The 119,937-nt window shown below is 39.0% G+C and overlaps 2 protein-coding genes across 6 annotated transcripts; one reads left to right on the forward strand and one right to left on the reverse strand.

Moving 5' to 3' along the window:
- Positions 1-31,416: 31,416 nt before the first annotated feature.
- KIF20B (kinesin family member 20B) lies at positions 31,417-66,850 on the reverse strand. Of its 3 annotated transcripts, none has more exons than XM_054072251.1 (34): positions 66,791-66,850; positions 66,234-66,331; positions 64,788-64,944; positions 64,188-64,274; positions 63,957-64,073; positions 63,629-63,767; positions 61,231-61,415; positions 59,923-59,971; positions 59,075-59,269; positions 58,650-58,761; positions 58,131-58,202; positions 57,474-57,620; positions 55,797-55,959; positions 54,767-55,015; positions 53,852-53,991; positions 53,104-53,254; positions 52,102-52,327; positions 51,524-51,585; positions 51,215-51,334; positions 49,983-50,145; positions 45,701-46,907; positions 44,269-44,407; positions 43,178-43,300; positions 42,647-42,707; positions 41,887-42,012; positions 41,491-41,627; positions 40,370-40,525; positions 39,436-39,612; positions 38,680-38,844; positions 36,857-37,060; positions 35,457-35,534; positions 34,555-34,702; positions 32,944-33,086; positions 31,417-31,744 (listed from the first exon to the last, which is right to left on the reverse strand). In XM_054072251.1, exons 3-34 carry the CDS (start codon positions 64,941-64,943, stop codon positions 31,667-31,669), a joined length of 5,475 nt encoding a protein of 1,824 aa, XP_053928226.1. In that variant the 5' UTR covers position 64,944; positions 66,234-66,331; positions 66,791-66,850; the 3' UTR covers positions 31,417-31,666. The 3 variants fall into 3 exon arrangements, with proteins under 3 accessions (XP_053928226.1, XP_053928228.1, XP_053928227.1); XM_054072253.1 differs by having other exon boundaries at positions 66,801-66,830; XM_054072252.1 differs by having other exon boundaries at positions 66,729-66,795.
- A 16,079-nt stretch (positions 66,851-82,929) lies between these two features.
- PANK1 (pantothenate kinase 1) lies at positions 82,930-113,225 on the forward strand. 3 transcript variants are annotated; one of them, XM_054071676.1, is made up of 7 exons: positions 82,930-83,283; positions 91,974-92,326; positions 101,033-101,286; positions 103,466-103,642; positions 104,047-104,170; positions 108,346-108,471; positions 109,113-113,225. In XM_054071676.1, exons 1-7 carry the CDS (start codon positions 83,049-83,051, stop codon positions 109,170-109,172), a joined length of 1,329 nt encoding a protein of 442 aa, XP_053927651.1. In that variant the 5' UTR covers positions 82,930-83,048; the 3' UTR covers positions 109,173-113,225. The 3 variants fall into 3 exon arrangements, with proteins under 3 accessions (XP_053927651.1, XP_009568965.2, XP_053927652.1); XM_009570670.2 differs by lacking the exon at positions 82,930-83,283 and adding an exon at positions 83,423-83,569; XM_054071677.1 differs by lacking the exon at positions 82,930-83,283 and adding an exon at positions 83,847-84,199.
- The last annotated feature ends 6,712 nt before the right edge of the window (positions 113,226-119,937 follow it).

Here is a 119,937-nt window from a genome sequence, read left to right on the forward strand (position 1 = left end):
ATGAACAAACCACCAAAGAGTCAATTTTCAAAAGCCTTCAAGCAATAATCTCTACAACGGGATGGAATAAAGAAAAGCTAACACTTCTGAAATGGCTGAGCCTAGCTGAAGTTAGGGACATTTTTGAAGAATGGATGAATGTATTGTCTCTACTATTTTTCACATTTTGCTTCTGGTTTATACTCATATGCACTTATGTACAGATTAAATTATTGTCTACTGAGTAACGCAACAGACAAAGGAAAGCATTTGGTGTACAGGATTCAGAAGAGCATTCAACAGTAGATAGTACCCCTTGGAGACAGGCTGATTTGGCTGCTCAGTGTCTGTCATCTTAAGCAGGGAAGTTTTATTCTTTATTAGCTTTCAATTTACACGCTCCAAAATGCAAAATACACAGGAGATAACTAGTCTCATTCTTACAGTTACTGACACACTACCCACTAAAAAGTTAAACTCTACTTAAAAAAAAAAAAAAATCAGCGTAAACCCTAGAAAGGTAATGAAAGGCTCCAGTCCTGCCTGTGATGCTCAATAAATCCAATCTTTTGCGACAAGCCTGCTGCAGAAATGTACAAACCAGGTCCCCAGAACAAGAGACAAACAAATGGACTTTGTAGACAGCCCTGAATTTCGAGCACAGGGAAGAAACCCTGGCAGATTCACAGGGAAGTGTGCACCTCATACAGTTGCAACCCATTAAGCGAAAATAGGGACAACCTGCAAATTAGAGAAAACGTGTAAGGGAATATGCTGGTACTGCTGTATTTATATGATAATTTTTTTTGCTCCACAGACAAATAAGCATTCATCAATTTTGGGCAGACAATCCTTGTCACCATACGTTTGCACTGATGGCTACCAGTAACAAGTTTCCCAGAAACATGGAATTGCTTTTTGTGAAGAAGGCACTATTAGTACCGTTATCCCCAGATACCTGGAAGTCCCTCAGTTGAGGCAGTCACACATATTAACAGAGCTACAAATTCAGTTCCTTCTTTCTCTGCTTCACCATATTCAGACCCATATCCTCCCTATCCTGGAAATGCCCTGACTGCAGCGACATGGTGAGGTGCCCTGGTAAAGTCTCCTTTCATTATCAATGCTTTGCCTTTATGCTTGCCTACCCCTCCCCTAGCTCCTCCTAAAACATACACAATCTAGTGTAATGAGAGATGCTTTATCTGTATGCAAGCTAAAATCTGTTAAGACAATAAATAACTAACTAAATATATCACTGGAGCAGAGAGTGAAAACCCTGCGCCCTATCTTGAGAGTGCATCCTTGCCAGCAGGGTGGAAGGCTATTCTTCTCTTGTTCTGCCTCATCAGCTATTTAATTTTTTTGTACAAGATAGGACAGCTCTAACAGGAGTTTAGGGCATCCTCCTGGGCAGTGGAAGGATGCGATTTCAAGTCTCCCACTTCCCAGGGGGGCACCTTCGCTACTGGATTATTACAAAAAAGAGCAGCTCATTCCTCCAGCACAGTGAACACAGACCTTAATTGTCTTTTCTTGGAAACACACCAAAGTAACTGGCTCAATGGAACTCAGTTTTCACCTCAGCTCAGGACACAAAACTAACAGATTGATTCAAATCTGGTCTGAGTGACTGCCTTTAATTTCTTTTCCATCGCCTTCAGAAGAGATATAGGTGTGATGGGGAAGAGGAAAATAGTCTTCTATTCCCATAGCCCAATTCACAGGACCCAAACATGTTTCATTAATGAAACAAAACCCAGTTGGGTCTGCTGAGGTCTTACAGGAGATCTGTGAGCCAAGGACTCCACCACAGTGAATGTAATTTTATGAGAGAGAACAGACACAGGCCTGGGAGCTCTAAAGTTGTATCCACATAGAAGCTACACAAAAGCTCAAAGGAGCAGCTTGCCCTCCACCAGACAAACCACAACACACTGCTTTGGTTCACTAATCCTTTTATAAACCACACACTTTCAAATGCAAACACAGTGAATGTTTTAGGGGAGCTCTGCTAAAAGTATCCATAACCCAAATACTTGCTATTATGCAGACTGCAAATTATTTGCATTTTAATCCACTAATCAGCTTCCTGAACAGATCTCTCTATAATACTATGATTTACTGTCTTGACTGGAATTCAGTTTCGCCAGCCTCCTCCATTTTAGTAAATCCATAGGATTATCTTGAATAACAACTATTCTGGAACTTTTCCTGTTGTCATGATTGTAGAGTTGTTTTTTCCCCTTAAACTAAGATTAAAAAAATCAAAATCATATGTTGTTCAAGATCAGTAAAAGCTTTTATTTGATTGCATTTAGTATGAAACACGGTCATGTTTATTCTGGCAGCTCCTGTGACACACACAGTTTGGAAAGTATCTGAGAGGTTTTATTTAAGAAGAGTGAATTTTCACTTCATGCCCACTTCTGCTCACAGTCCAGTTCTGAGGTCCTTCAATTCCGCTTTTGTCAGAAAGAAGAGTGTGTTAATCTAGAAACACTATTGTGTTCAAATTACTTTCTTTCCCTCTTGAAAAGCAACAACTTTGAAGGAGCCGCAGGCAGAGTGAAAAGTGTTCCAAGTAAAATGGATATAAAATTAGATCTCCTACTAGCTCTAGGCATCAGGAAATCCAGAAGCAGTCTGCACTGAAGAGTTTAGCAGCTCTGGTAAATATGCTCTTGTTGACTTACATAAAGCTCCCTGCTACTTATGAGGATATTCTTCATCTCCCTGAAAAAAGTTCCTATCACACCAGAACACTGGTTAAGCAAAGCTCACCAAGAAATACACTCCGAATCTCCTGCAGCATCACCGGGGAAGAGGCGAAGACAACTGTACCAGCCACGATCTGGTGACAGTTCATTTTCCCAACAGGGTAGAGATAACATTTACGATTTAATTTGCATTATTGCAAAGCATTAAGTCAATATGAAGGCTGTATTTCCCTTATTGCTACCCAAGTTACAAATAAATTGCTAAATACATAATCTGTAGTTTAATGGTCCCACAGTCATCAGCTTTCATGGATCCTCAGATTATCATTTGACTCACATGGGTGAGTCCCTGCACCCCCAGAGCAGAATTGCTCACCAAGGAGAATCGGCTTCAAGCAGAGAATCAGGGACATGTGCCTATGTCCATCACCCTAAGCCTGTGCAAAATAACAGAGATGGATGAAACAAAGTGCCTGCAGCATTAGCAAAGCATGAGCTCAGCTCTGCAAGATTCAGAAACACAAAGGATAGAGAGGGTAGGTTGAAGAGTTCTTGACACTTCAGGTTTTGCACAGAAGCGATCAAAAATACCGTGTTTTTATTTTTGTCTGGAAATAATTAAATGAACACAGTCTATCTATAGCTTGAAAGCAAGGCTAAGGAGAATATCTTTTACCTAGAAATTAACAAAACCCCACAGATTAAAGCAGACTGCTTTTATTCATAATAAAGCAAGGTCAGTTTTTACGCTAATGAAGGAAAAACACCTTCAGGTTTTTTTTTCCCTGGATCCTGATGCATAAGACACTGACAAATGCAACCAAGTATATGGAAAACACAGCTCATTATCCAAGCAATAAACATATACTCAGATCTAATATCCCAATGTCACCAGCTTAAAGCCATTCTGTTTCTATGTACTTCATTTCCTGCACTACAGCCTACAACCAACAGGCCCTTACAGCTCTTCTGCACACCACAGAACTTGCAAGCTCCAACTTTCAGATTTTTTCCTATACCATCCTCCACCTCTTCCTGGAAGCTTAAGCCTTACCCTTCTGGTGTGCAAAAAAACCCCTTTTTTCTGCCCTAGCAACTGTTCTGCTGCCAATACAATTGGGCTACCTTAACTAGTACTCTCTCCCTTAGACCTTCTTCGTTTCACTAAGAAATAAAAAAAAAAACAAAAAAAAACCAAAAAAAAAACGGAGAGGGGGAGAAGCTTATTTGCCAAGTCATGGCAAGTCATGGCAGTGTTGCCTGCAGAACCTCCCATCTAAACAGGGGAGACATTGAGCAACTTCTGAGTTAGTTTATGCCATGAAAATTTATTTGCTAATTTTTACTGTAAGTGAAGCTTTTGTCCATGTGTTCTAAATGATGTCATAGGGAAAGACTGGGATAGGAAAAAACAAAGTAGTGTAGAAGTGGAAGATCAGATCCTAAGTACTATCCAATAGTTGCTTTAAGTCCTTTTCAGGTATCTCACAAAGAGCTAGGAAAATGGAAAAGAAGAAGCCAACCTCAAACATGAAAAGACAGAGACAACAGCTAAACCACTCACCTACATTAGAGCAGTTCACCCTCAGTGATGACACAGAAAAAGGGCAGAACAGGAAAAAAAATGCTAGAAGCAAAATATTTCCATTAAAATTTCTCACCCTTTCTTTGTTCATGAGGAACTCATCTGGCTTTCCTCCCACAGCACCACTGTTCAGATAAAAGACCGCAGTTGGAAACCATCATATTCTAGAAGATGATTTGGAGTGGGAGACTATACACCACACATAAAGGAAAGCCAATTAAGTAAAAAATGAGAAAAATAACAAAAAGTTCCATTCTCAGCAATTTGAAATAATACACATGGCACTGAACAAATTAGTCACAAAAGTAAGAGGTGACTGATTTTTGGTTGCAAGACAGCTTTTAAAAACCCTCTCAACCATCTGCTGTCATTATATAATCACTGAAGTTGAAGAAAATCCTTCATTCCAGAACCATTTTGCTATATGGTAGTTAAACTACAGATATTTATTTATTTTTACATCATACGTGGATTCTAGCAGGAATTAAGTCATTACTGAAGTGTTAGTGTTTATGTTTGTTTTGGTTTTAGTTTCATTATTAAGTCTTTTTCAAAAATTGATTGAAATTTTTCATAACCTTTGCCTGGCAGTTCTCCTCAAGCCCGTGTCAAATTAAGTGGAAGAATTCTTATTGGATGACCAATAATGATGTGGAGTGAAGCCAGCTGAGAGGGCAAACAGGACACTAATTGTGGAAGCATAACTGGCATGAACAAAATGACAGACCTGGGTTTATTAACCCTTGTCTACACTTGGAACTTTATCAGAATAGTTTTCCTAGAATAACCAGCTCATTTGAAACCAAAATAAGTTTCAGAATAATAACTGATAAGGTTTCTCTGGTGTATTTCCAAATACAAACAAAATCTCAGCCATTGGATCCAGTTTAGTATGACACAAGATATAAAACTTCTAGTTATTTTCTTTTTAATTCAATAATATGTTCACACATCTCTCACTACCAGATCATCATTCTATTACAACCTTTACTCATCCACTGACACAACAAGTAGTGAGACTTCCTGTAAAAAGCACAAGCCCAAAATGTGAAACACTAACTTCAAAAGTAGAAAACGGGCTGAAGTAAGCTTAATAAGAGCCAAGAAATATTTTATTTTACAATTGAACTACTGAGAGAACACATCTATTCGGTATCTCTACTCTCCCATCAGATAAGCTACAACAAACAATCTGATAAAGTGAAATTGTTAGATATTTGCAATTTAAAAAATTGCTTCAGTGACAGTGGGTGCTTCTTGCACATGGGGCAACACCATTGAAATAGAACAGGAGAGAAAGTTTTGGCCTGTCTTAAACTTTCCTATTTTACCACAGCAACAAGAAGGTATGCCACTGTGAGAGCATTTTGATGTGTCTATAAAACAACCACAATAAAATGTATACAGAATGAGGATTTAGTGTGTCAGGGGAGGAAATCAGTGCTACAGTGGTCCCACCAGCTTTGAATATTCACTGAAGATCACCTACTAAACATCAGAAGTTATGTCAATGCAGTCATCTCTAAAGAGAGACTAAACAGCAATGACTCAGTTGGCACACAATACCACAGAGCTAATATTGCACTAAAGGATCAAAAAGTAAGAAAGAGAAACTTCAGTTGACAACCCCTTTTGTTTTATTCTACAGCGTTTATTCTACAGTCAGAGAGTGTCCACTTTACACAGAGAAAATTAGTGTGACTGCTGCTAAAACAAGGTGCCTTGAAAGACACCAAGATAAGAAATTCTGCCTTGTAACTCTACCCTATAAATGCAATATAGTCAGTAGTACTTATTCTGCTCAGTACAGTGTCAAAGTATTGTTGCCAATGAGGTAGGAACAGCACACCTTCTGTGCCATAACCTCTGTTTCATAACAATTTAAGGTATACCTCCAAACAGAAAACAAGTGAGGGACCAAACAAGTAGAGGTTCCACAGAGAAGTGACACTTGTAAAGACAGGAGAGAAGTCAAAAGTAGAAGTTTGGGGGTTCAACCATCTAGTCTGAAAAGCTTAACTTGTATCACATTGAGAAGTCAAATGTAAAGAATGTTGAAACAGCCCTTGAGGAATGTCACCTGCATGAGGAGATTTTAGCTCTGTCACAACTTGTCTGTAACCTGTATGTATGTTCCTAGGAGGTGTCTGCACGATGGTCTGGGATTCTGTGAGTGATGGCATTAACAATAAAAGGAACAAGACAAATTCATCAACAAATCTCAGATTATCAATACGTGATTAAGAGTTTCAAAATTATTTGAGCAGAATTATAACTCTGTTCAATAGGTTTATGGAACCAGGAAAGCCGCTCTCTTGTCTTCACTGTGCTCTTGACCTACTTTTAGTACAAATACACGCATTTGAGTTCCAGTCTAACAGTAATAGGCAGGTTATTTCAGGCTTTAAGGCCAGGCTGGATTTGTCTGGAGCGTTAGTGAAGACCAGTTGGCTGACTTTGTCTATTGTTGTACTTCCTTTTGCAGTTCCCCTTTACAAAATGAGATGAAAAAAGAAAAAAAACAACAACCTATCTGTATTCATCAACTAATCAACTATCTCGTCTTTGCTTCCCTCCAAAGCAGTGAATTATAAAAGAATAGAGATCAGTGTTGCTGGAACAGACCAATGCTATCACTCAGTGCATAATGCCCTGAATAACTGAAGCCACTGCTGTTTAAAATCAAAAAGTATAACATAGGCAAAGTGCACATACATCCATGAACATCTCTGCTTTTTGTGTGTGCTCATTTATTTTGCTCACCCCTGAGGCTGCCCTTGCTCTTAGCACATTTTCTACAGGTTGAACAAACACATTTTAGACACATAACCTTGAAGACATATGAAGTGCTGCACAGTTGGGGCAGAAGAACAGAAACAAAACTTCCACCACCAAAAGCACAAATAATCTGTCCTTATGTCAGAACAAAGTCCAAAACTGAAAAACAGTAATCCATCTGGAGATATTTTTTTTAGTTACAATTAAAATTTACTACAAGAAAAAAAATGTTCTCAGAAGGACAATGAAAAATGCTATTAGAAAACTAGAAAGCTCATAAGAAAATATTTTTCTGATAATACTTGAAATTGCTATTCATAGCTAAGAGACAAGTGAAATTATTTTGGAAGAGTTCAGTGTATTTTGTTTAAAGGGAGAGAGCATGATCAAAGCCAGAAAGGTAAAGGTATACGTTTTTCCCCCTCTCACATCCCCTTAACCACATTTTCTTTGCAGCTCTCCAAGTCATTCTTCAGTTCAATGAAACTGCATTTTTTGCTGCCTCTTTACTAATAGTCTTCATTTCTATTCTAAACATGGCTAGGCGTGAAGCATGGATGGGACCACACTGAGCTTGGAATTACAGATAGAAAGCAGATAATCTAAGTGCTCCCAGTGTAAGCATATGGCAGAAATAGAACGTGAAGAAGGAAACAGTAAAAAATGCAATGAAAAATGACACATGCAGAACTAGTTTGCTGAGGGCTAGACATGGCTAAAAGGGTACAACAGAGTCATGGGAAGTTAATGCAACTGAGTGGAAACAGAAAGAGAGGGAAACACAAAGCGAAGTCAAGGTGAAATGTTCAGTTCTTGGCAATACAACAACTCAAACATACAGGCTGTAATCTGCAAAGAGTAAGTATACCTTCTGCATGCAAACAGTGTTTAAGTCTCAGTTAATCCAGAGTTCTTGTTAATCTCATCTCATTCCTTGTCTATGGGACCCTACCTCTGCTCAAACAGCACTGAGAGAATCTACCAAGAAGTCATATTCACAGCATCCCTATTGCTTCAGAAGATTGGTTTTCGAAGGTTCCCAGTTCAAACCATTTAAAAACCATTCTAGCAATGATTTTTGCTAGAGTTTTCCTAAGTTTTTCCATCATGAAGACTGTTTTCTTACCAGAAATTAATTGCCTGCCTCTCACTGTTACAGCTGTAGAACAATTCTAAAACCAATGATAGCATATAGTATTAAAAGAAAATAAAAGGAATGTTTCCCACATAAATTCTGAAACCCAGAACATTGTGTTATTGTCTTTGCTGGGGGGGGAGGGGGGGGGCGGGGAAGAATAAAATAAATTTAAAAAATATTAAACCCACACATTCACACAGGAGCTAGAGAACGGAAACAGTGATTATAGCCCTTCCCATGCCAATTTTAAAGCTTGAATGAGAATGGTACAAAACTTCCTGCAATCAACCTGCTATTCTATAGTTGTCTGTGAAGGGACTGGAATAATCCAACTAGTTTCACATCTGTGAGCAAGACTTCCTTACTGCATTAGCCTGTCCTCAGAAATATCACTGTTATCAGGCTAGTTAGGAGAAAGTCATCTGAGGACATAAGAGTTGTTCTGACTACCTGGTACACAAATTATTCTTTATATTTGATGCTTCCTGTTTCAGTGGGATACCATCCACATGAAGTTGCTGTCTGTATCAACATTTTCAAAAGAGGTAAGTTTTACAGCCTAACCAGAGTTAAGTGCTCTTCAGGTGTTTGCACAAAACTGAATAAGGGACAAAGGCCAGACTATTCTCATGCAGAAAACACTGAAGCTGTACTACAGATCAAGTAAACAAAGTAGAAATAAGTTTAGAAGGTATTTTTTTTTGAACCAAAGGAAATTTTAAAGATAAGATTTGCAAAAGCTAACTCTAAAGTTTACCTCTTTTGCTTTTAATCTACTGAACTCTCCCAGGATTACTTTACAAAGACTCACAAACTATGCTCAAGCCTTCACAGTTTATTATTTTGTTGTTTGGTTTGGTATCAGGTTGTTTAATTTGATCGGTTTGGGGTTTGTGGCTGTTGTTTTCAATAAATACATTTATCTACCCTTAAATTGCCAAAGATATATACACACGTTGAAATCCTCTAAGACTACAGCTACATTAAGTCAATTTCTTCACAATCAAAAGTTTAGGGAATAAATGGTGTTTCAAATGCCTCAGCTCTATCTGACTTAATTGAAAAAAATCACTTGGTAATAGCCCTATAATAGATTTTATGGTTATCAGTTAATTTCATGGTGAGAGACATTAGAGAAAGTGCATTTGAGCCACAAAAGGAAGAATAATTTTCCAGTGAGCTGCGTGGAATAGTGCATATCCAGACCAAACATCCAGGCAGATATCCAGGCATAATAGAGAGTGATATTCGCTGATTTATACTTCTATCTCCTCAGAGGAAATACCAACAGAGCAGAAAATCACTTAGAATAAATTCATCTTATTTAGGCAACACAGGTTAACTTTAATTAGTAATTAATACCCGAAGATCCTTCTTCTGCTCCATGGATAGATAATCCATCATCATTTATGATTCTTCACTTGAATAAATGAAAGCCTTACTAAAAACCAGGCTGAAATATTGTCAGATTTTCTCTAGTAGTTTATGACTGAAAAGGTTGATTCCGAAGTTTAAACAATTCATTCTAGTTTTTATTTATGAAATATTTTTTGAATTTTTTCTAAGTAATTTTATATAAGTTTAATGTCAGTCATTTTACGGTTTGTCAGACTCTTGCTTTGCCACGTACCAATTACTTGGAAAGTGTTGAAAAACTTCTAAAAGTAGACATTAAACTATACATTATTATGGTGGATTACATGTGAATGGATTTGATTGTTTAAACAGTGTTACTACTGATTTTATCTTTTTTAAATGCTATCGTGTTTGAGCTAAACCTGTTCTGTAAAATCATTTTGCCTTCACAGAAGCCTAATATAACATTTTTGTATCTTTGTTTTACGAATTAACAAGCATAAGACACAGGCAGCCTTTCTCCTCAAATAGGGAAAGAGCAAAAGGCACATCCAGCCCCATTTAAGCCAGTCTTTAACGTGAGCGGGCACTACTATAGAGATGTTTTGTAAAAACAGAAGCAAACCCCCACAATGCACCACAGATGCTGAACAGGTATATTAATCTTCACATCCAAAGGTCGAAAATGCTCCACAGTGCAGAACTATGACTTCTCAACAGCAGTGAGTCAAGTCTCACAATAAGAGTCTGTAGGCTATAATTCAATTTTTTTTAACATTCTTTATATAGATTTGACTCATTTTCGCAATGTTTCCAAAGCAGTTTTTTTTCTGCGTGGTTGGAAGGGATACAATTGCTGAGCCATTTGTTCAGCTCAGCTGTGCAAATCTATTGTATTTCACTGGTTATTTTCAGCAACAGAAACATTCCGTGTTTGTCTTCATAACTTCAGATATGAAGTAGAGAAGTGTTTGGCAAGGAATATTTGTTAAAAGAACCACAAGCATAGCACGATCTTTTTCCATCTCCCAACTCCAGAGCAGTACGACTCATCTGATATCACAGCTAATGAAAACTGTAAGTGCGTTCCCTACTCCCTTCCAAAGGGACAACTTCAAGGTCATGCAGTGATAGGATAAGAGGGAATGACTTGAAATTATAAGGGGGAAGATTTAGATTAGACGTTACAAAGAAATTCTTCACAATGAGGGTGGAGGGGCACTGGCACAGGCTGCCCAGGGAAGCTGTGGCTGCCCCATCCCTGGAGGTGTTCAGGGCCAGGTTGGATGGAGCCTTGAGCAGTGAGATTATGAAGTTTGTCACATTGTTCTGAATTTTCAGCTATTGTTTCCTAGGAAACATAGAAGTAACCATCCAGGTAAATAATCTCTAGCTCAGAGCTACCAGAGTGCAGGAAGTGAGATATATCAATAGGAAACATAACAGCAGCTTTTTTTTGTCCCATGTAGTACAAGAGCAGCTCCACCAAGCAACAAAGAAAAGAGAGCAGGAAGCGTTAAGTGGAAGAACAAATGACTGAAGCCAACAACTGATGTGGTAAAGGAAATTATTTAACATGAGAAGTATGGATGGCACAGAGATGAAACAATAAAACATCATTCAGATAGACGAGAAAGCAGATGTGAAAACCAGAGGAGATATGAAGAGCTGGCTGTGGTACAGACGAAAAGTGACCACAATCAGAGTATGTTTTAGCATATTAATAGGTCACGACGGCAAGACATTAGAGATAAAAAGCAGGGTTTACATATCATGTCATTTCCACATCACTTCTACAACAGCCTGGCCTAAACTCGTCATAGCTCATCAGCACTTAAGGGGTGCTAGCAAACGCAGGCCTTCACAACAATAATTCACACCACAGATACCAGCTTCACAGCCAGCATCATTGCCCTCTGCATGAATACAGTTTCTAGGCTGCACAATGACTTAATCATGGAACATCCCAACGAGATGAGAGATGCTGAGGGTTAAAAAAAAAAAAAACAGCAACAACCAGTCAATCGTGACTTTTTTAGAAACAGACAATAGGGACAAAGGAGTTTTTTTCCAAGCAATTGCCCATAACAAAAGTCATGCCTCTAGTTTTTAAAAGTTAGAGGTAAAATAGCCACCCCACCCCCATTCCAGTGGTACTCCAAGATGAATCCATGTCTGCCTTGCAGTTTTACCAACAGTAACTTTGTTGAAGGAAGACAGGTGAATATTAGCAAACCTGTAATTACAAGATGAGTGCTGAGGCATACTCCATATGTGTGGAGGTAAATAGGTTGAAGGTTTCCTTTTTCATGTTTAACATTTCTATCAACTGTTTGTTTTAAGTTTTTTAACTGTTCCTGAAACTAGAGAAGTTAATAAAAGACATTGCCTTAAAATCAGTGTCATGTACTTGGAAAAGTGTATCCATTTTTCCCACAATAGAAACATTTTCCCCATCACCCCAAGTAGCACACAGGAGTATATCATTCCCTTTAATTTCTCAGGGGAGTTAGGGAGCGAGAAGTTTGACCTCTACGCGATAAAGATTTTTAACACACTGGCTTTTGCTTGTTTACATTACAACTCTATGAGACCAAAAACCAGCTAGCTCTGGACTTATTTTACAACAGAAAAGCTTCCATAATAACTTACTATTATCTCAGAGTGGCTACTTAATGCAAGTTTTAGCACAAATACTTCACTCATCTTTGATAGTATTCTTCTGCAGAGTCATTTTGCAGTATTTTCCAGTTTTCATAGCCTATGGTCTATTTTGCCTTGAAGTGAGAGATTAATATCAAAAAGTTAACTCTTATTGCAAGGATTTAAGATTTAAATAATGAGATGTGTAGGAGGGAACTGGAGAGAAAGGGAGTCTGGAACAGCAATATGACAAATGCCTTATAAAGTATCAACTGCAATGAGATTTTCTAACTTATTAAAAATAAGTACCAGACAACAATTTATTTTTAATACTACCATCTATAGATACATACAAACACGGAAGGTTTTGTGTTGCAGTGCTTTTATGACTTATATTTTCAAGGGGCTCTGTGACTCAGTAAGTATTTTAGAATAAGCTAAAAAGAAAAAACAAAATAAAGTAGTATTCACACATGACAGTAATCATTATGCAAGTGATTGGTTCTTCACGCTATAATCTCCTACACAAAAATGAAGCAGAGGTGGTGAAAATTTCTGGTAAGGTTAAGAATGGAAAACATTGACAAAGTGGCAAAATGCTGAAATTTCTGCATGCCAAGTATGACATCCTGGTGTTGGCAGAATCATATCACCAGTGTCTTTTGAAAGTGCTCTAGCGGCATGGCAGAACATTCGAGTGAGGCATTGTGGTGGACAGAATCAGTCTGAGGTAAGGGAGATTTGAGGGGGATATTTTTATATTTTTGGTTTCTTTTTTTTTTTTTTGCTTGAAGAAATTGAAAATAAAGCTCAGCAAGAAACATACAAAAGCTACAAACCTACTCAAAAAAGATATGAAACCACAGGCTACCAAATGAGTCAGAACTATACTTGCAGCTTTACTCTTTCAGCTGATGGATCTTGCAGAGTAAAGTGAACAGCATCAAACTTTTTGCCTGACAAAGACAAGTTATTACAGAATAAAAAGCAGCAAGCCCTCAGTGTTCCACCTTACCATGGTACAAGTAATTTCATTTACTATTTAAGTAATATAAAATTTGTGAAGTAGTAATAACTCATCATTTACATCGCAGAATGTCTTGAGAAAGCTCTCAGGAAGGCCAATGCTTATCTTTGGAAAGGGTCAATCAAAGCACCTATTTGCTGCAAGGAGAGCATCCATAACAGAATGGTTTGTAAAGCTTCTATCAGCACCCTGAAGGACCAAAGTCCTTCTTTTTTGGTTGACTCAAGTCAACCAGGACTTGAGACAAATAAATAAATACTATCTTCTAACCAGGACTAACATTCCTACCTCTTCTCATGGTAATGAGGCAATGGATTTTAAAGGTTAGTTTCAGACTGATTAAACAGAGGGTTGCTAAGAACATGCAATACAGCAGACTGGGTATAAACTGAAGATGACAGAATAGATATTCCAGGCCAAGAGAAAATTGAACCATCGTGTTATAAATAGATATTACTTGGCTGAGGAAGACACACTTACTCAGCATGGCTAAAATCCAGAGTTATGACAGTAAGTCACTTAATAGGCCCATGACTCAAGCTAATATGTTATACAATTACACATAGGAAGAAAAGATGGATCTCACTGCAGGGTCCCTCTGGTATGAGATATCTAAAGGCTTGTGAGGCTGCACCTTGTGCTTCCTACTGGCAGGCAAAGAAACCTTTCCTCATACATACATGGGTGCCAGGTTTAAGGATGTCTGAAAGTATCAAGGCATTGTACTGGGGAGAGGGACGTCCAAGAAAGAGAGCTCTGGACACAGGTAGGCATCATGAGGTCATCATTTTGTCTAGTAGTACAGTCCCAGCCCTCAGTGACTTCTTATCATTTTATTACTTTCTCCTGATGTACCAGAGATCTTGAGCACGAGTCCCTGAGGATACAGAGATGAAGTTTTTGGAATGAAAAAAAGGTGTTATTTTCTCATTCATTTTAATAAGACCAAAATTCCACTTAGTTTACAATTTAAAAAAAAAATTCCCAACTAAGAACCAGTTGAAGTTCTGTGGTGATTAAGTTCAACATTAGAGAAGTCATTTCATAAGTTACTCCTGGGCAAAAATTCCCAACAATTACAGCCATGCTCCCAGTTCAATTGAGAATTTATTATTTTTTATTATTTCATTATTTTTAACAGTTGTCATGGAAACACCCCAAACTATGATTTTTTTCCCCCTAATCAATTAAATTGAGATATTAAATTCTAAATATAAGGTGGCAAGTTTAATTTCACTTTATGTTCTATCATATTAATGTAAAGGAAGTACTGTTCAGTAGCATTTCTTACACAGAACTCATCTTGCACCATGACACTGCTCAGGATGAAAAGGGCACAAGGAAAACCAGAATGTTTTACCTGAGCTGCAGAGCAGGAACATGCAGAGCTAATAGAAAATCCGGTTTGTAATTTTTGAAAGTTTAGTTTTAGGGGAGACATGTTTAATGACAAACTTTTCAAAGGCATTCTAGAGCTATCACACCTCAAAAAGATAGTAGCCCCAGTCTCCTGGCAGAAAGGCACAATGCTGCTGTGGGGCCGGGAATCATATTGGTGGATTCTCTACCATTTTATAGCTGTTGAAATCTCACTATATTTCACAAAGAGTTACGTCTGCAACAGACAATAGACTTACCCCCCTCAGTATTATGACACACATGAACAAAATAGAGGTGATGGGAAGCTCTTTAGACAGTGGCAAAGCAGAACTGAGTGTTCCTAAACAGGCAATTTACTTACAGGATATAATCAAAGGAAACATAAAAGTGAACGCAATGCAATAGGCAGTATCCAGGGAACACACATTGTAAAAACATATACAACCAACATTTCAAGCATATATGTAACAGCTTCTGCTGAGCTACATATACATTCAAATTACAGGACTTGAGCACTTGATTGGTATTAAATATCTACACCCAAACTCTGTACTAGCAGGCTGATCTACTCTTTGCATTTAAGCAGTTACAATGCTATAACACACCGTAGCAGTTCTCTACTTCCATTTCAGTGAAACTCTCCCCTAAACAGGTTTGATTGCTCGCTTTCAATGGAAGCTTTTTACTGAGGAGATAAAGTTCAGCCAAAATAACTAAGTAAACAGAACCTTAGCAACAGCACCAGTGGAGCATCTCGCTCCCATCCCAGACCCATCAGCCTGTTGCACCTACTCACCAGACTGGATCACCACACCCTTACAAAGAACACTGCCTTTCCTCATACTCCAACGAGGCAATGCATGGCCGCCAACTTTCATGATGTTGAAGAGGACCAGGAAATACCGGGAAGACACAAGCAGGAAAAATAAGGTGATCCTCTGTGCCTCAGTGACAACACGTTAAGCGTTTTTCCTCTTTAGGAAAGTTTCATCCTTGCTCTGTTTCAGATCTCTGCTGCCTGGCTACTACGAGTTGCTCAGCCACCTTCTAGCATCCTGTATCTCACACAGCTGATAAACACCGTAGATTTTCCTCCAACTGGATTGCAAACCGTGCTAGTGCTCTACACAAAAAATGAGTACTTTTATGTAGAACGGATTTGTAGACAGAAAGAGTCAAGAAAGGGACTTCATGCCAAGAGGAAATGTAATCAGTATGATGCCACTCCCTAAACTTAATTAGATTAATTTTGAATTTAGTAAGAACATTTTTTTAAAAAGCACCTGCTTAATTCTCTCACTAAGAATCCCCAGGAAAAAAACATACGTATAATAATCGCATACATTAATACATGACAGCCAGAAAGTTAAAATGATGATATGTATACTTTTACCCTACAAACACACTTAAGGACACCTTCCTTTAGCCCATTGGTCCAGCAAATTTAAAAGCATGTGGGCAGCCAGGTAAAGAGAAAAAGAGAGGACATCAGCAGAGATATTAGGCTAAGTTTAATATAAAAAATGAAAAAGACATAATTGCTAATTTTAAAGATCAATTAGAACTATAAATAAATATGCAGAAACAGTGAGGTCAAGTATCATTTAGAATCGGAGCTGTGAACACTGCAGTTACCTAGGCAACACCTGCTTCTTTTTCTATTTAGGTTTTCATCCATGTAAAGTGACAGAAAGAGTAGCTGAGGGTTTTCAAAAGTTATTCAGGTCTCTTTAATGGAAGTCATAATATACAGGTGTGTATATATATAAAATATTTCCTGAAGGGATATGTCGTATTTTGTACTCAAAAATGTGCATTTAAAAAAAACCCAAAATATTGTTTCACGAATTAGGAATGACAGAAACTTTAAGCATCTGAATTGAATGCCTACACCAAAATATTTATCAAAATTATTTCAATACAGTGAATAACACTTGAATTATTTATGTCTTGGAAAACTAAAGCTGGATCATGAATGAGTTCTATTCATTTCAGCATTTTAGATTTCTCTGAAGACAAAGAAAGCCCAAACCAAGAAATATGATTACTTCATCATGAAGAGCATCCAAGAGCATGTCAGACTGGAAAAATCTATTCAGCAAATCCAATGGGGTCTGCACTAAAATATTTCAGAGTTAATGGAACAGTTAAATCAACCACTTCTCATAACTTCTGTAATGGAGTACTGTAGGCAGAGAAATGATATGATTGAATTTGGTTTCCTTCAACAGCAATATTTACTACTGTTAAAATCTTTCAGCTTAAAAAGAAAGTGCTTAAAGGTAAATTTGTATCCAGGAAGACAGATTACTGCATTAATTGAAATTCACTAATTTGGTCTTGCTGCAAAATGAAAAGAAGAGTTATCAGACTGGAGCAAAGAATAAAATGACATTTTTGAGACATTAATCTTTACAAGATGTTAAATTACTTGTAAAAATCTCAAGAAAAACTAAGTAATTAGTCAGACTATCATTTTCTCAAGAAATGAGAGAGACTAAGTTAATTGGATCATGTAACACACTGCGGACATCATTCTCCAGTAACTTTGACGAATTAGTCAGAGATCCAATAAAGACAGCTTTCTTACCATAAACAAACAAATATAAAAGGTAGTATTTTTGTCTGTCACCTGTCAATTTTGCCCATTTCATTTCCAAGCTGGCCTTGAGCAATACCTTGTAATCCTGAAGAGTATGAGCAGGACAGTGTGTGGGCTTTTGGAGCAAGGCAAGAAAAAAATATTTGACTGCATAGATTTATATAAAAAAATCTCCCTAACTGCGTAGAAAACAGAAGTAATTAATTCCATAAGGATATTAAAAATGGATAGAAACTTGGCTCATAGCTGCGCTGGTGATATCATCACATTTAGATAATCACTGTACATATCCTAAATCCAGGATAATCAATTTCATTGGCTGTACCTCTAAACCTTAATTCTTTATAACATTCAAGTTAGACACACTCTATGAAATGGCCTTATTTTGCCATCATGAGGAGATGACACACCTGTCCTTTTTGTCTCTTTGAACAGATACTTTCTCATCACCCAAGTGCAAATTATGGTTTTGAAATTGGCTCGCAATAGTTTTCTGGTGGTTCCATGGTTTGCTAGTTGTTGACCAATTACTTTTCTAGATTTTTTATTATGATTATTATTCAATAGTAAGCACTTAGGAAGCCTTTCCTCACCAGGTCTGTTCATTTTCTTGAGAGCATTCACTAAGCATTTTCATCTCATAACAGCATCAACTGTTAAAACACCACTACCTGCAAGAGTGAGAGTTCTGCTTCAGGGAAGAGTGGTGGCTTTAACATTTGCTTTCACAGTGTATCAGAGGGAAAAGGAGTCTTGAGGAAGGGTGGAAAGAGAAGGTATGCAGGAGTATCTTTGCCTAGGTCTGTGACCAAAAGCCTACACAAGGAAGCATGAGCCAGACAGTGAAGGTATCCTCTTCCTCCCACCGTGCTCTCCAACAGCAGATGCACTGCAGCGACTGATAGCGCATCAAAACCACCACAAGCACAGCAACACCTGAAGACACTTAGTGCCTTTCCTAATCTTCATTTGGTCAATGACTCAGCTTCACCCTCCAGCCTGAAGCCAAACTGTGGCTGCCTTGAAGAGCTACAGCAGACAACCAGGCTCCACAGTTACCTCCAAAGAAAACTCAAATCTTCAACTTGGGCAACTTTTAACATTTCAGAGAGACAAATCGTGTCTGTACAGACCAAACATCTAGCTCCTGAATTGCAACCGCACCTAAAATGCTTTGTGCTTGCATATAAAGCTATATAATGAGAATAATCAGCGAGGCATGGCCAAGACAGTTACAGTTCTTTGTGACCATTGTGCAAGACTATATTATTGCCAGAACACAAAGGAAAGTTGATGTCGGCCACTTCTGTTAAAGGTGGGAGTGTGCATGAGCAAGGTAGGAGCTTTAAGAATCATTAAAAAAAAAAGTCACAGCATTCAGATGTATTTTCTTAAAGTGCATATTATCTTCTTTTTTATGCACTTCTTTTCTATCTGAAAAGTTTAGATGAACAGCTTTATTAATGAAAAATTAAGGCTGCCAAGTGATGTTTTGTATGCGTCCAGGATGCCAAGTTAAGCAGTACTCAAGTGTAAAAATTGCATTTGTCTCTTGACACTGGTCTTATTAAGTAATGTCCAAGAGCAATTCTATTCTCCCCATGCAAATAAGTCGGTACAATAAGTCATGTTGATTCCTACAATGCCATCAGCCCACTTTACACTAATGTTTCCCGATTACTCTTTATTACATCCGATTCTCCACTTTAACCACAAAGAGGATATATGAGAGGCTCACTTCCACATCTCAGCAGTGAAGACTTGCAACCAGTGCTTAAGCAAGACATACTGGCTCCTCCGAGACGCAAGGCACACAAGCACAAACACCCTGACAAACTGAAGTATCTTGCTTTATCCGAGTCTCACAGCACCCTAGAGCCCCAACCAATCTGGCAGCACAGTTACAGCCAGTGCAAACAGAACTACCTGCCTGCCCCACCAGCTTTGGTGGGTGCGGGTAAAGTTAGGCAAATCCCAGCATACTTTGAGATTTTCTGATGATGGAATATTAATGATATCAGTTTCAGCAAGAAGGATAAGCTTTTACCAGACAACGTTTACTACGTTTAATGACAGAGTTAGGGCAGACCTAGTCAAAGAACAAAGCCTTCCACAAGCACATGTAGATAGAAACAGCAGGCAAAACCTTCCTTCTGCGAGATCCCACTCTTTCCTTCTTAACAGGGAAGCAGGTATTCCAGGAAATATATGCTACATCTCTTGACTGTATTTCTTTCTTTTTGTACCACCTAGCATCCCAAACAGGTTTTGTTTTAGCTACCTGCTGAAAGTACTGTCCACAGGTGTCATGATGGAAACACAGCTGAGGAAGTTCAAAGTTTGAATAGAAACACCTGATTTTTTTTTTTTTTTTACTGGCAGAGCACATACTAACAGAAACCAGATGTACAGAAAGCAATCATGGCTTATTCAATGTAGCTGACTTACAGGTAGAGCTACCCTTCCTTCCCACCTGCTTGAAGCTTCAATTCCAGTCCCTAGCTGTTAGTACTTTTGCAATTAAGTTTTTATGACATTTTATGAGACAAGTGACAGAGGAATCGTAACCATCATACAAACCTTATATGTTTCAACTAACAATGTTGTATTTCAGACTGTTATGTTTCAAGAAAATTGTTACTCCTGTCTCAGGATGTGTGCAGCAAGAGTTAGAAGAATTACAAAATTAAAGAGGTTTGACAGAAATCTTAACAGGAAACCTACACTTGAAGTCACCTGTACATCCTCCAGTTCCCCAAATCACATACGCTTCATGTAATTGTTCCAAGCATGTTTCTCTCAGAGCAAAGCATTTGTTTTAAGCGTGCCTCTACATTTCACTGTTTTAACCCATTCTTTACACAAACACAGAAAGTCATTTATCTGCTCAAACTCATAACAGCTTCAGCAAACCCCAAGGTCGCCTTTGGTATAGGAAGCCCATCGCTTGGCCTCATATTGTCCACCTGCAGGACACCAGGCCAGCCTGCCAGCAGCTTCTGCAGTAAACCAAGAAACTTCTAAGCCCTACACCTACAACAAACTCACCATCGCACAAAGAGAGATCTCACAGCCCTGCACAAAAAACTGATCATGGCTGAGCCTAATAATTTTACAGCACAGCTGTGCTGTAAGACAGCTTTGATTGATTGTGTTTCAGGACTGGCATTGAAACATTTGGTAGTTGCTTTTTGCTTTTATAGTCAAAACTTAGACATTTTGAGTAATGCATAATTAATCCTTTAAGTTGTCCAGTGTTCTGAACAGAAACCCTGTGAATTTATATGCGGGGGAGGGGTATGGGACAGCTGTACAACTTGAGAGCAGGGCTATAAAAACATTATATTTCTTATGTTAAAATACACCATGTGTGAATTTTATTCAGAGTGACTACAGAACAGCTTTTTACTTACAATCATGTGAAAAAAAGGAAAACAAAAAGTTCTGTTTAATATTTGGTTAAATTAACATCCTTTTAATGTTTACCTGCACATTTACTTAAAAATAGAGCTAAAACCAACAGACTGCGCTTGTGAAAGCCCACGTTTAACACAAACTTAACGGCATTCTTAGTCAACTGTTCACTTCCACAGCACTGAACACACAGTCCAAAACACTAGGAAAAGCATTAGGTCTTTTTATCTGCTGCAGGAATAACTGTTCTTTCAAACCACTCACTGCAGGTCTTGTGTAAGCAGAGCACTCTTTGAAGGGAAATAAAGTTTTACAAAACACAGGCTAAATAAAGATCAGAGAACCTAAAAATTCTCTAGTATTTTTCTCTCTTTCTGCACCACAAAAGATAAAGCCTACATCAGAAGTGGCTTCAATAACCTTCCAGACAAACAGCAGAAACACTTTACAGATGACGAAAAATATTAAACAACAGAGAAAAGATTACTTTAAAAAAAAAAAATGTAAGGAAGAAAATAATCATCCAGCTCTTACCTAGCAGAGGACTAAAGCTGCACTAGATCATCCAAGGTCCTCAACAGGAAGAGCCCCAGTCTTGTGCCCAGTAGCACACAGCTCCACCAACAGCTACTCCTTAAACGACTCCTCTTCCACTCTCCAGACCACTAAGCAGATACTATAACTTACTTCCACCCTATAAATCCCTTCCTCCAGCCCCAGCAGTTCTAGCGACCTGATGATTTCAGCTGTTCTTAATATCTCTTAAATCAAACATCATCACCAATGCCTGAGCAACTTCTCAGTCTTCAAATTGCCCCTACAGAGACATCTTTGAACTCTGATATTGTTAGTGAGTTTACCTCAGAAAAGAATTCTGTTGAGAGTCCATAAATACTAATGGAGCCTACCTCGCTTCTGGCCCACAACAGGACACTGCAATTTGCCTCTGGAATTTTGAGAAGAAAGTTATTTTTGTTTAAGGGTGAGAGAAAGGGACATTTTCAGCTTTGATATGTTTTTTCCACTTTAAAACATGTAAACAGATTCTGAAGTCACATTCTAATCTCTGAATAAGCTGTACTTCAAGTCAGTTGAGCTGTTTATTTTGTCAATATTTTGTTACTGGTTTGATCCAGAATTTTATTGAATAAAATTAAAAGAGGTTTTAAATAAAAATATAAAATTGAAGTATTTCTTCCTCAAAAGATCAATTTAACAAATCACAACTACTAAGAGTTTTCCATCCCTTTCATTCATTCAATACGTGAAGGTTTTTTGCCAATTTCCTGCAGTTCAGAAGTTAGGCCAGTGCAGGTCCCAGCACAATACAGCACAAATCACTAGGTTTCATTAAACATTTTGAGAAGATGTTTTCTCTCAAGAGCAAAAAAGCCCGTAGGCCTCAGCCTGTAATGCTTGCATCCTTATCTCATCCTAATCTTTTCGGCACACTAGCCAAACCAGATCCAGTTCACCATGTTTGAATGTAGATTGCAAGTGCATAGATTGCACGGCAGACAATATGAATTTAAAACAAGGAAGTAAGATTTCGGGGGAAATGCATCACTTAAGTTTTCTACCGGAACTTCGGCAAAATTCAGAGCCAGATCTGATATTTGGCATTGCTGATAATAATAAAATATTTATGGTTACAGTTAATCCCTAACACTAACAAGTACTGTGCCACACCTTGCCACTAATGAATTGCCAGAAGCAATGGTAAAAGCATCATGCAAAATGTTTTGTTCCATACAAAATAATATACGTGCTTGTTTATTCCAGAATCAATAAACTCAAATCTGATCTTGGCTCATTCTGTATTGTTCTTCAAAGTGTTTTCCCCAATTCAGCCGCTATATTATCATCACATTATTAGCCATATTATTCTTGCAACCTTAGTGTGGATTCATCAAGATACTCTCCATGAGGGTTCAGCTCAGTTAAAGAACACTCTGGGTGTTCGCTTTCTTAAACTCAAGCAAGTATCTGACTGAATCTAGTCATAAATGGAAAAACAGGGTGATCTTCAGAACTAGCTTAGGCTTAACAGAAACAAGATATAAAAAACAGGAGGGAGGAAGATAATTATATCTTCTTCCTTTTCCTACAGAATGTAAAGCTGTTTATAATTAAGAATCCCGAAAGCTCTTGAAATATATTTATTTGAAAGAACAGTTACTTTAATTGCAGATTTCTTTGAATTGGGAAGACTTTATATAGACAGTTTTTAATATAGTCATTGACATGGAGATAAACTGATTTACATAAGAATTAACCTCTTTTAGTAGCACTTGCAAAAACTGCCTGGATTTATTATAAAATTATGCCCTTATGAACATTATACTCGGTTATACCTTGACTGCAGCAGGAAAAAGACGCTTGCCATCTTTCTGGTTGTGAGAAAGCAAGCCTCTGAAAGCATTGTTATCTACTGGGTAATAGTTGCTATTTCAGACACATCCAAAGACATCCTTCTTTCAAACGACCATTCAGAGAATTCTTAATATAAAATGATGACTCTCAGGAGAACCTTATCACCCAAAGCTTACTGTACTTGTTAACACAGTTAAGCTTGTATTTTCTAGCCAAAATAAATTATGTGAATAATAGCTGTATACCATGGCAATTTAAATGAGTTTCTGTTTGTAAGAGAAAGATCCAAAAGCCTTGGGATAGCAGAAATTTGGATGAAACAAGGAAGACAAGCACAGAAAGTGTTGCTGCTCAGAAGCTGTGCAGAGTTCAGGACAAATGGATGCTGAATGATTATAAAATCATAGGATTAGAAGAGTAAGAGCTCCTCTTGCCTGCCAATTCAGAATATCTCTCCATGTAGAGGTAGTCACTTCAAATGCAAACTGGAAAGGAATGTCAATCTCGGGTGTGACAAGTCAAGATTTGCTTTGTAGGAGTACATTACAGCTGCCCGGAAACATCCATAGTGAACTTGATCTCCTGTAGTCAGTCAGGGCAACTTAAATACTAAAGACAGACATTTTAGCTAAGACAGACATTTTATTTATCACACAGGTAATTTGTTCCAATTCAATTTTCAAATTAAATCACCCTCCAAGCAGGGATAGGATGCTCAAAAAAAAAAAATGTGTATGTGTTCCCAATATAATGATGTAGTGTCCTCTTTCTGCTTTAGTCCCTGATGTACATCTTTGACAGAATTGAAAAGCAAAACTGTGAGGTGTGAAAAATAATTCCGTTGTCTAAAACTTTTTAAACTGGGACATTCTCATATCAATATTCCCTGCAATTCTAGTGTGTTAGTTTGATATCCAAATACCTGTTATTCTGTAGTATCTCAGTTATGAATGTATTTTTGGGAGAGTTGTTCATCATTGCATCTATCATGAGCTCTTCCAAACCACCTGCAATTAGTCTCATTATTATGTGGACTTGTTGTTTCCAGTGTCTTTAGTTAATGCAAGAAAAACTGGCGGCAACCAAGAGAAAAATATGTCAAAAGAAAGATAAAGTAAAAGGTAATTTTGAAATTCTCTGCCCACAGTTTTAATTTAATGTTGTCCATATGGTAATAAGTTAATTTTCAGTCATTTGGATGTTGTCATAAAAAATATTTAGTGACTCATTGCATCTGCAACATATTTTTTAATTTAAAAAAAGACCAGAGTAACTAAAAGAGTTTAAAAATCTGAAAAACTATACAGTAAAAAGATGTGAGAATTGTCATTGTGCTTTTCTCTAGAAATAATATCTTTGTTAGTGAAAATAAAAACCAAACCAGAATTGAAATTGATATTTTGATTCCCGATGTAGGCTGGAAGAAATGGAGTGAAGTGAATTAATATTACATAAAAAGGGAATAGAGAGTCATCAGCCCATTCCAAATGTAGTAAACAGGACCCTCAAGTGCTGTTTTACTTTAGGTGATTCTTTGTCGAAACCAAAAGGCTGATCAAGAGCACAGATTTTTATAAGAGAATGGATGACCTATGAAATAACACTGCCTCTATTTTCAAAGCTGTAGTTTATTAGAAAAAAAGCAATGGGGCAAGAGAAGGAAGCTTAGAGAGATAGAGAAGATATCTACGGAACCACTTGTTTCCTCTCATGATAGGATGAGTTCACTGTTTTATAGGCATCTTCTCTTCTCCTCTACGAGTGCAGAACAGTCTCAGTACTCTGGAGTCAATTAGCCTCTCTGGAGCAATTTAAGAAGTTAGTAAAAAAAAAACACTGGCCCTGGTTGGGAGCTGTGTTTGGTGAGACGCCTATTCCTTAAGCCACAGGACAGATCTAAGCGGTGGAGGCTCAGTGACTGTGGTTACTGAGATGAGACAAGCATATGGGTTTGAGGGCATTGCTGCAGCTCTGGGCAGGCAGCAGGTACTGCTTAGTGGCACGAGTTCATCAGTACAGCCATAGCCTGGCTGAACATTGGCTGACCCTTCTGGTGGTCCAAATCGAGCCCCACAATCTCATAAACTAAATGTTTGGCTGGTGGACATTCAGGTACCGGCCATGCTGTACCTACCTGAATTTATGTAAGTTGAAGTCCCACACCCAGGGAAGAGTATAAGCAAAAAGCTGAGATTCAAGACTAATTCTGGGCATCCTTCCCAATGGCTTAAAAGAGAAACGCACATGAGGTTTGCACACACCAAAATAATCTTCTCCAAGTCAGTGTCACCACTGAGCAGCATAGACTATTTATAATGTACTTAGTTTAGCAGCTAAGAGCACCCTTCTCCCTACAGCTTTATTCCTGCATCTCCACATGTAATTTGGACTCCTTCATTTTTCTTCCCTGCTCCTCTAAGTCCCCGGCTTAATATGACTTCTCTTTGAATTTTTGCCATGATGATGGTCTCCTCATCATGGATAGACAGGATCTTTGCTTCCTTTTCTTTTGTTATGTGATTTACAGAGGGATACAGAAGAGCTGTTGGCAGCTTTAGATACTTGGGATCAGCTCTCCCACCATTGAAATGGAGAGTTCTTTGTCCATTCCCAGAGAGGCAGCCTCCCCACGTTGACGGTGAGCTGCAAAATACTCTGGGGAACAGGGGGACTGCATAGGTGACCTCTTAAAGCCTCAAATCTCATCCTAATCCACCACAGCTCTCCAGTATTAGTGTTAAAACAAACATCAGAGGGCTGCTATCTAAACTGCATTGGGCTGTAAACGCTTTAACAGTTTAAGAGCGTTTATCAGATAATTTATCTGCTCCTACTGCCAGGGAAGCAGGCAAGGATGCACAACCAGAACTGGTTTCTGCATCACCTGTCCTAGTTTATCTTGCCATGGACTAATTTTTCAGCAGTTGAACAAGTAGTGTCCCCATGGGAAAACTTTGATAAGAGATGAAACATTGCAGCCTCTTCCACTAACAGTTCATGGGAGCTTGGTGATACTTATGTTAAAAAAAACCCAACAAACTTATGTCAGTCAGCAAATGTGAATACAGCGCAACCCTGGTACCAGTTCTAAATCCAAGACTGGTCCAGAAGACTAGTGTGCAGATAGCATTTACAGCAATGGTCTCAGGGAAATCACTCCACATGCTGAAATGGGCAGCAGCATCCCAGCTGTGACACAAAACCACCTCCTGTTGCAGGTGATCACAAAATTTGCTTCCTATGAGGAAATTATTGGATCCCTGATTGCAACATCTGTTTCAGAGGAGAAGCTTGTGACCTTGTGTGTGTGGAGCAAAGTCCCAAACCTCCAAACTCTCACATTTAAAAAGCAAATCCCAATTCCAGTGAAGTCAGTGACACAGTCTAAATAATTCATCAAAAATACAAGAAGTAACATCACGTTAAGTGCTGAGAGAGGCTGGTGCAGCTGGGAGTAAGTGTTGGTAATTTCATTCCAATTATAACTGGGCAGTAGGGAACCTCAGAGGCTTTGCAGAAATGATAAGCCTGCGAGTTATCTGTTCCTTGGCTGACTGCTATGCAACGCCCATGGCTCATCTCTGGATGAAAAGACTGTAACACCCCAGAGGGTTACAGAGAGAGAGGACCCAGCACTGTTTAATTGGATAGGAGCATCTAGTAGTAAGAGAGCAGTACTGAAAAGTAGTTGTGTAGTAATAACATCTTTCCTGTCCTCATCACCTCACAAAGCCTCGGCTCAGATGGAATTCAGTGACAACACGGTGTCTTGAAAAAATGTCAATATCTTTATAATAAGCTGTATTAAGTCACAGTGGTTGAATGTCAGAGGCTGTCAAATTATTATGTTCCATATTAAATGTTTCAATTAAAAAAAAGTGAAGCAACTTATTTTCCCTGCCCGTTGCGCCTTGTGAAAATGCACACAAATAAGTCTGAGACTCAATGAACGCTGATATCTTATAAAAGGTCAGTTTTGTAGCAGCAAAGCACAAAATCAGTGTAGTAAATGTATTACTGCCTTTTTTTTTCCCCGCACAGTGGAAGCTAGCAATTAAGCTGTTCCCATGATAAAAAGAAAGTAATACTTCTGTGATATATTTGCATATCACAAAACATTTTATATGGATGAAAGCTCTGTTAACATCTCTTATTCCAAGTTGTTCACTGTCACTGCTACAACATCTTTGACTCTCATGTCACATAGACAATAACTTGCAGATTTCTGGAATGGAAATATTTGCTCAAGCAATTTTCAGATTGCATTTGAGTCAGCCTCAATGGCCTCACTGATCATTTGAAGCTATAGGGTTTCATTTTTCAATCTGGTCTCGAGGCATTCTGCCGTCCTCTGGAAGCATTTTCCCAGGTCTCATTAGTACTGGAAGGAGATAACTGGTTTTATCTGATTGGATTTCTTTTTTCTAGGTACTTTTGTCTCCCAGCTTAATTTTTTTTTTTTTTTTAATTTACAATGATATCCTAAAACCTAAACCAAAATAACTATTATGGGGTGAGTGTGATACACACATTTCCCTGTGGATAAGACATTGCATGCATTCCCTTAAATAAGTCAAATGAAACTTTTAAAAGGGGTTTCTGCTGAAGTTCAAACAATGTGATCTTGTAACAGTTTTACGTGAAATAGGTTAAAAAATAGTAAGGACAAAGATTTCAACTGCATATTCTTTTATACATTCCTTCTTAGGTACTTGTGTAGTAGCTGCCTTTTTCTCCTGGGAATCATGAATGTTGTGTTCCTCTTGAGATCAGTACTAACCTCCACGCTGGCATCTATATGCAGATATGTCTGGCTAACACCAAGCGGTTAAATATCCAAAGTTCAAATTTTTAATGAGGTAATTAGATATAAACACATAGTTTCTGTGATTTTTTTCCATGAACCATTTTCTCCAGAACATAAACCTGGATATTGCAAGTCTACAAGCAAGGAAAAAGCTTGTTTGTACAGCAACAAATACCGTGATTTCATCTTCTTCAGAAAATAAACCCATATCATATTCTATTGTCATCTGCTTTTAAGGCAATTCATTCTGTCAAACACTCAAGTACTCATGTCAGGTTCCTTCTGCTTTTCTACTCTTTAAGCAATCAAATCCATAGGAGATTGCACAGGGCCATATTGCCAGCCAAGAACATTTCAACTGGCTCATCTGACTGCATCCGAAGTTTTGAAGGTCACTGAGGGGAGGATTAGTATTTGGAGTTTTGCACAGAACATATGCAATTATTTTTACTGTTCTTTGAAGCATTAACACATATCAGAGCAAAGATACTGTTTAAGGGCTATTGACCACAGATTAGAAGGACAAAACCTCTAAGACTCCCTTGAATACTCATGCACACCGAAGCATAGCTAGATAGCCTTCTCCAAACGTACACAGTCAGAAGTATCGACTCTGTATGAGGTCTCTGAGACCATGAAGTACACTTGCTAATAAGAAACGATACTTTAAGATCTAAAGTAGACATGCTGTTTAACGGTCTAATGTACTGAGGTATTTTATCTACACATGCTGCCTGTCCTCTATCCATAGGGGTTTTGTTAGCCAGAATTTTCTGTTGTCTCCAGTCTGACATGAAACAGCACTGATGCATCACATTAGCAATTTATCTAGGACTAGAAGGACTTCTTTTTAAAAGCAAAACACACTTTAAACAATTGGAAATAAACTGAAGGAGCAAGCTCATATTACCCAATTTTTCTAGTTATTTAATGAATTAAAAAAATCCCATCTTCCAGCTAAACTCTAAAAACTTTGATCCCAGTTAAGATTTTCAGAATTTTAATTTGAAAGCACATGGAAACTTCAGAGCACAGCAGAAAAGGTACAATTTGTCATTTTTGTGTTATAAAATAAGCCAAAGCTTGCTTCTCAGAAGATTTATTATACTAGTATTCATCAAAAAAAAAACCCAAAACAATGCTATAGCACAACTATATTGTCTGATTTTAGCCACCATGACCAAGACCTATAAATATTAAATACAGCAACTTCTGAAACAAACTCTTCCTTAATTAATCTGATCTCATTTTTTTTTTAGGACTTGGAGGATCTCTAGCACTGCCTAATGAATTTTTCAATGGAGATAGATATCTTTTATCTTCATTGAAAGAGAAAAGTAAAAACTCCTGTGAACTGTTAGTGTGCGGCCATGGATAAACAGGTTGCACTAAATACTGCATATAAACCAGTACTTCACCTCAGAATCTCAAGCTGAGAAACAATATCCTATGTGGCAGGGCTGTACGCTGCTTTTTCGTGTGCATGGGTGGTGTCCTTGCAGCAGCAAAAAGAGATCTGGAAGACTAGGAATTTGCCAAGAGCCTGTAGTCATGCAAGGCCCCATTCTGAACTTTTTATGAAGCTTGGATAAATGGGATAGCACATGGGTTTATTTAAAACAGAGTAAAACCTCTCTGGCCCCTCATAACCCCATCCCAACCTCCCCCCGCCACACACCACACCCCCCTCAGTGTGACATGAGGATGACAAAATTAAAAAATGTTCACCCCAAACCAACTGAAGTTGAGCAAGGAAGTCTTTTCAAGATGAGGCTTAACCATTGGCAATTTTGGGGCAGCTTAATACAAATATAACGTCGGTTATTTTCTAAGCATTATCCCTCACAGAATTTACATCTTCAGAGGAACTGTTCAAAGACATTGGTGCTGCTGTACAAGGCACTCTGCAGAATACAGACGTTATTAGGTGAAATAGAACTGTTTCACATCATGGAAGAGTTTCCTTCCTTGTCTGGGAAAATGAAACACCAAAGAAGTGAGGCTAAGTCTTAGAAGTCTGTTATTAAAGTCATAAGGATCTAAGCTTATTCCCCTAGGGAAAGGAAACCTCATATTAAGCATCAGAAGTTTTCAATGCACAGAAGAGATTGAACTAGGTTGTTCTATTTCAGAAATCAGATTTACTCAAATTTTAAGGGGGTGGCAAGAGGGAGGCAAAATAGTGGAAGTCATTGTCATACCAGGAGGTTTTCTTTGTGGGATTTGAGTTCTGTTACGATAACAGCATTGCATGCCCCAGTTTCATACATAGAAGCTCTTGTGGCTCTCTTCAGCTAACAATGCACAGTGACAAATGCATGCATCACAAAACATTGTTGGGCTAGAACCTTCCTGCAGCCAAGGAAGTTCTGAAGAAAACAAGTAAAATTGAAATATTACCAGAGATGTGTTCTCCATTCCAAAATACAGATCAAATTTCCATTAAATGGTGCTTATCAGCCTTAGCTAAGTAAAGAATTGAGCTCTCCTCCATTAATGGACTAAAACTATTCTCTGCTTTGCAACAAAAGGTCAATGAACCTTACACTATGTTAAGAATAAAATAAGGAGGCAGCATATTCATGCTCAGCTTTTAATTAATTACAGTACTTACCAGGAAGAGTCAGAAGGTAAAAGGGAAATGGTGTCCTAAGACATCTTTTTGCTTCATTCTCCAGAGAGGGTGGAAGAAGTGTTATGAGGAGCAGCTGAGGGAACTGGGCTTATTTAGTTTGGAGAAAAGGAGGCTCAGGGGAGAACTTATCACAGTCTACAAGTGCCTGAAAGGAGGTTTTAGTGAGGCAGGTTTTGGTCTCTTCTCTCAAGTAAGAAGTAATAGGACAAGAGACAATGGCCTCAAGCTATGCCAGGGGAGGTTTAGGCTAGATATTAGGAAATATTACTTCACTGAAAGGGATGTCAAGCACTGGAAGAGGCTGCCCAGGGAAGTGGTGGAGTCACCACCCCTGGAGGTATTCAGAAGACATGTAGATGTGGTATTTTGCAACATAGTTCTGTGGTGGACTTGCCAGTGTGGGGTGATTTTGCCTACAGCTTTGAAAACCACAAGGATTTCACACTGTCTATAGAAATACACACATATTAGATTTTGGATAAGAAGAGCACTTTTTGTAAATCATCCTACTTAACCATTTTCCAAATACAGCTCTAGTGCTAAGTTTGTGGTTGGGCTGTATGATCTTAAAGGTCTTTTCCAACCTAAACGTTTACTCATTCTTTGATTATAAGCTGAAACCTTACAATATAAATAGTAGTAGTTCTAGTTGAACAGAACAGAATGGTTAGAGTAAAATCTCAAATGTATGTGAAAAGAGTGAGTCACTTCTAAAAGCAGATTATAATTATCTATGGGTACAATAATCTCTAAAGAAAGAGTTATCCTTATAAATTACTTATTTTAGAAAAGTAAAAGACAGTTAAAACCACACAAGTGTTGAAGAATATCACTCAATTCCTTCATTTTTTTTTCCTTCTCAGAATTTTTTTTTGTAACCTTTTTAAAGAATTTAAGGATATACAAAAGTTTTGATACATACTCTTGAAGTTATGGTATGGTACCCTGACTACCTGAAAAAAGCAACTTAAACCATTCCACACAGGCATCGTTCTTACTGCACAGTGGATAAATTATGGCCACTTCCAAAGATATCATTCCTCAAAAAGAAACTAGATTCACACAGAGTCTGAACAGTATTTAATCGAGTCAGAACTGAAAGCCATCAAACAATTCTATACAACAATACACAGGCTTCAGAACATGACTCTCTTTTATTTCCTATAAACAATTTGAAACATTACAATAGAAATAAGCTCTACCTAGGAAACAAACATGCTTTTGCAAGATTATTTGGCTGGTCTTGCTCGTAGCCGTCTCTTGATAATTAGATGATCACTTTCCTTCTCTTTTTGCTCTATTAAGATCTGAAAAAGATATTTCAAGAGTTACTCAGCATTTCTTCAGAGACAACTTGCATATACTTGTAGAGCCCTGCAACCAACACCCTGTTTTTTCACAGAGGCTGCTTGAGAATGAAGCTTGCCTATGATATATTTAAGTCAGAGGCCTTCAGGACAGACAGGCCATTTTAGTACTTCACAATAAGCAACAAATATTGGGAACATACAAAATTCCATTTTTGCTGAAAAACACCAAAGTTCAAAGAAAAAATGTGATCCAAAAGCAGCTCTCATTTCTAATCTAACACTCATTTTGTGAAACAGGAAGCGTTCAGAAAACATTTTTAGCTTAAATTCTCTGTCATTTTCTTCATCTTCCTACAGACAGCATTTTGGTTTGTACCTGCATCCATTCACAGAATTTACAGACAATTTCATCTCACTGTGGGCAAACGCTCACCACAGTGAAGGAAAGAAAGGACTGAACAGAATGAAGGTATGTACTTCCATAGTAAGAGTACACTCAGCACAACAGTCACTGTCAAAATCATAAAGTTGTATTTCAGAAACAATACATCAAACTCCAGCCTGTAAGACTCTTTGTAGGCTATCTTAGACAGGGCAACACAATTTAATTACACACAGAAGGCTTTGCTTTGGAAAAGAATGGATCTATTCCCATCCTAAAGTAACTCAAATATCACCTGGGCATAAATGGAACTGGAAATTGCCTTAGGTGCTCACTTGCCCTGCAGAGTTAATTGTACATGCAGACTTTAGTGTTTCAATCATGCTGTCCCAAATCTATGGATCATTTAATGATCTCTGTTTCTGTTGTCCTTTAAATGAACACCAGCTACTGGAAAAACAAATTAAAACTCAATTGCTGTGGTAGAGGAAAAAGTAATCCTTCACATACCACAACTAAAATACATGTGAATCCAAATTTAAAGACAGCTCTGCGATTGCTGCATGATCTATGCAATAAGTCAGCAAACACAGAGAAGACAGGCGAGAGAACAGAGAAAGTGACCTAATAATCAGCAGGAAGAAAAGATCAAAATGAGTGGTTAGGTAGACTCAAGAAATAAGTCAGTACTTTCAAACCTCTTCTGCTACTTTGTCAGACCTTTAGGTTTGCTCTGTCTCCCTAATAGTTTATTTTAAGCCAAGAGTACAGAAAAAATTTACAGTGGACACAACAGCAACCTATAATCACTTACTGAAGCAGCAGGGATATCCAGAGGGGAAGAAATGTTGGTTGTATACAGCTTTCTCTTAGCTCGTTTTGGCTTGAGCTCATTTTCTTCGAAGTTTTCAGGTTCCACAGTCGTGGGAGAGCTTAGTGTCGCAATCAACTTCTTTGCTAGAATTAAAATTTCATTATAAGCCAATGTCTTGCTGGTTTTGTGAGCCTCAACATTCGTGAACAAAGCAAGCTTTATTAAAAATAGTTTTAAATTAACTAAATGTAGCCTGAAGTTTAAATGTAGAAGAGGTATGTGACTACCACATTTTTCTAAAGCTGGAAACAATTTTCTATAGCTTCAGATATAAAAGCTTAAAGAACACAATGAAATAGCACATTAAATTCAGTTAGGATTCTGATTTCACTGGAAGTTAAACACTTAAACAGGAGTAGAACAATAGATAACTTCCAGCTGACAGAAGCACAGAGTAGAGACAGTTTTCTCTACAGACTCGTAGTGTTTCTTTCAAACTAATACTTGCTCTATAAAGAGATCAATGTGTGCATATTATGAACTAGAGGGAAAGAACAAAATCACAGGCAAAATGAGAAAATACAGGACATAGTAATAAAGAACTCATTTGCTCAAATTAAGTATTTTCAGGGTGACATTTTGAGTAGACTGAATTTGGCTTCCACTGACAATGATACATTGTCCTCATGAAACCAATCTGACAGACCTGGAAAATGGTACAAATCTCACTAACATCATCCAGACTGTCTCACAGCAGGTAAGAAACACATACTCTGTACCAACTTGAAAACTTCTGCAGACACCTTAATTTTAACTGTCCACCTTGAATAATGACTGACCTTGTGTTAACCAACCAAATAATAGTGTGTTTAACAGTTTAAACACTTGCAATTCCTTGTGCACTCTGCTATTTTTAATCTTGTTTAAAAAAACAAAAGAATAACTCAGAGATTACGCCTTCACGCGGGGAAGAATGAAAACATTCTCCAAGAGGAAGTCCAGGCAGTTAATCTTCCCAAGGCTTTGCTTAAGCTTAATGAAATCCATTAATTGCTTCACAGTCAGTTTATTGGAGTTTTCCAAATATTTTCATCTTCCTCTCTCACAAAGGAACGTCAAAAATCCTGAATACAGTTTCCACAGAAACAAAGTGGGGAGGTGGAGGGGGAAGAGAGATTGCTTATAGAACAAGGGAATATTTAGAGTTTGGATTCAGCTCTTGACTTTTTTTTTTTTAACAGCAGCAGGGCAAGTTTCTGAAATTGCCTTGAACTGTTTTACTGTAAGAATGACCAAAGTAACTCAGACATTTTGAGCTTAACAGCTATCAATTCTTTTATAACTCTATATGCATATTCCACACTGCGTCCTTTCACTCCACCTGGTTTACCTCTCACACTTAACCTAAGCTTTAGAATGGTGTGCTCCTTGCAATCAAGGCAGCCTTTTCTACTCTGCAAGATTCCATTTAGCAGTCCCCAGTATTTTGTAAACAAAAGCACTTAATGCAGCAGGTGTCCTTTAACATCTACATTAACAGATTGCAGTAGAAGAAAGCCATTCTACAATGCCCAGAGAACATGGAATAAGCCTTATTGTTTCTGCACAAACCTTTAGAATGCATAATAGCAGGAGAACTTTGAAAAAAATCTCCAATTTTTTGTAGTGCTCCATCTTTCTTTTTAGCCAACTTCTTACTTGAAGTAGATTCTTGCTTTCTTATGGGGCGTTCTTTTCTAAATGATTCTGTAGTAGACACCTGTAGAGAAAGACAAGATCTTTGTTTAAGGTGAAAACTGACTGGTCTTCATGTTTAATTCCATTTTATTTGCTTTCAAGGTTATTGTCAAGCTGACCCTGAGCTTTGCTACCTCTGTTCATTATACACTACCACAGGAAGAAATACAGAGAATCTCATTTCATACCCAGAAGAAAACAAAATTCTTTAATTGTCACAGAATCCATTTAAGGGCATGACTAATATAGGAAACAAATAGCTCCTTTTAAAAAAAAGTAGATTCAAAATTGTAGAGTATTTTATTAGACAAGCTGTTCTAGTCACAAATAAAACAGGAGGAAGTAGATGGGGAAAACAAATCTATCACCCACACTCTGAACCTGCCCAGATTACTACCAAGACCTGAAATTATCTTTTTATTATTGTCACGAATAGAGATGACACGAACTTTAGTTTTACTTCAAAGGCATTGCCTATAACATCATATATACTAGTATCATGTTCAGACTAGTTTTCATAACTATTCAGTAGGCAGCATCCTCCCCTTTGGATCATTGTACTCTGCAGCTAGTACATATTCTTGGCAATGACAGACTTACTCTCTTGGGTTAGATTGTAGATATCAGGGGAAGGCAGCCTATGTGTTTAAGAATCCTATTCAAGTACATAGATAAGGATAAGGTACTGCTTTATAAGAATGTTTGCTCCTTTCACAAGTCTGCATTTACAGAAAAGGCCAAACTAACTTAAAAAATAGAATGAAACCAAAGCAAACCATTTTCTTGTTGCTTGTAGAAGGTGAGTTAGGCATAGCAGGTTTTGCGTTTTTCTTGTTCTCACTTTTCACAAAATCCTAACAAAAGAAATATGACAGATTTTAACAAGGATCCTTCTAGAAGAAACAACAGTTAATTATATTACAGAAACAGTCATATTACAGAAACAGCCACTGCTTAAATGCTATGACTAGAAGTAGGGAGGTATTGGCTAATGCTGGAGAGAGAAAACTATTCAAATGTGAATTAAACTCAAATTTGTGGATGTGAACTAGAAATACCTGTAGTCAAATTGCTCTGACATTTTCTATTTTCTTCTCTCTATTATTTCCCCTGCTTCAGGTTGGTAGCACACTAATATTGTTAAACTGTCATTAAAAGACATCTTCTCTCTTGTAAGGTGATGCCAAGAGATTTCAGATAACCCATAGCCATACAAACCGATAACAGTGTCGGAAAAGGGAAATTTTGTTCTTTGTTTAATTAGAAGAGAGTCTCTGGAAAGGATTTGATTTTTCTCGTTTCTAAAAAAATACCTGTCAGCTTCAAAAGTCCTTAGCTATATGGAGATTCATAAGCCCCACAGTAGAATTACGAGTATGTAATTACCACCACAATGTGGTCTTAGCGTTTCATAGCTTTTATAAGCATTTTAGAGATAGCTGTGTTGGTGCTAATGCTGATAAAAAGCAGAGGAAAGGAACATGTAGTTCAGGTAGTAGCAGTGAAGATTTTTACCACCTTGAATTACTGTGGAGCCTTAGTCTCATATGTAAACACCACAGCACATTAAGAAGTCTGGAGCATATAATGTAACACAAATGAAAGAATAAAAGAGGAATCAAGACCTACAGAAAATATGGAGGGTCAGGTGATGGTGCAACTAGTTTCGTATAGTCCCTCTAAGTACAAAAAGTTCAAAGAATACGCAGACTGGGGAAATAAAGGCAAAGGAAGTGGTATTGAAACTCTGAAATGCATTGATTGAGCCCAGAGACTTAACTTGACATTGTCTAGTAGAAGAGATGATAAATTCATATCAATGACTGCTTAAACCAAAAGAAGCAATTCTATAGAATTGGTCTGCAATCCCACAGATCAGAGCTGGAGACAGGAGCACATGGCACCAGCAAGGAGAGAAAAATGTAAAAGGTAAAGAGAAAGTACAAATCGGAGACAAGGGGACAGAGACTGGATAAATTGAACTCTATGACCTTATTCAACACAGGCCTGATATGCACCATTTGTCAGAGATTTGGCAGGGATGTTTAAATATACCCTACATACATCCTTAGGAACTCAGTGAGAATCAGAAGATAAGGATAGGATTTTAACAAAAGACCAGAGTAATACATTGAAAAAGTGCACAACGTATTTTTTAAGTCAATTTAGGCCATACCTCATCCATCTCTTCAATCTTCCTTTTATTTCTTGACCTGAGCATTTTAACTGTAACTGGTAAGCTGCTGCCCTGGTGCTTCACCTCTATCTTATTGGGTTGCAGAGGTGTAAACTGGATTTCCATCTCTGGTTTTGGGAAACGACTAGTTCTTCCATTTTCTGTGGACACTTCAGAAGAGTCAAGGACAATTTCTGAATGGTCCTACAAGCACATGGAAATTTTAGGAAAGAGTTCTAAAATAACTAGTGAGTTAAAAAACTGTAATACATATCCCTTCCCAGTAGTTTGCAAAGGAAGCATCTTCCAGTTGTTAGCTTTCAGACTGCTTAATACAACTGAAGAAATTACTTCAGCTATAGTAGAGTTTAACATTTATTTTCCCAAACTTTGCTTTATTTTTTAGAAGTTAACACTTCTGTGATCACAGAACTAATCTTCTATTAGTTTCAAGTGCTGCCCCGTTCTCGCAGGATTTTAGGAAGGACAGTACTGTCTTCTGTTCACCCACCACAACCCTGATTTTGTAAGCCTCAACCCCATAACACTCCAGTGGCCTTAACCTCTCCTAAAAAAAGTGCCAGCTTCTTAGCCTGTCTTCACAAGGCAGGAGACACATAGCACCTTGATCATTTGGAGTTTTAGTTCTTTAGCTCCACCAGGTCTTTCCTAAGAATTATTTGGCTTCCTCCCAAAACTTCACCCCAATCCGTTCAACACCATCCTAACAGTTTTTTTACACCAAGCCTGTTAACAGCCTCTCCTTACTTATAACATCAAGTATTGTGGCTACCACCTTGATCTAAATACTTCAGCATCAACTGTTCATGACAATTCTTCTCTGTAACTTATTTTATAGCAAAAAGAACTGATTTTATGATGCTGCCTTAGCTGCTATTACAAAACTGTACAAAAGAAGTAACCATTCTGAAAACTATTTTGTCCTCCCTCATACAAGACAAGCCTTCTCTCTGCAGAACTAGCTGAACAGATGAAGAAGCAAGAAACTAGCCAGTCTTACGGGGCAGTAGGCAGCAAATAGACTGAGAGGCATTTGGGCATTCAGTCCAGCTCTGCAACAACGAGAATTGCATCTCCTAGAAGACAGGGGAGGAACTGCTAGGAAATCCATGTTCAGCCCTGTTCATTGTTAATTAGCAGAGGAGCCACAGAACGTTAATTCAGTCTAGCAGAACTGTCTCTTTACACACTGTTCACGCTTCACTCAGAATCAGGAGTCTCAGTACAGTTGCAAGCCTTCTAATTTTGGTTCAGGAAATACGCAAAGCTGACCTTTTATTTGTATAAATTCCACATAGTGTTTTGCTTTGGGTTTAGAGCAGGATGCAAGGTACTGTTCTGTTCTTGTGAACACCCATATGGGCTGGCAGCTCTAATTACAGAATCATCTCTTACTACCACATTATAGGCAAGAGCACTAAAGCTGTTTGAGCTGAAAACTCCTGCATGGGGCAGGAACACCTTCGCTAGGCCAGGTTGCTCAAGGCCTCATCCAGCCTGGTCTTCAGATCTCTAGAGCCTGAATGAGTTGACTAGTTTTTCCCTTTGGTATATAAGTTCTACAATGCAGAGAGTAGTATTCTATTAACTGAAGTACTTTTTTTCTGACAATGAGGATGAAAGAGGGAGAAAGAATGAACAAGAATGCAGAACCAACAACATAGTTAAAGTACAGAGAACGATGACAAGTAACTTTTGAGAAAGTCCCAACGTTGCTGAAACATATACTGAGAAAACAACAAAACAAGAGTTATCAACAGCATGTCATTAGTACATAACTTCTATAAATACCACAAACATACCTCTTTGTTTACAGACAGATCTATTTTATCATGTCCTTCTTCACGTAAAGGTACTTCTGCCAAAGACTTATGACTCTCACAGTTAATGTGTTGTTCCAATTCCTTTATTAAGTCATTTTTCTCAGCCAGCTGTTTTCTTAGCTTTTCTGTCTCAGTTTCCTTATCCTAATAAAAATAGCAAAAATTACCTCAAATTGCAGGATTAGCAAAATAAACTAACATATATGCAAGCCTCATTCACGTTACTTGGTAGCATCAGTTTTAGAATTGCAGGCTACAATTGCAGCTATCCAACAAAAAGCCAGTAATTCCACATAAATGGCCAGTATTTAAAGTGAAGAAATGTCATATAACCACCCGGGAAGATGTATTGAAAAATGTTTTACTTTACCCTAATTCTGTAGGGTTATAGGAAGTTTGCCTCATGTTTTTTTATGAAGTCCTTGGTGCTCTGAAAAAGGCAGCACCAGCACGTGTGACAATTGTTTCAGATTTCCAGTCCAACTTGGTAATCAGAGGATTAAATAGACTTGAGTTTTTGTTTGAACTAATAAATACTTCAAAACTTCAGTTACTGTTATAAATTCCATTTCAAAAGAACATAGCATTTTTAAAATTCACTGCAAATGGTTTGAATGTGACAGTGTATAAGAACAAAAAAGACCCAAAATGCAAAGAGCAAAGATAGTGTTTTGCAGAATTAATGGATAACAAAAAAATAAAATCACATAGGAACAAGAAAGAATGAGAGATGACCTTTCCTGAATCCTTTAATGCAGCCTCTTTCAGTTCTGCTAGTTCTTTATCTTTTTGCATGGCATTAGAAGCCAAAGTCTTGAGCTGTACTTCCAGAGCTTCTACTAATTTATCTCTTTCTTCACGCCACTTCTGAAGATTGTTGTCCTTTTCTACCAGCTGTGCAGCAAGTCTTTCCTAAATGGGGAAAAAAAGATAGTGGCATTCAATCCGATCTTAACTGTTCCGATGGTTTGATTTTGCACAGTTAGAACTACTTTATTGCCTTAGGAAACTTGAGAACTTAAGTAGCTCTTAAACTGTTTGAGATGAGTTTTTTCCCTACAAATATGCAAAAGCAAACCTTGCTTCAATTAGAAAAATCTGTACCTATATTTATATTCTTTGTGAAGAGAATTTTTGATAACAACCACTTACTCCTGCTTGCTTGCTTTGTGATTTTACTACTATCATGTTTCAGGCAAGCAAAGTCACAGCCAAAGTGAAAGTAGTCCTAAGCTAACATCCTCCTGTACTGATTGCAGGTCCCAAAAGTCATTGCCAACTACTTCTAGGTGCAAATATAAGTTTAGATTGTACAGATTCATAAAACCATTTCATATGCTTAAAAACTTACAACCTTGACACAGTCCAGTGAACAGGCAAGGTGAAGTTTTTCTTTTTCACAAGATGAAGTTTGAAGAATTCCTAGTGAGGTGGTGGTGGTGATCGGATGGAAAGGAACAGACGTTAAATTTCATGAAGTACTAAGCTTTTTCATTTTGTGACCCTCCTATTCCTTCCTTTTCATACTGGGATTCCATCTAGGCTTTGCCATGTGGTAGTGACAGGACTCTGACGGAGGCCAGCCACCCTACAATGTTACCACTTGCCAGGATGTTTGCTCTGTACTACAGATCACACTAGGACTCTGATGACATCCCCAGTCACTTACAATTTCTGCTTGTTGCTCTACAAAACGTTCTTTGTCCTCTGCAAATTTTTTCATTTCTCTGCTGTGAAGGTTGTTAGCTTCTTTTATTTGACTTATGAAACCCATTTTTTCTTCCAGCCACTTCTTTCTATCAGTTTGGTACTTTGCCTCATTCTCCTGTTTCAATAAAACCAGAAATAAAACCACAGATGGAGATTAGGTAAACAGTATTAAAATCCAGATTACCATTAAATGGATTTGTTTCAAAAAGATAACAGAACCACTAGCACAGTTTTACTCCAGCATATTCCCCAGTGCAAGTATTACAATCTTCTTTGTTCTTCTCTATTGAAAAAAACTAACAATTTTCAGCACTTCTTATTTAGACTGGCACATCTTCACAGAACAGATTTTTTTTCCTCTAAAAATGCTCTGTTTAATCCACAAACAGTGGAGTTACATAAAAGTTACAAGAAAAGTAATGGTAAAGAGATCCTTTTAACTTGCAAATTCCCAATCTTTCATGCTGCCTTACAGGATATATAAGAAAACTTATTTCTCCTTTAAGACTGAAAGGCAAAGAATGCAGCACAATTTGAATGGTAGGCAGAGACAGCACATACCCAAAAATCTCACTTCAATCACAGCAACTTTGCCTCCTTTTTTTTTTTTTTTTTAATCATAGTCAAACCTCTTGTCTGGGAGAACGTCTGCCAAGACAGAAGGCACCTGAAAAGCTGCTTGGAAAAAAGTCTACTTACTAATCCAACAAGAATTACAGGCAATTCCTCAGCCTAACAGGAAGGGCCTACAGGTCACACAGCAAGCACAACATCTTGGAAGTTTGATTTCGGGAGTTGGATTGGTTATTACCAGTATTAGAGGAGCCCACCTACAGAAGCACCATCCGTGGCAGCATGAAACTGGGAAGGGTGCACTCCATTACAGGGCATCAGTGATGCCGTACATTACAAAGATGCTGCATCGGGCACCACAGCTTTAAAGGGAGGTTTCCTTTATCAGTGTAACAGCTTGCCATATCATGCCACAGCTCTTGAGGATAGTGACACAAAAAAAATTAAGATCCCTAATTGAAAGTTAGAGCTTCAAAACTCAGCATGAATTACATCACCATATTTTACCTTCAGTTCTTTTTGCAGCTTTATGAGTTCCTCCTTTTCATTCAGGTTTCTCTCCTCATTTTTGCTCATCTTTTTCTGCCAGTCACCATCGCTCTGGTTATTCAGCTCTGTATATTTTTGCTTCCATGCTTCCAGTTCTAGTATACAAAATGAGGATAAATAATTTATAGTTTCAAAGGCATATTTGACTCCATTCACATTCTTCTACTAAAGTTCCTTGGATTTATCAGCTATGACTAAAACATGACAACAGAAGCCTTTAACTGTTAGAAGCTTTTGCCATGCACTACATAAAACGAATGTCTACATAAGAGCAAACAAATAAATCCAGAAATGTAAAGCAGCTGACATCTAAAACAATTTTGCTTTTCTGATCACTTCCCATGGAGACATTACCCAAAACTAATCTGTTGTTCTCTTCTAATTTGGCTTCAAGCGCTTGATCTTGTTCAATCTGAGTCCGTTCTTGTTCTTCCAATGTCATCCGCATATCTTCAATGATTTTTTCCTTTGCACACAAATCTGAAGATTGAAAAATAGAGATAAGGCCCCTTCCCTAGTTTCCACCACTCTCTCTCAAAGTGCCTTCATCACAGCCATTTATTTCCCCATTCCCTGAGATCAAAAGCTCTATTAGAAATAAACAGAGAATCTCTACTGAACTCTCCAAGCCTAAAATTCTGAAGTTATTTTCATTGACTTGATTTAGGTGATGGTTCCAACACTAACAACGCTCAGACTATGTCCTGTATTATATGAGAAACTAAACATTGTTCAACTGCTAAATGTTTATCAAATGTGCAGAAACTGTTATTGTTCTAGTTCATGTTTCACTGTCTGATTTTGTTAAAATGGCCAACTAAAATGGCAAATAAATACCAACATGTAACAAGTTAATACTGATGCGGCAAAGCCACACTTTCTCAGGGGCTTACGTTTCTTGTTCTGAGACCATTTCTTTGCTTTCAAATATACCTGCTAATAATGATTCCATAAAAATTAGTTCCCAACTGTGACACTTTAACATCCAGGTTGCAGTGTCTCACTATATTTTAAAATATCAATACACAAGACTCTCCAGATTTTTTATCAACATGACAACTGATTATGTTGCCACGCTACACCAAAAAATTGAACAATAATGGCTTATCCTGACCTTTATGTGTTTTCTCGTATTCTTTGGAAATCTCTTCCAGCTTTTCAATATTCAACTGCTCCTAAATATGCCATTAAAAGCAAATTAAAGAAAACGTGTTGAAACAAACAAACAAATATACATGCTAGAAACAAGTAACTTTTCATTCTGAACTTTAGTCATTAAGGTATTTAAGATGAAGAGTTCAGAAAAAATAAGTTTTTCATATAGTGTAAAGGAGCATTCAAGCTGATAAAAAATGTCTAGAGGAAAACATTACTACTAATATAAGTAAGTAGCACCAATCTGAATATCTGCAGATATTAAGTATGGGTTTACTAGGCAAATTACTCTATCTGAAACAATTTGACAATGCCTCACGGCAAGAAGTCCTTTAAACAACTTTCATTCATCCATTCAAAATAATTTCAGCTGACTACTCTTAGTTTTACTCCAATTTCTGTACACTTTCTCTTGTTGCTTAGAAAACTCACCTCATTAATGGATTAATTAAAAAAAATGACAGCAAGGAAAACTTTAGAAATAAAATACCTTTTTAAGTTGCAGGATTGTGCGCTGTTTGATTTCCAATTCCTCACCAAACTGGCTTTTCATTCTCTGAAGCTCACTAACTTCTTTCCTTAGGGACTTCTCCTCAGATTGCATGGTACACACCTGTAGCAACACACAAAGACAGCAAGCAAAGCTAAAACTTAGCTACAAGCCTTTTACAGTCAAAGACATCTAAATAACCAGATATTTTAAGAGTCATATTTTTGCAAGCATCTTAGCTACATTTCAGGAGCTGGAAGTGTACTATATTGTATATCTTTCCTAGGGAAGGAATTCACCATGGAATAGAGCAGAGCAGAGAAAACAAAAACGAACCAAGCACACAAAACCCCTGTGTTAAGATAAAAAAGAATGTTTTCTGATGTTTTCTGATCCCATCGTTGCTACTTCTCAAACAGAGGATTACACACTGAATGTTAGGCTGCTGGGGAAGATCTTAATACTTCAAGGCTTAACTTCCAAGCCCAAACTCTTGCAATAGTCTTCTGGATTTCAAGTCCTTGTGACATTCCATGAAGTTCCAAGAAATCCTGCTATTTGATAACTGTTAACAATTAACATCAGTAAAAGTTACACCGTTTTTTCGTTTCTTCTCACCAATCTTGAGAGAAAAACATAGCTCAGATATTTTAAAATCTCAAGGGAATGAAAGCACTAAGTTCTAATCACCCCATCTTTTCCTCTTAGACATCAGGATTTTCCACAAGTCTGTACCTTTGAAGTCAGCACAAATAACAGCATAAAGCTGTAATCCTCATAACAACAGTAAAGGCCTTCTCCATAAACAGATTAGCCACTGTTTTCATAAGCTTTTTTGAAGTGTATTGATAAATTTTACATCCCCACTCCTTCAATATGTGTACTAAATAGCGTTTTGATACCTGGTCTTTATCTTACAGCTTCAAAGGCAATGCAACTTAAGATTCGGCTACTCTCTAAATGGATCACTCAAAATAGCCTTATTATAAATCGCTTTTAATATTTGTAACTTAGATTTGTGAAAACAGTTTTTAATAACAGAACCCTGAGCATAAACTCTCAGAAGAAACATTTGACCTATGGTTACAAACCTCTTTTTGTACTTGTTGAATTTGTTTCTTGGCATCAGAATATTTCTCTTTCAAATCTGTATATTCCTCCTCTTTCCTCTCCAAATCTTTTTTCAAACTCTGTATGAGGTTTGAGCTCTCCGAAATATCTTTACGTAACCTTTTGTTAGAAATTAAGAGATACAAATAACATTAGTGTTACACACGTCAAAGAAACAGCTTTTACACGTTAACACAGGCTATTTGACTGCTAGTTTATTCATGAATGGCATCTCAGATCTATCAAATCCATGACAAGCTGTCATTATACTTCTGGATTTTAGCTTATTTTATTATCCTGAGGTAAGAAACGGCTCAGGTTGACTTCTGAACACTGCCAAGTTTTAAATTCTATGTTTTACACACAGTAGAGCAACGATTTTTATCCTTATGCGTTCTTACAACATAACAAAATAATCAAGGTTAATATCAAGTAAGTTTAAACTTGATAGCTACATCCCAAACTTTGTAATGACATAAGGAAAAATCAAGAGAACAGAAAACCAATAACATTGCAGCAAGTACTGCTGTTACAAGTGCTACAAAATTAAGAAGTTTCATGGGTTTATTTTTAAATGGTCATTTTTATTTAAAAAAGTTTACAATAAGACCTCTTGGATTTTTACTTTAAAACTAAAACTTACAGAATTTTTTTTAAATTTTAGAATTGACACAAGACCTCACAAAAGGAAAACCTTTCAAGGCTTTACAAGCACAGGGTTGGAGATCTCCAGACCTTCATGGTCAATTGTACTTTGGAGTATATACAAGTACCCACAGATGTGACACTAACAGCCTCTTAAAGTCGTTTTTATATGATTGCCATTTCCTTACCACATAGCTAATATAATCTCTCAGATACATTTAGTCTCTTATTTCTTAAAGATTTAGAAAGTAGAGGGGACTGGGGGAAATTCTACTCTCCTACATCCATTATTGTTCACCTAGAATAGCTGTTACCAAAAAAAGGGGGTTACCATTTATTCCCTAGGCTTTTTCATTTTTTTTCTCCTTCTCCTTGTTACCATCCAGTCTTTTCTCAAGAAAACATTGCCTACTTTTATACAAGTTCGAAGACATAACATTAACCTATATGTCATTTCCTCAAGAAAAAGTACCCAACACAAAACTACTAGAAATCTCCAAATAATTTGTTTCCTTGCATGCTCCTGTTTCCCTCTGCAACATTTCCACATGGTTTAGATTGAAATTTTTAAATAGATAGGAAAACATAGCCAGCAGGATACGCAGATATCAAGTCAAGCAGTGTATTAAAACTTCTAAAACAGAAGTTTGGTGAATAAAGTTGATAAGATGCAAACATATTTTATCAAAATAAACAGATGTTCACAGACTGTAGTTTTGACTTGAGTCTATTCTCAAAGGGCTATAAGTTGTCTTACTATTTACTTACAATTCTATAGTTTGTATTTGCTTATCCTCCTTTTTCTCTTTTTCCTGAAGAGCATCTTTCATGTGTTCTAAACTGTTCATTAGCTGCATGACTTCCGCCTTCAGAATTGCTTCTTGATCATTTAATTCTTTCAGCTTTTTGTCTGAGTTGACACATTTCTCTTGCAAAGATACCACATTGCTTTCTAGATTTAAAATAATAGATTCTTTTTCTTTAAGTGCTGCTTCTAACTTTGTTATGTTATCATCTTTAGCTCTAAAAGTCTGTAAGAGGCATTCAAGCTCTCTTGTTTTTTCTTTGTAGCTGGCAACTTCCACCTCAAGCTGTGAAATTACTCTGTGATCTTCTGCAGCCTGTTTTTCAAAATCCTGAGTTTTCTTCTGGATTTGTGCTTGTAACTGATTCATAAGATCCTCTTCCTTTATGGACTGACGATCTTGATTTGCAACCTCATTTAATGTTACTTTTAGTTGATCATTATAATTCTCAGTATCATTAAGTCTCCTCTTTAGGTCTTCAACTTCTTGAAGGAGTTCTTGAATCCGGTGACTTTTTTGTGAAGAAGCCTTAATCATATTTTTGCATTCTTCCCAAATGTTTTCAACAACACAGTGAAAGGAGCTCTCACGCCTCAGATCTGCTGTAGGAGCAGTTTGGGGTTGCACGCATACAGAACTCATTTCAGCTCTCTCTGGTTCATCTTTTTGGGAGTCTAAGGAGTCCTTTATATTAATTAAATCAATATCCATGGCATAAGACTCTAAGTGACATTTATACAACTTATTTACTTTAGATTGCATTGTTTTAATTTGTGACACTTTATCAATTATGTTTTGTTTGGCAATTTCTACTTCATTACTTAGCTGAATAATCTTTTCTTCTTGTTCCATATTTGTAGTTTTCTGTTTGTTCAATTCAGAAACAACTTCCTGATAGTCAGCTCGACACTGCTGAAGTTCCTCACCTAAGCTAAAAGCCTTTTCTTCAGAAGCAGAGAGCTTGAGACGCAAGTCTCTTATCTGCCCATGGAGTTGTTCTTTTTTGTTGTTCTCTCTTCTGTATTGTTCTTCAGGTGCAGCTAGCTGACCTTCCAAGGTTTCTGTTCTTTCCCTCAGTGCTGGTATTTTTGTATAATTCTCAGAAGTATTTGTTTTCACAGGTTCAGTTTTCTCTTGCTCTAAAGAGTCATCAAAACTCCCCATCACTCCTAAAAAAAAACCAAAACAAAAACACACAACAAAACCATACAGCTCAGGTTAATTCAAATCAATAGTACAAGACACAGGCAACACCAAATAGCAGTTACAACATGGGAAAAGTTAACCATCTCGTATCATAAGCCACACTCTCATATCATACAGCATTCTAAAGTCTTGAAGTAGTTAGAGCACTCTGAACAGTTTAATATGCAATAGGTGCCTGTTCAGGTTCTCGATATAGTTTGCAGCAAGAGGTGCTCAGAAGCCTTAAAGAAGACTTTGCCATGCCTCTATTTCAGCCTTCTACTCTGCACCACTGGTAGAAAAATCTAACTAGTTTTACTAATATGTAGTAATACCTGTGAGCTAGATAACATTCACAGCCATATTTAGTTTCTACTTTCACTGTGTTGACAATCCCTTTAATACAGCCAACAATCACTCATGCTACATTTAGAAGAGCAATGACATTGCATACTTTTCTCAGAAGTTTCAATCTCCCCTTGCTTTAAAAATGAAGCTAAAAAATCCAGCACAAGTTTTTCATTTAGTATTTGGGACCTTCCTCTTCTTTTTTCAATTGGTTTTTAAACTAGGTAGAAGAAGAAATATTTGTGCTCACACCTAGTGTGTTGCATGTAAAGTTTTCCCAGAAAGATTACAACTTTCCATCACAACTCCAAATTTCCATAGATATTTTATATACTTAGGACTAGTTTTTCCCCAAGTGATGAGCAATTCTAACTAAAATCACATGCATTTCACCACCTTCAAATTTACTCCAGCTGCATCTCACAGAGATGTTTTAGAATCCAGCAGTGACCGTTCAGTAACACTTAGACTGTGTTTTAATGTTAAAATCAAGCCTAACTCTCTCTAAGGATGAGGAAATCACAACTTTGTACTCCAGAAAGATACTATGGATTCCTGCGAGTACTTCAACTACACTAAGGTGAAGTTTAGCAGTCAGATCGCTTTGGGAGCATTAAGCATATAAGTACACGTGTACTGCATGGGAACATCCTCCAGGTCCAACCAGTTTCATTGTCACTAGAAGCAGAAGTATCCATACTAAGGTATTAGCAATAACGTCTCCATCTCAAGTCAGGTTCTGGGTTTTGATTATTTTTAGACTGACACTTTTTTCCTTTTTTTTTTTTTTTTTTTTCTCCTGAACCTTTTATGTTCTAACTAGATATATGACATGCTCCTGCTAGGTCAGACACAGCTTTACTTTGGCTTGTAAAGCCGCGCTTCTAAATTCTTCAAGATTAAAAAGTTTGATACGGGAGATTTTTCCCACTGAAAGCCCAGTTGCGTAGTCCCACGAAAACATACCAGAGAGAATACTGCATATTCGTGCCCAGTGCAAGTGATTTTATATATGTCACCAAAAGGGAGAGGTGCTGGGGTGTCTTGACACCTTTGTGATCTAAGGTGGCAAGATGAAAAAAGTAGCAGCTTAGCCCAATACATAAGGGAGAAGGGTATGATCACTCACAAGAGGATTTAGAAGTTATGTAATACCTTATACAGACAGCCACAGTCATGTAGCAAAGCAGGATAAATATTAGTGTAAGAAGGTACATGATATTCAGTCCAGAAGCTTTCTATGTAGCAAACACTAAGAAAGAAAAAGCCCTACCCTAAAGCATGAGGCAAGTCCTAGGGAAGGGTACAAACCCCTGAACTTCAAGACACTATAACCTAGCTTCTCATAAAACAAACTTAAATCATAGGCCAACTAACATATCTAGATTCTGAAAAAAAGCCACCACAATGTAGCTGTGCTCACTGTTCCATTGTGCCAAGAACACCTAATGAGAATGGTTAGATATAAGTACATATAGTAATAAACCTCATCATTGTGAAGCATCTAACTTAGTTTTTAAATCAGATGCCTTATATTCTCAAAACCCACAAAAGAAACATTTAACACGACTGAGTAGCCTGTTCTTCCCAACAGAAGAATCTCAATGCTGACATGAATGGGCACTGCAAAGTGCTTTGTTCCATAAATTTAAGCTGATCTTTTTCTAGACTGAGTGTTCCCTTATACTTTCACTGCAGAATGTGATGAATGACAGTCCAGCACTCAGTTTATTCCCCTATCCGTACCCTTAGTTTTCTGGGATCGTGTGAATTTGACAAGTTCCCTTTTAACGCTTTTTTTATCCCTCTTTATGGAGAAAGGTATTTCCTGCTTCCCATTTTTCATTTCTTATTTCTCTTTTTATATACTATCCTCACCCAAACAATGCCTACAAGATTTTCTAACTTGTACCTGCTCTGCAGGAGGAAGGCAAGAAAGTAAGGGACACAATGAGAAAACCTTTCATTCTCCTTTCACATATGCTTTCCATACTTCTATGAGAAACTGAAGCCCAGTTGTGTCCTGGAGTTAGAGGCAGGCAGATCTTACAATAACATTTTGCACAAGTCAGCTCCATGTAAGTCATTCTCACCCATTAATAAGCTTTAATGAAACAGATCACGTAAGTAGTGGTGTCCTTTTCAGTTTCACCTGTACCCTCAAAGGGCTTTGACTACAGCAAGTTTATTCAAAGACTGGTAAAGCTCACAGATAAAGCAATGAAAGTAAAGAAATTGGAAGTGCAAATGCAAGAGCTGCACAAAATAGGATATCTATGGGCTTGAAATAATTTTACTTTAAGTGGAGAGCTTTTCACCTCTGCCAGCACAGTCACCTTGACGAGGGATGGTGCGATTGCAGCACACAGAATGAAATACCAAGTCTCACAGCACACGCTGATTGTTCAGACGTAGAGCCAGTCATCGACACTAGAAATTGCTTATGAACTACAGCGGAGGTTGCAGATACATTAACAGATAAGGAAAAGTAGCAGAAAGGAAAGAGTCTAAAAGCTAAGCTTTATTTTAAGCATTTAGGAGTGAATAGTATAGTGAAACAGATATTTACATAAGTTACTTCCATTTACTTTTTAACATGGATTTTCTCCTCGTGGCACCACGTTTATGCTTCACAACTTTTTGTTTCTGTTCTGGTATAGTAATCAAGTTTTTTTGGAAGACCCTCTGTTGAGTGATGGTAGAAATTATACCTTTCTTTGTAGGTGGCTCTTCTTCAACACTGGGCTTGTTTTCAAAGCAGCGTTTTCTTCCCACTATCAATGCAGAGTCCCCACAATCCCTGGGCTGGGTTTTAGTCACTTGGTGAGACCTCTTTTCTGCCAGTTCTCTTGTAAGGGTAGTCACAGTGTCCTCCTGTATTAAAATAAGTTCAATTCCTTTACAAAGTAAGCACTTCTGAGGCTTAGTGGTAATCTTCTATAGGTAAATATTTTTACAAAACTCTGTATAATGTGCATAGCAGTTGCCAGAGGAACAAAGAGTAGATGCACCTTCACATATTATGAAGGTACAACAACATCTAACAGACTTGAGGTTTGTGGTCATGTTTTAAGTGTCATGCCACACAGTTTCCTAGAAACACTGGACAGTGGTGGAGCCTTGCTCTTGTACAAGTTAGTAACGGGAAGCAATCACCAACAACTCTTATCGCTCTTGGACCACTCTTGACAAAATAAGTTATTGTGGGGCAGAAACAGGGAATAGAGGATGAAGTACAGTCAAAGCCTTAAATTTACAGTGGAAGAGAGAAACAGATCAGAGTGCTGACTCAGTTTCATTTTTCCAACCTATATACATTTAGCCAAGCTAGCTTTTCAGCATCCAGCAGCTGGCAGTAGACTAGTCAGCTGCAAGCGCTATTAATCACATGAAAAGCAGAGGTAGCCTGGCCATCCACTTTTAGTTCAAACTCTGCTCAGTATATTCATATTACTGCTCGTCCTTTGAAAATGTGTGTGCATGGTGGTGGTGGGTGGAACACACCAATTTGTTGCCAGTTTACACAACTGCTGTCCTTCTCACACTTAACTTCTCACTGCTCATAAATTTGACCTTTTGCTGCAGCTAGACCTCCCATCCTTCTACCATCCAGGCAAAACAGTGACAATCCCTCTAATTCTCATTCCCCCTAGTTTGAGGCTGGCTTTTTTTTTTTCCCCCCCAAAGAGTGGCTCTTCAAAGCCTCATCTACAGTCCTCCAATAATAAATCCAGATCAGTGCTTCCAAAAAGTTCCATTTTTCACACATCTCTCTGCAGACGTTTTGCTGTAACTTTAGTTTCAATGCCAACTTCACCTGCTAACATTTCAAGCAAGGAACAGTTACTTACAGAAAGTTTCAAATTTCCAAAACAGTTAAGACCATGATAAGTACAGCTTTTGATTTTTTTCTATAAAGAAAACTCAGATGTCTAAGGCTTACATAGTCTTTTATGGTTTCTTCAAAACGGGATATCAAATCCTGTAGCATAGTAATAACATCATCTTTTTGCTCTGCAATCTCCATTAGTTCTTGAATTCTTTCATTCTGCATGTTCATTTTCTTGAAAATGAAAGAATAGTAGTTCAGTGTTAAGTTATTGAATCATACCATGCATTTAGAAGTAAAATCAGTTAAAGTAAGCTTGATATAAGAAAAAGCTAGAAGCATACTGTAATAGAATTTGAAGCTACTGGAATTTTGTATTAAGGTAAATAATTATGTACATGTTTTTCCCTTGAGAAAATTTACCTCAGTTGCTTCTTTAAGCTGCTCAGCAGATTGATCCAATTTAATCACCTGCATTTCAAAGTCTGTAACAGGAAAAGAAGCCTGTATCAAATAGGCAGTCATTACATAGTTTACTCATTAATCCACAGGGACACTTCAAAAGTTCTTTAGGCTTTATAAGTAGGAGAATTGGGCCTTGCAGCCCATATAAAATACAGATCGTATCAAGAAACTTCTGCTGAAATCTTATGAGGGGTTGCAGCTTTTTCCTCTAGAATCTTCCTCAGGATACCTGAAAATACTGCATCAGCAAAACCTAAAGAAGTACCAGCACTACAATATAACCATGAAATCAAGAATCAACAATGCTGCCATTTCACCCCACAATTCACAAGTCTGCAATTAACAGTTTTAAGTTTTGTCTTAAAAATGAAATAACCAAGGCCTGTGGAATTGTTCAGCTTGAACACACACAATTGGTTAACCCCCTCTGTACACAGGATTTACTTCCAAAATCCTGCTTGGCTAGACCATTTTTTCTATTTTACTGTAGTCATTCCTTTTTCCTGCTTTTCACATTATGTTCCCATCCAGCTCACCTTTGGTTTTCTGTGTCAGCTCTTCTTTGGTCTTACTTAGTTCAGTGGTCACCTCTCTCAGTTGTTTTTCAAGCATACCTATCGCTTCTCGTTGGCCCTCTAGCGACACAACATATGCCTGTGTTGCTTCTGCCTGCTTTTTGATACCAATGATATCAGTCTGCAGAGACTCAATAAAGCCCTGAAAACCAACGTGGGTGCCTGGCACGATGTTATATTCTTCAGCCTGAAAGATAATTTATATTCATTTAGAAATGGCAAATAACTACACAATAGCCATTCTTTCCACAGAACATTGCTAAGATCATTATGAATTCAAACATACAAGCCTTTAACTCTGGCTTAAAAGCCATCGTGTGGATTCATATGCAATTTGATTGTCAGTCTGTCTTCACATACAGGTCTCCAGTACTGAGTAATGCATACTTTATATTTATAGTATTTAATCATCCACAATCACATGCCCTTTTATACTCCCATCACAAAAGCATCCGCTCCAAACTTAATATAAAAACTTGTATTTTTTTTACCCAGTGAGAACATTGAATGAACACAGCAAGTGAAGCGTTTTAGAAGGAATACATCTGAAATTTTCTTATTTCAGTAAAAGTTTGTCAGGTGAAAGAAGTTTGTGTAGCCTTAAGAGGAAAAAGAAGTCTGGACCACTTCAGTACAGTTCATATATGGGGCATAAGAAGTCTGCTTCAAACCCTTTAAGCAGACCCTTAATGCAATAAGCTTTATACTATAATTGGAGATTTTGCCCTGATTTCTTTGTACATAGTAATTTTCACTTTGTGTTGTAGAAATGCAGAAACCAAAGACTCCTAAATGCATAGGGGAGGCTCAGCAACTACTCCTATTAAATGTGATATGATTATCTTGCTGATGATACGGTTACACAACATGCAATTCCTTGAAACTATCATTCCAATCCTTGTGACACTACATCACAATAGGTAGTTCCTGAAAGGGATGTTATTGAGAGGAGCGTAAAAATACCAGAGGTCCAGCTTGTTCACTGCAAGGCTGATCCTTCACATTATTTTCTTCATCTATGTTGTCAGCGTAACCATTTACAAGTTCCTTGAAGATTTCCAGGCGCCTGTCAGAATTTTCTTCAAGCCGTTCTTGTTGGTGAGAAAGGCACTCTCTAGAGTCAGAAAAATAAGTCAGCTGAAAACTAATCGGTAGGAGCTGCTAGGAAGTTATCATTGCAGCTCTCTAAACAAAGGGTTGTTGGTTGTTTGGGGTTTTTTTTCCTTTATTTTGGCACAATAGAAGAGATACTCAAAACAGTGTTGCCACACCAAAACAGAAATATATTTCCCACACACAAACCTGTGAAGGATGAGAGGCAAATACATACACAAGTCATGGACAGCACTTAACTACAAGCATTTTTTTAAGCTTGAACCAAAACGTCTGTTTGTAGTATCACTAAGACTGCAAAGACTTCACAAGTGTCGCTCTTTCTACAGACATCCTACCAAAGCAGCTCTTCTCTTAGGGAGAGGTCTACAGGAACAAATGCTGCTTATAGATTACACACACACATCCCTACCCATCCCCCCAAAAATCAAAGCCTTTCCAACACAGCATTTTCCCTGAACTCATAGTCCAGACAAACTAATACATTAACAGAGGCAGTAACTCTAGCAGACAAGTGGCAAACAGACACATTTAAGAAGTAAGTGAACTTACTTTCATGTTTAACTAGTAAATTTAAAACCACTTAGAGCTAACTTACTTGAAGAACATGTCCTGCTCAGCAAAATACTGGGTAAACTCTTGTGTCACTTCTTCACGAATTTTCAGTTCCAGCAGAAACTTATTCTTCTTTTCAGCAATAAGGTTGTTCTTCAACTCTTCTACAAGACCCAGCAGCCTCTAGAATTACCAGTAGTATTAAGTTTTTCATAAGAAAATAGTTTCCCAGAAGGGAGATTTTACTCATTCCTCAAACACTACAACAACATTTCACTCTTCCAGCTGGTAAAATTTCTTCCAGTTCTTTTATTAGCTTATTCATAAACAGGAAGATTCATGAGTAGATTGAAATATCTGTTTGGTACTAGCACAGCAATTTTTAAGTTTGCACAAAGTGGGCATCTGCAGAGAACATTAATTTCATTACAAGAAGTCTTAAAGTTGTCTGTAAAAAACAGAAGCTTAAGCTCCATAGGATTTAGCTTATTTTACAGATATTCATTTTTGGGGCAATATTAATGAAATCTCAACAAAACAGTCTCTACCTCTGTTCCCTCCTCCTTGGCTTCTCTAGAAGTGACTGAAATCACTATTCCTTATAAAATGGTTTTCAGAGTTTTATTTTTCATAGAATACAAAAGAACAATCTTCTGTATTGCTAAAAGCCAGGTAGTATTTGCTGTGCATTGACCATAGGGTACTAAAAGGCAAGAAAGGCAAATATGCAATTCCTACTGCCCAACCTGTACTTGGACATTCCACAGTTTTCCCACAAGAGGTACCAAGTCATGAGCAATACCACTTTCAGTTCCTAATGCTGGATGTAGATAGAGTAAGGGTGATCGGAAAATAAAATAGTTGAGAGTTAGGAGAAACTGGGAGCTTGCTGCCAAGGGAGATACCTTGCTTCAAGACTCCATGTTAAACAAATTCTTAAAGTAACCCTGGCACATACCATATATTCTTCTTTTCCAATAAGAACTTCTTCACATTTCTGCACTGCTTCTTCTCCTGATGAGTTATGCTGTTCCTCCATCTCATCATCAGCAACTTCAATCACATCTTCTAAGCTTCTGTCCCATAGGATAGTAGCTCTTTCCCTTGAAGCCAGCATTCTAGTGTCACAAAGTAATGATGATTCTGTAGCTGATTTCTGGCCATGTGACTGAACTCGGGGAAGGACAGACGTGTCCCTAAGTAAAACCTATCCAGAAAAATAAAGAACAAAGTCATTGGTATTTTTTAAACCTCTACAAGCACTTCCAAGAGACACCTGTTGCACTTCCCTATAGGTCTCCTGAGGTCAGCACTCCCCCAGCCCACCCTCTGTTCAGGGTCACTACTTTTCTAACAGTTTCCAGCTAGAGTATAGAGTCACTTTACCGTCTAACCTTTCTTTTGATCCCAGGAACACCAAGTTTCAACAGCTCAACAATCTCATGCTCCAACAGATTTCTGTTTCTCCTTTGCCTTGAGTTTCTAATTGTATTATGTCAAAATCATCCTACAAATTCTGTTTCTGGAAAGGCTGTATCACCCTTACAGTCTGCTCCTTCTCGGCTTGAACTCCACCTGTTTAAGTGAGGCCACAATCCAAAGACCTGGATATATTGTCTTTTCAACATATTTAACTGTCAACAGAAGTTTTCCAGGGCTTCCACTAAGGCTGCAGCACTGATCTGAATACTTTCATCTTCCAGCTTCACCAGGGTTATCTGACAGCACTTACTTCTACCCATTCTGTTTAACCTCCACCTTCCCACTGAAGCCTCTATGCTTCCAATCCTGTACCTCAAAAAAACCCGCATCCCAACAAAGCCTTTTCAAAAGCTTTACTAGTAAATAAAGCCTGACGAGAAGCAACTAGAAAACACAATTGCAACCTGAGACAGAAATCCAGTAATTAAATTCGTAATCTTAGAGAACCTGCTCTTTAACTGCAAATCATAAGTACTGATCAACAAGACAAACTACAACACACTTACTTTTTGTGCAATAGCCGAGAACTTTAGCACGTTGAGTGTTTCATCATACACCGAAGCACATTGGCTTATGTTTACTATCATGTATACCTTTCCCTTTCCAATGAAGTATCCTTGAAGGAAGTGAGTTAACTTACTTTCACGAAAGGGTATGTGCTGATGCAGCCTTTAAAGACAAAAGAACAGGTGACAAGAAGTTTAATAATTTCCACTCAGTGTAGTCTGAAGACTTAAATATTCATAGAAGCAGTAGTACTTAAATCAATTAAAAGTGTTTTGGACTAGACAGAGCTGTTACTGAAGACACTGCATAGCTGCTGCAAGTGCAGCTTTAGCCATTAGCTCAGATAGGCTATAGAAATTCAATCAATGGGAACAATTAAACAAAAAGAACATTCAGCCTAGCATAGGTCATGTAGCCTCACGCTACATCAAACTATACCTTTAGCTCTCTCTCCCTTTCTGCATTATCAAAAAGGCATATCTAGACTGGCTGTATTTTGGACATGTAACAGCTATTCAGTTACATGAAGTTACAGAACACAGCAAGATAGTGACACTCTTCCCAGAATACACACACAACTCATAAATAGCTTTGCTGCAGGACTGATAAACACAAATCATTTTTAGAAAGTTACTGCTTCCTATTTCACCTCCAAGGGGCAAGTTAACTCTTTAGGAGATCTTGCTTCAGATTATTTCTTCTATATTGTTAAAATTCCAAACGATAAGGATCAGAAAAAGATATTATGAATATATTAACAGCCCTCTGAGTAGCTGCCAGCTTTGTGTCCTTCCTGTCTGGAAAGGACAGGAAGATAAGCAAGACCATAAATTCACAAAGTGTTGGGTTAATCAGGAATACATGCTAGCAAATTTTTTTCATCATAAGGTGTGATAAACTTTGAACAGGCTGTCAGGAACAGTTAGGGGTAAGTGAATTTGGCAAAGCACATCCAGGCATATTGATCAACAGACTGAGAGTTCATTTATCTTCTGGGACAGAGACAGATCTTTAAGTGACAACCTGTAGATAAAGCAGTTCCTGGACAGTTACATCTGGCTGAGACTGTACATTGTACTACTTTATTAGACAGCTAACTTTTTGTATTATTTTACTATTATTCCTAAATAGCTGCAAGGCTTTCTTTTCTCTGTATATGCTTAGCTACATCAGGAGAAAAGTACTAAAAGTTATGTGACAATTTAGAAACAGACAGATTTTGTCAAAGAATGCACAATTAAAATAACACTCTCCAGCTGATGAAAAACCTTACACTAGAAGTACGTGGAAAATGAACTTCATTTAAAAGGTAGTAATAAAAGGCTGAAAATTTGACTCTGACTACGACATCTCAGTCAGCGAGAAGGGGGTTTAAGCGTATTCTAAAGTTTGCTTGATAAGACAAGCTCAGAAAAAGAAAGTTAAATTGCTAAAATCTACAACAGCGTGTTTAAAGGATATTAGAATTCAAATGATGTAAAGAGTAAAACAAAGCAAGTTTAAGGTAACTTCGGTAGATCACAAGGTTACTATACAGATTTAACAGATGTGTAAGTCTACACAACTTCTCTAGCAAAAACTTATTGTTTAAGACATACAATGCTAACAATAGCTTTTAAATGTTGTAGGAAATACCTAAAAACCACCACCAGTTCGCAATTCATAAAAGGACTTACTTTGAGTGATGACAGTTTTTAAGTGCGTTCATACACTTGCCTAGAATCAGGAGAGAGGTGTTTATATTTCCACTCTCTTTCAATCTATCACCTTCATTGCGGGTCTTAGTATATCTTTCAGAACCAGCAAGATCACACATTGACAATCTGAAAGCGGAAAAGGAAAACTCAATTTACTTTAGAACATGCCCTAGTTAGCTACTTTTTAAAAAAAACATTTCTTCTCTTAGAGAAAGAATTTTTTGACCTTCATCTGCATGAACCCTTCCATCCTTTTAAATATTGCCTCCCCAAATTTCACACTACTTTCTGGCAAACCCTTCCTCAACACGGTTCCCATCCCCCCTCATAATCCATGCTCTCCTCTCCCCTCTCCCATAATTTTTCCTTCTGATGACTTAGATGAGTTTAGGAATATAGCAGACTAGCAGAACCTTGTGCTGAACAGAGGCAACAAGATACAGAATGCCATTGCAACCTGATGACTTGAGGTAGAGGGCCAAGTATTACATGAGTGTAGGACATGGGGAAACCACCATATATGCCTCAGGCTCTGCCAGGGAGCACTGGGTGTGTAGTGCGGTACCAGTACACCAACACAGAAGGTAACTGACAAGTTCATCACAAGAGAAGAGGGGGACACTGCTCTGAACTTACTCATTGACTTGTGTCACTTGTGGTGCTCCTGAATCTTCAATTTTGAGTATCCTCACTGTGAAGACACTGTGGCTAAAAGGAGAAGTTTAAAATAGCAAGGAAGTGATAAAGTAGACTAATGCCTTAAAAATATTTTTAGCCTCCACATCTTTTCAAAACATTGTTGAATCTGTCAATACATCTAAGCATATACCCCATCAGACACAAGCTTTTAAAGAGATGTTTATGTAGCTCTTATTTTGCTTTGTCCTCAGACACAGAGATGGTATAAAGCTAAACACTTTTGTTTGAAAAAGAATATTTGATAAAACACTGATTGTTAGCTTTTGTACATGTTCATCTTATTGAGAACTTTTGGCTTGAAGCACTGGGTCACACGCTGCTAAAGGATGCCAGAACAGAAACCTAGATATCTAGACCTCGTTAGAGCCTCTTCATCCCTTAAAAGACAAGTCATACTTTAGTTTCTCCTTCCTCCAACACAATTCTATGCCCAACATTATTCAAAATGTTTCTTACCTTCTGCTGGAGCAAGTATTTAGTTTTGTGCTTGCAATACTCTGATGTTTCAATCCCAATTTTAGAAGTCTAGATGCTTCTTTAGAATTGGAAATCTGAATCCACTGCAGATCTTTAGAAAGAAGAAACATAATAATCTTGTAAACATCATTATAAAAAATAAGGAAGAGATTAGGGGATAACGTATGTACACCATGAATAATACATTTACTTGAGACATACAAACATTTTTGAAGCCTGCTTCAGACAAACTATATGATGAGAAATGAGAACAAGATTCCTCCTTCTATAGGAAAGGAAGGACAAGTATATCACATGATTCCATCTGTCAGCACACTAAAAGACATGCTATCTAAATTAAGTGAACAACCTTAGCCTGAGCACTGAAAAAACAAATATTGCAGTTTCCAATGTATTCTAATCACCTTTTACATAAGAAAATCCCTTGACATCTTGAGCAAGGCGCAGTGTTTTTCTTTTCTTGTCATTTGACATAGGAATCAGTAGATCATAAAAACATTCATTGTAAATCTCGAAAAATGAAATCCAAACAGAAAACTTTGTGCAGCTTTTCACAGCTGTGCTAGAGCATTCGGAGTCTTCCAAGAGTTCTTCCAAATCTGCGAGGTACAAACATTACAAGTTAAGGAAGAGCTAGTAAAGTGAATTTCGTTTAAACTATTAAGTGAAAAATTACAGCAACCTTTCTAAAAACATTTATCCCAAACAAAAACACAGTGAAGTTTTCCCTCCCTTTAAGCATCTGGAAGTCACATGCTTACCCTACGTATTTGCAAGAGACACCTACTCTACCACTTCCTTTTCCACTTGGAAATTCTAGCAAATGCATAGTTTGGCTGGAATTATTCACGTCCCTTAAATAACTGTAGAAGCCAGAATTAAACTCAAAAGTACACTACATTCTGACTTCTTAAAGCAAACTTAGCATTTAGGTAGTATCTAAATGCTAGAGATAAGTTAATCTAATTTAGCATAGGTAGACATAGCCTGCCAGGCTACTACTAGGGCCCACAGCATAAGTAGTACTACTTTTCCTTGCTATATTTTTCCATTTGATTTAATTTCTGCTCAAGTCTTGTTCTAATCATTTCATCCTTCTGTTTTCTGCCTTGATAATTTTCTCACTATCCAATGCACAGGCACACAAAAATGCCAGTCAGTCATTTTATTGTTAACATAGGCCAGAAGTCAGTTCTTGACCTTAAAGCTTCTTTACCAGCTTTAAATGGAAGTCTTTAATATTAAATCATACCCTTAGAATCAATGGGTTCTTTGTTGTTAGTGTCATTCTGATGGTCTACCTAAAAAAGAGAACAGATATTTTAGGATATTTTGACAGTACACCACCAGTTACTTTTATAACAGCTCTGTTGTCCTACTAGATCGCAATACAGCACAGTTGCATTATGCCAAAACAGGATCCTGGCTACACATCATGCCTAGTCTAATGCATCTGTATACTCCTGTTGTAAGGGTTGTTCTTACCTTAATGGCCATTCCTGATGCTTCCTTTACATCAGGCCCTATCACAGTAGATAACATTTCAGGAGCTTGCTGAACCAGCAGAAAAATAACTACATTATTTATTATATAGTGAGAGCCCACACAGAATCCAGGTGATTTAACAGGATCATTTGCCGGAGTCCAGTTGCAGTTTACACATTACTCAACCTGGTGAATCTAGACAGTCCTAAAATGTTGTTATTGGCATTTTGCTAATTCATGGTTCTGTATCTACATCTTCCTATGTCACCCCTCAGAAACCAAGGTAAATGTAGAATACTCATTTACGTAAGAAATTAAGTGAGCAACTTATTGCTTCATCATACAGGCTGTAGAAACCTTTCACAGTTGAAACAAAGCCTACATTCTAGGAACAGAAGTTTTTCTGAAGTCCTTAAAAGACTGCTACGGCCAGATTTAAGGTATGCCTGCACTTTTGAAGGGAAGCGTTGAAGAATTTTGCTGCCACCTGCCGTCACATTGAAGCACAGCAGTTAAAATAGCTCATGGATAAAAAAAAAAAGGTGATAGATATATACGATCCCGCAAGAGTCAGAACGTCCCTTTATAACCTAGCATACCACTAGCGAGATGCTCAATTCTTTTCATTAAAAATAAAAAAAAGCACACTAATTCCCTTCTGGTTCCTATTCCTAGCATATACTCAGTCTTTGGTGGTCTTTTGAGGTGACAACCTCAAAGTCATTCATTTAAGTATCCTGAAAGGCAGTAAGTCGTTCAAAGGAGCAAATTTACTTGTGTCCCCCATAGATGGGGAGACTATTTGCATTCAGTCCTTACTAAGCACCAGTAACCACAGAGGATAAATCATCAGGTGCTCAAAATGCAGATAAAGTACTAGGCCACAACACAGAAATTCACAGAACAGGTTTCGTCAGCTATGTTGCTCAGTTTTGGGTTAATATGAAGAGTCATCTGACAGCAAATAGACACAACCATACTTAAATACAAACAGTCTCTTCCCATTGAAAAATGAACATGGTAACACTGAGCTAAAGGTGTACAGTTATCAGTATGGAAAGAACTGCTCCTCTACCTCTTTTGTTAGGCGAAGTATGGAATTCTTAATAGCAGCTTCTTCCCTTGCTTGGTCTTTAGTCAGCTTTATATAATCTCTGGACCGATGAGGTTTGAGATCCATTGCTGTGTACAGCTTCCCTTCAATACTTTTAAACAACATATCCATAGTCCTTGGCAGAACACCAACGTCATCTTCTGTCCCTGAAAGCAACATACAAAAGAAAGACCCTAATCATTACTGTGAACAAGGCACACAGCTAAATGAAGACAGAAGGACAAGCAATTCTAATCGCAAGTCATACATTAGGAATTCTGAGGCGATTTACAGCAGGGAGGTTGGATTCCCAGGGTAACAGAAATGTCAGTGTTTTGAACGGTATTCGGCTTTCAGCAACACCTCATGCTCTACCCCTTAAGACTTTAATGGTCATAACAAAAACAAAACCTGCTGAGGTAAGGAAAGAAAGTCAAACCAACACCAACAGACATTTAAGAGAGATCTGAAGTTTTTCAATCATATTTCATAGGATGGTTTCACTCTCTCTCTGAAAGGAAGTAATCTTGAAATTCAACAGATGGATGACTGAGCTCTTGGCTGCTGTTCCATGCTAATTCCACAAGCTCTATAAAGAAAGTTCTAAAAGCTTTGTCAAGACTCACTCCTTTCCTCATTCCAGACCCTTTTCTCAGGTAATACTTTCACACCCAAAAGGCAAAAAAAGGAGTCAAACAGCAGGCTCAGTGCATGCTTGATCTTTCAGAATCTTAACTTTGATTTCTAAATCACAGAGGGAGAAAGCAGAGACTGGAAGAGAAACCACTGTCCTGTCTCAGACTCTGAAAGCATCATCTAACTGTTGCTGATTATTTCAGCAACATATTTATTATCAGTTGTTGATAATTCCTCTTACTCCAGAGACAGCTGGGCTTTTACCAGTTATAGCACCAGCTGTGTTGCCCAAGTTAAAACTTTTATAAGGCGTGGTTAGCATTCTAACTCCAAGCTAGTAACTAAATGGCATATTAAGTTAAAGTATTGCTGCATTACATTTGTTTCTCCTCATTTCCTCTCTTCTTCAGTCATTTTTTTTCTTATTGTAACACCATTTTTAATTTAACGTAAAATAAACAAAGTAACAGTCACCAGCAAACAAACAGTCCTAAAAGACCTCTCCATCCTTCAATCAAGTTCTTTGCCATTGACTGAACACATGCTCCCATGTAATGCCAAAGTAAAAAGGCTAAATGGACAATACCACCAATAACAGAAAAGGAAATCTTAGCATCCAGTAGACAACATTCTGCCCTGCCCAATTTCTATCACAAGTTACTATTTAAGTCCTAAAAATATAGTAGAACACCATGAAAATGTCACCAGAGCCTGAAAATACAGGAATCAAAAATTCTTGAGAAAAAAAAACACCACACAATATACCCCAAACTATTCAAGCATAGAGGATTACACACTTAAGGAATTTGAGGGGTTGTTATTTACCTATTATTTGTTACGATAGGAAAGAGCATCCATTTCTTGCCCTAGATAAATGAGACCAGAAAGTACTTGCACTAGTCTTCACTTATAATCCACCTAACAGAAGATCACTTAGAAGACAATGCCTCTTTAATCACGTTCAGTTTGATATGGCACAAGAAATCATTGTCTGTCTACTATTTCTGAGGAGAAAATAAGCAGTATAGCATCTAGAACTGCTATTTCATTATAGGAAAAAAGGTCAATCAAATCATCTCATTTGTTGAAATGCTTTGAAAAATGATCTAACAAGTGACATCTTCTGACCAGAAGGGATATTGAACTTGAACGGTACAGAAATGGCACATCAGGAGACAAGGCTTTCTGAGATATCAGTAAATCCAGAAATCTGAGACAAGACAAATACTTGCAAGTAATAAACATGTTTCAAAACCTTTATTCCTGCCTCTAGTAATTGAAACAGACTCAAATACTGTTCCTTACTCAAAGACAGTGCATAAAAGATGCATATGACCTTTATAATAAAAATAACAAAATGCTAATCTGGTGCAAAGTGACTTTTCACATCCTGATATATAGAAGATGTATTTTCCTAACTTCCCCTCATCTGTGACATTCTAGATACTTGGAGGAAAAAGAGTCACACCCACCTGGCTGAAATTATGACAGCCTTACAAAGCAGTATCACTACATGTTTATGTAAAATCTGGCAGTGATTCTGCTAGCATTTTAGTGATCTTTGTTATGGAAGGTGACATTCAAAGGCTATTTATTCAAGAGAAGCCAATTTAGCGGGTCTACAGCTTAAGTAAAGGAAAAGGTTACAATATTTCTGCTAGAAGTAACCCTAGGTTTAAAAAAAAAAAATTTTTTTCAAGAAATTTTAATTCAAATTCCTTCAAGAACACATTTCTTTTTATACCTTGGAATGTGTAGGTCTTCCCAGCATTTGTAACGCCATACGTAAAAATAAGACGATTGTATCCATCTAAGAAGTCTTGCACTGGTTGTTTTACGGTACCTTCAAAGAATTCTTCTTGACTTGTTTCAGGTCCAAACACCTAAGCATTATCAAGAAACATTTTTATTTTCTTTAAGCAATCCTTAGAGGCTTTAAGACTCTTAAATTGGATAAGTTTATAAGCTTAGACTACTGGAAGCTGAAAAATCTAGTTTGCTTGGGATTAAATAATAGAAGTTAAACAATTTCCTCCAGGAATAAATTAGGAAATCACAGATAATTCATTTACTTGTGAAAAAGTGAACTTCTGCATCATCTGTCCAGCATTTTTTTCACTTAGTCGACTCAAAGAGTTTTTAGGGGGCTTCAGTATGATGCTCGTCGAGTCTTCAATTAAAATGCATTCCTATTAAAAGAAAGCGCAAGCAATGCAGACATGAAGAGAGTAGAAAGAGCTCCTCTTACAGGAAAAAAAAAACCTATCATTTAAAAGGTTTTTTAAACTAAAGAAATGTCACACCTGCAATTCGCTTTCTTTTTCCAGTGATGTAAACGGCCTAATACGCAGGCAAACTTGTATGTGCCCCTTAGACTCCAAACTGCTTCTCTTAAATAAAGAAAGAAAAAGGTTAAGGAAGTTAGACATGTGACCAGATTCTCTGATTGATAACCAGCATGGTAAGGCAGCTTTATTTTTATCAGGCTATTTTGAACAGACTTATTTGATGACATGGAAAGGGAAAGTAATTCATTCCATCAATTTTTACAAGTGCTTAGGCCCCTGCAGAAGTTTGCTCCGGTAACCTCAGAGTTCATACTTTTGCAGCACGCGCATATACACTACAATCAGGCCAACTAGAGAGCAAGGATGAAACTCACAAAACACCTTCTAGCATTACACTGCTCTGAAGTTGCAGTCAGCCTCATTCACAGGACACTGATGCACCCAATAAACTACCAATGCATAGTCCAATTCTACGCAACTCCTCTGAACTAAAAAGCCTACTACAGACGCTCTTCACCTTCTCCATAAAATCCTTGCTTTTCTTATTGATCAAAGAATTAGGCTTATTTAAAAAACAATAAATAAATCCAAACAAATCTAATAAAGCTTTCTTACCTGGCTTGTGTCTGAGTTTGAAGAAGCTAAAGAAAGTTCAGCAGAGAGATCCGCTTTAATATCTTCCACACTTACTGGTCCTGTTCTTTCAGGCAGCTCAACACCAGCAATATAGGATGGTCTGCAAAATTTCTCATTATCCAAAGTCAATTCCATCCTGCAAGATAAAACTATTTTTTGATCTCTGATCACATAACATAGAGCTTCTGAAGTCTCTTAAAAAAAAAACAAAAACATTTGAGACAGATGGTGTAATTTCTTTAAGCTTTCTTCACCCTAGCCATAATTTACAAATCAAGCTCCTGATAGCTGGGGAGAGGATCCACAGATGGGTTCACATCATGGTGAAGCAAGAACAAAACTCTTCCTTTTAATAAAAAGCAACTCTTTATTGGGGAAAAGCCTTACATATCTAAAACAACCTTGCTAAAAAGCATGCCTGACAAGGAAAACATAATTTAAGAAGAAAAAAAAAATAATAAATCATTGTTCCACATCATCACCCCATTATAGTGCCCATTTAGAATAAAAGCTCATTGGGAGAGTAACCCAAACCTCATGGCTATCTCTGCAGTGCCTGACAAATAGTTGGTATTATGCAGGTAACACAGTTTAACTTAAAATAAGACACAGTTGAGAAACACAGCAAAGACCAACAGAAAGAGTTCACAAGAGGAGACTCTAGAAAATGAGAAGACTTCATGCCAGAGTACAAAGTAAAGTATTGCTTTTCACTCATTTTTTCAGTCACACTACAGGGCCGCAATTCATTAATCCACAATTTAATCATTTTTGTGCATGTCAGAATCTGGACAATGAAAATTCACTGTAAAGAACAAAAGTAAATTGTTTCAGCATTGATAGTAGACAGGTAAATTGCAAAATAACCCTCAGAAAGAGCATTTTATTTAAAAATATGAACATATTTTGTAAGGACTTGACTCTTTGTCAAAACTGTGTTTTCCTGTGATTCTACGTATGTGACTTGGCAGCCTTTGTTATGCATTACATTTAAAATACTGGGCAATTACGCCTAGACTATGGCAATAAGTATTACAGCCATTAGAAAACTGTCACATGGCCTCATATGGTTTTGAAGCTTTGGACAAAGCCATTCAATGGTCTTTTAATACTGCATTCCTGCATGTATGCTGCAGCGATGCTTATATGTTGTGTTTAAATGCTAACGGAAAACACTTAGTGCATGAAAACAAGGCAGAGCAGGGCTGATTCAAAGCCCCTTTGCTCAGAAACAGCGCTGCCTATGAAGTGGTCATAGAGGTTTTGCTCCCCCAGCACAAGATCTGAAACATATCTACAGGTGAACTAAGCTGCAATATTTACTTTGTTTCTTCTAATCTACCGGCTTTATGTTTGTCAGGCAGCTACATGAAAACCACGAAAAGATTGGCTTGAAGTGTTACGACACCCTCCACAAACACTGACCTGTAACCAAGGAGCTACTGGAGAGACACAACGGCACTGCCACGGGCGCGGAGCCTCATCCACCGGCCGCGCAGTCGCGCTGCAAAACTCTCACCGGGCTTTGGGAGGAAACACACCCGTTAGGTAACTGACGTCACAGACGCTTTAAGTATAAGCTTACTTTAAAGCGCGATTTATCAGTATTGTGGTCTTATTCTTAAGAGGCAAAACCCAAACGCGAGGCTCCGTACGCAAAGGCGGAGCTGCCCGCGTTCCTGCGAGCCCAGCAGCGCGGCTCAGCGCTGACAGCCCAAACGCCGGATGCGCGCTGTCCCCCCGCACGACCCCGCGCCGCGCTGGGCTCCCCCCGCACACCCCGGCGGGAGCGGGCAGGTTGCCTGCCCGCAGCCGTCACGAAGAGCCCGGACCGCGCCGGGAGCGAGGGCAGCGCGGCCCCCCCGCCGCCGCCGCCTCCTCCTCCTCCCCTCCCCAACCGAGGGCCCCGCACGGTCTGACCGGAGAACCAGCACCACGGCGGGACGGCACAGCCGCCACTGCTCCCCGCCGCGCTCACCCACCCGGCACTACCTCACACGACGAGCTCGGCCGCGGCTTCTTTTCAAATCCGGCCAATAGCAACGCGGCGTGAGCTGCGGCCGAGGCGGAGCGCAGGGCGGAGCGTTGAGCTGCAGCCGGGGCTTAGCGCGGGGCTGAGCGTTGAGGGGTGGGCGGGACTCAGCGCGGGGCTGAGCGTTGAGGGGCAGGGCTTAGCGCGGGGCTGAGCGTTGAGAGGCGGGGCTTAGCGCGGGGCTGAGCGTTGAGGGGCGGGGCGGAGCGCGGGGCGGAGCGTTGAGGGGCGGGGCGGAGCGCGGGGCTTAGCGTTGAGAGGCGGGGCTTAGCGCGGGGCTGAGCGTTGAGGGGCGGGGCTTAGCGCGGGGCTCAGCGTTGAGGGGCGTGGCTTAGCGCGGGGCTCAGCGTTGAGGGGCAGACGGGGCTGAACGAGGGGCTGACTGCGGGGCGGGGTTTAGAGCGGGGCGGGGCGGGGTTTAGAGCGGGGCGGGGCGGGGTTTAGGGGCGGGGCGGGGCGCGGGGCGCGGGGCGGCGGGCGAGTTCTTTCCGAACGGTGTCGCTATGCCGAGTAGTTGCTCGTGTGCAGGAACAAGCAGGGTACGGAAATCTACGGGTTTGGGTAATAAAAATGGCCATCAGTTCCACTTTAGTCTCAGAGAAGAATTCTTTGAACCTTTGTCTGTTTTAAATTGAAATAAAAGGGAAAGCAACTTGAAAATAGTCAGTCCCACAACCAAACGCTTCCCTTCCGTTTGAAGAACGCCCGCTAGTGCGAGCAATGCTGTAAAAGAGTAAATGCACAGAGATGTGTATCAGCTGCTTTGATGAGGTTCTCTTTGAGATTAAATCCCGTCTGTCTTTAAAGAGAGGCTCTGTCCTATCAGTAAAGGGCATGGACTCCATGTCGGTGCAGATGCACGTGGCAAGAGTTGGTCTCCTTTAAGAGCAGAAAATAATGGAACATTGAGTTTGAAATGGCCAAACGAAACTGAAAAGCTCTTCTAGACGTTTTTTAAGACTTGGACTTACTTTTTAATAAAATATCTTAGTTTCTATCCTGAACACAGCAGTGAATTCAAACCACTCTGCTAACCTAAGGCCAAACTACCTTTTTCATACCAGGAGGGGACTGAGAATGGCTCTGAAGGAAAGGGAAAATTTAGCTCCTGGGAGCAAATCTGAAAGTTGTTCTTTTCCACTTGCTGGAAAGAAAGGCCAAAGATCTTCTCAGAGTATTTTCCAAGGTGCACAAGGTCCAACACATAAAGCATGAGATTGTGCCTGTAACTTTTTATTTAACAAATTAAGAAAATTGGCCATGATCACCTTCAAAATTATTCCCTTCTGAAGTGACTATAGCTACATACAATGCTGCCAGTGTTCAAAGCGATTCTGAAGATCACTATTTGAAAGGCTGTTGAGGATCTCTCATTTTTGCTTTCACATCTTCTTCCAACAATAAATGGATTCCTTTGAGCACCGACTTGTTCTTTGGGATCTCTTCATCGCAAGCTTTGGTCAATAATTGAAATTTCTGTCATAGATTTCTTCAGTTTCACAAGAAACTTGGTATTAACTCGCTGTTCACTCTTGCACACCCACATTTTCCAGCTGAGGGAAAGAAAACATCAATATTTGAACATACGTCCATTCGTACTGAGTGAAGCAATTGAGTTGAGCCTTGTCTCACCGTGACAGATTAGAACATGTCCTATTTCTGTCTCTTTATGCCTCCCTTCCCATTCTTGGTTCCCAAGCTACAAGGTTAGTCTCGGAGGGTTTTTTGTGCTGGACCATGTATTCCTAAAAAAAAAAGTTGGGGGCTCTTTCCAGCAGAAAGTTGTTCTTGCTAATTTGGGGCATAAGAAAGCTCATGGTACAAGAAATATTTTGGTTTTGTTTGAATATTAGATTCCTGAAGTTGTTTTTATAATACTGCACATGCTGCATAATTGAAACTAGTATTTCAAAGGACTCCCATCAACATACTACAAGAGCAAACTAAAACACAATCTGGCAGGTGCTCCTGGCCTCATATGAACCATGATAAAGAAAACATCAGATCAGCATAACTAACCCAGCCTGTTTTGGAGTGAGAGATGGTGAAACTCCATCTAAGTAAATAATAACCTTTATGGCTCACCACCAATATATTCTCCTTAAAGTGGCTTGCGCAAGGACAGCCAGTTGCAACAAAAATATCTGCTGCCAAAATTGTTAACTCATTAGTCTGTGAAATTTGCTTACATTTCTTTTCAAATTCTTTATAACTTGTGGAGCGAGTTTGTTGCTTCCAAGTGGGAAAGATTTTTTTATAAATTACCTGTAACAACTCTTCCCCATTCCCCTTAGAAATGTAGGCTCCTTGTATTTAGGACAGGATTCAAAAGTTGTGGATAGTCTACTCACCCGAATGATAAGATGATGCCCTATGAGACAACATAGCTCAGCTAGCTTTTACCTTGCTGTCAAAAGTAATTAGAGATACAGACAACACTGCTGGGACTTGGCTTAGCATCCTTCATCATATCTGAGCAGCAGCCAAACTAGGAATGGCTTCAGTTTCTTCATATGCAATTCACCTACCCTAGGGAATTAACAAAGTGCTTTAGGTTCCCCCCCGGCACTCTTTGTTCTGCGGTGCTTCCCTATGCCCCAACACTGCTGCTTTCCCATCCTCATTGTAGGCAAAATCCTTCTGCAGGGTTTATTTGGAGCCGACTGGCAAGAAAGCTTCCATTCCTTGCCACACAGGTTTCTTGGGGGAAAATTACATTATCATAGAATGGTTTGGGTTGGAAGGGACCTTAAAGATCACCCAGTTGCAAGGCCCCAGCCATGAGCAGGGACGCCTTCCACTGGATCAGGTTGCTCAAAGCCTCATCCAACCTGGCCTTGAACACCTCCAGTGACAAGGCATCCACTGCTTCTCTGGGCAACCTGTGTCAGTGCCTCACCACCTTCAGAGTGAAATATTTCTTCCTAATATGTCATCTAAATCTCCTCTCTTTCAGCTTAGAACCATTACCCTTATGTAGTCTTATCACTACACCTCCTGATAAAGAGCCCCACTCTGTCTTTCCTGTAGGTCCCCTCTAAGTACAGGAAGGCTTCTATAACTTCTCCTTGGAGCCTTCTCTTCTCCAGGCTGAACAACCCCAACTTTCGCAGCCTGTCCTTATATGGGACGTGCTCTAGCCCTCTGATAACCTTCACAGCCCTGCTCTGGACTCACTCTAACAGATCCATATCCTTCCTGCACTGAGGACTCTAGAACTGAACACAGTATTCCAGGTAAGGTCTTATGAGAGCAGAGTAGAGAGGCAGAATCACCTTCCTCGACCTGCTGGTGGCACTTGCTTTGATACAGCCCAGGATACGGTTGGCTTTCTAGGCTGCCGACACACGTTGCTGGCTCATGTTGAGCTTCTCATCCACCAGCACCTCAAAATCCTTCTCTGTAGGGCTACTCTCAATCCATTTTCTGCCCAACCCTTAATTGTGCTTGGAATTGCCCTGACCCAGGTGCAGGACCTTGCACTTGGCCTTGTTGAATTTCATGAGGTTTGCACAGGCCCACCTCAAGCCTGTGCAGGTGTCTCGGGATGGCATCCCTTCCCTCCAGCATGTTAACCATACCACACATCTTGGTGTCATCGGCAAACTTGCTGAGGGTGCCCTCAATCCCACTATCCATGTGTCCATTATCTTCTTGGTAGTCTGCCATATCATGCCCCTTTTCTCCCCGTCTTTCAGGGCAGTGCTTGTTATGTATCTTGTGATTTGCACAGCCCTGTTGATGCACTTCACACTTTCTTTAATTTCAACCTATACAGTGGTACCCTCACTTTGCCACTCTCGTCAGCTGCCTTCAGGTGCCATTATTTTTAATACACAGTCCAGGAGCATTGACTGCTTCAGAAGATATTTTTTATGCATGCTGTTTTTATTCCATGATGGTTATATGAATTATGTATCCGAATGTTGTTTGGTTCCCTGAAATGCCCTCTTTCTTCTTTTCTTTTTTTTTTTTTTCTTTTTAATTTCTAAACCTGTGCCTAAGTTCTGCCAATATTTACATAAAATATTTTTAGCTGCAAGTCTGGGACTAGACCTGTTGCCACTTTTTGCCATAGATGATGTTAATTATATTCTTTGCAGACAGTGTGTTGGCTTGTAACCTCCAGGTTAAGGGCTGTGGATGAATTCCAAATCTTATTAGAGAAACTTTATTTCTCTCCATGTGTTGTTGATTCATTTTCAGTCATCCGCAGAGCTGTATAAATACCAATATGGGTAACCATAATTTAAAGGTAAAACCTCAGGACTGACTTTCCTAAAATGAAACATATGTTTGAGTTTTATTTCAGTTGAGGTTTCAGAAGTTTTATTTCTGTTCCCGGCTGTTTGTGAAAGTTTGTCATGGTGTAAAAAACTCAAGCTTTAATCCTCAGGATTACTTTTTTGAGAATACTCTTTCCTTTGTAGCGTTACATGAAATGCAGGTTGTAAAGAGCTGTCTAATGGTCCCAGAGCCCTCAGAAAATGTTACGAAGAACATTCTGTTAATTGTTACATTCTCAACTGCTGTCCTGTCATCTTACTAGAAACTTAACAAGATAAATAAATTGGGACATGAAGTCAATACCTACCTAGCGTCATGCTATTCTGAAACAGGGAAACTGGCCAAGATACCAAGATATCCCTAAATATGTATCAGGTATATAGAATCATAGAATGTCCTGAGTTGGAAGGGATTCACTAGGATTATTGAGTCCAACTCCTGTCCCTGCATAGGGCAACCCCAGAATTCACACCATGCGTCTGAGGGTATTGTCCAAAAGCTTCTTGGATGTTGTCAGGCTTGGTGCCATTACTGCTCCCCAGGGGAGCCTGTTCCAGTGCTCCAGCATCCTCTGATTGAAGAACTGTTTCCTTATATCCAACCTAAACCTAATATACCTGATAGCTGAAGAAATAAAAGATTTCCACTCAAGGGCTATGCATGTACATATATATACAAGTTCTGTGTAAAAGCCAGAAGACCAGACACTTCTGTGTCTCAAAAATATGATGTGCCTCAAAAAGATGTAGTTCAAGAGCAAGAAGCTTACTGATCATGTAACATGAGCTAAATCCAAGGAGCAGGCTGTGTTACAGTGTACCCATTACAGTATTTCAGTGTAGTATTACTCATCTTTCTGGCTCTGACACCCAAGACGGAGTTTCTTTCATTCTTGGCAGGTGTCAACTTTGTCTTGCCCTCAGAAACTAGTGCCGTTCTCTGACATTATGTACCATTCTTCAGAATGTCATCATCGCTTTGGGCATTCTCTTTGAACTCACGTGAAGATGTGACTGTTGTGGGATAGTCACACCACTGACCTTCAGATGTTTATCTTGGGCTTCCTGTAGAGCCAATGCAGACAAATGCTCAGAACAGTTTCAGGCCCAAGTTAAATCCTTGTTCTGGAAGTGCAGTTATGGTTCGTGGTACAGCTAAGCAATATGACACGAATTGCCCTCTGAAGGAGCCTTGCTTTCTTCACCAACCTCTTAGTTTAGATATCAAAATTAAGGTCTAGTATTAGGTGACACAGTTATCCTACAGCATGATAAAAGGGCAATGAATGAACATTCAGAAAACAAGTTTCTTAACCACTGACTTATCTTTAAAGGACTTGAAAATAATGGCTCTTTGACAACAGCAACTGCTCAGGGCATTTCCTGTTTTGGTCTGAACTCGCCTTTTTCTTTTTTTTTTTCAGCTTATATTCTATTAGTATTTCAGGCTGGGCATTGCCTATCCTGTAGGACAAACGGAAGGCAGGGAGTTTAATACATGCCAGACGTCTGCCCTGCATAGAATGAACTGCAAAGAAGGCCTGTATTTGTGCCATGCAATCAGACTACAGTGCTCTTTGCAGTCCTTGAAGAGAAACACAGTTGTCTTCCCTAAATGTGGATCAGCAGATGAAGGATGATGACAATTCATGAAGCCTCAGTTGCTTCTCAAAGACTGGATTACTGAGCAGCGACTTTTTAAAACACATTCTTAAACCATTATTTTCAGCCAAATCAGCAAGTAGATCTATGTGGCCACACAGGTGCTGAGACAGCAGAAGAGCAGGCAGAAATCCTGGTGGGACAATAGGGCAGGACTGCTTCTTTTCTGTTAGGCAGTCTTAGATTGGCCAAATTGCTCGTGGAGTTGCATCTTTGGCAATTCCTGGGCAAGGAGGCAAATATGCAGGTGGCTGGCTAGATTGCAGGCTTTGAGCATATCCAGACTTGCAGAGTTAGAGGGAGAATATTCCAAATGTAATTCAACATATTTGATGCTGCCCTGCCTGATGTTGTCACAACATGCTGAAGCCAAAGATAAGCAGAGTTTTGAAACAGCCCAGGCTTCCTTGCCAAAAGTTTGCTCACAGCTGAAATCTGAAGGAACTGAAAGATTTCCACTGAAATTGTCCATGTTATCAAACACTGGCTGATCTGACCCTCTGTGGTCAGAATAGACCCGATTTTTAAAAACCTGAGATGTAAGCAGCAAAATTACATTGTTAGTAATTCCATTTTGTGCATCTGAATTTCCCTTTGTTGTTTCCAGAGATTATAGGATCTGACTGCAGTTCTAGTCAGTGCTTTTGTTCAGGCTTGCCAAGTACTGTCTTGCTGCCACACTTCATCATATATGTGGGTGCACTGAAGAATACACACACCTTTATTAAGCATGGTAAGATCTTTCTGAGTGAATGGCATTCTAAAAAGAAGATATTTATTCCAACAATTAATCAAAATATTCTTTATAAAGCATATAAAGAAAAGACACAAAATATGCAACAATTTAGGGAGGATAAGGGAGGAATCCCTTAGGATATTAGTATAAAGTTAGAAATGAATCATTCTCTAAATTATTTCTAACTGGATGACTCATGTTCTTGGCAAATTAATTATCCAAGACAAGTGACTCAGAGATAGATGGTGTACTTTTATTATCGTTTTAATGAGATGGCTATTGCTTTTACTATTAAACATGAGGCTTGATTTTGGGTATAGCAAATGTAGCTCTACCCTGCAAATGGTGCCACAGTGCTGCTTGAGCATGTGTTACAGGTGCCAAATTTTTTTATCTGACATTTTGGTTTCAGTTCTAGGTGGATGGCATAGATAGCCTACAGCAGCCATGGTGACCAAGGATCTCAGCAGTGAACTCAGGCAAGGAAAATCTACTGTGGTATGCATTTCCCTCCATCCAGGAACAGTGATTTATTAAAGGGCCACCATAGGAACATTCCCCTGAATAAATGTTTCACCTTGGAATTCTTAATTAATTGTTTGATGAATAGTATTGAAAACATTGATATGAGGATGATGGGAAGATCCATGCCATCTTTGCTTGGGAGTGATATAGTACTGTATTGTTGTCCGTAACCCTTTCTCTTTGTTTTGTGTCTTTCTCTCTGTTTTTTGTCTTTTCTCACTGCCCCCCTCCTCCTCCTCCACGGCTGCCGTTTGCCAGTTGTATCCTAATGCGGGTCTGATCCAACGAAACCACAACTAATGCCAAAGCCTGCCTATGATGGGAAAAGAACAGACTTCGGATTTCTGGCCTCTGATTAGGCAAGTCTGTTGTTCACCTTCCCCCTTTCCCCTAGTTCCCTTTGTTCCTGTCCTTCCTCTGCATCATTGACTCATATTGAAGCTCGGTGTCACTGGTTGGCGAGAACCTGGTCTCATTTGGCTGTAAGATACATTGTCCTCTGAAGAAGTCAGATGATACCTCCATGTTGGATATTCATCATGCATTGAAAATACAGAACACAATGTTACTGTAATAAAATAGTTCCAAATGAGTTTTAGCTGAAGTAATACAAGATGGAAGTCTGGCACGTCTTAGAGAGGTGTTCTTGTTTCTTAACTATGATTCTTCAATTGGGAGTTTAAATTTCTAGTAATATTAGAAATTAGTCCTGTATTGAGACAAGAAAATGTCTTAAGAAAACTGCATTGAGCAGAAGTTTCCAGTCTCTACCTTGTTCAGTTGTAATTACAGTAGACAATAGATGAAATAGCTATTGATGTTGAGAATCACAGAAATTACGTCAAGGAAGGACTTCAAACAGCATGTTTTGAGGTCAATAACCTGTGTGCCTAGCACTTTGATCACAATGGTAACAGCCAAATGACATAACTTATGTGGATGCACACGAAAAATAAATAGGTAGCTCTTCACAGAATTTTACAAGTCTATTTTATAAATGGAGGAAAAGCAAATGAAATGTTGCTTGCTACTTTTAGAGTAGTCAGGTAAAAAAGTATGAGATTGATGTCTTAGCCCTATCAGTTCTGTTTTCAGTGGATAGACAGGGGTTTTGTAAACAAAAAAAAAAGGTATCTTTGTCTCTTGTTGTTCAGGAGATACACAATACTTCTATTTTTTCTCTTCGCATATGTAAAATGGCTGGCACCAAAAGTAACTCTATAGCTTCTTTATCTGACTTCCATATCAAAATTAAGGATAAATACAACAAATTTTGTTAGCAGTGTTTGTGAGTTTAAGGAGTGTGATTTGCTATTCTGGGTTAAAAGAACAATAAATGTGTGTAAGTAGGACTTCATAGGTGAGTGTCAAAGTCATGCTTTGGTCCCAAGGTGTTCAGTCATATGTTACAAGATAATAGAAGATCTTCTGTGCTCAGTGGTACTTGGCATGTATGTTTCGTTGACCCTTTCAGGTTAATCATTGATAAAAAGAACTTGTTTTGACAACCCAGAAGGTCTCTTTGGTTCTTAAATTCCCATTAGACCAAGTTTGTGATTGTATTAGTTATGTTTTATTACAAGAAAACAAATATTTTTGCGACACTAACATTCCTGCAGTGACATGCAAGTTGGCTTCTATGCAGGAGCGACCCTGGAAATTACTTGCTATTGGGTTTTTTTTTCCCCACAGTTTATCTAATGAGAAGTCAGAATTCTGTAATTGTAGTTCTGTTTTTCTTTTTTTTGCTTGTACATAGTTGTATTGATCTTGTGAAAACCTGATACCTCTAAATTGGCCTCTTGAACAAAATTAAATGCATTGCACAGAACAGACGATTCACTGTCATATTTAGTCTGAAAAGTCACCAGTTCCAGAAATATCAGAGGACGCAACTATGGCAAAGAAACCCAATGTTAGCATAGTGTTTGGTTGTTTCCATTCTTTGTTACTCGGTAGTCGGAGCCTTTAGGAACAAATGTGCCATTTATAGCACAGTCCCTTCCTACGTAAGACTCTCATTCTTTACAAACATGGATAAAATAGATATTTTAAAAAAGATTAGCATTTGAGTGGTGTTGTCAGTGGTTTTAGCGTAATCTCACAAGGACATATTAAATATTCTTTCAGCTTCAAGAACCTAAACAAATCTTTGGTTTATCTATCTGAAAGAAGTCATGTTGTTCAAGTGCTGAAGTTTTAACTCCAACTTAGCTGAAATGTTTGGACTTAACCCTGTACTTAATGCTCATTCTGCTGCTGAAGATGGTTGAGGAGAAATATCAAAGATGTTTGATATTTTGCACTGATTCCTATCTGTGGGCTAGTTTGGAAGGACAGTAAAAGCTCTGTGTCCTTTCTACCCGCTGTTGGACACTGTGTGTTCCCTCCTGGGTTAAATGAGTAAACAGCTTTTGTCTGTGGAGGTACGTACGTCTAGCTGGAATACTTCAGAAAGATGCTTTTTTTCCTCTACCACAGACGAGCATAGAAAGTCTGGTTCTCTATTGTTACCTGGTTTGCAATAATTAATATTTATGGGAATTTCATGTCAGCATTTAAGTTCTGGGAATACAGACCAAGGCAAGTGGAAAGTGTCTGTACAGCTGAGTATTGATAGGAGAACCAATTTCTCCTCTTCAGATGTGGCAGTGTTGAATGAGGAAGAGAGTCTTTTGTGATTGTCAGCCATTCTGTTGTTGCCTTTCAAAGTGCTTGTTTTGAAAATGTCACTTTCCTCCTGATAGCATTATGAAGAACCATATGAAAACACTGAGCTGAAAAAAAATTAAGATGTTTATCCGGGCAAAACCAGAAAGCAGACATACAGGAGGGTAATTTTCTGTGGGGGAGGGTCAGGAGCAAAGGCCATTGTTTTCCCAACCAGGTGCTCTGCCCCTTGTTGTAATCACTGTTCTATGATGACAAGCAATATTTCTCAGCCAGTGGGTTGTGAACTTGCACATATCCTAATAACATTTTGTATATTTGAGTTTGATGGTTGAAGAGAAGCAGCAGTGCACTAAGCCAAATACTTAGGTACAACATAGAGTCGATGGGGGCAGAGGAAAGTGTATTTAACATGAGATTTTCAACTTTTTTTACATACCTTATAGTTTGAATCCATTACCTGTATTTTCCCTCTTTACAAGCTTCCTATAGGATAAAAACTACAGCATGAAAAAATTATGATTCACCTCCAACACTTAATTTATCTTCACTGGCTTGTACTCCTCAAGGAGTAATCAAGGACTAGATTTTAAATGTTATTTAAATGTATTTTGAGGAGTTGTATTTGAAATGTCTGAACTAAGGCACTGATAGTTTTTGTTTTCTATAAAAGATGGGCCCCAGCAGCTCTGCCAGGGATCAGTTGAAGCTGTGGAGAGTAAACGCACCTGCAAATTAAGTGGCAATTGTCTAGTTGGACAGAGAGAAACAGGAGTATTGGCAGGGAAAACTTTAGACAAAAAGAGGTTCTTACTGTTTTGTTAATGCAGCACGCTTTTTTGCAGTTGGATGAAAGATAGCAACCACAATCTGTAACCTCATCTGAGAACTGCCAGAGAATAACTCTAGAAACCACTTGTGCCAGTGCAAAGTCTGGCCACAGGAATGGGCAGGCTGGTAAGACCAGACTACACCTACGTACTCTTCTGACTTCTATTTCCTAGTCTTGGCTATTGTTAGATACCTAAGTCATAAGTCATGTCCTAGTCCAGACAACTTTTTCCAGGTAGCATTCATGCTGCCTGCTGGGACACTGAGCTTGGCTCTTGGACCAGGAGATCTATCTATACACTGTTTATCATCAATGAAGCAACACGATATTCCTCCTGAAGGCTGTTCAGACTGCCAAAGCTAAGTTTCTTCTTAGTCAGAGTGCTGTTCTCCATCTTTCTCTCCCTCGATGAATGTGAAAGGGAGATGACCTTCAACTCTGTGCAAGGGAACAGGGCTTTTCTTCATTAGTTCAACAGGTTTTAAGTGTCACACAAGGCATAACTGAAAGGAGACTGCACCAGGAGGGGAAGGAACTGATGATCTCAATACAGTATTTCCTGTCCTCAATCTGGCAAGATTTAGGCATGCTCTGTCTCTGCAATCAGTGCACTAGTGTTTGGCAAAAGCAGAATTCTCGTGCTAGCTAGATGTTGTCATAGTAAGGCTTATTTTCCTGTAATCACAGTGATAATACTGAGCCCTTTGGGTCCCTTTTTAAATACTCTCTCATTGCATTTTGCAGATAAGAATTCTACACAGTTTTAGAGCTGTTTTGCTTCATTTGATGTACACATCTGTTGTCTGTTCTTATGGATGGATCTTATGGATGGTTCTTCTAGCCCTTCTTACTGAAGATGGTTGAGGAGATATGTCTTCTAGCCCTGCAATTTAAAGTAAGGGAAAAAAAGAACATTAAGATATGTTTTAAAGGTGGCTGTTGAAGGCCTTGCATATGCCAAAGAATTATGAGGTTTTTTTCCCAGTTCTGAAGAGAATTGGGAAGAAATACTGGACTCCTAGATTTGGCACTTTCTTTTTGCCAAATGTGATGTGTGAATATGCCTAAAACAAAGCAATAGTATCTGATTTTTTGCAAGGAATGCTCTTAATATTTTTATGTGTATTTATTAAGCTGTACTGTATTTGCTTTATATTCAAAGGAGAAAAATTGAATAAAAACGAGTATGATTTTCCTGTAATATAGAAACATGATAAGCATAGAAATAACCTGAATGGTAATATAAACAAGAATGGCAGAGTGCCAGCAACCTCTTGAACATAAATCTGCAGGCAGCTATGCCAGAAGTCTGTTTCATTACACTTTTTGCATTGCATAATACAGTTTGTGTAAATTAAGAAGATGTATACGTGCTCCTCATTACCACTTCTCTCCAAAATATGTCCAAAGCTTTGTAGTTTGCTGGCTTTGAATTAGAATAACACCATTGGTGCTCTGTAAGAGTTGGGGTTTTTTTGTTATTGTTCGTTGGTAATGGATTTACATATGGACGGCACATGTTTGGTGCTTATTTTAGCTTAGCCTCAGACCAGGCATATGTGAGCCCCAAAGAATGCAGGAGGAGGACCTAATCCACATAAGTTGCTAAAAATTTCTGGCTACATTGCCTGATGATAACATACCTGAAAGGGTGTTTTATTTTGGTTTTGTGGTTGTTTTTGGTTTTTTGTTTTATTGTTGTTTTTTTTTTAGTTCCATTGGTTTTGAAACTCTGAGGGCTGGAGCACAACACTTTTGATCCTGTGGCAAAGTGTTTTAATCACAAGGTAGTCGTTAGTTTGCTGGAGCTGACAAATAGAGCTAGAGAATCATAGCCTGGGTCTCTGTGTTTATAAACAAATAGAGGTGAGTATGGAATAAACCATGAAGTGTTTGCTATGCAAATGTGTAATATGCAGTGAGTCAGTATAACAGACTTGTTCACTGGTCTGAGTCCATATGTGTGCTGGATTCTTCAGCATATTATGTGTTTGTAGTCCTTTTTCCACCAGATTGCTGGTTTACAGTGAAACGTATAGGAAAATATTTAAAAATAAACAAGTAGTTTCCACCTACTCCTGTTCAGAAAGGAAGACAGAAACAGTGAGAAAACATTAATACTGGAAAAACTGAAAGCATCCTTGATTTTGTTTGTCAATATTGCACCTTTATATGCATTGTTGTCGTGCAAGTTAGACTGAAAACTAAACTGGCTCACAGGGTTTGTTTAGGAAGTTAGGATAAAAGGAAGAGGAAAGCTTTACTTTGGTTTACAAACTGAACCTGTAACACATGCCATGACTTCATGGAGGGACGTTGTATGTTCCGCCTAGTTCTTGATTTGCAACAACTTAAATATATGTAAAATATACATAAATTAATATAAAAGGATGTAGACAGTAACATACTGAATGTGGTATGAAGGCAAGAGAATGCAGTACCTGCATGCAATACCTGCTTTCAGCCAGTTGTGCTGTTGATGCATTGCCTCATGAATTGTATGGATAAAAAAACAGCAGACAGCCAGTCCTGAGCCAACTGCTCAACTATGAGAGTAGCAAGACAGTTTATTACTACTTTGTGTCTTGTTTTGAGGAGGTGACATTATCGCTTTTGTCGTATTTCTTCTGGATTGTGTTTTCTGAGACACTCCAGATTTTCAAGTACTAAGTATAACGTGAGACCTTCACATCACCAATTTAGCCCCTGCGCAGAATATTAGAATAGCACAGGCTGTGTGCATCAGGCTGTGAGTTCATGAAATATGGTGCTGTGGTTCTACCTGTGGTCACAGCTGATGCAGAATAGGATGAACAGTTCTTGTGCTCCCAGTTTCAGCATGATTAATGCCAAAGGCTGGGGTCTTTTTCCCCTGAATGCCAAATGGATTTCACTGTAGTTTGCTTGTGCACAAAATAGGCGATGCCTGATACACCTGAGGATGTGAGATTCCTTTATTTTAAACCGTTACAGATGATCACATAATAAATTAAACATACTCTAATTTTATTCCAATTGTCTTACTTTACATTGCGGAAGAGCTGAAGAACTCTGAAATAAAACTGAAGAAGGTAGGTAAAGCCCTTTTGAAAACTCATTCAAAAATAAAGAAGCGTAAACAAAAGTAATATTAAAAAGGTAGTATTTTGCAGTGCAGAAGTCAGTTCATGTGATATTCATCAGTAGAAGAGTCTGGAATTTTTTTTGATAAAGCAGTACATTGATTTGAAATTTCATCTTCCCACAACACAAAAAGTTTGGAAAACGTTTTCATCCATTCCTGCTGGAAAACGTTTTCATCCATTCCCCTATTACAAGATAGGGGAAACTTGCACACTTAGAAGTGAATCTGTTCCTCTACATAAAACCTGTCAATTGATTTGGACAGTCTTTAACATTTCTTCGTTTTTCTATTTTTGAGGTGACATTTGTTGCTGTTATACGCCATTGGTCTACACTGCACCTAAACGTCTCAGTGATTTGGATCATATCCTAGCAGTATTTTCCTGACCTACTCCTGTTCAGCACAGTCTGTTCCGCTTCTATCCTAGGCATAACTGTGCAATATTTACAGCAAAATATTAGGGAAATATTTAATTGGGAATAGAAGATTGATAAGAACCTCAGAAAGGTGTCTAGGCCATGCCTCCTCCTTCCTCTTAAGTCAGGATCAGCTCTACCTAGACGGTTCCTCATAGGTATTTAAATTTGCAGCAATGGACAGTTGAGTCTTCCAGTGCAGTCTAATGCTTGTCTAACTCCATTAAAGAAAATATCTGCCTCAAGTGTTGAGTGAATTTCCCTTACTGCAGTTATTACTTACAAATTCTATCTTGTTTCTCACCAACAGTGATAGATCTCCTTTGCTGTTACCTTTTCCAGATCTGAATATCTCTTAAAATCTTTCATTTTCTAGACTAAAACTTCATGTTTTCATTTAATCCTTTGCTGCTTATTCCAGAAGTTCAGTGCCTAAAATTGGGCACACTATGTGAAACAGGTACTGCATTCCACTTTAGAGTCAGTGGAAGGACTGTCATTCTGCTACAAGGAAATGTAAGTGTGCAGTTAAAGGTGGTCAAGCTTTTGTTGGAGTCAAGGTAAAAAGCTGCCACCCTTCAGCTGAGATTCAGGACCTGCCCACTGTGTCTGCTCCCAGTTATGGTGCGATTGCAGAGAAAAACAGGTTTGCGGGAATCAATATTCTGCGTGGGGCTGGTTGGATATCCAGTCAGTTTCTGTGTTGGGGACAGAGAAGGGGACAATCATTGCCAGCTGGGGCCACTATCAACAAGGATTCCTCTTGCCCTGTGTCGTCTGAATTAACAGGGAAAGTTCATGCAGTGTAACCAGCCAGCAGCCCAGAACGGCCAAGTGGTGGGAAGGTCCCTAGCAGTCCAGGCAGTGGCCTTCTGGGTTTTAGTTTAAACATAAATCAGAAATTTTGGGAGTTCTCAAAACATTTCGGAGTTTTGTAAGCATTACAGCTCCTTCTAGCACTAAACGTACATAGCCTGCCTTCGCTCCCACCCTCTTCAGGGCAGTCACCTTTGGGCTGGCAGTCACAGCAGGTGCTTATGCAACAGGATATGATGAAAATTTGGAGCATTTTCATCATCTTCAGAACATTTGCTGCTGGTTTTTAGGAAGAAAATTTTACTTGTTCTCTGTTCTCAAATATTCTTTCTTCATTTCCCCAACTTCATGTGCATGTTGTTCCGCAGCTTGTTCTGCCCTCAGTGACCTACGCAACGGTCTGGCCCCAGTCAGGGGGAGAGAATGTCACCATACTGCTCATTGAAGCCATTTCTTAATACAGCATCGCTTCCTGGCGGGAGCCAGAGTAGCGCTCCGGTTCTTTGTGGATGCATTACGGCGGAGGGCCCACATCCCATACTAATTTTAGGGGTGAGGAAGAGCCGTGACATGACCTGTTTTTACTTAATGATATCATCATCCAGGTAGGGACTGGATTTAGTTTGGATAAAGCAAAATTCAATCCGTTCTTCTCATCAAGCACACACAGCACACTTCACCCCGTTTTACTTTCCGTCCACTTGATATTTAATACATTTTATTCAGGAAAATGTCGTTTCTGCGCCCGGATGCCTCGGTGGTCAGGGAGTAAATCACGGTCACGGGATGAGCGGGTGCCGAGGCCAAGAACCTCAAGGTCACCGCGGACCCGCCCGTGACGGAGCCACCGCGGACGCCGCCACGTGCGGCGCGAGGGGCACCGCGCGACACCCATCCCCGCGTCACGTGAGCGCGGGAGATGACACGGCGCCGCAGGTGCCGGGCGCGCGCGCCAGCCGGGGGGGGGGCCGCGTCCCCGTCCGAGGGCGGCGACCGCCCCTCCGCAGCGCTGCGGGCAGGACGCGTGCGCCGCGCGGGGGGCGGGCGCCGCATCCCCGGCGCTGCGAGCCGCGGGCGCGGGCGGGAGCGGAGGCTGCGCCGCGCCCGGCCGGAGCCGAGCCGGCAGACAAAGGCCGCCGCCATGGGGGAGCAGCTCCGCGCCCAGGCCGCCGCTTCGGCGGGGCCGCCGCCCGCCTCCCGCTCGCTGCCGGGCGGGCGGCTGCACAACGGCTTCCACCCCTCGAGCCCCGGCGGCCGCGGGGAGGCGCCGCACCCGCTGCTGCTCCGCCCGGATCCGCCGCCGCTCGGGCACGGCTCCCCGGCCAAGAAATGCCGGCTGCGCCGGAGGACGGACTCGGGCCGCCGCCACCGGACACGTAAGTGATGATCGCGGCGGGCTCGGGCCCCGCCGCCCCGACACCCCCCCTCGCAAGGCGGCCGGGCGGAGCGAGCGCCCCCCGCGCCCGCCAATGCGGCGGCGGCGCCCGGGCTCGGCCCCGGTGCGGCGGGGGCCGGGCCGCCCTGCGCCAATGGGGCGGCGGCGGGCGGGGAGCGGCGGCATCTTCGCCCCACGGCTGCACCGCGCCGGGTGGCGCCCACGGTCACGCCGGCTCCGCCGCCGCCAGGACGCACCCATGAAGCTCATAGAGTCCGAGCAGCGCTGTGAGTAACGCCCGGGCGATGCCGGGGGGGCTGTGCCGCTTGGGTTCGTGCTCCTTCCCTCTCCCGCGCCCTGTCAGACTTAAGGGAAAAGTGGAACTGGGAGCTGAGTGCAGGTTATTCTGGCTGGAGGGGAAAAAATATCTTCCAAAATTTGTGATGCGCTCCTTCTGAGCATCGGCTGTCGGCTTGGGTTAGAATCATTGAATGATAGAATAGTTTGGGTTGGAAGGGACCTCAAAGATCATCCATTTCCAGCCCCCCTGCCATGGGCAGGGACACCCCACCAGACCAGGCTGTCCGAGGCCACATCCAACCTGGTCTTGAACAGCTCCAGGGATGGGGCAGCCACAACTTCCCTGGGCAGCCTCTGCTAGTGTCTCACCACCCTTATGGTGAAGAAACTCCTCCTTATGTCTAGTACAAATCTTCCCCTCTCCAGTTTATTGCAATTGCCCCTAGTCCTATCACTACAAGCCTTTGTAAACAGTCTCTCCCCAGCTTTCTTGTAGCCCCCTTCAGGTACTGGAACGTCTCTAAAAAGTCTTCTGGGAGCCTTCTCTTCTCCGTCGGTTCGTTGGTTGGGGAGGTGCTAGTGAACTGGCTGCCTGCTTTGTGTTCTCTTTGAAGGCTGTGAGTCTCGTTGCATACTTAATTGTATGAGATTTCTTGATTAGTACTATCTTCTACTTACTTAGGTAACTACTTAGATGTAGGTATGGAGCTATTGAATCTGTGATGAGCTCTACAAGTAAAGCAATCCAATGGAAAAAGTGCTCGATTTCTGTGCGGTCTCACTTTGCTAGCCAACAAATAAACACAGAAAACCAAATAAACAAATAAAGCCAACAAAAGTTTTCTTCTTTGTTAAGACTTCAGCATGTTCTGAAAGGGTGATTGGAGATAATCAGAATCACAGCTCCTCACTGCCAAAACGTAAAGATGTTTCCACTCAGTGTAGGGAGTAGTGTGCATGGAGTCCCTCTGGATTTTTTTTTTCTTCTTTCTTTTGAAATGAAAAACTTAAAAAAGCTTTTCTAGATAAGCAGAAGGAGATACTCTAAAACAGCCTTGAAGAGCTGCAGCTTTCACAGGGCTGCTTATTAGCCAGTGCCTTCTCTGGCTTTTTAAACATTTTTGCTGAGCTATGCAGACCACTTTCCCTTATAATAATATTCTCTGTATTGATTAATCATGTAGTGCTTTCAGTACCCATTGAAAGTTAAATTAATCTTTTGCCAGCTCTAAGATACTGATGACCAAATCATCCTCTGTCACAAACTGGTTTTGCAGTCTTTGTCCATCTTCACGTTTTCATTCAGGAATAAAATCTGCAGAACTTGGACTAACTTGCTTTTTTATTTGGTGCAAATCAGAAGAGTCAGCACTTACATATCAAACTCTTCATAACAGTAAAAACTATTTTGAAGCAAAGAGTAAGGCTTTTAGGGATTCATGTCATCACTTGAATAAAAATGAGGAATTTGGAGTGTCCCTCCTGTCCTGAAGGGAAAACGCCTATCAGAGTAAAGAGTGCTTTGTAGAATTCTTCTGTGGGTGATTTCTTGGCTAAGTATGTGAATTCTTGCTGATCTTATACTTCGTAATTTATATGGCTTATTTTGCACAAGAAGAAATTTGCAGTTTAGTATTAGTCTTGCAGGAAAACATCATAGCACGCTTTCATTAAGTTATGCTCAAATTCTCCTGCATAGCTTTCCTCTGTATCCATCTCTAGAGAATGCTACACTGAATGCTACTAAATGCCATTTTACTGTTTTTTTTATTTAATGGCGTTTGCTGATGTTTGTTTTGTGCTTAAGGACACATTGCAAAATGAAGTGCAGTTGCCACATGGCATGTAAGACTTCACTATTGATTGTGGGGTTTGCTTTGTGTGGTGGTAAAGATAATGAGATAATTGGTATTTCCCAATGTTTTAACAAATGAAATGTATCTGCAGCAATTATTGCTTATAAATTATATGTTCTCTTGATTGCTTTTCCTTTTCTGCTGAAGTGAGGTAGACTTCTATATTCTCAAGACTTTTTACCCTCTAAGAAGGGAGTATTTCCTGTGAAACCAGTGTGCTTTGCTGATTGGCCTGTGGTGACAGAGGGTCTGGGGACTAACTTCTGTCCTTTTGACTTGCCTCCTGCTTTTTCCGCTGAGAAGCAGGTCTTTGATTTGTTTTGATTTTTCCTTAATTGAGCTAGGTGACTTCTCAGGGACAGTAGGCTTAGTTTTATTGTTCAAATCATTAGTGCAGACCCTCTGAGAGACTAGGGTTTACAGTACCTTTTTGTACCACAGCACTGCATGATGAATACAGGAAAGTATCTGCTATGATTTCTTGAGCTGCGAAGAGATCCAGAAAAGAATAAAATACCAAAACAGTGTGAGTTATGCAAATTTCAAAAGCCTGTTAAAGTGTTGTGTTGTTCAGTTTAAATGTGATCTTCAAACAGAAGAAAGAAAAAGCATTAATTGCCTTTATTAATACATGTGAAACAGCGTTGTGGCTGAGTAAGGACAAAGCTTTCAGCATGGCAGTTCACTAGACTGGTGCTTCACAGCATTATTTTGTATCAGGCATAGGGAAGAAGCCAGCTGGACATCTTAACTCTATTGCATTAAGGTAAAGCTTTGGGGTCTTTATTCCAGTCAGCGTCTCACATCTCATCCCAGGTCAGCTGGTGTTTGTTAGGGGTCAAAGAATGTGTGTTTTGAGACAGGGTAACCCTTTACAACTAATTTGGGTTATAACTGCCACGGTTAATTTCTAAACACTACAAATTGTAGCTTTGCAGCAAAGAATGCTTTTGGCCAAAATTTAGATTAAACTGCTAATGTCTGGCTCTAGCGTGGGTATGTAGTAGTACTAAGACCAGGTGGAAACTGGAAGAGCTAGGGCTTTTTCAGCTGTGGTGATGTTAAATGTGGAACACCACAATTACATGGTATATTTTAGTGAAGAATACAGGAGTAAAAATTGTTTTGTCTTGCTATTGTTTGACACAGCGAATAATTACATTATCAGTTACTGAAACTTTGTCCAAGGTGTTGAAATATCCCTCAAGTGTTTAATCCTGAGAATTTCTTCAGGTAACATGTTGTGTAAAGTCAGTCTCTGGATGCTTTTAATGTAGGTGGACGTGAGTGTTGCCTATGGAATAGGACTGATTGTAAACTGAGCTACCTGGTGTGTTGTGGTGCAGCATTCTGCTAGTTAACACTGCGTATCTGCCTTACCAAGATAAGGCTGGGTGCTGTCAGATCCAAGAATGAGATTCTCAATAGCTAACAGTTGCTTCTTCTTGTAGGTTTAGCTTTTAGTTGAGAGGGTTTTCCTGAAGCTATACAGGCTAGGGAATGACCTAGTCTCCCAGTGCTATCTTCAGAAATCGATTTGTGCTACTATGAGGTGTGAATGGTCACAACTGTTTAACAAATAACCCTGTGCTTTTGGGTTTAGGTTGTATTTTCAGTTGTTTGTGTGTGGGTGGTTTTTTTTCCTCTTTTCTGTTGAGGAGGTAGACATCCATTAAGCCCTTGCTGCTGAAAGGAGTGGAAGGCTTCGCCTAAAATATGTGCATGATTTATTCAGCTCTAGCTTTGTAAGAAACTTCCATTGCCAAGCAGATTTAATTAATATTTCAAGGTTTATATTCTATTTTTGTTCAAAGGAAAACAAATGCTTCCATCTTGCATGTTTGGCTTAAAAGAACTGTAAAATAGGAAGAAGTAATTGAAAAAATATATGTAAGCTGTTATCAGTTTATTTTTTAATAAAAACCGGCTTTTATAAAAGTGGTTAGAATACTATGCCATCTGATGTGTGAGTCTTGTTTTGATTTTTTTTTCCCCCCTATTCTTATTTTTGTCTCTCTCCTCTCTTCCAATCCCAGTTTAAACAGGAAGTTGTTAGATAATCAGAGCATCAGGCAATGCAAATGAAATGCCACTTAAAAATGCAAATGAAGTAATAGGATTTTATCATGTCTATGTCCAGGAAAAGAAGCAGCTTAACCTAGGATATTTTCTTGGACACTTATGACTAAGATATCAAGAGTATTGATGGCACCATTCAAATTATTGATAAAAAAATGAGATACTGTACCTGTGTTCAAGGAAATACAGGTCTTGTAAGAGAGATGTATAAGCTGAAACAGTGTTGGCAAAAGAAGAATCTGCTGCAGACTGGTCATGGATAAGCCTAGGGTTCAGGTAGAGGAAAGGAAGTTCTGCCCAGCAGTATTCAGGCAAACTCTTTTTGTAGGAGTTGGAGTGAAAAAATTCCACTAACCTTTGTCGTGGTTGTTTAAATATATATAAAGGATTACCTTTGGTTATCCTCTTCAGTGGGGGGAAATGTTATGTAGTGACCACAGAGTTCCCTTTCATTCTTGCTGCCCGTTATCTTGTCCGTGTTGTGACTTTGTGTTTGCCCTCTACACTTTCTCGTTGTATTGTACGTTACACATAGGATTTTTAAAAATCAAATGTGTTCAGTTTTGCATGTAATATGCTTCATAGGAATAGCCTTGTAGGTTTATTCTCTTCAAAGTTTGTATAGAAACTAGGTAAAATGTGTCACGCAGTTTCTCATGAGTGAACCTTTCCCCCAGATAACACAGCTGCTGATGTGCATCAGATTACCTCATATGCAATGCTGTAGATACCTTCTGTTTGCATTGTTGCGTGCTTCTGCATCTAAATTTTGGAGTAATGGACATTTTTATCTTGAGATAACAAACTAGTAAGTACATGGTACAGTTCAACATAAAGAGAATTGATTTTCTTAAGGAGATAAGTGGAATCTTTTGATTTATGCTAGGCCTTTAAGAATGAATGATTCATCTTGACACTTTATGTATCAGTTCTATTGGACCTAGAACTAGACTTTATAGTCTTGTTATCTTTTATGGCTTACTGCAGTATAGCAATACAGTAGAATAGTGTTTGTCTACAATAATAGATTGCATTGACCCAATACGTGTATTGCATACTGACTTTGCTGAGAAGAGAGAAATCGGCCCGTAACAGATCAGACAATTTAGTTAAGGAGTGTATTTTCCACACTGTGACAGTATTTCTGTAAAGTACACAATGTTGTCTTTTTCATAGCAAATAACACAGTTATTCAAATTGTTAGGAGCCTAAAATGTGAATGTGATGGATTTCACTTCTCCTTATTTTCCTGGCTTTTAGTAACTCAAACTGGACATTTATTCATGTTCTCAATGAAATGCTGGACTTCCAGTTTAAAACAAACAAACGACTGAAACAAAAAAAAAAAAAAACAAAAAAAAAAAGCCCTACAATGTTCTCTCCGTTTTCTCTCAAGTCTGTAGGGATTGTATCAATATGAATAGCTTGCTTTCTTCATACCCCCTGGTTGTAGCAGTGAGGGCCCTAGTAATTTTGGCTGCCTCTGAATGCTATACTCCCTCTGTTCAGGGAGGCAGGAGCACCCAGGAGAACTTTGCAGTCTGCGTGCACACTCCCATTAGCACCACATTCAGTGGTGTCAGGGAAGTTGTGTAGCTAAGGCAGCGGCTAAGGTCCCTTATCTAAAGATACTGAACTTCTTCAGTGGTGCATTTTGTTTTGGAACATACTGAAAGTAACAATATAGAAAGAATATTTTTTTTTTTTAAATAATCCCTGGAATACAGCAGTGCTTCTACTGTAACTCCAGCTGTACAGAAGTTATATGAATTTCAGTGAGACTTGTCAGGAACTATGAGACTTGGGTTTTGACCTGATTGGTCAACCAGTCAAAATAGTTGTCCTCTTTATTGCCAGTGATACTAATAGATAGCTGGTGTTAGCAGCTGTGAAGAAAACTAAGCTGCTGTTCTGCATGACTGAAATGTTGGTTTTTGTGGACTAATCTTGTACTTGTTATTTGTGCTGAAGAACACTGCTGCTGTTCTAGGAGCAAAGTTCTCTCTGCAGCTCTCTGTTTGGCTTACAACAAAATGAAAGGAACTTAGATTCACAGTGAGAATAAACTAAAAAAACATATCTGCTTGCTTTTTAAATGTGAGCATTAGGTGTACCTGTCCAAAGAACTGTACAGACTTCTGAAATAACTTCATAAATAATGTCTATGTACAGTACTTATTTTTTCATAACAATTTAGTTATGATTCCTCTAAATGCTAAGATATAAAAGTAAATGTCTTGGCAGTCATTTATGAATAACTCTCAGCTATTAGGACTTAACGCTTTTATTGCTGGCCTTGTGTTTGATAGGAAGGTGGAATACTTCTTACCTGCCTTAAACATTAGATCTACACTATAGCTTTAAAGCAACTGTTGGTGCAGGTAGATTGTAGCAAGATTTTATGCCCTTAATGCAGAATATTGGAAATCTGCTCGCACTTAGCTGCAGGCTGGTTCTGTATCACACAGTCCGGCCATGCCGGTTTTAAAATTAAACTTCTTGCTTGCATAGTTAAGATACATCTGAGGAGGAAATTTACTGTTCCAGTAGGACAGGTAATTAACGTTCTTAGTAGCTTAAATAGATATGTATAATTCGTTAATGGGATTAGCGTCCTGAGCTCCACTGCATTGTACTTGTGTTGCACAGTATGGACCAGACCATGCTTGCTTAAATATTTACCCGGTACTTCCAAAAGTGTTTTAGTTACAGGTTAGTGCGTGGTAACACTTGTTTTGGATGTTTCACAGTTCAGGGAGCTCTCATGTATCTGTGTAGGATGTATCTTCCCAAACCTCAAATTAGACTTAATTTTAGTGTCTTTATGTCTTGCAGCTTGTAGAGCATGGAAGAAGATATTGGACTGTACAACAGATAATAGTAGATGCTCTTAGAAAACATTAACTGTAAGCAAGTTACTTCAGGGGAGTTTGTGCATTATGCCTGCTTTGTCCTTAGGGAAAGAGGGGAGAAACTGATAATTCAATTATTTGACATACAGCAATGGAGAAAAATAACTCCATTATAGTTAGGGGGAAATGTATTAACAGTTAAGAAATTTAGACTTTCCAATTATTCAGCCAGACAAGAATGATGCTTAGATGCTTGTGGTAAGAAGTAGAAGTCTTTATCTTCCTTGCAGCCTGAAGCTGAGTGACTGAATACTGATCTGTGATTACATGAGGAAGAACAGTGTGATCAGTGCCTCCTTTGCTTATTAAAATCTTTGTCCCAAGTTGTTTACATTTAGGTTCACTGACATAAAAATTGGTGATGCATGTGGTGTCCATGGTTTGGAGTTTATGTCAACACTAAGTTGGGATGCCCTAGTTGGTAGAGCCACATTTCTAGGAAGTCTGCCTGATTCTCCCTAAAAGCAGAGGGGTGACTGTGTGACTGCTGCTTTAGAAATGGATCTTGTGTTAGCCACATACTTGATGCTTCTAATTTAATTTCTGTGAGAATCATTACTAGCTGCTTCTACAGTACCTGTACAGATTTTGTACTCTCACTACTTATTGCTTCATAAAGTTACCTGGCTTACTATTTAAAGTGTGTGTGTGTGTGTATATATATATATATATATATATATATAAGTAGAGCAGGCAGACCAGCCTGGTTCAGTTAATATCTTCTGTCTGTGTGTTATCTGTAGTGATTTTCTCTTGCTATTAACAGAACAAAGGCTTTAGTAGACCTACACTGGATGTGGGAAATGTTTATATGCTGAGAAGCAAATAGTGGCATTTCTTGTATAGTTGTATTATAGGCTATTACATATACTAGCAAAGGGAGCTTTTGCTGAAAGAAAAGGACTTTTATTAATAAGTACTGAACTTAAATTGGCTTATTCTCTTTCTGCTGATACATGCACATTGCGTGGTACCAACAGAGCTGCTGTTTTGGGTGGGTTGAAGTCTGAAGACTCCCAGCATAATGGGAGTTAATGTATTGCTGCTCCTCAGAGCCTTGTGACTGGAAATTCCAACTCGTCTTGGAAAGCCAAGATGTTTCACAGTAGGAATATGACTTGAGAAATCTTGTTCTCCTTTTTGGTTGTTTCTTCTGCCTTCCCTCCTTAGTCTATTTTAAGAATTGGTGCCAGGGGTCAGACTGGGTGAAATGCAGTTAGTGTGTTCTTTTGAGAGGTGCTGACTAAAGAGTAAGATGTTCTCCTGGGAAAAAATATTTTCATTTTTACTAAAACATGCTTCTCCAGCGAAGAGTATTCTGAGATTTTCTTTTTTCTTTTTCTTAAATGAGCCTTTATGAAGTCTTAACTTAGACGTGTTCAGTACATGTGACTTGGACACGTAAATGACCTCCAGCTTTCAGGAGCAAATGCTGCTACTGTGACTGCACTGAATTGTCATTCAGCAAATGTTTGAGTAATATGGCTAACCTGTATATTTATAGTGACTTTCTCTTTCTTCCTTCCCAAACCCCTTATCTGTAGCGTTTCCATGGTTTGGAATGGATATCGGTGGAACATTGGTAAAACTGGTCTACTTTGAACCTAAGGACATTACTGCAGAAGAGGAGCAGGAGGAGGTGGAAAACTTGAAAAGCATTAGGAAATACTTGACCTCCAATACAGCCTATGGTAAAACTGGCATTCGCGATGTCCATCTTGAACTGAAAAATTTGACAATGTGTGGACGCAAAGGAAACCTGCACTTCATCCGTTTTCCCAGCTGTGCCATGCACAGGTTCATACAGATGGGTAGTGAAAAGAACTTCTCCAGTTTGCACACCACGCTCTGTGCCACGGGAGGCGGAGCTTACAAGTTTGAGGAGGACTTTAGAACGGTACGTGAACAGTTCACAAGGGTTCAGTGGGAAGTACTTTGGGAAAACATCATGGGAATCCCTCTACTAAAACTTGCAGAGAAAATAACATTTTTTTGTTCATCCTAACTGTTTAAGAATAGCAGAATCAATTCACATTTCTTCACTGGTGGAATTGCTGAAAACATGGAGGATATTTTGCTTGCTGGATATTGTACTGAAGTTTTACTGTGCAGGATGTCTATAGTAAAAAAAGTTTCTCTTTTTAGAGTACACTTGTGATGATCAGATGTGTCATAATCAGCTAAGGGTGTGTTATGACAGCCCAGAAGCCTGAGATTAGGTGCTTGTCTTGCAAACTGGATATCTATTAGAAAACCACAAATCAAACCATATGGGCTGGAAATTAGGTTCTGGTTCCCTTTCTCTTCTATTAGTCTTCAAGCAGACTAAAGTCAAGAGTCTAGAAGAGCAGGTGTGCAGCTGGGAGCGAAACAGTGTATGGAAGCATGACAATAGCAGCTAGCTTTTGATTTCAGTTCTGGAAGTACGTCTTGTGAAGAAAGACAGTTCATGAGGTGACTAAATCCCAGATCCCATAGAATTTAAGAGTAGTATCTGCAGGGAGCCTCAGAAGTTGATAGAAATCTGAAATATTGGGATGCTGCTGTTTGTATAAACTTCAGCAATAGTCCTTGCTCCTGAATGAGTGCACTAGCATGCACTACAAAAATTAATTGCGGGGACAGCTGTAGCACAGACTGCGTTAGAGAGAGTAATTCACAAGGTAGTTGCCTCTTGTGAGTGTCTCTACTGGGATGTATCCATTTATTTTCTGTGAAAGAATTAACTAGTCTGCCTGTACCAGAGCAGTATCACTAAGATTAATGTGAATTATTTACTTGGCAGGCAGGTCTGACACTTTGGTCTATAGCTTTTGACCTGGTCTTGAGGGTGAGGGACAACTGCTGGATGTGACAGGTTATGTAGTTGCTTTTCTCCCTCTGCTTCAGTCTGGGAAACTATCATACTGATTAACCAACTGCTGTTGACTGCAGTCCAAGGCTTTGTGTGCTTCATTTTTAACGCCAAGCATCCATTCCTGCAGTCCAAGAGGTTTTTTCTTTGTCAGTATCCCTCACCTACCAGATGATGAAGATCCTAAGGGGGAGAGAGAATGCCTTAGGAGATGAACATGAATTCCATCTGTTGCACTGTTGCACAATCATTTTCAATAAATGTTGGATATGGAAGCAGCTAGTCTAATGAAGGACTATCAAGTTCCTGAATTGCTGTAGTAGTCTACTACTAGTGTTAGATTTTTTTGTCCTTTAGGATTGCAAGTCCATTGTGTAACTGTTAGTCTACCAATGATTGAGTCCTCAAAAGTTTTAGTTTGTCTTGCATTGTGTAAGGATTTTGGCACCACAGTAGGAGGTGAAGTTTGGTGTTAGTCAATGTGGCCTCACTTCAGGTTTTTGAGCATCTTTCCCTGCGTCCAGAGGATGATTTGGATTGCATTCTCTAGTGACAGTGAGGGACATTTGGAGACTTTCTGAAGAGGCTGGCTATCCCTTTGGAATGGTCAGTCTTCCCAAATTCATCCCTCCTGCATCATGCATTGCTTACTTAATAAGGAGGATCATGTCCCTTGCTCTCACAGCTGTAGGAGTGAACTGGAAGTTGCCAGGTGGCTATCACAGCTAGGCATTTCTCTCCATGATTTGGCTTTATCAGACATAAAAATGCAATTTACAGTGAGGGACCAGTCTGTCATCTCAGCTGAAATATAGTCAATGTAGCACCGGAAGCCATTGTTGATATCTGGGCTGTTTTGCTATTGTACAAAAATACAAGGTCACTTAGGAAAGTACTGGTAGATTTAGGTATGAAATCCCACATCTGTGCAGTGTTAGTTAACGTTCTGGGTGCTGCAGAATTTGTAGGTAGTTTAAGAAGAACACTATAAAGGCTGGCTGGGGTGTTTTGTAGCTTGAAGCTATTGGTGAAGTGCTCTTACACCTGAGCGAGTGCCTTTGACACCTCTTTTTGCAGCTATCCAGTTCCACGCAAGCCTTTCTTTCTGTAAAGTATTACAGAAACAAAATACTCTCCATTACATGAAGGTTTGCTTGCTTAATCCCTTTTGAAGGGCTGAGTGTCTTGGGTACTAGCACTTAAATTGTCACACTTGATTAGCTGTTGTAACAGCAGCTGGCTATCTCTGTGTGTTCTGCTGACTATAAATTGACATTGGACAACAGCTTCAGGATTACTCTCTCAAAGCATTGAAATGCCTCTTTCAAATATTTGATCACTCTAATGCACCTGTAGAAGTAGAGAAAATGTGCCAAGTCTAATACCATGCTCTTGCAGCATTCAATATTGGATAATGCCTCATGTGAAGGAGGGTTTAAGTGTTGCTGTTTCTGTTACTTAGAATCAATGTGGAAAAACCTAGGTATGTTTGTGAATGTTAATTTCTGGCCCAGTGCTAGGAAACTCACTAAACCCATAGAGGTAACATGCTTTTGTTCTGGCCCTTTATTTCCCTGTGTATGTACTTTTAAATTTTGTCTTTTGTGGTACTTGTAAATGTTTATGCAACTTTCAAGATTGCATAGATTTAGTACAAAAGATCCAACATATTGCAAAACAACATTCAAATCCCAAAGAAGGAATTCTTTTAAGATTGCAGCAGCTTTTTCTCCTTAAAATAGACAAGCAAACACCCTCTTGTTACTTGACTCTTACAGTGTCTAATTCTGAATCCCTAAATGGGCTAAATAGGTTTGATCTAGACATCTCTGTTGCTTTTTGTGCTAAAAAATAAAATGAAATTGGGAAACTTTTTCTGTTTGTCTTAAGCCTGTCTTCTGTCCTCTAGAAAAGCAATTGAATGTAGAAATCTAGCTATGTTTAGCTATCCAACCTCCTTCTCATGATCCACAATGTTGGATAGGAGGAGAACTGCAGAAGTAATTTTACTAACAATATACTTTGTTTGCTGGAGATCATCAAAAATTGAATGACTAAAAGAACTGTTTGCAGCTTAGGGTTTTTTCTTGTTTTTGTTTTTCAGGGTTTTTTTCCCCCCTCCCCTTTCTGAATGACCGGTCTTTATGGCTGGCTGATGTTATTTTCACCTGACAGTGGTGTTGAAGCATGGATTAATCTGTTGCTTAATTCTGATAATTCTCCATCCTTTCCCCACTATGTACTCTCACTTTGCATATTCTGTAAACACTCACGTAACATCACTTCTCTTAAAGTAAGGAGTACATGGACTTATTTGCTTGTGTACCTGTAGTACAGATCTCTTTATACTGTGACTCCTCCGTGATAGCACACACATGTTACTTGCACAGAAGAATGCTTTTACTGTAATGAGGAATAGATTGTTAGGCTGTCACTCAGTTTTGTAAAGTAACTCAATGTAAAAGGTATAGTGGGTATGAGGGAAGAAAAAACTATTTGGACTTTTGTCTAAAACCTGCTCAATTGCAAAATTTCTGTTGATTCTAGTGGCTCAAGGGTAGGATGTTTGTATTCCTTTCCTGAATAGACATATACTGAACGTGATTTGTCTTGGTAGCAATTTTACTGCTTGCTTCAGTGGCAGCAGTGCCTGGGCCAAAGACCAATCACTTAATAAAGAACATTAGGGGTAGAGGAGGAAGGAAATCTGTTCCCAACACAAACTTTAAACTTGGGCCTTGACCTTTTCCATAACCTGCAAGAAAAATACTTTATCTGTAAGCTTGGCTGCTGGCTAGTGATTTTTGTGTGCCAGTTACTAGATGGTTCTAAGGCTTGACTCCGGTATGAGCTGAATGCCTGTGCATGACTTGTAGACTGTATTTAACTTAAATAAACTCATTGTCCTGTGTTGTAGAATGAGTGAGCTGTATGACTCTAGGTTAGTGTAAGCCACACTAAAATCTTCTGCACCTCGCTTGCTTGAGGCTAGATACTGCCACTCAGGTCGGTAGTCTGCTGGTCTGTAGTTTGTAGGCTAGGCTGGAGTTGAAAGCAGCATCCAGAGAAGGGGTGCGGTAACCATGATACCTTTTACACTGCAAGAAGCTAAGAAGCTCTTCGGAAGTAATGGGGTGAAGCAATGTGCATCTTTTCCCTGTCTTGAGAGGAAAGAGATCCTTACAGCTAGCTGGGCAAGAGAGCAGATACTCTCCAGAGGATCCCTGACTAGAGGTCCCCCCCCAAAAGCTGACACGATTTAGTGTCTCCATGCATGTTGGGCTTACCTTTTACTTGCATTAGGCTTTGTTATCTCCTGGCCTCGGGTGTGGAACAAGCTGTAGGGAGTACCTCATCTGTGCTCAGAGCAGAGTTGGGGATTGAGGTGAAGACAATCAAAATATAAAACAAGTGAAGTACATATTTATGACAATGGAAGAGAGGTAATGGGAGGGAGTTGGAAGGAAAAGCTAGACTGTAATTTATTATAAGAAATAAAAACTGGAGCAATGCCCAGAAGGTGTGTAAAAGCCAGAGTGATGTTGTAAATGAGGCTGTTTTAATTGATAATTAAAAACTTGCAAGATGCTATGTTCCTAACTGTTTCTTACTGGAAAAAAAAAAATATTTCTGATTGAAGGTCCAAGAGACAGATGGACTCATAACAGTATGTAGGTTTGGACATTCCCATGCATACCAGAACTCAGTAACGGTGTGAAAATTCAAACTGGGTGAAATCTTTTGTGAGCTGGAGCTTTATTGAAATGATGTTCACACACCAGTGTTGATGTGTTAGGCTTCAATTCTGCTCCATATATGTTGTGGCTGGCCTCAGCTCACTTCTAAAGGCCTGGGCTCTTTCATGTTTTCCTTGCTGAAATGGAAATATTTACTGGCCCATAAAAACACAAACCTGATCCAAGTCTTTGACTTCCGTGCTACTGTACTTTAAAGTGGCAGCAAGTTGGTACATTTTTTTTTTCCTTCTATGCTGTCTTGTACTTGTATACAGAAAAAATTGTTTGACATGATGCATATTATTTGAAAAAAAAAACCAAAACCATAAAAAATGCAAAAAAAAAGCAATCAAACAGCACAACAAAACATCGCAAACCCTAAACTTGAACAGACAGTATTGTTTTCCAGCAGTTCTTGCAAATGTACAAGAGCTGGGCTTTTGTTGTCCTTCAAATAGCATCTGTACACAATAAAGCCAGACCTCTTGTATATCATTGGCATTCTTGAAATCAGCTGGGTTTCAGGAGTTTCTTGCTAAGGTATGAACTGTCATAGGGAAGTGTTTGCTGCTTCCTTGCTGTGTTGCACCCACTTGTAAATATGGTTAAAGTCCTGAATCCCTCCTTTTAATGATCCTGAGGAATTCCTTGAACTGCAAATTTGTTTGTTCCCTCCCTTCTACTGGTAATCAAAACACAGGCTAAAATAAAGAGAAATTTCTACAGTCTGGCCATAATGAAGAAAAATTGTTCTTTTAAAAGTAAATATTCCCTCCAGGGTCCTGTGCACTCTTGTTCTGCAGTTCTTCCTCTCATAGCACAACTTTCTGATTTAAAACTTTTCTAGAGAGGCATTGTGCTGAATATAGTTACAGGAGTGCAGAGCAGGATAAGTTGGCCATTATGCTGTCTACCCTCACTTAAGGATTGTAAAGGGCTGGAAAATAACTGCAAGTGCATTTTGTAAAGACTTGGTGGAGAAACATCCAACTAGAATGTGCTTCTACGTGCACCTCCTGTTTTCATTTTGTATTTTGCACATAAACTTTGATTCCTGCAAGGAGAAGTGATTTGAACAGCTGAAAGATGAGGACAGGTAGAGTGTGGGAGGTCAAGTGAATGCTCCTGAAAAAAACATTTGCCTATGCATGCGTTAGTTATGATGTTACAGGCACAGCTATTTTGTGATGCAGTTTTGCTGCTTAAGTCATTGTGAGTGAAGAAACTAGAGAATAGCCAATTCTAATACAGGGAAAGGGACTGAGAATTGTGACCCTGGCTCTGTCATGGCTGGATTACTACATTTTGTGCAACTGTGCCCTAATTTGTGTTCAGAAATGAGAATAGTGGTGGCTCACTGGGCTGTTCTGAGCCTCAGAGGTCTGGTAGCTGCAGAGCTCATGGTTCTCTGAATGAAGGTGGATCGACATGGAATACTGATGCCAGTCTTGCTCCTTCCAAAAATGAAAAACAGGACAACATTTTTCAGTGTGCTATGAATATCAAAGATGAAAGAAAGCAGTAATAGGGCTTTTCTGCTTTCAGTATATCAGCTGTTAAATATAGCACAGAGCTATAAAAAGCGGAGCAAATTCTGGTATGTCTTTTATACTTGGAGGGCTGGATCTAATAAAGCTTCTACGCTTATTGCTTGAAAAGAACCTTTGATTAGTTTCTTTTGTTCTGTCCTTACAGAAGTGGTGTGTTGAGCAGAGAGTTGCTAGAAACAGGGATTTTTGTCTGTGTTTTTGCACTGATGCCAGAAGTGTTATACTCTTTGATTTGTATTGCTTGCTCATGTCTTGCCGTGTCTCTCAGTGATGCTCACCTATTTGTGAAAGTGTAGTGTGGATGAGATAAAAGCAGCTTATGATTGGGTATTCGGCTTGCAGGAAAATAGAGGTTTCAAGAGTAGGGACGATAAATTTGCTAATGACTTGTCTTTGAATAGCAGGCCTCTGCTTCATAGTGTGTTTATCTGCACATGCTCTACCTGTGTTAGATGGTGTTTGGTTATGAGCATCAACTTTATACAGTAAAATGAGGAAACTGAGACTGTACAGCACATAACATAGAGAAAGATCATGTTTAATATAGTCTTCCCTTTTTTTTAACTATCTAAGTGCAAGTGAGATTTTAACAAAATAAATCAATCTTGTAACTAGTGATGACATTGTGGGCCTAACACAATGTCCATTGTGAGAGAGTGCATGCATTTATTATGTTGATGCCTTGTATCGTATCTCTCTTGACTGGAGCATTTCCTTTCAGGCTAGTAGTGAGAAATTGCTGAAATCCAAGATTTTTGCAAAGTAGCCTTAAGATTTTTGTAACATTGCTTTGAAAACCTTTTCTCACAATTTCTGTTTATTCTTTTTATTTGCTGGCTAAATGGTTCAATTCTTTTATGCTGTGTTTATGCAATTGTTATTTGTGTAGGTGTGTGGTAACTGGGAAAATAATACAAAGGGATTGTAAAAGTTACAGGAGGAAATAGTGAAACAAGAAGAAACTTATTTCTACCTGTCTCTATTGTCCTCTGAATAACTAGATCTATACTGTGGTCTTTGAGACTGCTGGCTTGGGGTTTTTGATCTTATTTGTCTTCTGTGGTTTCCAGGATTTGAGGACTAGCAAGTATAACAAAGGGGTAGGCCCAAAGAGTAGAATGGCTTTCAGTTAGGGCAAGTTGAGGGTATTTACAAGTAGAGGGAAAAACGTAAGGGCAGAGATTTAAATAGCTCAAAAGAATGTAACCATTGGCCATGCCCCTTGGACAGAAATATCTTTCCTCTGTATAGTGACTTAATATAGCTTCCAGTTTTAAAAATAGGAGGTAGATAGCCTCATAAATCTTCTCCATTAGCTGTTATAAAACAACCTGCAATGTGCAAATGTTTGAGATCCAGCTCTGCTGTAAAACTCAGTTTTGTACCTAATACCTTGTTGCTTTTTCTGCTGGAAAGTGAAGTTAGGTAAGACCTGCTTTGCAGCTGTGAGGATGCAAATGACCTCAGAGTTTGGCCAGGCAACTTTACTGTTTTTTCTCCCTCTCCTCTCCCTAACCCAAGTCTAGGCTCAATGTCATGTGGAAAGGAGACTTTCTGCAAGTTGTCACTGTATCCTATTTCAAGAAAGGGCTGTGATTTCTAATTCTAGTAAAGAGAATGGCAAGTTTATGTGTCTGTTTAAGTACAGTAATGGGTAACCTGTGAGATCTCACAGGGAATATCCTTTTTCAAGCTCTTAAAATTGTTTTTCTGCCTTCTGTTATGATTATATTTTAATGAACATTTTGCCGAGGGTGTGGGCAGGACAGTATTTTTTATTGGATTTTTCTTATTGATTTTCACCAGACATTGGGAATACCCTATTATTCATGAGGCATATTTAAGCGCTTATCATAATTTAAAGAAATAGCTCTCTCAGATTACTGGTGATTTATAATTAAAAAAATGCAAGTCTTCAGGCATAATGCACTGCATCTTAATGCGTATTATAATAAGCATCTGCCCTTTGTTAGGCTTTAACTGAAATTTCTTGATCTTAATGCTTCTATTGAATATTTCGTTAAATTGCTGGGAAATATAGGTGGATGATCAGTTACAGCACTTCACGTTCTGAGGAATGCTGCCTTGTAGGCATGTGTCAGGTACTGTCCAAAAGCTGCAGAAGAGAGCTCCTCTTGGGATAAGGGTGAGGGGAAAGAAATTTATTGCTTCAGAATATTGAGGGGGGGGAAATGCTTCCTGCTTGTAGAGAGGAAATATCTCAAAGGCAAAGGAACTAAAAGACATTACTGTGCGGCACGTCATTGTTTTGGAAAGTACCCATTGTCAGGCAAATAGCAAACTCCTTTTATTTTGTCTTCATGCTTGGACAGATCTTTGTACTGTTTAAATAACATAATGTGTTACTATTAAAGTAACAAAGTGCTTCAGTGGAGCCTTTTGTTCTTCTCAGTATATTATATTAGGTGATGTTTGTTAATTAATTTCTTGTTCTTTTCCAGATTGCTGATCTACAGCTCCACAAACTGGATGAATTGGACTGTTTGATCCAGGGCCTCCTTTATGTTGATTCAGTTGGTTTCAATGGCCTACCAGAGTGCTATTATTTTGAAAATGCTACGGATCCTGAACAGTGCCAGAAAAAGCCTTACTGCCTTGATAATCCATATCCCATGCTGCTGGTTAACATAGGTTCAGGGGTCAGCATCCTAGCTGTGTATTCTAAGGACAACTATAAACGAGTCACTGGATCCAGGTAAATTTAATTCTATGTTCTTTTACTTTGATTTTCTTTTCTCCTAAACAATTGAACAGGTAGAACCATACAGCGTGGCCAGTTGGTACAATCCCAAATTATGCTTATCTTCTCATCTATTTTAAAAGCTGCCAGTAGCAAGGCTGGAAGAATCCTAGGATTCCTTTGGAGAGGGAGTCTACATCAGGGAAATCATTGATCCATTCAACTTTAGAGCTGCCTTAGTTTCTTCTTGGCATTCTTACCTACTTCCTATCTCTTGCTGTGAATCATTAAACTAAAGTGTCCCTGTAAGTGAGTCTTCTCTCCCCTGCTTTGATGCCCCAGAACAACCAGAGCAGTGAAAAAAACATGTTTGGGCTAAACAAAAACTTACTGCTTAGCAATTGGGATGTATCCAGGATATAGGAAAACTTTGTGGAATTACTTGCGACTACAAGATTTTGGCGGAGGAATCTCACTTGATCTTGTTTCCTTGCCAATTGTACTTTCCTTACAGATAAGTCTTTGGACTATGGGGATAAATTAAGGAATGCAAGCGTGTAAAGGCTAAAACCCAGTTTTCTGTATTCTTACTTTGTTCTTAGGGCAATTTCTGCCTGGGTCAGGTAGTACTCTCAGAAATTATTTGTAGGGTAGAGGTGAGTTGAAAGTCTCTGGCGTGTGTTCAGTAAGAGATTCAGATATGACTGCTCTGTTTAAGAATTTCGGGGTTCAGTAGTATGGATGCAGAATTTTTTTCTTAAGGCCAAAAAACAGCCAGAGGCGTATTTGTTTACTATATAGATGTAACTAAAGCAGTTTTCTGTAAGTAATATTGCTACAAGTGTGTCCATCCAGACTATTAGTAAAAACACTAATAAATCTGTTTCTCATATGTGCAAACTAAATTGATACACTTCATTTTTAGTCATCTTGTAATCTTAAAACAAAAAAGAAACAAACCAACCACCAAAACAGAAACCTAAAAAAACCCCAAACTCCTCCCAAAACAACAACCAAAGAAGCTTTTTTGAATTTGCTGTAGACCCCTTCCAGAGCTGCATTCTGGTTTTCAGTGCATGCTATGTAGTAATAGTTTCTCTTATACTGCACATGGCTGCATATGTGTTTTCTGTTGCCTTATCTAGGGCATATCTTTGCCACAGTGGTACCCATGAGCCATTTTCTGCGTACAATACAGGTGAATGCAAGTTGAGTGGAAGAGGTACCAGTTTTCTTGCAATTCTGATTGTTGAAATTTCAAGCATAGCCCTTTGGGTAACTGTAAATGTGCTTCTGATCCTTTCCACTATGAAAACATGACTGCAGTGGGTTGCTGAGTTGTTATAGATGATAAAATCAATACTGTCTTTGGATGGTGTGCAGAGTTTCCAACTGTTCAGATACTGAATATATTACAGTGCTACTAGATTTGTTCTGAAAAACTTGCCTAATAATCGAAGAACACTGACTGAATGGTGTTATTATGTGACTTCCCATGTGTTTTCATGAAGTGCAAGTGTGGTGTCTCACTGATCCTCTTGTTTACAGTGGCTCTGATTGGTGTGACTGTGATTAGTGCAAATAAACTTTATCAAGGGTTAAAAAAGAATGAGGAAGGATGTAGAGGTTAATGTGCTGAAGTTCATGTCTATTAAGACTGAAGAGTCCAAAGTAGAATTTTAATGAAATAAGTTAGCAAGCTGTTCTACACAGTCAAATACTCTCTTATAAATTTATATAGTCGGTAAATATTGTACTTCAGGCTGAGCAAGATAACAAAGTGGCTGCTCATTGCTCAGAGTTCTTGTCCTTTGGAGGGCTGAGATATTCAGGGCTAATGCTAGCCTTGCTTTGAACAGGAACAAAGCAGACTGCTTCCTGCCACTGGCTAGATGGACAAGATCTTTCTTGGCTGTCTGCCCTTGCATAGATATTTAGCTTTGATCGCTGTATGTTTTTTCATTGCTGACTTAAGTGATCTGCTGTCTAATTACTCTTTCACAAGGAAGACTTGCTAGAGTGCTACAAATAGCAAATTAACACCTGCAGTGTTGGATTGGACCAATTGTTGGTTGAAAGAGAAGTTGAAAAATATAGTTGGTACCTGTGTAGACCCTGTTGAAAACAAGAATCTGAATAGCTGTGGTTAAAAGCTGGTTCAAGCTCCTGGTCTGAAAGAACTGTGCTTTTCTAGTCTTGGAGGAGGAACATTCCTGGGCCTGTGCTGTCTGCTGACTGGCTGTGAGACGTTTGAAGAAGCATTAGAAATGGCTGCAAAAGGAGACAGCACCAATGTAGATAAGCTGGTGAAAGATATTTATGGAGGAGACTATGAGCGTTTTGGCCTTCAAGGATCTGCTGTAGCCTCAAGGTATGTGTTAATTGAGCTGTTTTTAAGGAGTTTCTTGGAAAACTTGTTGTGCATGCTGAACTAAGTACATAATCTGTGGACTATGTGCTATGTCAATGTGGAAATATTTCTCTGAATGTGTCATGTGGTTTGTCCTTAGATCTCTCACCTACTTCTTGCTCTTTTTTTTATAAACAGGTACAAGCAGTGCTTGATGTAGTTTACTTCCATTTAAATTACAGTTATTTTAGAAGTGCCTTTGCTCAATGTTCTGTCTTTCCAATGAGATTGCTTTTCACATGTTCAAATCTGTCTCAAATCTATGGATATCAAATCCAAGCAAAGCTTATTAAATGATAAAATTTCTAAAGGCTTTTAGCACTCCTAAATAACTCATATTAAAAGGAATAATCTTCCTCACACAGCTTTGGCCATATGATGAGTAAAGAAAAGAGAGATTCCATCAGTAAAGAGGACTTGGCCAGGGCTACTTTGGTCACCATCACCAACAACATAGGTTCTATTGCTCGCATGTGTGCGTTGAATGAGGTAAGATAGCATATTACTATAAGCTTAAAACCTTTAGAAATGACATAGTAAGATTATCACAGCACAAAAATGCAAATTCTGGTATAGTGGATGTGTAAGTGGCCTTGGTAAATATACATATATTTAATGTTGGATTCGAACTCTTGTGATTTGTGCTATGTGTATACTTTGATGCAAAGTGAGCTTCAAAGGCAGGCAAGAGGGAAGAAAAGTTGACTATGAAGATCTTGAGCCATTGATGCCTAGAGCTGTTCAGTGGCTTTCAGGCTGTGATACATAGATAATAACACCTTTGTAATCCAAATTAATACTCTCAATTACCTTCTAGTAATTAACGGATCTTACCAGATGACAGATTTTTCTTTGTTAAATAGTATTTTGCTTGGCTTGTTTCCATAGCATAATGTGTTCTGGCTGTGCATTGTGTGAAATATGAGATTCACTGTATTAGGTCAAAGAGGAGAAAAGTATAATTCCTTAATCCTGCCTCAGACTGCTATCAGATGCTTGTCACATTCTCTAGGTGTGATAACTATGGATAGATTGTTCTAGTCATACACCTTTCCAGCTTACAGCAGTTAAAAAAAACCCTCAAACATTTAGACGCTTGTTTTGAGCTGTAAATTGCATCCTTTACTATTCTGTGGTAACTAATCTCTTTTGTCTACCCTCAATGAATTTACCTGATTTTTTAAATATATCTTTAATAATGGTTTTAACTCCACAGCATTCTGCAGTTAGAAGAAAGTGCTTCCTTTTTTTTTTTTTTTTTTTTTTTTTTAATCAGCACCCCTCTGCCTCAGAACATGCTAACAAAACAAAACCAAAAAAACTCACCAAACAGCCATCTGGTTACTATATTGGGTTTTATCAAGCTTTTTGCTTTATGAGAAATAGGAAATAATTCATCACAAGTGCTTTTGGTGGGTTTTGGTTTTCTGAATGAACCTTTACCACATCTTCCTTTTAGTCTCTCCAAAACAGAAAGTCCTAATACTTTGTCTCCTCTCTCTCTTACGGAAGACACTCTGTGTCTCTGTCCACTGTTTCATTTTGTTTTTTTAGTGTTTTTATGCTTCTGATTTTAAGATTGAATGATCAGATCCTCATGCAGTATTCAGAGTGTGGATGCAAAATAAATTTATGTGATAGTATATTCATTCATTTCATGCTCTGAGTTCTTTTACTAACACTTCTTAATATTTTCTGTGAACATAGAGCTCTTGTTTTTTCAGAAACCATCCACAGTCTTTTCTTGAGTGGTGGTGGCTAGTTTGGAGCCATCATTTTGTCTGAATGCTGAAGTCTTTGTCTCTGCTTCCTTCCATTTTGTCATTTAACATTTTATGTTTAAACTTCATCTGCCATTTTATTCCTCATTCCCTGGATTTAAGTCTCTTCAGTATTGCTATGCTGTTCATTTTTTATTCTGCCTCTGAAGAATTTTGTATGCCAATAAGTGTTACATCTGGTGGTAATATCCCTTTCTAGAGCACTTCACAGCATGTCAAACAGCACAAGTCTCAGTGTATGCCCCTATCAAATGCCAATGATCACCTCTCTCACCTCTCCATCATGAAAATTAGCTGGGATATTATTTGGCAATTTGACTTTGAGTCAGGATGACTCTCTTTCAGTGTTCTCTTTGCTTTCAGCTTCTTTACAGTGTTGCCTTGTGGCATGGAGTTCAAGCAGCATTGTACAGGGCTATCAAAGCATGGAGAGTTGCAGCAGGGAACCACACGTGATGCATTCAGAGGAGAAATTAGGCTACTAATGAAACTAATGCTTCTGAGTCATTGTGGAAAGGTTCCTAACATCTTTGTTTTGTGGGCAGCCTTACTGAAGAACTGGACATGATCCGTAGAATTCTGGGGAGAAACGTGGGTTGATGCGTAAAGTATTCGTCATTTCCCAGGCAATGTCAAAGTAGAATTTCTCCAACAGAAGTAAATTTATTCTGTAGATTTAGAGTCAAAAAAACCTCATTTATTAGCTTTGCATGTTATTAAAGAAAGATTTATGACATTGCAAGTCAGCTAATTGCCGGATAACTTGCTCACGGGGGAAAGAAGTAATGCTGTCGTTCTGCTAAATAATCTAGATACCTAAATTGCCTTTGGGAGATAAAGCTCTGACTCTCATTGAGCTTGATGAATGAAATGACCAAATAAGAACTTAGAAAAAGTTGAATACCATGTATTTTTTAGTGGAGTTTGTGTGTAGTACATTAGGGTTGTGGTGAAGCTCACTCTTAGGTTCTTTGACAAAATCCATTTATACCCTGTAGCATGAGTTTTGGTAAGTTTGGGTGTTTTATTTCCTTCCCCCACCTCCCCTCCCCCCCATGATTGCAGATGTAATATTGTGTTGAAAATTACTTGCATATGTGCAGGAAAAAAATGAGAGTGGGGAATAAATTAAATATTCTGTCTGCAGAACTTCAAAGCAAAGTTTGCTTGCGCAAAGTTGGCAGTAGGGTAGAAAAATTCCATGGTCTGGAACCATTTGGCTACACATCATTTGAAACAGTCTGTCCTAGGCACAGCAGAACTACATAAAGGAATCAGTCTCTGGTTTATACTTTTCCTACTAGTGGAACATGTTGTATCTGAATAAGGCTCCTTGTGAAAATATGTGCATAATTTTTGTATTGCATCTTTGGTTAAATTAAATTGGCAAATATGTGTGTGTATATATATATATATATATACACACTATATAAACTATATTGAAGCTATACTATAGCTTTCTAACACTGGGTAGCTGAACAATTTAGCAAGACTCCACAGAGTGGAAGAGTGTGAGTCTTTTCCAGGATGTTGTAATTCGATTAGCTTAAGTAAGCATTTCATCACCATCCCTTCCTCAGTTCAAGACTTCTGTCTTTTGCCTTTGAATATTTCAGCAGTGAACAATTTAAAAGTGAATTGGCAAGGATCCCATAAGAGATAAAAGTAGGATTTCTTTGTTGTCTGACTTCTGAAAAATGCTAAAGCTGGTTTTAGTTCAATTCAAAAATCTAGGAAAATTTACATCTTTTAACATAACTTTTATCTTTGTCAAGGCAAGGGATATTGGTAAAGGAAATTGATAGGAGATCTGCATGTTGATATACACCCTGCTATGCTAGTAGATATGACTAATATTTTTAGTTTTAAAATTCTCAGCAATTTTTATACTCAGGTAGATACTGCTTGCTTGGAATTCTGGTAACAGTAGGTTTATGTGTATATTCAGCAAAAAAAATCTCATGAAAATGAAATTCAAATGTAGATTATAATCAGTTTGATGGTATTGCATTACAGGAAATTAATTAGTTACCTGTTTGTCTCTGCTTTGTCGGAAATTACTTCAGGGACAAAATTTTAGACCAATTTTAGACTATGGTGAACACCATATGGTACACCAGTTCAAATTGCAAGTCTGTTTTTTGCATAACAGACAAAAATAGGCTTGGTAGGATCATTATGGGTGTTGTTTTAAGTACCAGGGCTGCCTCTTACATGCACACAAGAAAGGATAATGTGGCTTTCTCACTGACAGTGTAGTGCTGATTGTTGTAACATCTGAAGCTTCTATATGAAAACGGAGTTTAATTGAGCTCTGAAACAAAGGAATGCAGTGCATGTCAAGTATCGTGCTTTCCATCTTCTGCTCGCTTTTTGGAAATGGAATCGCAGTCCAGATAATAGTGAAAGATGCTTCTTCCCATCTCTAACATAATCCTTCTCAAGATACCCATCAGAGGTTCTCCATCTGGATTTCATAATCTTAGTGATCTCAAAAAAAGTTGCATCATTTAATAAGCAAGGGGAAAAGATGTCTTCAGTGCAGCAATGTCATGTACAATGAAAAAACCCAGCAAACCAACAACAAAAAAACCCCACTCGTCCTGTTCAAGTTTGGAAGGTCTTGGGCTTTTAAGCGAATATTTGCCATCCATGATATCTGCTTCTCACTTTCTTTGGAATTAAACTTTTTTTTTTTTTTCTTGCAACATCTCTACTCAGCAGTCAGTAACTGCTACTGTTTTTTAACTTTTCATTCTGGAGAATTCTAATGTAACTCAAAATTCCCATTTAACTTCATAGTGGAGGCAGAAGTATGTGTTGGATGATGCAAATAATGTAGCTGAATGTAATTTTTGGTGATTTGCTTTCCGATTTTTACAGAATATCGACAAGGTGGTATTTGTTGGCAACTTTCTCAGAATTAATATGATTTCTATGAAGGTGTTAGCATATGCTATGGATTATTGGTCCAAGGGACAGCTGAAAGCTCTGTTTTTGGAACATGAGGTAAGGAAATTCACGTTGAGCTTATTTATGTTTGTAAGTACAGGAATGTTGCTAGTCTTGACTTGGTGAAGTTAAAAGGGAGCATTTTGATGCCATTGCTTTGAAGTGAATGCACAAACTAAGTTGTGCATAGAAATAACTTGATCACAAATTCATTTGAAAATACCCCTTGTAAGCTCCCCGGCTTGATCACTAATCTTGTGGTATTTGTTGCTAAACGTTCCACATACCTTATTTTTTGACCCTAAGTGCCAAGAATGTTCATTCGTGTGGTCTAGTATATAAACCTCAACTAGAATTAATTTTTGTAAGCATAATTTTGAGGTGATTGTCAGATGGATGTGTTCAAAATGGAAACTGCCCAGCCTCAATAAAGCATCATTACAGTGGTTCTGTAATTTCTTCCTTTTTTGACAATTTTGGAAAACTGTTCTAAGATTTCTCCCAGTATAAGGTCCTTTTTTGGACTTAAGCAAGGTCATATTAATCAATTCAGATACAGCAAATACTTGGCCCAGCAGGGCTGATCTTATAAGAAAGGTTTCTTAATTGCTGTAACAGAACTGAAGACTTCACATGCTCATTCTTATTTCTTATTTTGGAATGTGATTGGTTTTGTTTTGCTTTTGCCTTATTTAAAGGGTTATTTTGGAGCTGTTGGGGCTCTACTTGAATTGCTTAAAATGACAGATGATCAGTGATGAAGCTGTCCGAAGAGATTCCTACTGCAGATGCTGCTGGATAAGACTGAAAGCCACTACAAGGATGGAAATGAAGCCATTATGGTAGTTCTACCTGCTGGATTTGTAAATAATTTAAAATCCTTTTAGCTGATCTTTAACCTTCCGGGTTTTGAGCTTATACTTCAGAATTCATACTGGGAATAACGACATTTTTTTTTCCTGTACACTGTATTTTTTAGGGGAAAAATGTGCAAAGTGGCCAAACAGACAGATTTTATGGATTTATTTTAAGTAGTAGATACTGTTTAATGTAGGACCTGTGATATGAGGCATCTGCTTTTCTTCTGGGGTTTACTGATTAGTGTGGTAATTTTAACTTCATTTAGTAATTACTCTAGGAGATTTTTTTTATCTTATTTTCATGACGTTTCATGATTTTGTTCTTGGTTTCAAATGAAACTGCAAAGCTGATGCATTTTACTGTGAAAACTAGTAATTGATTTTTTGCCTTTCCTCATTAGATGAGACACTTTATTTAACACCCCTCGCCCCTCTCCCCAGTCCTCCCCAAAAAAAGTCCAAGCTTTCTGTGACTACATGGGTTTCTTGGTAAGGCTGCAAAAGAACTTGGTGTGGGGACAAAGGGTTTAAGACTGTAATTTTTCATTAGTCATGCATTGCAACAGGAACAGTCTGCTAGCTGGTTTTGCAGGTTTAATTCTTCTCTATATTAAAAATTTCAAACAAGATGTGAACTAAAATTCTAGTCATTGGCTTGACACTAAAATGAAATCCTGTTTCTGTTGAAAATCTCTGATCTGTATGAAGAGCTCTGTAGTACAGATGTTATTTACATGGTACATACTTGGTGTCATATGACAAAGGGAGGAGATTTGTTTTCATTTATTTGAAGACTTTTCTGTAGTCTGCAATTTTTAACTTGATTAATTGAAAACAACTGATAACTGCTTTATTCAAAGCCCAGTTTCTAAAAGTAAAAAAATACTGACTTGTGTTTTCTGGTTTTAAGCTGATGTTAACTTTCCCTCCAGGACACTAAGATTTGAGTGTTTATTCCAATGCAGTGTTTTCTGCTTTTTTTTTTTTTATTTTGGACCTTTCTAGACTTTTTGTCCAGTTAAATTGATACCCCTTTGAAATCTATGTATTTAGGTTGCTGCGTAGCATATATAAACTTGCTTTTCTTGGACACCATGAGGACTCGCAAATCAGGGGCTGAAAACCAGTCTGTATATTATTTTGTTTTTCAAAGCTCTATGTGATGTCACATAACATAAAGGGCTCATCGGAGGGACAATATACAATTCAGACACAGGTGTTAACTAATATATTTTTGGAAGGGGGTTTATTTCATTTTTTAATAGTCACTAATTTCTGTATCTCCGAAATGTTGAAATAAAATCATATTAACTGAAGTGTTAACTTGTCTAATGGAAAAAGACCACTACCGTTTTAATGATTTTAATGTATCTGTAGAATTAATTTCCTGACCTGAAATCAATGATGTGAAATACAGAACCCTGTTTTGTGACATGTATGACTAGTTATTTCCCTGCTAATTCTTTGGCTCGTAACAGTTTTTTTACTCTTTGTTATGTTGCTTTAGTCTTCAAAGCTTTTTGCCTGCTTGGAGTTAACTTTTCCATAGGCTAAGCTGTAAAATACAATGCGAGACAATTGGTGTGTTGTCGTTGATATTTCATGTAATATTGAGTTCGAGATAAGTAAGAATAGTTCTTCTCTGATTTTTCATGAACAAAAGGAACCTTTGGTGAAGCTCGTTTCCTAAGTTTTCCCTGCAACTAAAGATTGGTTTCTATGTTGTTGTTTAGGGTTTTTTTAAGGAAGACTTCAGAATGTTGAGGTAATTGCACTTCCCACAATAAACAGTAGAGGGAAGTATAGCATCGACAATGGAAACAACTTTGCTAAAGCCATGGAACTTGGTGCAGTTTGTGGGGTGGGGTGGTTTGTTTCAGAGAAAGATTCACTCATTTTCTCTCTGGTCATCTTTTGAAGAGAATTTGATATGGGAATATCTATCACTTACGTGGTCTTGCTTTCTTAGCATTTTACAGTTAGATGAAGGAAGAATAGCATATTAAGTAAACAAATACGAAATAGCACTTATATAAAAACAATAGCACTTCAAATAAAAAATTTGAAACCCTGAGAAAGTCATTCAGGAAAATATGTATGGACTCTGCAAGATGCACAAACTGAGGCTGTGCAGTTGAAGAAGGAAGGCACAATTTTGGTAGTCCAAGTATTAGCTATAAGATTCCAAAGACTGTCAGGTAAGTTGATCACAGCAGTTCTAAGAGAAGCACAAAATAAAATTTTAACTTGAGTGCTAATTTAAATTGTAAAATGCTTAATAGGTAAGTTGCTGTACTTAAAATACTCTGAAGTGTATGCTACACAAATGACTACATTTAGGAAAAATATTAGCAAACTGAATTAATAAGATGGAGAAATAAGGTATGAGAAATCACTGAGTTAGAGAAATTAGAGGAGCCTGTTAGAGTGGAAAATGATGATGCGAGTTAAATTTTTCCTTCCCTGAGGGAGAAAAGCCTACTGCAAAAGTATTTTTGTTACCTTGAAATCTACAGTTAACTACTTTTTTCCTCCTTCCCGACCAGCACCATCATATGAATATGCTAGTACTGTAATTTGCTGCTTTACCTTTAGACTTCGCCTTCACTAATCCCAGCTTTTGTCTTCCTCCAATGTACCTTCCCCACGATTAAAGTAGGGGACGAATGACATTGTGATTGATTTCTAGCACTGTTCCAATATCTCTGCTGTAGGGGAGCACTTCATGGCTGCTCTGTGAGCATCTCTGTTGTCTTAAATTTTTCTGATTGTTTTTTGTATCCAGTTGCTGTCTACAGTCATCTGATGCGAGGTTTTTTTGCCCTGGTTCATCATCCAGAGGTATCTAAAAAGTCTAACTGTTCCAACAGTTCCATTTCCTCCTTATGTTGGGGATTCCAGAACTGAACATAGTGTTCCAGGTGAGGTCTTCCAAGAGTGGGCAGAACTGCTTCCCTCACCATGCTGTCACCCTTCTTCTGATGCAGCCCACGATACACGGTTGGCCATCTCATGTTGAGCTTCTCATCCACCAGCACCCCCAAGTCTTTTTCTGCAGGGCTGCTCTCAGTCACGTTGTCCCCCATCCTGTATTGAAACCACAGATTGCCCTGACCCAGGTGAAGAACCTTGCACTTGACCTTGTTGAACCCACGAGGTTCACACAGGCCCACTCCTCCAGCTTGTCCAAGTCCCTCTGGATGACATCCCATCCTTATGGTGTGGCAACTGCACCACTCAACTTGGTGTCATATGCAAATTTGCTGAGTATGTGTGCTCGATCTCACTGCCTAAACCATTGAAAATATTAAACAGCAGTGGTCCCAGTATGGATGTCTGAGGGACACCGCTTGTCACGGATCTCCATCCGGACATCAAGCGATTGACCACTACTCTCTAGATGTGACCGTCCAACCAATTCCTTATCCACCGAACAGTCCACCCACCAAATTTACATCCATCTCCAATTTACAGAGAAGCTTGTAGGGGACCATGTCAAAGGCTTTACAAAAGTCCAGATAGATCACATCCCTTGCTTTTCCTGTGTCCACCAATGTGCTCACCCCATCATAGAAAGCCACCAGGTTGCTCAGGTAGGACCTACCTTTGGTGAAGCCATGCTGGCTGTCTCAAATCACCTCCGTATCCTCCATGTGCTTCAGCATAGCTTCTAGGAGGATTCGCTCCATGATCTTCCCAGGCACAGAGGTGAAGCTGACAGGTTGGTAGTTCCTAGGTTCTTCCTTTCTACCCTTTTTAAAAATGGGCACAATGTTTCCCTTCTTCCAGTCACCAGGGACTTCTCCTGATTGCCATGACTTTTCAAATATCATGGAGAGTGGCTTGGCAACCACATGAGCCAGTTCCCTCAGGACTCCGGGATGCATCTCATCAGGTCCCATAGACTTATATGTGTTCGGGTTCTTCAGGTGGTCACGAATCTGATCTTTCCCCACAGCTTTATCCCCCTGGTCCCTATCATGTCCATAGGTAAACCTTTACTATAACTGGGTAAAACTGGAATTTTGAGCAAGTGAAGCTCTGCACTACCATCTGAGATTTGTATTGAAAACCTGGAAGTAAAAAGATCCTTGGATGTTTTTGTTTTGGGAATGGTTAGGGTGAAGACACAGGCTTCCCTAAGAAAGATCAGTGAGTTTGCAGATTTAGTATGGATTCAAAGCACTTTTTTTTTTTTTATGAATTGATGAGATCCCTTACCAAGGTAGGCAGTGTTAATCTAGCTTTTCTTTCTGAAGTATGTTAAGGTAACTTTCAAAGTAAGCTGGAGCAGAATCAGTGGGATTCCTTGCTCTCAACTGTGACAGTTTGTGCCAAGGTTGGCTGCTTCTGGACTTCAGGCACATGCTGCTCTCCTCATTTGTTCTTGTTGAAACACATGCTGCGCTCCTCATTCTCCACCTCCTGCTGAGAAACCCCATTTTTTAATGGTTATGACAAAAAGTTTAATTAAGTCCTGTAAGAAGAAGGGTCTGTGCTTTAAATTAAAGGTTCTGGACTGTTATTGGGGAAAAGTTGCTAATGCTGGCTGAAGAGTGAGAGATGACATGGGGTATTTACTTGATCAGGTTTGATAGAGAAGACTAACATGGGGTGCATGGGGACAGTACAAGAATCTGACTTCTAGGAGGAGTGGGGTGTTGGCAGTGCATTCCAACCTCAGCAAAGCTGTCCTGGTGTTTCACTGTTATCAGCGCTTATGTTCCCATTATACTGTCACAAGATACTTGCAAGTGATTTTTGGCAGGACACAGCAGAATTTTAGAGATGAGAAAACCATATGGGGTTGAACTGGTGACAAAATAAACATACATGATTATTTCCAGTTGGATGAGCACTTCTAATGGGATCTGTTTTTAAAGTACAAGGTGTCTTTGAATTTGGGATGAAATGAAATACAGGCTATGAGAAAGACCGCAGTCTGGTTTGTGGCTTGCTACCTCTAAGTACCTGGGAGGTAGAGGACATCTGATCTGTAGGATGTCCTGGAAAATAAATGCTTGTTTAAACCTAAAAACTTAATCCAGTTTCTGATTCTTTTAAGTATTATTGGTGCTGACTGGAACTTACTAATTGCATGATTATTAGTGTACTTGAAGGGAAGAAAAAAAGAAGAGATGTTGGGACTGCAATAAGAGTCTGCGCTTCAAATCTTTCCCAACTGCATCCCTTCCTACCCCTCTTCCCCCCTAAAATAAATTGTGGTCTCAGGGGCTGAGATTCACTTCAAGCAAGAGGACGTGCTGGCACTTGGAGAGGTGGACAAGAAATGAGTAACAAAAGCTGAGGCTCACAAGGTGGGGAGTGACTGCGCCTGGGAGAGGGGCATAGCAACATCTTTAGATGTTTCTGGGGGGGTTACATGGACCAGGTGGAATGGCACTGCAAGGTAAGCAACAAATTAGTTCTTCGCTAGTGCAGCCAGTGAGAGGTGGGTGGTAGAGGTGGAGAGATCAGGTTGTTCGACAGAATGGCGGGCAGCATGTTGTCCTCATCCAGGCGAAAGAAGGGTGTGGCTGGGCGGTCGTCAGCTAAAGCAGTTAATGGTTATTACTTGGGTCAAACACCCCTGTGTAAGGTGCCTGGCTACCTGTGCTGAAGGCTAGATGTAGATGTGCTCTCTAGTGCAGGCGGTAGCCTGGTCTCAAACATGGGTTGTCTCAGTACGTGTGACATACAGCAGGGAATGTACTGGCCCGCAAATGATTTTTTTTTTTCTTTTTTTTTATCACATGAAAATCAGTTGCATCGTATTGGCAGAAGCACAGCTCTTTTCTGCTGGCCTTGAGCAATTTGTTGCGCGCAGCTGTGTAAAGCAGCTGGTTGCAGGAAGGGGTCAGCAGTCTCCTGCAGCTTCCCCTGAGGTAAAGCCTAAGCTGCTGACAAATGGGAGGGTGGTGCAGCCAGTGGAGACCCCAGAGCAGACCTTTGGTCTGGTTCGTTTCTAGGCGCTGAATATGCAACTATGAAGTACCAACTTCAAGGTATGATTTAAGGCAATGAAAAAGGGCAAGCAGCCTGAAATAGCATTATGTTGTACTTAAACCAGCAATGTGTCACTCCTTGTTCATAAGTGGTTTTGCTATTTTGTTGTGTTGATCAGGGCACTTCCAGCTTCAGAAGTGTTTTTCCAAGTTGACAGTTTCACTGTTTTTCAGGTTTGTGGATGGATGACCTATCCACCTCTCTGCAAACTTAATTTTGTTTGAGAAAATCTGAACATTGTGTCTAGTGCAAAGCAGAAGTTACCCTTTAATAAATGCTATGATGTACCAAAGCACCCTTGGCGATGTGTGTACAGAGTTGTCTACCTCTTTTGCTGAGATCTCCATTTATGCCCATCCATGAGGATGTAGCCTCGGCTAAACATGTTTACCACGTTCTCTCATAATATGTTAGAATTATTCTTTTTTTCCAAGTGGCATATTTTTCGTTTAAACTCTTTTGTGAGAGGTACTTTCACTTGCCAAGGGAATGCATGTTCTCTGCTACCTGAAAGCAGTGAGGAAAAATGCAAAGAGCAAGACCGAGCCTCGTCCAGAGCAGCCACTGGTTTGATAATGCAGAAGGTTATTGCAACAGAGGCATCAATGCTACAAGCAATAGGAGGGTGTGGCCACTGGTATGTTGAGACTTCACTGGGGTTTTTTGTTGCATTCATATGTGTTATCCAGTTGCACAAAATAAAATAGCTGGTCTCAGCTTTTAAGATTTGAGTTCCTACTGCTAGGGTGGGTGAAAGTGGGTATGCGTCTGCCAGTAAGGATGAGAAATTAAGCCTCAAGCCCACAGGAAAAATATGTTTATGAAAATATTCTTTCGTACAAGTCTTTATCACAGTTGCATCAGCTGGGAGACTGAAATTGAGGTATTCTTGTGTAAATCAGTAAATCATTACCAACCTGCAGATGCAATACTGGGGTGACATAGTAGTGTTTTTATCTACTCTGCTGAATCTGTCCCCTCTGTCCTCCCTCTTACTTTACCGCATTGATACTCTCATTGCGGGCATACCCTTAGCCCAGTGTGCAGCTAAGGCAGCACAGTCAACGTGCTCTGTGAATTTATGTGAAATGCTGTGGCACAATGCGGGCAATGAGAAGCTTCTCCTCTGAAAAGGCTGCATTGTCAACCTTCACTTGGAGATGGAGATAAAAAAATTACAGTTGGAATAGATTTGAACAGTGAGAAAGCTCTTGTATTTGCAAGTTATGTTTACTCTTTTTATATTTTTTTAAAATGAACTGTAAAGCAATGCACAATAATTTAAAAAAAAAAAAAAAAAACTAAATGAAGACATTTCCCATTTCCAAAGCTGGCTGGGTAAATGAATCAGAAAATGCTGAATATACTTAAAAGAAGTTTTAGTTCCTTTTAGCAGAATTGTTTTGATTTTTGAGCAACCTCATCCCTAGTGTTATTTGAATAAGGAAACAAATACATGCTGTTCCTATGTCCTAAGCATGGAGCGTGCTGTTACCCAGCTTGCATTCACCATATTGCACTTGGCTACAGAAGGCTGTACACAAAAAATATCCAGAAGTATTTACAAGATAAGCCAAAACACTCCCAAATTTCTCAGTGTTTTAGTCATTTCTTTTCTTAGCTTAGAAAGTAAGTTATCACTTCTCTTCAAATACAGGAGGTTTGAAGTCTCCTCTCCAGCAGATTTGTCTGTGCAGTGTGGCAGCTCCCTATGCATCACTGGTTTGCCTCTTCTTTGACAGGGGAAGAGTGGTGTAAGGGGAACTAAAACTGCTTTCTGGTGATGGATGCGGACTGACCTTAACCCATCTCACGCTAAGGCTGCTGTTCTATAGGTAGAGGAGAAAATATACAGGAACTGAATTTTCATAAGAGTCTTCTCTCCCTTTCACCCCTTGCTCACATCATGTGAGAAACTGCATCAAAAAAAAAAAAAAAAAAAGCAGAAAAGAAGAGGCACCAACCCCTGAAAAGGAGTTTACTTTCTATTCATGGGAAGAATCATCCAGGTCAGCCTAACTTTTGTCAGGAAGACTTCTTTTTTTTTCAATTTGTCATTTTTTTTTCTCCACTATTAGGAGCATGATTTTTAACTTGCTGGAATTATAAATGCCTTTATTAGTTCAGGAGCAAAAGAGCTGTTACTAGTGCCACTCTGTGGATTCCACTTACTGCTGGTATGAAATCATTGCAGAAGTCTGTCTTTGCAGTATATGAAGGTTGTTGGGCTTGGCTTTATTCACAAGAGTAAGAGAAGAACTGACTTTTCCTTTTCTAACCTCTTTGCCCTACAGACATGTTGGAGGCAAGAAAGGTAATTTTGAGTCAGTCCCTTTTCACCTCTAACCTTTTCACTTCCCCTGCTGTGCTAGGAAGGTGATGCTGTGTGACTGGCGACTGAGTGATTGGGACTTGTGACCACACACACACACAAAAGCTGAATATATAAACATCGGAGAACTGCTTTTGAAACCAAACAAGCAAAACAACTTAATTAGTATAATATTACTCAGGCTTGAATCAATGAAGACGCCAGTTTCTGTCACCAGTCATGAAAGTAGCAGTGTTAGTCTTACAGCAATTAAGTTGTAGAAACTACCATTCCATGTCTCTCTACTGCTTTAAATGTCATGTCTTGAGCAGGTAAGATTAGATTTGAAGCCTTATGGAGACATGTATTCATCACCCAAGAATAGAGAAGGATGCCTCTACCCAGGCCCACTGAGAACACTCTTGTGCATGTGCCCATGGCAAAGAGAGCACTCCCTTATGCTTTGCAGGCTCATGGCCCAATCCCCAGACCTTGTACTGAATCTGGGTGGTTTTGAAGCAGGAAAACTCAGTGAGAAGGTAGGTTGTTCTGTGCTGACCTGCTAGCCCTTGAGGTGCCTTAAACCTCCTCCAACCAAATGGTACCAGCGGCACAAAGGAGGGTCCAGCATTGGTGCCACTTTTCCTGCCATCTGGCATCACCAGCCCGATGTCAGCTCCTGAGGCCGGTGCAGGGCAGCATAGCTGCCAGCCAGCTGCCCCCGTGCCCCTCTACTCACCCCTGGGCTTCCGTGGCTCCCTGGGGAACCTGCCTCTCATTTCAAGGAGCTGTTGAATTTCCATCCTAAAAATACCTCGTTGAGAACCTGTGAGGCACCTTGCTGAACCACTGCTGTGGCCAGGGGGAACCTAAGCACCTCAGTGTCAGAACAGTGGCAGTTTGTCCAGCTTTGCAGCCACGTGGCCAATACCGAAATGCAAGGCCATGGAGAGTCAACATCGTAATATTTACCAATATATCTTGCTACATAGAGCAGATAGTTTCTGATGTACTTTTAGCTGGCTCTGGTTTAGGTCTCTGTCCACACATGCTTAACTTCGAGAGAAAAAAGCAAACAAATATGAAGAAAAACCCTTGCACATGCACAGAGGGGGAAAAAAAATTGTGTAAGGTTCTATGTTGCATAAGTGCCCCTGGAACTAATCTGGTACATCTCCAAATAAAACATAAATCTTTGATGCTTTTAAATTTCTCTCTGGGTGGCATGACAATAGTTTCTGTGTTTGTTAACTCTATAGATGTTTGCTGTAGATATTATCAGTGGGCATATTTTATTTAAAGTAGTATGTTAAAGTTTAAAGCAAAGAAGCTCTTCCCTCAGCCTGTGAACATAACAAACATAAAAAATAGATAGTAAAAACTGAATTGAAAGTGATCCTAGCTGTTAAGCTGTGCATTTTGCACATGAGCCGGAGGGGAAAAAAACGTCCGGAGGCCCAGCAACCCCTGGCACAGGTGAGGAGCTCTGCCCGACAGCCCCAGTAGTCAGTGGTTGCCAGCTGTACTTTTGTCCGAGGTAAAACCAGTTCTTGCCAAGTGACCGGTTTTCACATTGTGGAGGTGTGGAGAATCAGTGGTGGCTTGCCATCTTCTTTTGCTTGTTATCATGTGCTGATTCGGGGAATAGGATAAAGAAGACGTGTGCTGCCTTCAGGCTTTGAATCCTGGTTCAGCCACCTTTAGCTTGTGCTTTTTCCCAAGGGCTGGTACAGGCAAGGGCATTGGTGATGAGCAGGATAAGCTGCTAACACCAGCTTTGCAGAAGAGCACAGCAAGCCATACTCATCCTCTAGCAGGGAGAACGAAAACGTAACACCATGAAAAGTTGTAGAGCCATCGAAAATGGTTAGCTCTTCTCAGACCAGAGCAACGTTGCAGGCCATATTTGATGTCAGATTCCTGTATGGATTGAAATAGCCTGAGCCTCTGGTCCATGGTCAAGTGGATATAGAAGAGAGACTGGGATGGCTGCATGAAGGCTTGCTTCCAAGTACAACTAATTCAAATTTATTATTCCCATGCTGTGAAAAATTCCAACATGCAATTAAGTTTTTCTTCTGATGTGACATGAAATTTCGACATTTTGAAATTTCCCTTTTTCCACCAAGAATAGCCTGCTAGCAGGAAGCCTAGCAGGCTGCCAAAAGAAAGTCATTTGACAGACAAGATTTTTTTTAAAGCTCCTGCCTTTATATAGTCACAGAACCACATTTCCATAGAACATTTGTTTTGGAGAAATTGTTTTCTAGTGAAAAATTTTTGCACTGGAAAATTCTGACTATCAAGAGTGATGATCTTTGTAAAATGCATGCACCAAGATATGTC

The sequence above is a fragment of the Cuculus canorus genome, chromosome 7 (assembly GCF_017976375.1).
Source record: "Cuculus canorus isolate bCucCan1 chromosome 7, bCucCan1.pri, whole genome shotgun sequence".
Classification (NCBI taxonomy): domain Eukaryota; kingdom Metazoa; phylum Chordata; class Aves; order Cuculiformes; family Cuculidae; genus Cuculus; species Cuculus canorus.

Bases quoted from the DNA above. Each gene is read 5' to 3' on its own strand.
- KIF20B (XM_054072251.1), bottom strand. From the start codon at position 64,943: ATGGAATTGACTTTGGATAATGAGAAATTTTGCAGACCATCCTATATT. The intron at 40,526-41,490 runs GTAAAATATGGT...TTATTGAAACAG, and splicing joins AGCTGCAAAAAGAACTGAAG to GAGAATGAGGCAAAGTACCA. The intron at 39,613-40,369 runs GTAAGTGACTGG...TTCCCCATTTAG, and splicing joins TAGAGCAACAAGCAGAAATT to GAAAGACTTGCTGCACAGCT.
- PANK1 (XM_054071676.1), top strand. From the start codon at position 83,049: ATGGGGGAGCAGCTCCGCGCCCAGGCCGCCGCTTCGGCGGGGCCGCCG. The intron at 83,284-91,973 runs GTAAGTGATGAT...CCTTATCTGTAG, and splicing joins GGGCCGCCGCCACCGGACAC to CGTTTCCATGGTTTGGAATG. The intron at 101,287-103,465 runs GTAAATTTAATT...GTGCTTTTCTAG, and splicing joins AAACGAGTCACTGGATCCAG to TCTTGGAGGAGGAACATTCC.